This window comes from Natator depressus, chromosome 8 (genome assembly GCF_965152275.1).
Source record: "Natator depressus isolate rNatDep1 chromosome 8, rNatDep2.hap1, whole genome shotgun sequence".
In the NCBI taxonomy this organism is placed as follows: Eukaryota; Metazoa; Chordata; order Testudines; family Cheloniidae; genus Natator; species Natator depressus.
The window spans coordinates 68,754,476-68,898,654 of record NC_134241.1 but is presented as its reverse complement, the minus strand read 5'-3'; the positions used below and the strand labels follow the sequence as shown (position 1 = coordinate 68,898,654).

The 144,179-nt window shown below is 39.2% G+C and overlaps 1 protein-coding gene across 2 annotated transcripts; it reads right to left on the bottom strand.

Annotated features, from left to right (window-relative positions):
• Nucleotides 1-23,184: 23,184 nt before the first annotated feature.
• On the bottom strand, nt 23,185-126,156 carry OLFM3 (olfactomedin 3). Of its 2 annotated transcripts, none has more exons than XM_074961237.1 (6): nt 125,843-126,156; nt 43,836-43,982; nt 39,696-39,851; nt 36,275-36,494; nt 25,205-25,311; nt 23,185-23,896 (listed from the first exon to the last, which is right to left on the bottom strand). In XM_074961237.1, exons 1-6 carry the CDS (start codon nt 125,909-125,911, stop codon nt 23,219-23,221), a joined length of 1,377 nt encoding a protein of 458 aa, XP_074817338.1. In that variant the 5' UTR covers nt 125,912-126,156; the 3' UTR covers nt 23,185-23,218. The 2 variants fall into 2 exon arrangements, with proteins under 2 accessions (XP_074817338.1, XP_074817337.1); XM_074961236.1 differs by lacking the exon at nt 125,843-126,156 and adding an exon at nt 49,059-49,203.
• Nucleotides 126,157-144,179: the final 18,023 nt, after the last annotated feature.

Genomic DNA, 144,179 nt, shown 5'->3' with positions numbered 1-144,179 from the left:
TCATACTATAGGACTGATTTGACCACCATGTACCACACATTGGAGACTGCTAAGCTTGATTATTGCACTTCCCCTAGGACTGATTCTGCTGACCCTTGAAAAGCTCTGTTTGACTTAGAGTGTAGCAGTGTGCCTAATCAGTAACACAAGGTTCTGAGAGCACATCACCCTGATGCTCCATGGTCGCAATTGGCTCTCTCTGGAATACAGAATCATATTCAAGGTTTAGTCCTGCTATTCAAAGGATGGAACCAAGTCACCTGAGTAACTACCTCTCAACATGTAACCAATTGCCCACAGTTGTTATAATGCGCTGCAGCAGTGGTAGTGTCAACCACAGGGATGAGACTTATGACAGCAGGGGTCAGAGCTTTTCTGACAGCTGGCCTACAGTTGTGGACTGTAGTGACTGGCCTACAGTCACTCCCAGAACACATCAATATGACTGGATTTCCCTACTCTCCTTCCGCCCCTCTCCCAAACTCCTCCCTCCCGCAGTGGTCAACTAGTTACATTGCAGTGTTTTCCAACCCCCCTGTAAATTCAAACACCCCCCCAACCTCTGAACAAAGAGAAAACCTCACATATTCAACACAGCTTTGCTAAAACAAATGCTCATGTGTCTATGTTCCTTTCTCTGAATCCCTCCACTACTGCTCTGTTTTCAGCTATGTCAAATTCAAGCTTTTTTGTCCTCACCTTCAAGGCCCATTACATCCATGCTTCTTCCTGCTTATTTGCTCTTGAATCTTATTGCCTTGCCCCACCCTTTTTGTTCTGGCCGAGATGCTATCATTGACTAAGGCCTAGATGGAGATCTGTAAGTCTGTATGTGTGGTCTTGCTGCTTTATGTACACCTAGAGAAGACGTTTATTCTTTCTGTATAACTAATTGAACTTTATATTCAAATCTGTGACTTTGACATTTTCCCACCTAATTATCCTTTAATTTTGCTAGCTAACTGTTTCCCAAATGATTGTGATTGTAATCCTGATCCATGTTGTGCTTGAAACTAAGAATATGTCCACACTGTCCTGCAGTTTGAACTAAGGGGATATGAATAACTGTTCATCGAAATGCTAAGATGAAACCCCTCCCTCCATATGGATGCTGCTGGCATGAACTTAAAGGTCCCAAATTTGTACTACTATAATCCTCTTTGACATGCCCTAAGAGTTACTGACAAGCCAGAAGTCAACCTATAATTATTCCAGGTAAGTTGATTGGCTAACATACCCCCAAAGCCTATTTACTAATGATTTATATATAAAGGACAAATGGTTAAAATGTAATTAACTGTTGAAGTCTTGCATTCAACATCAAAAGACAGTCTATAAAATAATACTTTGCTAATAATCAGCAACATCTGCTTTTGAGTCACACAGAGTCATGACTGACTCTTAATAAAAGGTTCCCCAAATAGTGACCCACTTCATGAGCCAGCTATCCAGCTCACCTATATGAGCAGATATTAGGGTAGTAGCAGGAATCTAGACGACACAGTTTTTAATGCTTAAGTCTTTTATTGTTCTAGATCAATTTCCCAAGTATCTAGTTCAGTCTCGTTTTAAAAATCTGCATGGAAGAAACAATTCTAAAGCATCAAACAAATACTCAAGATACTCCTGTTTAAAGTATTCCTTGCTTTAAGTAACTAAAAGTGGCTGTAGGAAGAGAGCCCTACCTAAGGCTGAGCATCACTATATGAGGTGCTGGATCCCTTCAACTCACTGTTAGCCATGAACAATAACTCTACTGATAATTAGATCTGGACAAGACCATATTCAAACATTACAGTGTATCCAATTTGTATGTCAATGTATGTAAGTATATGCAAATTTAAAAGGGTTATTTGGCTGGCCAAAGAAATCCCAGGTTAGCAGCAGATGAGCAAGTTATCCCAAAAGAATACAAATTATAATAAAATTGTACAAAATCCTGATTAATTTTGTGTGGATGTGATGTAGTTGTCAGCTCATTAATCAAAATCTCCACACTGACTCACTCCCTTCAATCTCTCTTAATAGGCTAGGAGATGAGGTGGCAAACATTGAAACTCTCACCACATTCACAAAACCTGCTCCACCACCTGCTCTAGGTGTGTAGTGACATGAGACTTTGGCAAATGCTGATTAATCCTGTCAGGTAGAAACCATCTTGCCTGGTCCTAGTTTGAGTGTGATTTACTTTGCCATATAGCTTACTGTCCAGTGCAACATAGGACAGGATCCTATCGTAATTCACATGAGTAAAGGTGGAGAATTATGATTTCTGGGTGAACTTTTACTGAGAATTTCCTGGCTTCTGCAGCTTAAAATTTGAAGTCTTAGTATGATGTTAATGTACGAGTTTGGGATTTCAGTACAGCAATTGCAGGTGTTAAATACAGGCTCTGTAAAGTTGTCATAACCATACAGCTAAGGGTAGCCTAGAATTCCTCCTTACCTGGAAGGGGTTAAGAAGCTCAAATAACCTGGTTGGCACCTGACCAAAAGGACCAATAGGGAAAGAAGATACTTTCAAATCGGGTTCGGGTCGGGGGCGGGGGGAGAGGCTTTGTTTGTGCTCTGTGTTGTGTGTTCTCTGGGGAAGCAGAGAAGCATCAGGTCAGAAAACTCCTTCTCCTAAAATCATCCTAAAATGAGTCTCAATATTGCAAAAAGAGTAAGTAAATAAGGCAAGGCACGTTAGATTATCTTTTGTTTTTAGCTTGTGAATTTTCCCTATGCTTAGAGGGAGGTTTATCCCTGTTTTTTGTAACTTTAAAGTTTTGCCTAGAGGGGAATCCTCTGTGTTTTGAATCTGATTACCCTGTAAGGTATTTACCATCCTGATTTTACAGAGGTGGTTCTTTTACTTTTTTTCTCTTTTATAATAATGTTCAGATTTTTAAGAATCTGGTTTACCTATTTGGTTGGTAGATTATTCTCAAGCCTCCCCAGGAAAGGGGGTGAAGGGGCTTGGGGGATATTTTAAGGAACAGGAACTCCAAATGGTCCTTTTCCTGAATCTTTGTCTAACTCACTTGGTGGTGGCAGCAGTACCCATCCGAGGACAAGGAAGGATTTGTGCCTTGCGGAAGCTTTTAACCTTCTCTGGTAGAAATAAGCTTAGGGGGTCTTTCATGCAGGTCCCCACACCTGTACCCTAGAGTTCAGAGTGGGGAGGGAACCTTGACAAAAGTCTACTGATGTAACCACACCACCTTTGGAAGTGCTGTTCTTACTAAAAATGAACCCCCCCGCCAAATTCTGCACTGCTCACTGAGGGCTCAATCTCCTGGTCACCGGCTTCTTTTTGTGTGTGTTTATGATTAGATCCTATGGTGATTGGTGCCAGAGAGAAGCTCACAGATAAATAAATGAACATCTGAGTAAGTCCTGTTTCCTTACTCACCTGATTAGACCCATTAAATACTATTGAAGTAAGTGGTCAGTCTTCCTGATTATCTCCTAGACTAATAGCTTCACAGGGCAGGATTCATGCAGAACATACAAAGCAGAGTTTTGTCTGAATATAACCTGTGCACTCCAGTGTTTCCTGAGTAATGGCGGGGGGATGGTTATGGATATAAAAATAGTGTTTCATTTTACTTTTGCTTTCCTCCAAGGGGTTTCATTATTTTTCCTTTGAAATTTTAACTTTACTCTTAATTTTTATTTGTATTATAGTAGGAGGCTCAGTCAGGGACCAGGACTCTGTTGTGCTAGGTGCTGTATAAATTCATAACAAAAATGGCCTTTACCCCAAAGAGTTAACTTTACAGCCTGAGGGCTTGTCTTCACTATGGAGCTAAATCGGTGCTGCTGCAGTCGATGTAATGGCACCAATTTAGCGGGTCTAGTGAAGACACGCTCAACTGATGGAAGAGCGCTCTCTCAACGATTTCTGTACTCCACCTCAACGAGAGGCAGAAGCAATGTCGGCTGGAGAGCATCTCCCATCAACATAGTGTAGTGTGAATCTCGTGGTAAGTAGATCGAAGCTACATCGACTTGAGTTACACTACAAACATAACTCAAATTGCGTAGCTTAGATCGACCGGCAGCGGAAGTATAGACCTGGCCTAAGTAAATGTGTTTGTAGGCTGCTTTTCTCTCAGTTTCTTACAAAGAGGAAGAAGAACCAAATCCAACAAAAATGGAGACGTAAAGAAAGCAGCAGACATTTGCTTCTGTTTTGTGGCTCTCTCAGCCTTTCCAGGAGGCAAGAAAATCTCAGAGCCTTTATCTGGGATACTTTGCATCCTTCTTGCTTTGGTACAGATCTGCGCTACATCAGTGTACTAAGCAGAGGATCCTAGCCTTCTTACTGAACATCATTGTCTGATTGAGTTTTAATAAATATGATTTTACAGATCTATCAAGGCTGAAATACTAGACATAGCTGGGCACCATTAGCTAATTGAACACCTTCCCCTCAACTATCTAGCATCCAGAAAAAGGCAATTCAGATGTTTCATAAACAAATTATTAAACAAATGACTGGTTGGGGAGTCACCTGATCTTGTCTCATTAGTATGCAGCACTACTGGCATGGTATGAAGGGTGCTTGGGGGCGGGGGAAAGAAAAACCAAAATACCCCCTAAACCAGAGGAGTTAGAGGAAAATGAAAAGCACTGAGAAGAGAAAGCATGTTGATTCTTAACTGAATTGGAGAGCAGGAGGATGAGGACAATGACATAGCCTGCAGCTCTTTGTTTATGAAAACATTCTCCCAGTGATCCATGTCTGCAGCAAATGCGATGACTGCATGTGGTGCCACCCCTTCCATGTTTCTGGTACTTCAGTTAAAGTGAAGTAAGTTGTTAATGAGCCAGGGTTAGCACTATGCAGACCACAGTCAGTTCAATCATCCTTCGCTGAACTCACTGTGTTAGGACCGCTGACTGTCTTATAAACTGTTCCTACTTACACTATTCTGGGGATTTCTTGCTTCTCATGTTTCCTGCTGCCAAACCAGCCTAAGTAAAAGAATTGTCATGACAGATGTGGTGGTAGAGGCTCACATATGGAAGTGATGCAGGTCAGTTTCATACACGTCTCAGTGATGGGAGTTTTAGTGATAGAGATAACAGTTTCAGAAGTTTCAGAAACTGGCTTCACTTTGGGTAAGTATCCACAATTTGGATACTTCCGACTTTATCCAGCAGGCAAACTTTTGGAGTCTACAGAGCTAGTCTGGAAAAGTTGGGAGAACAGGTTTTCTCATTAGGTCTCTGGCACATCTGCTTCTGGGCCCTGTTGGAAAAAAATATCCAAATATTTCAGAATCTCAGCTGAGGCTGAGTTCAAATTTGATTTAGGAATGGATGAAGATTCAATGCTTCCTTTATTTACCAATCTGGTTTATCCATGCCTAGTAACAACATTTCACAATAGGTTTGCCCCAAAAGAGCCGTGACTTTGAATACTGATTTTTTTAAAGCACATAGTGGTTGTCAGTACTGCAACCCATTGTAAGATCTTATAATAGGTATGAAATAACAACAACCTATGTAACTGCTCACTGTATGGATAGCACATCTGTAAACACTCTTCAGTGTTTGGTGAATAAAGAAAAAGCTTCAGTCCCCAGGGGTCTTTCAGTGTAGCATGTTTTCGTTAACGTTAGCATTCACTATTACTAGGAAAAGGAATTCCATCATATCAAAAGGTTAAGGGGACAATGAGAAACTATATAAAAGATGAGCACTGATCTCCATAATTGTGGGGTTTACTGGGTAACCGTTAGAACTGTATGGAGGGTGGAAGTTCTGTTTCCCAAAGGATTTAGAGATTTGACTTCATTCCAAACTGGGGTGAAAGCAGAACATTTCAAAATCCTCTGCAAATTAAACTCCGAATTTTGTTTGTTTGCTCATTTGGGGTTGATCAACATGTTTTGTTTTGATTTTGACATTTTAAAAAATAAATAAATGTAAGCAGAATCAGGATGAGCTCCACCCTAACATCTGGTGGTGAGGTGTGGCAAGTTGTGGAGAAAAACTTCAGGGGCTGATCTCATTTGCATAGGCACACCCACCCGCCTAGAATGAGGCCATAGCTGCCCAGATGGTCACTTTGGCTGCTGTGGGATCCCCAGTGTCTGTTATTGGGGCAGGAAGAATAAATTGTTATTACCCTGATTATGGGAATCAAGGACAGTGGAACTGTACTTGGCCTTTTGTTATGATGGAGGGACTCACCGTCAACTAAGTAGCACTCGCTAGGCAAGGGACATGGGTTCCAAAGCTCTGTGAATTGAGAGAAGTTGGAAACAGGTATTAGTACCTGGTGGTTCAGGCCCCTTTGTGAGGGCCTGAACCATCAATTGCATCTCTGTTCCTCTCCACAGTGGAACATCAGAGCTAATTTTGGGTCTATTAGGAGTCTAGCTACAGGTGCTGAGCTGAATTCACTTTGGCCTTATGGTGCACCAGCATGGAGGCTCCCACTACTACAAGCTAAAATCACTAAAGAGCTGAAATGGCTGAGCACTGTGTTAAGTAGTGGGGAGCCTGAAGATCTACTGCAGAGCAGAGCAGTTCGTGGGACAGCGGGAACCGCTTGCGGAGTGGAGCGGTTTGTGGGACGGGTGGTGGAGCGGATCGGAGTGAAGCCCTATGGAGTTGCGGGGCAGTCAGCTTCAGATCATGTAAGGTGCCCCTTACCTCTTTCCCCGCCCTGCCCCCCCCATACACACATTTTCACCCAGACTGGGGAGTAACACTCTGCAGATGAACTTTTGAACTCTGGGGCTGGACTTTTGGGTTGTTGGACTTTTTGGACTTTGGTTGATTTTTGGGTTGCTGGACTCAAGAGATGTTTGGGTTGTTGGACATGGCCCAGTTTGCTGAGGTGGGTCTTTGCTCATGGTTTGGTTGATGAACCCTAGTTGTGGTGTTTTCCCAATTTAATGCTGATGTCGTTTACCTCATGTTATTAAAGATTCTCTGCTACACCGAGACTCTGTGCTTGCGAGTGGGGAAGTATTGCCTCTTTGAAGCACCCAAGGGTGTGTGTAAGATTTTCCCAGGTCACTGGGTGTGGGCTCGAGCCAGTTTTGCATTTGCTTTGATGAGAGGGAACCCCTGTGTACTGAACCCGGCCCTTGCTGCTATCAACTCGGCCTGGCAGAAGGGTTACATAAATAATCATTCATTCAAACTGAAAAGTCATTTCAAAATGAAAAATTGGAATGTTTAGTTTAGAAAATGTTGAAATCAGATGTTCGAACATTGTCAACTTTTTTTTTCATCTGGTTTTCTTCTGAAACAAAATTCTGGCAAAATCAACCTGATTTGCAAAGCATTTCCATCTTGCTGGACCTGCATATTCTTATGGAATAGGATTAAGTTGAAGTTTCTCAGAACACTTCCAATACCCATCGTTGTTATCCACTTAACACAGGAAGGCTTGTGTCTGTGTGAGAGAGTGAGGGGGATGGCAGCCATAGTTTCTTGGATAGGCTGGAGAGCCACAGGAAAGGACAGTGAATATCCCATAGATCTTAGATTATACAATGTTTAGTCCTTTGTCTCTGTACTATTCCTCAGACATCCCCACCCACAGCAATCCCCTGTGCTAATCCAGCAATGGCAGCTTCTGTGGAATGACTGCATGGCAATGGCTGCTCCTGTACCACAGGCAGAGTGATCCATGTGATGGCATTTGTGGCATGAAATACTGCTGCTTTAGGTAGTGGAAACGTACACTAATCTTTCAGATGTCAGTTGTTCTGGTTAGCAAGGTGAATATGCGTTGTGGAGGAGCACTGTTGCTCCTTTCAAGGCATAAATGAGTACCAATGACTTCCCTAATCCTCTCCAAGGTATGTGCGTAAATACCTTGCTGAATTGGGGCATAAACCCCAAACTAGGACAAGGAGGTTAAGGAGCAGGTCTGGGGCCAGCTGACTATGGCTCACCACACCTGCAAGAAGAGCTTAAGAGAGAGCCAGACAACTCAGAAAGGGAGAAGCCAGTAAAGGAAGAGAGACGTATTTTAGGAGTGCCTGAATAAGGATACAGCAGGAGCCTTTAGTACAATAGAGGGGCCTACAAGTAACAGCTACACCAGGCCCTTAGAAAAGGGGCCAGAGAAGAGACCCAGAGGAGAGGTGTGGGTGACGTGTGCACTCCCCATTCGGGGAGGCTAACCCCCTGCCCCTTCCACTCGAGGCCCTCCCTTCTCTGCTCCTTCTACCAGAGGTCCTGCCCCTTCTGCCATCCCACCCCCCCCAGTTCTAGTTGGCCGGCCCACTGGTGCAGCCCCGAGCCCTGGCTGGCACCCAGAGCAGCCCTGATCCCAGGCTGACCCATGGGTGGCTGGAGCAGTCCAGAGGATCTCCGGCCGGCCAGGGCCGAGTCCTGGGCCCAGGCTGCCCAGAGGAGCTTTGAGCTCTGCTGCGGCTCGGCCCCAGGGCGACAGTGGGGAGCATTAGTGGAAGTTTGGGGTGGTTTAGTCTTCACCAGCCTCCATTACCCACCACCCATGAGGAGAGGTAGTTGGGAGCTTTCGCTCTTGGGCCAAGGGCTGAAAGAATCCTGGAATGCTGAACCTTGAAACTCTTGGTACAGGGAGAGTGTGACAGCCTCAGGTGGTGGGAGTGAAACCCAGGAACGTGGCCCAGTTTGAAGCTGGAGCTAGCTTGCAAAGAAGATGACTAGTAGCTGTGCCCAGCTGGGCTGAAGATTAAGTTGTTTTTGCTATTTTCTGTTGGACTTTAAGTGAAGGACTTTGAGACCTTATGGGGAAGCAAGTGGTGGGGAAGCAGCCCTGAAGAACTCTGGGGTGTTGGATATTGCTGCCTCTCATAGGGCCCTGGATCAGAACCCAATGGAGAGGGGCGGGTCTAGGCTCCCCTACCAACCTCCCTTTTTGTGGAGGGGACATAAACCCATTTTCTTCTCCCCAAGTAGTGGGGGAGGAGGAGGAGAAGATAGACATTGTAAGCCCTGAGCTGAGGGTGTGCCACCCACAGTAGCCTGGAAGTTGGCTGATGACCCCTTTCTTTTGTGGGGATGTTGGACTGTATCTATTTTGTTTGACTCTGTTACCCTGGAAAGGGGTGAATTAAACTGGTGAGCTATCTGACCCCATGAACTAACAGCCACGCTACAGCACCAGTGAGGTCAGTCTCTGTCACAGGCTGACTATGCATGTGAATTTTGTGCTTTAGTCCCTTCGCACTGTGCAGAGGAGAAAAACATCATCTGTGCCTGAAATATAATATCGTACCTTTCCTACACAGGTATTCAAAGTGCTAGACACACTGATTTCCAAACTGTACCTGTGTCCGTAATATAGGGTTCATGTTACATAGTAATGTACCTTTGTGGTGAATTACAGATATGTATTTTTAAAACTTCATTGAATAAATGTACTCCCCTGCGATGATTGATTTTTCTAATTTTTTGTGACTCATTCTAATTATAATTTGTAAATATTCATATGAAAATCCAATTTCACAATGATCTAGACACATCATAAATACTGAAATTCAGTAATTACCACTAAAATGATTTGTCACTATTTACTTATGTTTTAATAAAACCCAGTTAGGGTTATTCAATAAGATAGACAATATTTTCACCTAGAGCAACAGACTTATTGCAGAACCTAGCTATAATAGAAAATACACAGCAAACAGAGCTCAATTTATTAATTTGAAAATATTACAGTTTTAAAGTTGTTTGTCTTTCTGATTGGATATAGTGAATGCTTTAGGTATTCCTTGCTATGTATAGTTATTTTTATACTGCTAAAACAATATCTGATTAATATTGAAAAGAATACAATTTACTCTCTAAGGGTGAAATTCATTTCTAGCAGTGGGCTGGAATGAGGCCTATGCACCTTCTAAGTTCAACTTCAGGTCTTAAAACATAGTGTGACCATTTAAAAATTGTCTCATTTTCTCCCTCCTGTAATGTAGTTTCCATAGTAGCTTTTGTGTGAGTGTCATCGCTGAGATTTCTGCTGTACGGTGATGGGAATTGGTCCATGTAATCACCATGTAGCTTTGGACAAAATGTTCCCGGTCATGCTGTAATTAGACTTGATATCTTGTAGTTGACTGTATTTAAAGACAAGAGCCTCATCCCTAACATACAGTGCATTACAACCTAAAAGCAATATACAATAGTGTATTTTCCTTTTCTACTCTCACCCAGATTCATAAAAGTTGGATATCACTATTTTCTGAGCACAAATAAAGTGCCCTTTTATATGTTGTGGAGAATGAGGGAGTTATGAGAAGTATTTTTTTAATAAATATCCAAGATCCCTTAGGTCACAGTGTGATATTATCCTTCCTGAATGCACGGAATTAAGTGAAAGGAATTGTTAAAGGAACCAAGCAGAAAGAACAATGACTTGGACAAGAGTTCTTGAAGAAACAATAGTGAAGCTCTTTACTGGGGGAATATTCTGTCTCTATCCAGTCTGGAATGGCTTACTTTTCTCAAGGCTAATCCTAGAATCAAAGTGGATCCTAAACCTTAAATATCCTGGCCTTGGGAAGGAGGGGAGGCTACCCTGGGAGTGCCAGCAAGAGCTGACAGGCTGGCAAGGAGGCACAGGGGCAATCTCCTTTGTACAACCCAGAGATAGAGGTAACTGGCCTGGCTGAAATGTACATAAACTTGCACGGAAAGATTAAGGGTAAAGTAAAGGGAAATGTGTGTCGACCTTTGTTTTACCCCTTTGGTCTGATTTTGTTGTACCTTTGGTGAATAAATAATGCTCTGTTTGAAGAAGCACATCTCCACAGTGAAAGAGCTAACAGGTGCCAAACAGAGTTGGACCGAAAGTGTCAATATGGGTGGCAAACAGGGATGCTGCAACCCAGAGATCCAGTTGAAGAGTGGTTGGACTACTTGGTTCCGCCCAAAGTGAGGTGCAGACAGTCAGGTCTGCCACCTTTGGGAAGAGCGCAAGAGAAACTAAAATGGCATCCAAGGTGCAATTTGCCCTGTAATTGGACCTATGTATTGTACAGGTTGAAACTATTTGCCAGTGGGAAGTCAGCCATTCCTGGAGCTGGTTGAAGACCTAATCTAGGAGTGGGCTAGATGTCCCTTGTAAATAAGGATCTGCTATCTGTGCTTACTCATCTATTTTTCTTATTACTTTAATGGTGGTGTTACTGTTATGTGGATCAGAGTAAAAGGCATGACTGGTTTATTTGTATCTAAAGATATAACTATATGTGCTTTCTGGGTAGTAATGGGTAATAAGAAATTTTGTATAACTTAAGGAAGCCAAGTTCTGGTTTGAGGGCTTAAACTGGGACATAAGTCTGGAACTTGATTCTCAGTTACACTAAGGCCCCCTGACACAGCAGTTTAAATGGTCCTTAAGGTGGAAAAAGGTGCCCTCTACAGTACAGAGCTTGTGTAAGGGCTCTGTGGTGGACTTGCTCCCATCCCTGATTTAGGGGATAGATTGGGGACATGTCAAGGGCTCAGCTCAAGTGCACTTCGGTGTAGTCTCTGCTTTCCAGGGCCTGAGGAAGCATATACATTACAGTCCGATGGAAGCTGCTGTGCCTTACAGTGTGGACTGGATAGGCTCTTGTCTAGCCACAGCGTATGGGCTGCACAAAAGTAGTTTAAGTCACCTAGGACTCCCCCTCTGTTCCTGTCCCCGGCAGGAATAGAGGAACTGTAATCAAGCTACTCTGAACAGGGGTCATCAAGCACCTCTGAACCTTCAAGACCATTTAGAAGCAGGACCCCATGAGACACGTACCCTGATAAATGTACTGACCACTCCTTCAATGCATTTGTTAAGTAAAAAAATAACTTCTCACTGTGAGAAGCTGATGTATGTGGCAACCTATGTCTCTAAAAAGAATGAAATAGAAACATAGACTAGGTATGAGGACTGCACAGGACATAGTCTCCTCCTTCCAGAGGTTTTATGGGTAATGCAGAGGCGTAGGAGTTTGGATATCTGGTTTCTGTGCTGAGTGAGCCATAGATTCCCTGTGTGACTTTGGCTGAACTGTTCCCTGCCTCAGTTTCTCCATCTGTAAAATGGGGATGATAGTAATTCCCTTTTGGGGAGATGTGTTGTGAGACTTGATTAATTAGCCTTTGTAAATTACCGTGAGATCCTAAAATGGTAGGTGCTATACAAGTGCTAAGTGTTTTATGTTCTTTTTTCAATAAAAGGTAAAGTGTTAAAGCTTTTATCTCATGTGCTTTCCTCTGAAAAGGCACTTGTGTCTTCGAGTGCTACAGTGATTGCTCCAAGTAACCATTAATCAAGAGTGTCCTCCAAGGTGACAATATTCCAGTTTGCCCAGATGAAGGAAATCTGAATAAATGGCTTGTTTGCGTTGTGTAACACAGAACTGAGACTTAACTAGAGAGGCATAAACACCTTTGACAGGATGCATATACAATTACCATGTTGCTTGAATTTCTGAAGACAAAACTGTTGTCGACCACCTGGAGGGTAGGATCCAGAAGGGGGAAATGAACACCTAATGTGCTGTTGTGAAAGATGATTCTAATCTAATTTCTCACCACTGCTGAGAAGAATCTTAATATTTCCTTAAAAAACAAAGAAATAAAAGGAAAGAAAAACCTCTCAAATTTGGTTTAAATCATTCCCGTAGCAGCCCATGAAATACAATCAGTGCTGATTCCCAGCAGTTTTTACAGGCATACTCGAACTAAATTTTACATGAATTGGAAGATAAATTAAAGCCTTTTCCAGATGATACTCACTGTACTATAAATCTCCTTTGCAGTTTCAAATTCCATCTAAATAACCCTGCATTAAATTTCATTCCACAGATGAGCCAGGCCAGAGCAGGTGTAACTGGTGATTGAGAAGATTAATTAAAAAAAAAAACCCTCAAACCCAAAACACTGAAAATAAAAGGAATCTGGAGAGGTTTGGGTGTGGAAGATGTGATGCTGGTAAAACAAAAAGAATAACTTGTTCAGAGTTTAGTAAGTTGGATGGAGTACCAAACCTGCTGCTAATACACTAGAGTGAAATTTACTCTCGATTCATTTATTAGACTGCTTCACCAAAAAGTCATTTTCCACCCCAAACTATTTCCACACTCTCATCTTGTAGGGTAATGCTTGACCCACCATAAAAATAAATATGTAGGGTCTGATCCTTACTTATGCTAAGGCCTCTTTGCCCACTCTGGCAGGGTAAAGTGGCCTTAGAGTAAACGAAAATCAGGCCTTTAGCATTTTATCAAACATGACTTTTACCTCTGAAAGCTCCTTCAGCAGAAGTTTTCAGTACACAGCTGAGAATCTATGTCCTTCAGTCCAACTATTGAGGATAACTAGGAGTGTGGCTAATAGGCTCTCCCAGATTACCTGAGTAACAATATTCCATAGGGTTGGACTCTGATCCAGCCCTATGCAGTGAAGAGGGGCATAAAATCCCCCAACCCCTGTGCACGTGCATTAGCTCTCCCCCTTTTCCAATTCCATGCATATGGGGTCAAGGGGGAGTGCCTAATACTCCCACTGGAGCCTGGATTCTGCTCCCTCTCTCACTGCCTTGGCCAGTGCAGCTGACCTAATAAAGAGCTGAACTAAGTTACTTCCACCCTAGGAGAAAGCTTCCTCTGTGCTGCTGCTTGCACAGGGTTGAGACTAGCTTGTAACCTACAGTGTCTTCTAATAACAAACAGTAGAGCCTTTCATCCTGAAGGTTCTCAAAGCACTTTATAAACAAATGAGCTCAGTGAAATCAATGGAAGTTTTGCAAGCGAAAGGACTTAGGGTATATACTAGGATCACTTCACCTATCATCAAAAGGAAGCCACCTCTGTAGTTGAACACAGCAGCTATTTGATGGAGCATAGCAGCACTGCACAATATTCAGGGAGTGAAGTGACATTCCAAAGTGAGTTGGAGCTTGACCAGCCCTTGAGGGCTAAGATTTCTAATTCTTTCAAAAAGTACCTTGGGCTCTTTAAAGGCCACATGTGGACAAGACCTCAGAACCTCTGGTCACAATAGAACTCTAGCACCATGCAGTAAAGGGAAGTGCACCATCTCTATGCCTTACAGCGATCAGGCCCAGAGATTCAGCTTGTGAGATCTATTGGGATACCCAATCAAGGAGCATGGATGGACAAAGTAAAATCTCCTGTTATAGTTCAAGTGCCATATTCTGCTTTAGTTACTTAAGTTCTCCCTTTGAAGGTCCAGCACCATTAGGGAAAGGTTTCCCAAAAGTTTTGGAAGGAGCACGTAGGTGATATGACAAACTGCCCACATGGTTCATGAGGAAATTAAGACTTTATATACAAAATGTAGACAATGTAGCATAGTGCTTGGAACCGAGAAAATCTTGTGTATAGGTGTGATGGGAGACAGTCATTCATGGCATAGCTGCAGAATATAATAATACTTAGCTTTATATAATATAATATAATTAATAATCCTGTAAGATTTACTAAAATCCTAAAGGAATGAATTAGGGCTGTCAAGCGATTAAAAAAATGAATCGTAATTAGTTGCACGATTAAACAATAATAGATTACTATTTATACACATATTTTTGGATGTTTTCCACATTTTAAAATATATTGATTTTAATTACAACACAGAATACAAGGTGTACAGTGCTCACTTTATATTTATTTTTTATTATAAATATTTGCACTGTAAAAAAAAGAAATAGTATTTTTCAATTCACTTAATACAAGTGCAATCTCTTTATCATGAAAGTTGAACTTACAAATGTAGAGTTATATACCAAAAATAACTACATTAAAAAAGAAAACAATGTAAACCTTTAGAGCCTACAAGTCCACTCAGTCCTACTTCTTGTTCAGTCAATCGCTCAGACAAACAAGTTTGTTTACATTTGCAGGAGATAATGCTGCCCACTTCTTGTTTACAACATCACCTGACAGTGAAAACATGCATTTGCATGGCACTTTTGTAGCCAGCGTTGCAAGATATTTACGTGCCAGATGCGCTAAAGATTCATATTTCCCTTCATGCTTCAACCGCCATTCCAGAGGACATGCGTCCCTGCTGATCATGAGTTCTGCTGGATAACGATCCAAAGCAGTGCAGACCAACACATGTTCATTTTCATCATCTGAGTCAGATGCCACCAACAGAAGGTTGATTTTCTTTTTTGGTGGTTCGGGTTCTGTAGTTTCTGCATCAGAGTGTTGCTCTTTTAAGACTTCTGAAAGCATGCTCCACACCTTGTCCCTCTCAGATTTTGGATGACACTTCAGATTCTTAAATCTTGGGTCGAGTGCTGTAGCTGTCTTTAGAAATCTCACATTGGTACCTTCTTTGTGTTTTGTCAAATCTGCAGTGAAAGTATTCTTAAAATGAACAGCATGCTGGGTCATCATCTGAGACTGCTTTAACACGAAATATATGGCAGAATGTGGCTAAAACACAGAGCAAGAGACATACAATCTCTCTCAAGGAGTTCAGTCACAAGTTTAATTAACACATTTTTTTTTTACGAGAGTCATCAGCTTTGAAGCATGTCCTTTGGAATGGTGGCCAAAGCATGAAGGGGCATATGAATGTTTTACCATATCTGACACCTAAATATCTTGCAATGCCAGCTACAAAAGTGCTTGGCGAATGTCTGTTCTCATTTTTAGGTGACATTGTAAATAAGAAGCAGGCAGCATTATCTTCTGTAAATGTAAACAAACTTGTTTGTCTTAGCAATTGGCTGAACAAGAAGTAGGACTGAGTGAACTTGTAGGCTCTAAAGGTTTACATTGTTTTGTTTTTGAGTACAGTTTTGTAACTTACAAATGTAGATTTTTTTGTTACGCTTTCACGATAAAGAGATTGCACTACAGTACTTGTCTGAGGTGAATTGAAAAATACTATTTCTTTGGTTTTATCATTTTGACAGTGCAAATATTTGTAATAAAAATAATATAAAGTGAGTACTGTACAGTGAGAACTGTTTTTAATAAGAAATATTTCATTAACGTAAAAGAAAGGTAACCACTGTGAGGATATTATGTTTGATGAACATTTTTTTAAGAAGGTACAGCCAGCCAGATGGCAGTGGTCTCTGCAGGAGACCAAAGGTCAGGCATGTCCTTTCTGGGTCCAGACAAAGCCTGCAGCATAGAGCAAGAGTAACACTCCTATGTGCCCTGCAGGCTAAAAGCGAAATGGGTATTTATAGCTCCCATGGACTCTGACTATTCATGCTGTAGAAAAGAAAAATGTACCATGTCAATATGAACTCACCATTTTATGTGAAAAGTCCAGTAAAATGGATTGTGATTTTTAGATACAGGTTTGACCTTTTAATCATCATTCTTACTTGTATCCTTTACTTTTCTGTGAGACTGTGGCATGTCACTTGCACGGTATTCAGGGAAGTCTGGACTTCTACAGAGCTAAACCAGGGGCAGCAGGCAGAACTCATTTGATCTAATCATATTCTACATTCATACTGTGCTGCACTCCAAACTCTATGCTTTTTAACCTGAACATGTTTGGTTTCACTTGGGCTGCTTAAATGTCCCTGCAATGTAATTATTTTAATTGAGTCGTCTTTAGCAATAAATATAGGCAAAGCTCCATAGGATCTGTGGCTGATGCTCAGCTGGCAAGCTGCTTATGAGCCCAGCAGATATTTCTGATGTTAAGGAAAATATGAACTTTACTAGCTTTCTCTCTGCTTAAGAGAGAGAAACAAAGCTCTGATCCTATAAGATGCTGAGCATCTCATGGGGAAACGCTAAGCTCCTCCAACTCCCTCAGTAAACATAATTATTATTTTAAAAAAGAGGCTCCTTGCACGTAGTGGTACTAGAGAAAGGCATAACAATTAAATTTCTGCCCTTATTCACAAGCATGCAACCCCCATTGACTTCAATGGGAGCTGAGCATGAAAACCCAGTCTCTAAGGTGCCACAAGTACTCCTGTTCTTTTTCCAGGAGAGTATGTGCCCCTTGTTTTTTCAGCTTGTTTGACATCAGATATACCAATAATGATAGATATGTTTGCAAGAAAAGAGAGAGCTGGGGTAAGGCTGCAACTCAGTGTGAGAGTCTTAGTGAACATACTACTTGAGAATCCACTGAAAGACTGGGAATTCCCAGACTGTCAGCTTGGAAACAAATAACATGCATGAACCTCTATTCTTTGTATTGACAAATGTCATGTACATCAATATTTGTACAGTGTGAGTGATCCATAATGGTATTTATCACACCTTTGGAGTGTCACTTCTTATGGGCATCCATGGAAGTTCTGTCTTCTGCACACACTATTCTCCTTCTGTTGGTCTAGACTCTAGAGTTTCATTGTTTGGTGGAACGTAGTTGTCATGGGAGAGCAAGGACATAAAGGGAGAGATGATTTAGTTGGGGATTGGTCCTGCTTTGAGCAGATGACCTCCTGAGGTCCCTTCCAACCCTGATATTCTATGATTCTATGATTTCTTCAGTAATTAGAGTCAAACCAGTGAAAGTTTTGAACATCTTGAGCTGGACTTGAATTGGACTCTATGTTCCACAACTGGTGCTTCAAAGGTAGCACTGGTAAGCATACTGTGATTTAGATTACCAAACTCTCAATATTACCTTGCAGATACCATGGACTCATAGCAATACTTGCAGCAAAGAATTCAGCAGCAACTCACAGGTAAAAAATGTTTTGCCTAAAATGTTCATCAACAAATTAGTACAAATCACAGTCTGTTCACAGACAGTTTTTGAAAGTGTAAAGATAAAGTTCAATGGATACATAATTTCTTATTAACTGTTTGCTGAGCACTAGTACTAGCCCCTTCTGAGCAGTCAATTATCATGAGAAATTATTAGCTAACAGATTTATTCAAGCTGTGGTTGTCTGTTTGAAATAGACATCATGCCATGAACTTGATTTTGCTGTGGATGCAGCCTACTGAGCTGAGTGACATTTAGTGCCTCCGAGCTTGACTGGAAATGAATATTCTGTGATAGAAGCAGTCAGTGATTTAAGCATCATTTCATCCTGACTCACTCAACTTTTTTGTTAATTGATTACCATTGTCTGCTTATAGTGCTTACAGTGCCAAATAGACTCCCATATAGTCTCTCTGCCCATGGTCTACTTAATATACTGTGATAGATAAGATTGGATGAACAGTCTTTCTGAATGACAATGGACATGATGGTCCTACCAATGGAATAATTTGCCAGAGGAGGTTAATGGAAAGATTAATCTCCAGGAGGTTTTCCCTGTGAAGGTTTGTCCCTGATCTTTCTATCTGTCCTTGAAGTCTTTAAACCACGATTTGAGGACTTCAGTAGCGCAGACATAGGTGAGAGGTTTTTCGCAGGAGTGAGTGGGTGAGATTCTGTGGCCTGCGTTGTGCAGGAGGTCAGACTAGATGATCATAATGATCTCTTCTGACCCTAATATATATGAATCTATGAATCAGGGGGCAAGGTTTGCCCGTTCCGTGTAAAGGCTGTGGATCCCACTGTCCACATCCTGCACATTCCCCAAAGTCTATGTGGAGTGGCTGGGATATCTGTCTGGAGATATCTCAGTACCAGGTCTGTATTCCTCGTCCCTTCCTCCCCTCTAGCATCATGGCTTCAAGGGGAATTATTAAACCTATTGCTGTGCAGAAATGTTGTGATCAGTGCATGTTCTTTCCTCATGAATCAAGGGGTCATGATCAGTCCCAAATATATTAAAGTATGTTCTAACATTATTTTGTTCACATTTAACAGTAGAGATTTTTTTCTACAGCACCAATACCTCTATATGTCAGCATAACTAGACCTTTACTATGAGAATAAAACTCTATTTGATAATATTTAGGACTTCTGCTAAGGGTCTCTGCCATATTACGGAGTCTTTCCATGTGTGCTGTTGAATTTTGAGAACAATTTGAACTACAATTCTGATGTATTAAATGACCCTGTTCTTTAGTTTTTAAAAAATATTTCTTTTGAGGCACCAGTATGAGAGAGAAATTCAGGCAATGTCTGTGTATATAATAATGTCTTCTGCAATTTCCACAGTATGCATCCGATGAAGTGAGCTGTAGCTCACGAAAGCTCATGCTCAAACAAATTGGTTAGTCTCTAAGGTGCCACAAGTACTCCTTTTCTTTTTAGGCAACCAATAGTGATTCACATAAAAATGAGCACTGATGGTACAACCAGAAGAAAGCAGCATCTTTCTTGCGTGGTTATTTCCCAGTTAGAGCCAGACTCTGACCCCTTTACTCTCAATGAATAGCACCTTATTCCACAAATGGTCCCATTGACTGCAGTGGGCTCCTCATGAAACAAAGTACTACTTAAAATGAGTTAGGGTATCAAAATCTGGCCCATAGTTACTAATTGCTGTTGCTGTTATCTATTTGTATTTCTGAGACAAGGTGGGCAAGGCAATATCTTTAATTGGACCAACTTCTGCTGATGAAAGAGACAAGCTTTCATGCTTATACAGAGCTCTTCTTCTCCTTCTTGACTCGAAGAGCTCTGTGTTGCTGGAAAGCCTGTCTTGTTCGTCAACAGAAGTGGGTCCAGTAAAAGATACTATTACCTCACCCACCTTGTCTCTCTAATTTCCTGAAACCAACATGGCTACAACAACACTACAAAGAAAATTTTTGTTTCTGACACTGTATGAAGTTACTTTGTTCTCATGTAGAAATATGACAATGTTACCTTGATTTACCATGCAGTAACCATTGTTCTCAAAAGAGCGGCTCCTCACATGTCATTGGCACAAGAATTAATTGTGTTTTGTGGTAATTCAATAAACAGAAGCTTCACTTCTCACTATACTAACTTTTGTTTTTTAAATATTACATTTGTGAGGATTTGTGCGGAGTATTGCTCCTAGATCAATCTGCAGGTTAGCTCAGACACTAACATGGTGGTATAATTCCTAAAGAAAGGCTGGGTTTACCTGTAACATTTTAATACAAATATCCATCCACATTCACATCAGTATGACTAGGTGAATGTCTGGAAAAAAAGCTTCACAAACATTGCTTCACAACCAGCTTTGATTGTGTTTGTGTTTGTGTTCCCCAGACGTTCTAGCAAATGAGGTTGATTGAGGGAATGTTTGTGGGAACAGCAACTGCATGTGAACATTGGTGAATATTTGTGGAAAGAGAACTTTGCATTTGTAAATGTCAGAATTGGTACCATATCTGGATTCTAAGAGTTGTGCTCATACAGGCAAGTAGCAAAAAGATACCAGGTGATCCATGTGTTCAGTCAACATGAATAAAGCTTAAGTTTTGAATTTGGAATGTCAAATACTTGCAAGGAACTCCTCATGAACAACCACAGTGGAGATTGTAGTGGTTCCTACAGGTTCCATTTGGCAATTAGGTTTTGAAACAGTAGCCCATTTCTCTGGTACTTGGGACTCCTAGTCATTAAGTGGAAATGAACAGAGACCAGTAGAAACCAATAACGACCAGTTGTAGCAAATGGACAGCAATTAAAGAATCCTAATGGAACTTACAGAATTTCCATTAGAGAATCTGCAGAACAAGAATTTTTCACAGAAATTGGGGTGAAATTCACCCATGATTCAGAGGGCCTTCTTCATGACCTAAGCCCTAGCTGCTGTGCAGGTTGAGTGAGCATGGACTAGCGAGTCTGAACAATAGAGCTGGTGGAAAACTTCTTGACCAAATGATTTTTGGCCAAAAGGGTTTTTTTGACAGAAGGGCAATTTTCATGAGAAAATTTCCATTTGTGTTTACATTTGGGTGGGTTTTGTGGGGAAACAAAAGCTGGGTTTTTTTCAGTTTTCAACAGCTGAGAACCAAGAATGTTTCAATTTTTAGTTTAACAGAAACCAAAAATATTTTGGCGTTAGCTTTTTGGAAGAAACCTGAAAAACTCAGCCAAAACCATTTTCATAGAAATGAAATACATTTCTGACCAGCTGTACTGCCCACCCTTTATGTGTTCCAGAGATGATCTCCATGACAGCCTAACACAGGCTGGTGTGGAAGACTGTGATGGAGGTGGGTTAGGGCAGGGGCTGTGCAATCAGTATTTACATGGATCCAGTGACCCCAACACTCAGAGTAACTGATATTGAAGAGTTATCATTACTTTTCCAGCAGGAAGAGGGAGAAAAAAGGTGGGCTGGGCAGCAGTCTTCCTCTTTTGTCTATTGGCAAACATGTTGTTTTCTCAACTCTTTACACCCTATGAGAAGTTTATTTTTTTTTCAATTAGTCAGAAAAAAAGGCACACTATTATTCCATTCTTTGCGTGCTTACATATTGCACAACAGACACGCTTTGAGACCAAATATACTTTAAGAAGTTAACACATTTGAAAATAGATAAACTGATCTCAATTGGTATGTTGAAGGTAGAATTAACAAGTGAAATCGCTTCAAACTAGATCTGGTAAAAAAAGCAAATTTTTAATTTTTTGACAAAAGAACAAATTGTTCATAAAAAAGGTTTGTGATACCCACCCCCCTCCCCATTTTCTGGTTAAAAGGATTTGAAAAAGGTGTTTGTTCTAAACAAATTTTGGGGGAAACAGCGCCTCTGTGCTCTGTCCTGCAGACTTGTGGCTTTCATAATCTGTGATCTGCTTCATGGTAACATGAAACAATTCTGTATCATTCTTCATGTTATATAGCATTTTTTCCTTTTCTACCATGTCAGTTGCAAAAATAAGTAAATAAATCCTCCACAAACAACCCCATCCCACCCTCACAATTTTGAAACTGGTAATATTGGTAAAACTCACAGATTGCACAAAAAAACTTGCGTTCAAGAGAATCCGTTTTTGACCAGAGGCAGCAATACTATTTCAGTCAATATCTATCTATCAATATCTATTTTTGCAAAATATCGGTTGCAGTTTGTTTCGCCATGCACTACGTTTCCCATTTAAATCAGTAGACATCAACTATCATGATGGATACCAGATGTCATGCCGGACCACTTTGCCGCTCTTTTTTTTTTGAGCTGCTATATGTCCAGATAAGCCTTCCCTCAGTGGAAATGTGCTCCTCTTATTGTAGGTAATGAGGTTGGTAGATCCAGGAAAGCCACCTCCCTTCCATCCCTGCTTCTACAGTGGCCTCTATTACAGCCAGCCAGAGGGGCAGTTCATACATATATGAGTGCAGGCTGAGGCAGCAGCCCATATACAATCCTAAGTATCTCTCCTCTTATTCTGCAGTATTCATGTAAACCTTGAGAGCCTGCTTCCAAAGGAGGAACCCATAGACAGATCACAGAAAGCAGCATGTAGCTTTCTGTTACAGATAGGGAGAGCTACAAAACATGAAAGCAAAATAACACCCAAAATTAGACAGTGAAAAAATACATCAAAAAGAAAATGATTGGGAGGAAGGAAAGGTAGAGAATGGCATGGGAGAGAAAATGAGCAAGGCAATTGATGGTGGCAACAGAGACTGGCACAAGAGGATGTAGGCTGATAGTGCTGATTTGCTAGCATGCCCCAAGTGTGTGTGCATGATCTACCAGCCAAAAGTCGGGGACCCGCTGTCATGTGTTTGATAAAATTTTAAATTGACCCATGTTTAGAACTGTGATTAAACTTCAATATATTTTATAAAAAATAGTACTTAGTTTACTTTCACGGAAGTGAAGAGATACAATTGCACAATGGTGGTTACAATGGTAGAAATACATATCGTCGATAAACTGCAAGTGAGTTCAAAACGTACTGTACAGCACCGCATCAGAAATTGTGTGATGGCAAAATGAATCATATACATTTTTTCAAAGTAAATCAAATCCCTAAAATCTTTCTCTTGGAATAAATAATAATAATGTGCATTATGCTTCAGATTGCTACCAAAATATTTCCTGATGTTGAGCAATAGACAGAGTCAAAAAAGACATAAGGTAAAAAAAAGACATTCATGCATTTAAGCCACCATTAGTCTCTGACTCTAATATAAGGCAGATCATAATCTTTTTAAAACTGTCTTTAGCCATTTAAACCCTCTTTAGTGCTTTTCATGACAAGGTCATGGCAGGCCTTGTTTTTTCAAGAGTTAGGATGCTTGTATTTCCAACCAGTCATTTTTGACAGGCTCAGCCATATTTGGAACACATTGCACAGTAGAAAATGCTTTTGTTTTTTTAATGAAAAAGAACTTAAATAAAAAGAAATCCAGAAGGATGTTTTAGAGTTTATCACAAATGACACTTTTGAAGTGTGCGTGTGTGCCGGGGGGGGGGGGGTGGTTTAAGGGGGAGAGACAAGTTTATGTGTCATCTTCGGTCTTAATGATGTGGAAAAGGGTGACATTGAACAGGACCTGATGTCCATTGTTCCAGGCATAGAGAGCTCTATCTCTTGCATTGTAGTCAAGCATGGATATATGAAAGTACTGATTATGGAACGGAATGTCTGTATACTCATAAGTTGAGGTTTTTGTGGAATAAGAATAGTAGACCTTGGCTCCTGTTAAATGTGAGTTGGTAACATACAAAGTTCCACAGATCATGAAGGATTCCCCAGCACTTCTTTTTGGATAGCCTGTACTCCAGCTCTTCATCACTTCTAACGTATCCTGGTTTAGCTGGCTGATAACAATGTTGCCTGCATTCTGGTTGGTAGCATATACGGCCCACAGCCCAATTTCATCTGCCATCAGGTCAATATCTGAGAAGCCGCCCCAAGTGTAGGGGTACACATTGTGAAAGCCAGCATATTCCAGGCTACGCTGTGCAAGCACCCGTCCTGCGTCAAAGCTGTATTTGATGATTATGTTACTCTGATACTTGTTGAAATAGAGGGAGCCATTGTAGACAACATGATTGGTTCCTGCCCATTTGAAAGGAAGATTGTATGTTCTTGATTCAGCCCCACTGACAAAGTCTGTGATTGATTTGTATTCACGGACAATTTTATTGTTAGTATAACTGTCCATGTACCAGACCTGAAAGAAAAATAAAGAATAGGCTGTGAACTACTGAAATAGGATCCTTGGCTGATCATGCTGTATTCTGAGTACATTTTAAAAAATGTTCCAGAAATCCTGTGGCATTGTAAGTTACTAGACTTGCTCATAAAACCTACAGAAGTGCAGGATGTGTCTGTATATTTATTCTGGTGCAAAGACATTAGTAACACTAGCGTTTTGGATCAGAACCTACTCAATAGCCTCTCTGAGGCTGCTTTCACAACAACGTCTGCCAGCGTCAGAGAAGTTTGCTTTTAGAGTGTTCTAATAGCTTGGGCCTCTGGCTCAAGGGGTCATTTGTATTGTTAATGATGTGCCCAGACTGTGAAAATCCCAAAGATGGAAGGAAAGTTGAATGTGACTCGAACCTTTGAGTCACACCCAGAATTAGAACTGGTTGGAATTTTTCAGTTGAAACTTTACTTGTTGAAAAATGGCATATTTTCAGAAATGAGAGTTTTCCACGAAAATGTGTTTTTTGGGGGTTTTTTTGGTATCTTACCGATTTTTTTCCACTTTTTGGTTCCCCATCACCTTTCTCTCCCATTTTATCTTCCACACCTTATTCCTTTATTTCACTCCCCACCTTTCCCCCCTTTTGCCCCTGCTAAGGGGGGAGGGAAGAGAAAGTAAAGAAATAAAACAATAAATAAAAACAAACACAAATGTTCTTTTTGCTGAAAATTTGGAAAATTCCCCCCAAGATGAAATTTTGTTAATTTTTGTGACGCATACGTGCCTTATTTCAACCAGCTGTGACTGAAATCAAGCAAACTCAAGTGCATTGATTTTTTAGTATTGGCCTTATCAGGTAAAGACCTGGATAAACCACATTGAGGGCTTAACTCTGCAAGCATATACATTAGTATACACATGTAGGAAGCTCATTGACATCAGTGAGATTACCCACATGCGTAAAGTTACTCATGAATAACTGTTTACAGGATTGGGTCCTTAGAAGATGGCCATTGAAAAAAATATAATGAAAAGAAGGAAAATAATGTGTATTTGTATACAGAATACAGACTAGTATGCATCCTCCCTGAAACAAGCAGTTTAAAACTAATGAAAATATGTAATACGGTTGAATTATTTTTTTAAGGAGGATGGTTTAACCTTTTTTTTCCCTGAATTACTTCAAAATATAGGATATGAAAATGCAGGGAATATGAGAAATAAATGCTAACTGGGAAAATCTCATGTAGGGAAAATATCTCCTTGTAAAGATTAAAAATGCAAATAAAGTATCAGAAGAACAGAAAGATATTCAATGCCCCAACGTACTCGGTTATTCTTTTCTGATGCTAAAGGATCTGTCATCCAGGCTCCAAATCGGGTTCCAGAGGTCTTGACTGTAATGGGGCCCGTAATTTTCATCAATTTGCCACATGCTGAAATTAGAAAAACAAATGTACTCTTATGAAAGCCACAAACAATTTAAATATAACCTGACCATATTCTGAATGATGTCAAAGAGCTGTCTAGGGAACAAGACTAATTGCTATAAACCACAGAATGATTTCAGGATGTATGGGGTTGCTGGTTGAAAATGAATCTTCATCCTTAGCATATGAAGACGGGTAGTTTACATTTTCTCTATTGAAAAAGGAGACAGGGATTTTTTTAGAAAAGTTAATAAAGATTCTGAAACACTTTTATACCTTCTGGGTTTAAACAAAATAAGATAAAATATATTAAAATATCTCCCCCACCACACTCAGAAAAGCCAGAAGCTAGTGTTGCCTCCAAATGAATTTGAGAAGTCTATCCCTTCATTAACAACTTGACACATCAGAAGGAGAAAAGGGAAATTAAAAAATTCTAATGCAGATTCCCAGTATTGCATAATCCAAATATTCATAAATTTAAAGATTTTGAATTGACTTTTTTCAAAATTATATTCAATTTACATCTCAGTGAAGATTACAAAAGAAGCTATGTTTGAGCTCCTGCTGTCTTGGAATGAATTGTCTAAGCACTAACAGCTCTATCCTGCAAATGTTACTGGCATTAGTGCCTACTAATGTGAGTTAATTCCATTGTTATCAGTCTCCCCAATACCTTGTGCAACTCAAGATTCAGGCAAGTGGAGTGGATTTCATTCTTAGAGAACTGAAAATGGCAGATCTAAAGTCCCATCCACATGCCCCTACAGAAAGACCTGACTCATCCCTGCTCTCAATTTATGAGACTTAATGCACAGCTCATTATTTTCTAATTTCTCCCCACACAATCAAATCAACTCAACTCCGTAGGTGCATCTGGAATAATAATCCAAGTTATAATATAATTAACTCCAATATACCATAGATAACAGTTACAGAGATAGACTCGAATGTGTAAAACCACCATAGGCTTATGGGCAAAGTAATCAGCAAGAAACACCATAAATGAAGAAAGTAAATATGAGAATTATTCTGGAATTGTCTGCGCATCAATGGACATGTAATCCACCATGCTGTCCCTTGTTAGGCTGTCTGGGAGGAAATAATGAGAGTCAATATGATCTTGAATGCTGACCTTCCTAATAATCCCCCAAAATCTATATTTTAGGGGACATTAATAACATGCCTATTACCAACAAAGCTCACAGGGAATTTATTCTAAGTTTATATTGCCAAAAACTTAATATCACAGAATGGTGTAGATGAATAAGTGACCTTGGCAGTTTGGAAAAAAATTATATTCCAGCTGAATGTAAATATTGAAACATTTCATGATTGTTTTAAAAAAAGTATTTTAGATATATATAATTCATTCTGATATAACTGCTATTGCACATGACACAGTCTAGTCAGAAAAGGTAAGAGACAAAGAGAATATATCCCTTTAGAAGCTAAGGTATATCATTCAAAGGAGCAGGTTACATCATGATTTCATTTTGTAATTTATGTAACAGACACAGAATGCACTGTATTGTATGTTCCTATTTCAGACAGTTATAATGGGGCTATTGTTCAGGTAGATTCGGAGTTATCACCAAAAGCAATTCAATCCCAGGCTAGGAAAATGGGTTATAACAAAAATTAACATAACCTAAGTACATACTGAGGATTTCATGAACAGCACAGGTTGTGTTTTTACTGTTAAGGCCCTCTTAAAAGAGAGCTAATTTATTAGTTGGCTGTTAATGTTGATCTACACAACAAGCATCTGTGTACCTCAAACTCAGGTTGCAGAATCTTTTGAAGACATATTGGGATTAAACATGCAGAAGACACCACTTTTTAAAATTCTGTTCTCTGTCTCCCCCCACCCCCACCCCCAGTTGCTTATAGTATTTAATTAACTATCTCTCCAGGGACTTTTTTTACAGAACTGCTACCAGTGTCACACATGGCCTGAATGCTTCCAGTCTGGTATGATTTGCAAATCTCCATTGTGGGGAGCTGACTAATATATCCCAGTCAGGCCAAGTTTTACCCTCTTTTAAGATGACATGTCAGCAAACTCATTTTGTGAAGGATATATATGTGGTGAAGTCAGAAACCATTTGGAAAGTACTAAAACAATTATGATTTGAGAATCAAATTAGTGGAAAACATACAGAGCACTGAAAGAAATTAGAATGAAATTAGTCACCGCAACTAATTAACATTTACTTGCTGTTTTTTTAACGAATGGAAAAAATACAAACTGAATAATGTAAGAATTTTCTGGGTACATAATTAGTATCATTCAAGTACTGTGTTTAAAATTAGAATTAAAATACACGCTTTCCATTTTAGAAACATTTGGAGTTCTAAAACAAAGGATATTTTAAAAAGAAAATGGAAAATTTAATTCAGGAAGATACAGAAGTATAAAAAATTAGCCCTGAAATATAGCTCTAGAATTTACAAAATAACTGTTGGATAATTATCTTTCAAAACCCATGGTGGGCTAATCAAAGAAGAAGAGGGATGAATTTAAAAAGAGACAAAACTCTGATTTCATATAATCCAGTGGGGACATCCCCTCAACAAAGAACATGTTGCCTCCACTTTCTCCTCTCTCTCTATCGCAGTTTCCGGCTTCCCCTTTCCTTTTTATTGGTAACAGAAGCCCCAAAGCTTCTGTCTCTGTGCATGGGGAGCTTGAGGAATCAGTTTGTGCTATTTAGAACTAACTAAGGCTACCACATCTTATACTCACCACATCCCATCTCCACTTTAAAGGTAACTTTGGATCCAGTGCAGAAGTTTCTGATATGGCCCCCAGTGGTGCATTGTGGGTCTGTTGGCTTCCTAATGTAATTGCTCTCATACTAGTGCACAATGTAGACTGGACTATTCCCCTCTGTGATTTGGAGGGAGACAGGAGGAGCAATCAACGCCCAACTCAATGACTAATGTCCCCAGTCCTTCTACATCCCTTAGAACAAGTTATCTTGGCACAACCTCTTCCCAGCTGAGACTTTCACTCATGGAGTGCAGTGATATGTGCCTTCAGTCCTGCCCTCCTTTCAAATCTCAACAGATTCCCCCCAGTTGCATGTATGCATACATCCCTCATTTGTGGCAACACTTAGAAAGGCATCTTCAGTTTTCATTTGAAAAGTCTGGTCACTCTCATCAACAATATTGCTTTGTGTGTGGGAGGTGGTATTATAGAGTGATAATGTGCAGAGGAAAAGAGAAAATAAAACTCCCATTTTTGCATAAGGCTGATGCAGGCAAAGGGCAGTCAGAATTTTGTTCACGCACAACATCAGTATCCAATGTGCACCAATGAGTAATTTGAATTCAGAAGGAATGACAGAATGACAATGGAGGCCCCAAAGCACATCTCAACTTGAGCAGTGATCTTGATGGATCAGTTTGTACTATTTAGAACTACTTAGGGTTACTGCGTGTAACCTTCATGGTTGAAAATTACTCTGAGAGTGCCACAAATCAGCTGACTTGCTAAGTTCTGATCATGGGAACAGAGTGAGGCTCTGGGCTCTCTGATTGGGCGGAGACAAATTGTGAGACCAGAGGAGGAAATTAATTGACAAAATATAAGCCCCATCTCCTCATTTCACTTCCATGAATCACACAAACACTAAATCACGTGCAATGCCTTTTTGACCAGTGACACATCAGAAGAAAAGAGAATCTGATTAAGAGAATTTAAAACAATGAAAAAGTAAGCTGCCCCTCTTCTCTGGGAAATATTGTACCTAGATCTCATCATTTTCTCCATGTCTGTCTTGTGGAATCTGATCCTGCAAACATATTTGCATACATGTAACAATGGAGCTGTAAAGATTTTGCAGGATTGGACCTTGAGGCAATCTGTATTTGTGTACATTGTAAAGTGCCAAGCCCACTGTGCTAAAACATTAGTTGTTGTTATTGAAATGTTGTTAATTATTATGAACTAATTTATTCCTAAGGCATTTCATGGCATTCTTTATAACAAGTTATTAAAGAATGAAATGTTATTTATCAATTTAATGTTAAAATAATATTAAATATTAACTTTAACTTTCCCCTATTTGTCCAACTGTGGTGCAGCATTCCACAGGGATGTCTGGAGAAAGAGAACTGTTTTGATTATGAAGACTTTTAACAATTCATAAATGAAGCAAGATTAGTTTTGTTACATGGTTACAAATAGTTCCAATTTTCCGTTCCGAGCAAAAAATGGAAACAGGTACTTTTTTATCTACTTTACTGTAAACTGTGGTGATCTAATCCCAGCTCATTCTCATCTTCAGTGCAAACTCCCATAATTGTCCATTTGGCTGCATGGGAATTGTTCTTGAATGCGAACGTTGTTTGTGAGGGAATGGTGATATTAATGAACTGAAGATGCAGTATCAGTCCCATAAAATGTCAGTGACATGGCATGTCTGGGTTACATTTAGAACATCATCTTTTCAACAGAAAATAAAACACTACTCTGTCATGTTATATATTGTAGCTGACTGATGTAAAAAACAAACAAACAAAAAAACACACAGCCTCTTCCACAGGCAGGTGCTCAGAGAAAGGAAAACCCCAAGAGTTTCCCCTAGTCGAATTTTTCTGGAATTATTCTGTGGGGAGGGGAGTGGGATACAGATTGCTGCTTTGTGCAATGGGCAGCGGTTCTGTCCCAGAACCCATCAAACCTACCAGGGCCTGCCACCTGTATCAGTTCTCCCTTCTGCATCTGTGGAGCCAAACTGCCAGGGACTCTGCAGGTGGAAGCTGCCCTTAGAACCTGCCTTTAAGGAGGATTTTCTTCTGTGGATGGGAGCTGCAGAAGGATTAGTTCAGGCTCAGGCTGCATTAACTTTCTCATGGCTTTCTGAAGTGCTTTCTGCAATGCTGTTCTTTGAGTCCAGGGCATGGGAAAAGTGCTGCAGAGATGACTGAAATTCCCCCTCCCAGGATGGGGTAGATCAGTATATGGATCCCACTGGTCTTCTCTGTTTGGAAGTCTAATTGGACCCCTTGAAGCCAAAACAGGGGTTTCAGCTACAGCAGCTGGTAAAATTTCTAGATCCTGTTTTAAGTTAGAAAGTGACCAGATTAAAAAAGGAAAGGAAATAAAGAGCTGGTAAAAAACAACAAAATGGGGAAAATGTCATGGCCCTCCTTCCCTTGAGGTGAAAATAAATTCAAAAAGAAAAGCTCTTGATCCAATTCATTAGATGTTTTCTGGATAGTCGGTTTCTTGTTTCCTTTGGAAACAAGATAGAAAGTGAATATTCTAAAAACAGTCCTGGGAGGCAGACATGCTGACAGCAGAGTGGCAAAAGAGGAGATGATGGAAAACTCCTTGTTGTTTTATCCCCTGCTATGTCCTTTCATCAACTCTGAAATGAATGGCAGACATTAGCAACTACAACTATATTAGACATGCATGTTAATTGTTTTACTGAATCTTGGTGTTAGTTGGAAACACCTTGTTACTATCTTTTAAGTGACTAATAGTAATACCATAATACAGGATTTTTTGCATCACAGATTTATCCTGTGTCTATTTGTGATATAGTTGTGAATTCAGAAATATAGCTGGGAAAGATCAGTGAAGCAAAGAAACAATCTGCCACGTGAATTTTCTACAATAGTAGCAGTGGCTAAGAAATGTAAACACAGATTATTTTTCAGGGCCAAAAGCTCCTTTTTTTTCTGTCAGAAGAACAGTGTGACAATGTAGAAATAACTCCTGTCATGGCACATAACCTTTTGACTATACTACATCTCAGCCCTTCAGTTTCCTCATAAGCAGAAATACCAGATGATAGTGAGAAAGGAAGGTCTTATGTACTTCCATCCCAGCAAAGAAGAGAAAATTTTGGAACATTCTTGTGAGAGCTTGTTTGATAGATTTGCAGTACTTTTTTCAGAACAAAGATTTCCAGATAGGTTTAGATAACAGCAGATTTTCAGGGTGAGATTTTTCTAAAACACTGAGTATTGGTCTAAATCTGCTTCAACTGGAAAAACTTTAATTGATTTCAATGGAAACAGCAAGGCCCATGCTGAGCGCATTTGAAAATCCCAAAGGTTATCCTAACTGAACAGCCAAGCCTTTTAATGTTTGTTCACTAAATGTGACTGTATAAGGAGTACAGTGCACCATCTCATGGGTGTTTGTGGCCCGATTCCCTTCTTGTACTAGCGTTACTCCATGGACTTCAATACAGCTGCTCATGATTTATGCTGGTTTAAGAAGAGGATCAGGGTACGGGATGAGGAGTGTATACTACCCATGAAGGAGTGTAGAAGCGGATGCACTATCCCTGCATGCTAGGGAATCCTGAAAAGCAGAATGCCTTCCAGAACTGTCCATGGGGTGATGAGACATTGCCAGCACCTACTCTGTATGTCACTAGAACGTGTGGGGGAGGCTGGGAAGACCATTGAGCATGTGGCTGTTTTGAGGGTACACATAGGTGTGGGTAGCCAATGCTAATATATCCCCACAATCTCTGTGATGACTAGTGTTTACCCTGAAAATTACAAGTTATACCATATACCACAAAACAAAACAATCCCACTGTAATGATCATATAAGTCATTTTTATTTTTATGTAAGGTTACTTTTTAGATGTATTGCTGAAAGAAAATGAGCCGAATACATTTAGTACAAGGACAGAATAGAAGTTTTCTTGGTTAATTAATAAATATTTATCTATTGAACTCTGCTAGTACCTAGTTATGAGGTTTTCCTTTTTCTGTCTCAAACACAGTCAATCGGCTTTTATATGCAGAGTGTTTCAGGTATTTATTTAGATACTAAACACTGACCTGAATTATTATGGGTAATTAACAGGGTAGAGGGAAGTGAGTCCACTTTTCAGTGTGTCCACAAGCAGTTTCCAGATGCTTTACTTCTTTTGTATCCTTCCTTAGGATAAAATTTGTTATGGGACTACACTGTAAAATGAAGAGCTAGAGACTGAACTCACCCTTTACTTAGAGGTTATGTATCTATTATCCTACTTAGCCCCAAACTGGGAAATATGATGGTCTAGTGGTTAAAGCCTACCACTGGGAGTTTAAACTCCTGGGTTCCATTTTGAGCTTTGTCACTGACTCATTGTGTAATCTGTGGTGCAGTCACTTACCTTCTTTGTTTTATGGTTTCCTCATCTATAAAATGGGGATAATCATTCTTACCTCCCTCACAGAAGGCTGTACAGCTTAGTGTTTGTAAAGCTCCTCAGAATCTACAGGAATTGTACCATACAAAGAATCACTATTATCAATAAAAGAATTCTTTGCCAAAGTTACCATCTCTTTTGTGATCAATATGATGGGATTTCTTTGTTGAATATGGTATCACACTTTCCTGGCCCCAAGCAAAAATATCAATGTCAATTTTTCCCTTGACCTTGCTGTATAAGAAGCTGGAAATGAGTCCAGCATGTATCCAGTCTAATAGCTTCTTTCATATTTCATAGGCAACTGTTGTCTGAGAGAATATTGATTTACTAGACTGATCTTATTTTTAAAAATCTGTCACTACTAAATAGCGTTAATGCACAGTAGCTGATTAAATGAAGGTGATAAATCATAGGAAAGCAGTGTATAACTAGAGTAAAAATTGTCCCTATGTACAGCACATTATGTGCAGTACATTAAGGCCTACATTTTCTTGTGTGTATCTGACTTGCATGCGTGCCAGCTGAGGATTTGCACACACAAATGCATGCAAGCACACACACCCTTTTATATGCAGACAACAAAATGTATGCACACAAGTCACGCGTATGCTAAACTGCATGCACACTTCTGAAAATGTAGGCCATATTTATCAACTGCTGCAAAGTGACATTTTCCTATTCTAAGGAGAAGGAACAAGTTTCACTCTTCACAATGGCTGTGGAAATCATTAAATCTCAGTGAAAGTGAAATGACTGCTCACTGTATGTTAATGAATGTTGCAAGGGTTGCCAGTGCAGATGGAAGATTACTTTTAAGTGGCTAGAACTGTATAAATAATGCATAATATAACAGTTATATTACTGGAAAACACCTGCTAGGGAAAAGAAGAGGGAAAAAAAGCCATTACACGTGCTGGTTAGATAGCTATAATGCAAGATTCAACAAAAACTCTGTAATGATTCAAGCCCAGATCCTGGGTACAGTGTTGCTGTTCTGTCCTACACTGCCAGAAGATTCTGGTCCTAAGAATGGCATGGACAGCCACAGTTTGGTCACCCCACCGCAGAGGGATCCTCAAGTGGTGTGGAGCAGGCATAGCCCTTCAGTGCAATGGGCACGACTGGGGTGAAACGGGCGATAGCTGGAGTTTCCTTTTGCCCCCTGATCCCCAGATGCTGTATCAGCCTTTTGGAGCTATATACAGCAAGATTAACTTTAAGCTGATTTCAGGCTGCTCTAACTTGCATGTGGGGACTTGCCAGGAACACAGCCAGTCCAGGAATAGGGGAGCTCAAAAGCCACCTGAGCTGTGCTATGCTTTTCTCAGCCTTTTCTGAGCACCTGGACGTCTGAGAATTACCCCCATAAGAGCAAAGACAATTCTGCATTAGGATTTAAGAAGGCTGAAATCCTTTCAGTAGTTAGCCAGAAACCCCCTTTAAACTCCTTAAGCATGCAGGCACACCATAGGCCCTAATATGAAAACATTAGATGGTAAAGCCTTACTAGTGTTATTGTCTGGCATCATCATACTATTGAGGCTCAAAATGTAGTTGCCTGTGGACTAGGAGAATATGTGATTGTTACATGGCTAAAGAAGGAAGAGGGGTGCAGAGACATAGGTCCAGGGAGGTGGAGAGGAAAACAAGAAAGAACCCTAAAAACAGAGAAAGACATGGGATCCTGGCAGTGAGCAGAGGGAAAAGGAGCCCTGGGGAAATCATATAATTGTATCTATATAGGGAGATAACTGAGTTGCAGAGTTTGGATTCAGAATCAATCTGGAGATGAATTTCTGAGAGACAGAGAGAGAGAATGCGCACGCACAGATAAGAGGGGGCTTTCTGATCCTGTAGTGCAGTTTCATCCAACTTGCATACAGATACTAGCAGTAGGGTATGATTTTTAGTTCAATGTGGTGATGGTGTGTGTATTTGCTACTTTTATTTGGTAGAACTTCTCCCCCTTCAATTGCCAATACAAAAAAAAAAAAAAAGTTGACCCCAGAGACTTCTTTATTGGTCAAGAAAGAAAGGAAGAATTGTATGTTAGGGAAGAACTCATGGGAAGAGAGTTAAGAGAAGGGATTTGACCTAGGAAAATAATTAGAAGGGAAGTAAAAGGTGTGAGAGGAACCTATAGGAAAGACTACATAACTATAACAAGGATGATTCTGATATTCAGAACACCTTCCATTGTGCAATCAATTCATTGATTTATGTTACAGATATTCACCACAAAAAAATGAAAACAAGATGACTGAAAAATATGGAATGCCAATTTCTTCTCCTTAATATTGCTTCAGAACATTAACTATCAAGACAAGTCGCTATTTCAACCAAATTTCTTGCTTGCCGCTGCATAGTAAAGCATCTGTTTCCCCTTGACTGCACATGTACATGTTCTGTCAGGGTAATAACATGCTATTATGTGTATGTATTGAGGGGGAGAATTGGCTCATAAGAGATTTCTGTCTGAGGAAATCTTTCATGTATTTTTGCCCATCACAGATGTGCTAATCCAGTGTAAAAAGAAGAAGCTGAAAATAAATAACTGAAGAGGTTAACCCAGTCTAGATGACTTTTTCTGTCTTTTTCCATTACGTCAAAAAAGTACATCTTCTATAATAGGCAGCACCTCTTTCATATTTCAGATGCCACCCACCGCCTATAAAAGTCCACACCCAAGATTTGATAATTGAGAAACCTATCATAAGCCTGAGTTCTATTTTTAAGTGTTTAATGTTTTTTCATAGTGAATTGTTAGTTCTCATAAAAGGGGTCAGACTGAGAGAAGTGGAAGGCAAAGACTTTCAATAAATAATAATTCTTGGCTCCTAAACAGTACCTTCCAGCCAAGTATCTCAAAGTGTTTTGTCAGTTACTTTAATTGGAGCAGGCTAGGGCCTCTAAATCCTCAGAACATGCCTCTGAGGTAGAGAAGAATTAATTATCCCCTGTTCAGGATGACATTTGCAAAAAAGGCCTCTAATTTTGGGTGCCCAATATTAGACAACTAGTCCCTAATTTCCCTAAGCACCCACTGAAGCCAACGACTGGGCATCCAAAACTGAGACTTTCCCAAAGTCACACAGGAAGGTTAGGGCATTGCTAGAAACAAACACAAAGCTGTGCTGTCACCAATACCTTATTTCCGCTAAAGTAGGTAATAACAGTGCTAATTTCATTATGCTGCTCATCAGTGGATCACACCTAACCTATTAGTACTAGAGGCCCAAAGGTAATACAGTCTGAGAGGTCATTTTCTGAACTGGCCATTTGTAAACTTCAAACCAAGATTTAAATTTTGATGATGGTTTTTGTTATGTGGATATCTCTCCATTGGACGCTGGACAGAGACCGCCAACATATATCACATTGGCCACCAAAAAGCACCTGGATGGCAATCCTGGCCTGAGTTATATTACAACTAGTGTGAGAGAGGAAACAATCTTTGCATCCCATTAGCAAGCTCATGAGCAATTCAGTCCTAAGACCCCCCCCCTCCCGTCCCTAGGATTTCCAAGTTGCCATCCCTTATAATTCTGCATCTTAACTCTTTCTGTTAACAATGGGTCAGAGTCTAATTTAAATAATACTGGTGGAAATCTAGAGTAACATAACAGTTGACTTCAGTGAAGTCACTCTTGATACACATTAGTGTAACAGAGATCAGAATCTGTTCCAGTGTGTCAAAGAGCTGAAAACTAGAGGATTTTATGTTTCTACATCAAAGCTCTAAAATATATAACCTAGGGACAAAATATGCCATGTAATGGTTAACTTACTGAGTTTTTTCATGCAGTCTCGAAGTCTGGTTTCTAAACTGAGCACCCTCTGGTGTAGTTCCTCATAGTCATAGGCACCAATTTCTTCCTGAATCCCGGTGAGAACTGCAGACAGATTCCTAATTTCCTCCTTGAACTGGGTGATTAACTTGGCATCCATTTTATACTGTTCCAGAACTGGGATCAATGGTAACAGCTCATCCATCTTTTCCTTCAACTCCTGCAAAAAGCAGTCAACTGGGCATTAGAGCAGCTTAAAGGAGTTCAGTCCCCTAACACTCTTTAATATAATATTTTGAACTGATTAATAAAATGACTTTAAAATTCTTATTGATTTTAGTTTCAGATCCATTACTAGTGTATCATGAAAGTCTAGCAAATTCAACAGCATGTGTTGGATAAAATGTAAAAGAGAATATTCAATTTCTACTGAAAGTACAAAATTCATTTTTAAAAGATTGGAAACAAGTCTCCTGAGACCCGTCTTTCCCTGCACGTGATACAAAACTCCTGTTGACTATATTTTTCTGGAGAAAAGGTGACCAGGACTGACCCACAGTTCTAGGTGAGGATACAGCACTGAAACAGTGACATTATATTGTCACTGATTTTCTATTTAATTTTTATAAATATTAATATTTTATTTACATTTTTTGACTGCCACTGCACTCTGAGCAGACATTTTCATGGATCTGTTCACAGTAATGTCTAGGTCTTTCTTTCCACTAAGTGGTTAGAGTTAAATTTAGACCCCAACAATTATATGAGAGATTCAAATTATATTGGCCAATGTGCATTTGTCTTTAGTGATTTTTCACTGCCCAATCAACTAGTTTTGTTAGATGCCTCTGAACTTCCTCAAATTCTTCTCTAGCTTTAACTAACTTAAATAATTGTATGTCATCTGCAAATTTTGCAACCTCATCATTCTTTCTCTTTCCCAGACATACCCTGCTTAAACTTTTGCCATGTTGAAAATCGACCATTTATCCCCATTTATTGAATGTTTGTCTTTTAGCTATTTCTAATCCATAATGGCTATTTATCTCTCGTCCCATAACTGTAATGCACTTAATATCTTTTGCCAGGGAGTTTGTTAAAATAAGTCTTAATACATTACGGCAACTGGCTCTCGTTCAGCCACTAACATGTAGATACCCTGAAAGAATCCTAGGAGATTAGAGATTTTTCTTTTATGGAAGTGGGTTTATCCTTTTCAGATGATGTACATGTCGATGTTTTATAATTCCATTGATAATTTAAGGAAACAGCAGGACTTCCGTGAGAGAGAGAGAGAGGAGGAGATGCAAGCCTGGACAGAAGAGGGAGAAAAAGTGATGGAGATATAGGTTTGACAGTTGCCAGCACAGAGATAACAGAGATTCCAGGTTAGAATCCTTGAGAACATCACAGGACAGAAGAGAAGGCTGATTACTTCAGCATCATCTTCTGTTAACGGTAGAAAGGAAATCAGGGAAGAGTGTAATGGAAGCCGAAGCAAGAGAAAGTGCATTGGTGACACTGTCAAAGGCAACAGAGACATTGAGGAGTGAGTGGAGAGTTTATTTTATTATTATTGAAAACTATGCATACAGCAACATAACTTACAGCACTTTAAAACACACATTAAAAACTTTCTCTGCCCCAAAGATTTTAATCTGTGAGCCCAGTTTTGCACCCATTGAAGTAAATAGGAGCACTGTGACTGATTTCAGTGAGAACAGGATCAAGCCCTAAGAAATTTCAATGGGTAGAATTACAGAACTGTACTACCTTTGGTATTTCATTTTTAAATTAACTTCTTAGTTGGAGCATCTTATCACGTCACTTAAAGGAAGTGAAGATTTTGTGATCACTGTAACTATAACCATTCTTTTGATTTTATTGATACTACTTACACCTCTTAAATCTATTATTACAAGAATGAATTCACATTGCAATAAAAGCAGGAAATTGCACCATTTTTGAGCTTATTTCTCCTTTGATTTGCCACATAACTCCCACTAGTATTAATAGGAGCAATGTGGGGGTATCAAGGACAGGCAAACCGACAATTTTTTGTGTCTCAGGAATGACGTACAGTACCAAAATTTTAGTCAGTCAAAATTCCGAAAGACAGTATTATTTTGACATTTCAATTACTCTTTAATTTGATTGTCTGTCTGTCTGTTTTAGTGTCCTGGCAAACTGTCAAACTGAAGCTGAATGTCCAGCTAATACAAATATCGAATATTTAAAAAGTTGGAGTAATACAACAGGTTGCTGCCTTTGACAGCCAAATTGGACCTTCAAATTCTGCTATTTTGTTCCTCTGGAAAAAACAACCAATAATACAAAATATATAATGGCACAACACAATGTGGTGTTATGGCAAATAACATTACAAGGGGTAAAGGTGAAAACTTTCATGAAGCTGAAACTGGCTGAGCAGAATTATACTCAGACTTTCAGCTAAACTGAGAATAATAAGTAAGAGATCACTTGGAGAGTATGGTTATTAGTATAATTAATTACTGAAACCAATGGGAGCTGTTCAGTGCTCAGTACCTCTGAACAAGCAGATGCCACTCAGTTAGGTGCCACTCCTTTTGAAAATGTAAGCCTATGCTTTCATGTTTCAGCTATCATGAGCACCTCCAAAAGACAGAATAAAATGTGCATCCTTGGGATATATTTAATGGACCCTATCTTGCATTCCTTGCACACTCAAAACTCTCCCTCATTAGGGCCCAGTACCTGCAATACTATATGTCTGTAACATTGTCTCCTTAGTATAGTCCAGATGGCTTCCTAAAAATAGATAATAGCCATTTCTAATCTCTAGCAACTAGACTTCATAGCAGATAGGGTGGCTAAAGTTTTTGTTCAGTGAAAAATTACTAGGAAATTTAACATGGACATTTTTTCTTACAGCACATGTGGATTAGAGAGGGGAGGGGGAACACCCCGAATAACTAACTCCCCCAATCTCTAATCAGAAACTTTTAGATCTTAATGCTATTAAGTACCAATTACAATAACTTCTCTCATTATGATCTTTCTTCTTTTCAGTTCTACGAAATGTCAGACAACTGTAAAAGTACAAAACCCTCTGGTCATTTGCTATTAATTCCCTGGCTTCCTCATTTATCACCAGTGCTTGACTGCATATAAATCTCTCAATATGAACTGCACATTGACACAGTAAAATAGGATTCTGTTTATACTGACATTTCTCTAACGTCTTAATAATTAATGGTCACTCCTTATTACAGTTAAACTGAATAAAGTGATTACCATAATAAAAGAGGTTATATTGTGGTTCCTTTTCAACATTGCTTTTGTATAAGCTTTTCAAGCTGAGATCTTAGCAGTTCATGCATTGCTTTTTAGTGCATAGCTTGCAGCAGGCTTTCAAAATTATTATTAAAATAAAACTTACTTGAAAATGCTTTGTCATTAATGTCTTCCGATCATCTTCAATTTGCCGAAACTTAGCCTTCAGCCCTTTCATTTGTGTTTCCATTTTTAAAACATACTGGAAATCCCTCTGCGTCCGTAGGTTTAAAACTTCAATAGATTGGGACATATTCTGAACCTGTTAAAGAAGAACACTGGCTGCACTCTGTTTTTCTTTTTCTTGTATGTGTAGGTAAATGTCAAATGATAAAATGTCATGCCTCTGTCAATGCTTGAATTGTTAGCCATTGTTTACCTCAGTGGAGCTTTGAATTCATAACTGTACAACAATACAGAAAGTGGGCCGCAGTTTGGCCTTGGTCACACATATAATCCCACTGAAATAAATGGGATTGTTCCACTATAAATTAGAGGGATTTAGCCCAATGTCTTTACCCGTCGTATAATACCTTAAAAAGAAAACTGTGCACTGAGTTTTGTGACAATTCAGCAAGGGGAAGAACTGTTCAGGGCAAGGAATCATAAAGGAGGTTTGGGCTTCAACATTCCCGAACAAAAGAATGTAAGTATTCAATAACTCAGGAAAATGGGATATTGACCTGAGTTAACTTATAACTCCATGCCACTTCACTACTTAATCCAATTTATAGAAGATTTGGGGGGTGTGGAGGAAGAATGGGGTAAAGTTTTGATCTTGAATTTAAATTTGTCAAGCTTCATCAAGGATCTAAATTTATACTTAGCAAATGAAATGCATGCTGCCACCCAGACAGAGTTTGTACTATATAATGCAGCACTTGCTGAATTTTGTCAAGTGCTCTGTATACAGCATGTGGCTCTTAGAAGCAATCATTTAGCCCAGAACATTGTACTACTCTATTAAAGAGAATGGGCATGATTCTGATCCTTCACATAAATGAAAATCAGGAATAATTCTACGGAAGTCAGTGAAGTTACTTGAGTGTGAAATCAGTGCAAGAGAGATCAGGAGCAGGGCCAGTGGGTCTCCTTTAAGAGATACGTACAACTTGGGCTTTTGATAAATATGAATACAAGCTTTGCAGAGCCAATATTTTACACTCTAGTGATGCACTAGTTTAAATGTCAGTGCTTTGGAAAAACATGGTCTTGGGCTTGAGAGTGACATTTACTCAAACTAGATTTTTAAATTTTAAGGAGGACTACGCCACTGTTTTTGGTGAGTCAGCAAAATACCATATCTTAGGGCTTGATCCTGCTCCAATTGAAGTTAATGGCAAAATACCAGCTACTTCAATAGAAGCAGGATTGAGCCTGTAAAATGCTAGTGTGTGTTAAAAAAGCTTTGAACTTTTTTCGTCATACATTGAGGCCTACTTTAACTATAAATATCTTTACTCAAAGTTATCTATGCATGCTTCAGAAATATTTCCTAACTCTGATACAGATAATAAGATTTATTAAATTGACACCAACATTATTACTACTAGTACATTCCTTAGACTGTAACTTCTTTGGAGCCGGAACTGTCTTTTTGTTCTGTGGTTTGTACTGTGCCTAATACAAAGGGGTCCTGGTCCATGGATTCTCTATCTATTGTAGAGGCATTCCTAGATGCCTCTACAACAGATTTCAATCCAGCAAAGCCCTTAAGCATGGGCTCAGTTTTAAGCATGTGAACAGTCCCATTGGACTTGTGCTTACAGTTAGGCATATACTCAAATGCTTTGTTGGATCAGGGCCAGAGTGCTCACCTAGCAGGTTAAAGGCTGTTAAGCTCTAAATGACTTGGACTATACTACTTGCCTCTTTCAATGCCATATTGCTGAAGATGGGATCAGCAAAGATTACCGTGCTGACCCTTCTTAGTATAAAAGGGAGGTTGCTGGCAGGATATCCTTCATGATCATGAGCTTTGGAAATCACTTCCAGATCTGTTATCCTTCAGGATATGCTGCAAGGCACTTTTCCTCCAGCCATTTGAGGAGAGGATGGGTTGAGAGTTTGAGAAGTTTTTGTTGTTTGCTGTGGAAATCATTATTTTAATTGCTAGTATGTATTTAGTAGGGTGGAAAGCAATACATTACATTTGAGATTTTATTATAAAATTCAGCAATGTAACAGGTGGCCAGACTGTAGGATATGTGATTGTTCATAGTTTTATCAGTAGAAATAAAATACATCTATTCAACTGTAAATCATTAATAGAAAAAAATCACTGAAAGATGAAAAGAAATGAGTTTCCAGTAAGTGACTGAGCATATGTAGAACAAAAGACAGCCCATTCCCATCTTTAAGACAAGGACAACTTTAATTTGTGTGTACTTTATGTATCTTTCATCAGTGTTCACTTTATAAAAATCAGACAAAATATGTGGGAAGAGATGACACATTTCCAGACATGAAGCTGAAGTAGAACATTTTGTTGTTTGTTTTTTCAGAGAGTTTTGCATGTGCAATAATTTTATGCCAAAATTAACTTTAACTCATGCACAGTAAATGGGGGAGGGGGAAGTACCACTAGAAAATATTAGGCTCAATCTTAAAGATCTTACTCACAACTTGCTCAGGCAAAACCCCTTTTGTCCATCCAGTCTAATGGAGGTGGGAGAAAAGGGTGATACTCCTTCCGTACACTAACATATATAACCTTTGAGGTGTTATCCATAGTTTCAGTTGGCACCCCATTGTGATGACGACTGTATCATGCTGCATCTGGTTATTACAATCCTGTAACGTATTGTGGATCTGATACAGTTTGATTTTACTTAACCTACCACCTCGTTAAAAATACCTTAAAAATAGTGTTGATAGCAGTGTAGATTAACTAGCAATAATTAGCCATACACATTTTTGTTAGAAAGTACTGTTAATGGAATAAATCCATATTTTTGTCTTCTTTTATGTTCTTTCTAATCACTGAAGCCAACAAAATAAATCCTTTCAGAGCTATGATAAAACTTGAAATGTTTCACTTTGCCAGAAGCCACTTTCCCACAGAAACTGCAATAAACAGCAATATGTGGCTTTATTGATGTAGTAAAATGATTCTTTGTACCCACATTTACCATCATCTCAGTGAAAGAAAATAATTTGTAGAGCTTAAGCCTCCACATAGAAGACCCCAAATTATCAAAGGGCTAGTTGTAAGAGGGTTGGTGCTGTGGACTTCAAAAAGAAAAAGAAAAGATTAAAAACGTTATTTATGAGTATTTTAATGCTTGAGAAACATGCCAGAGTAAAAGCTCTGGAGAATGAAGTCCACACCCCTGACCGACATAAGTTGCACAGACAAAAGTGCTGGTGTGGACAGCACTGTGTCAGCAGGAGAGGTTCTTCTGCCAACATAGCTAACACCACTTGTTGAGAGTGGTTTAATTATGACGGCAGGAGAGCTCTCTCTTGCTGGCAAAGAGTGGCTACATGTGAGACCTTACAGCAGCACAGCTGAAGTGGTACAGCTGTCCCACTGTAATGTCCAGAGCGTAGACATAGTGTGAGTGTAGGTTTGACAGCAGTTCTCTAAACTTTTCTTGGGTTTGATCCTAGTCTTTTGTTCCAGCTGCTGGTGTAGCTCCTGTTGGGATTCCCTCCGAGACCTCTTTCCACTTGGCTTCCCAAGAACTCAGTTAGACTCCAAACTTTGTCACTCAGGTATCTTTGTTTGTCATACAGCGTCTCTAAGATGAGCGATTCAAGCTCAAATGTGGGGAGTGGTGTGTGTGTGGATGCAGGGTACATCACACCTCCAAAGTTACACAGAAACCATCTTCCTTTATATACATTACACATCTCATTGCATTTACTATACATTACATTATGAAGGATACCCTGCCAACAACCTCCCTTTTATACTTAGAAGGCTCAGCACGGTAATCTTTGCTGATCCCATCTTCAGCAATATGGCATTTACTTGGTTCTCTTAAAGAAAGAAATCTGGGAGGCAGAAATGAGAGAAAATGCAGCATTAAGCTGCTGGATCAATGACTCAGGTCAGCAGAGCTGTGTTGTAAAGAAACCAGATGAAGTGTGGTTAGTGGTGGAAAACTGGGAAGGGGAAATAGAGAAATAACATTGATAGGTAATCACTGAATGCTGTATTTATTATTTTAAAGAGGGAAAGGAGCAGATTACTATGGAAGTCTTAGTGGACAAAAAGAAGGAATACATTTGGGAGACTTACCTTCTCTAGCAGTTGTCTAAGTTGTCTGCTTTTGGCGTCTCTGGAACATAAATTTTGTTCTGGTGCAACTACAGTACAAATGCATCGGCCATCTGGGTCTTGGGCTGAACTATACACTTGCCATCCTTCTTTGGGGCTAATTTGAGTCTATAGTAATAAAACAATAATAAGCAAAGGCAAAGGGAGTGAAATAGATGATATTCATGAATGACTTTTTGGTTTTTCAAATTCTTTAAAACAAAATATCTCTATGTAGAGACACACACACACACACACGAATTAAACTTAAGAAAATATGCTTGCACAGTTACATACCATACGTGTTCACAATGATCTTCCTTTTAATTATCTTTTATTACCCCCTTAATGGATGATTGATAATTTTGCATTTTTCCAAAGTTTTCCATTATTCCTGACTCCTTGTTAATAGTTATTTAGAAATATTTGACAGCCCTGCTTAATTAATCATCATATTCAGTCTGGATGAGAACAGTTTTTACTTATGATTCAACACAAGTTCATTGATTTCATTCTTTGTGGATAGGGTGTTATAGTTTTCCATGAACAAAGAACAAATATGTCCTTTCTTACTGGATGACTTTTACTTTAGGTGAAAGAAAATAACAAGATAGAAAGGAACTAATATAAAGTCCCCATGAGAAAGCACAGTAACAGCATCCATGCTGACCAACTCTCAGGCCTAAAAACAAGTTAGAGAGGGCCCACTTTACTTTTAAAGGTGCAGTACACCAAAAACAGCCTTGCAGTTACATAGCTATAAACACCAACAGCAACAGAGAAGCCTCAGGGAAGTACAGCAAAGAATCTGTTTAGTTTAGATGAAAGGGAACAAATGTAGTCATTAAGACTGTAATGTATGCTGGAAATTCCTAGCACATTCTGCTTTCAGCAGTCATGGTAAAACTCAAAAATTCTCCTAGTCTTTTATGGTTTTTTTTCCAGTGGTGACCAACATCCCCAAGCTCTATCTGCCAGTTTCCCTAAATCTTATATGATTGAAAGAGTTGGTTGACATGCATTTAATAAGATGTACAGAAATTTACAGAGGTCAAGATGAAAGAAGGAAATAAAAAAATCTTGACGATGAAGGAATTTCAGATGATAGAATTAAATCTGTTAATAGAATTAATGTTCTTGAGTATTGGTTTTAGAGATGACTAGTCAAGATAAAATTATGCATTCTTCTTTTTATATCTAACATATACAATATTGGCTACTTGATTTCAAAGCTCAGAGGCTAATGGCTGCCACCAGAATAATTTCATTTTGGCACAGTGTATGTGAGCCACCAGTTATATTATAAAAACTTAGTTAACATCAGTGCAAACAGTAATTATTAAAACTGGCAAGCATTAATATTGATGCTTACTGGCCTAAGTACAGTCAGGTATTGCATAGTTCATCACTACAGGGCAGATACAGTATCTCTCTAGAATGAGTTTAGAATAAAAGGTGAAAGAGTATTCCCTGGTGATTCTTCTCTGCATGTCATCTTAATGCAAGAGAAGAGAACCACCTCTTTTCTTCCAAAGGATTTCTGCTGGGGTCACTGAAGAAAGCAGTGACCTCTCCTTCTGTAGAGTTAATTGAAAGATCAAAACTGTAATATTCCCCTGTTTTGCTAGGAAAATAAAAGCCTATAATTTAAAGGGATGGTAAATGGAGGACAGCTGAACTTGCTTTAGGGTTTGCTAGAAAGACTTATCTAAGGTTCATTGCTAAATCATGCCAGTTTTATGATGTTCTTCTAACCTTTATTTTTTTAGGGCACAGGGAATCTCGTTGGACAGAGATGGTGAACAATAAAATCTAAACAAAATTACAGCTGCAGGGACAATTTAAATTGGTTTTGAATAGCAAGTAAAATTGTAAGCTTGAACAATTTAGGCTTGTCAAAGCAGTTAACCCTTACAATGTTAGCTAATTTTAGGTTGGTGGCTTCTATGATTTTCCATAGTCCTCATACCCAGATATTGATGTCCTGTAGCAGTACTGAAACCAAGTTTAGGAATATCTGCAGAACCCAATGTTAGCTCCTATCCCTTCTGAGGCACAGGAATTCTTACCCCTAATGTACAGATACACTGCAATCTTTGAGCTTAATTGTGAGCTGATACTGGTATAACTCAGGAGTTACTCCATTCATGTTAATGAAGTTTCACCAGTGTAAAATGATGAGACACCAGAATCATGCCCAGTCTATAGTAAAAAGGATGTAATTCGGGTTGTATTGTCCAAACAGTGCTGTATATGTTCTGCTGAAACCACACATTTCAATCTCATTTCCTGACAAAAAGCATGTTTACCCAGGGACAAATTTCCTTACAATGTGGTGTTAGATGAAGAGACACTTGCACAATCATAAAACCATTCGCCATTTGATTTTTTAAAAATGAAGTGTTCTACACTTTTCAGAGTAGCAGCCGTATTAGTTTGTATCCACAAAAAGAACAGGAGTACTTGTGGCACCTTAGAGATTAAATAAATGAATACATTTGTTAGTCTCTAAGGTGTCACAAGTACTCCTGTTGTTTTTGTTCTACATTTGTGATGTATATCTCACAATGAGAAACCCTCAGGCACATACTAGAAGTGCATTGTGATTGTTTATCCATGCTTACATGAATGATGATATATTACTCTACATTTAGGCTCCATTGCTTTACTGTATTCTGTTTTTCCAGGATTCTTTCATTCAGTAGGAAAGAAATTGCTGTCAAGAGAGGGTATGGATGGAAGTATCTATCTATCTATCTCTGTGACTGTGAGTGTGATTTTTACACACACCTGCACTTTTATTTTACTATTTTTTTGTTCTTTCCCATTTAATCCCACCCTCCAGCAGAAGTTGCTCTGCTTCCCAGAGAAGGCGCTAGAAGGCATCAACATCTTATGAAAGATGTTAAATCCAAACCCCAAATGCAGGCTTACCACTGACAGGTCTTAGTAAGCGGATGAGAAAAGAAATAACCAAGCCTCAAAGAGGAGAAACAAAAATATTCATGTTAGTTCTTAACAATCTTATGAAAAGAGAAAGGAGCTCCTGCAAAAGCTAATATTTCATGTTATCTTGGAATAAAGGCAGCTGTGCTATAGAATTCCAGTACTCAGCTCCAAAAGGTTTCTTTTTCCTTTACACTACCAGATATTTCAATAAGAATATTATAGCTGTGTTCATTGTCACCACTGTCTGGGCAAATGCATGTCATTGCAATACATATAATTCCTATGACTAGTTGTGTATAAACATTATGGGCCAGATTTTCTTCTGGTATAACTCCACTGACTTCAACAGTTATTCCAGCAGAGAATTTGGTCCCATCTTTCTCCTTTTATAATAGTCTTTTTCAGCTCAGGTGAAAAGAAGTCATTAAATATAAAGGAGATGAGGAGTTTTTGTTCCTTTCTCTCTTCTACAAAATGTACAATTTTTCAAATTTTGTGTGGAAAGTTTTATACATAGCAAGATTCAGTTTGAACTGCAGATTGCTCATGAATGTATGTTGGTGGATTTCTGAAGATATGTTGGCAATATATACGCAGGTGTCAAGGGTTAGTACTGAATTCACGGCATATAGGGCCTTATCTCATAATGCCGCATTTTAGAAATTACATGCCATAGAAATACGAAGATGGATAACAAGATGGATAAAGCAGAAGAAATTCTCTTGACTATGATATGCTACAGAATATGATTTTTCCCACCTATGAATGTTACAAGGCTGTTCTGCTTTGGATATAAGGCTTTTATCCCTGTGTGCTAGCTTCACTGACACTTCTATTACCTCACAGCTCACTAAAGCATGAAACAAGCATGGTTGTTCCATCTTAATAAGAGCAAGCAGTGTTGTTAAAAATAATGACAAAGCATACATGCTATGGTCCAGAGCCTCAGTGGGTTTAAAATCAACAGAACTTCACTGAAGTCAAGGGAGATGTCAATTTACACTAGCTTAGGATCTGATCCTGCAAATAAATGTGTGTGTGTGTGTGTGTGTGTGTGTCTCCCCGTCAACTAGTCAAGCACAAATGTATACTTGGATGAAGGAACCCATCTGACTTGTGGGTGTCGGTAGGAATTAGAGACATGCCCCATATAGTTCAGTGTGAAAATTAGTTATATTTTAAGAAAAATTCAGGATTTCCCCATTCTCCCATAACATGGTGTTGTACTAAAACAAAAACTCATTTCTTTAGGCTAACAATACAATGAATTTAAAAGTAACAGTATTAAAAACTTTGTATGCAATATTTTTTTCCTACCCACATACAATCAGATAATTAAATATTGATCAGTTAATTAATCACTTTTAGCTACAACTGAAATTCCGTCCTGAGAATAGTAAGCTGTTCTACTCTGATTTCATTTACACTGAAATTACACAGATAAGATTTCTCAAATATTTGGTAGAATACATTTTGTTCCAACTCCATTTGCTCTTCTACAAATGCTACTGTAAAGGTCCTTGAGTTCACCTGTCTGATTGAAATATGAATCTAATTTTTAGATTACATGTAGAAATTCAGAGAAAGTGTTAATAACACTTTTTTTCTTTAGTTCTATGTAAACAGAGACTACTGTATGTTGTGTTAAAATTTACTGACATATGAACATCAAATACAAGTACTGGAAGATTTTAACTAACCTAACTAATAATTCATCATCTCCATTATTTCCTAATCAGCCTGCATAAAAGTCCTGTGGCCAAACTGAAAATTACCTATTTTCTTTTCTTTTAAAAAGACATTCCTTTGCTTGACTGTTCTGCAAATTAAGAAAAGAAACTCTGTGGCAATGCTACAGAGTAAGATAGACTGTAGGTTTCTTTTCAGTTATCTTATTCTATAATACATCAGTATATATTTTCTGGAACAATAAATATGGAAACAAATCTAAGCTAAAGAAACAAGTATTTTCTTAGATATTTTAAACATTTCATACTAAAAAAATGAAGCCATTTGTTCTTAAATACTTAATGAGGCTATTTTTCAAAAAGTTTCTCCGGTATAGTAAGTCTGTAGGATCCTCACAAATGCTGTGCAGTTTGAAGTGTCCAGACAGAAGCATGCAGTCAGTTACAGCATAAAGATTAATAGCTTTAAGAGAGATTTACAAAAAGGCAACTTAAACCATAGCATTTGTGGTCCCTTAAAATATCAGTTCAGCATGAAGATGGCTTATAACACATCAGAGCTACTTACTAGAGTATCTGAAGTGGATAGTCTGGTGGTATTTAGTCCTACCAGAGATGGGAGAGTTTGGGACATCCAGTTAGAGATCATTGCCATGGTACTAAGAACAGCACCAAGCTTGAGCAGTGGAGGACTCATTGCTGTGGAGCTAATGAGTTTTCATAGTGACTGATTATCATCCTAGTGTCGGCTGGCAGTGAGAGGCGTGACTGCAGCACTCAACATCCACAGCATGAAAGGAGATCAACCTCCCCAGATTTAATCATCCATTAAAACCCACACACAGCCTCCCCCAGCCTCTGTTCTTCTACTCTTACCAACAGATACTTCAACAGACTGTCTTCTACTGACCACTAAGCCATTCTTTAGATGCCAATAATTATTACAGCTTTCATGGTGTGTGTGTGTGTGTGTGTGTGTGTCTTTAGATGCCAATAATTATTACAGCTTTCATGGTGTGTGTGTGTGTGTGTGTGTGTGTGTGTGTGTGTGGGGAGAGAGGTGGGGGGGGAGAGAAATTTTAAGATGCTACAGTATTAGTTAACATCTACTTAGTTCAACTTTTGCAGGCTGATGTGAAGACTTGTCTAAAATGTCAAACCAAGACAACCCAAACACAAACCAAATGTTCTCCCCGCCCACCCTTCCTCTGCAACTCTCTTTAATTAAAAATATGCCTGGGAACATTTCTAATATAGTACTTTGTATCTATATTCATCTAGGTTAATGGTGGGCAGGATTATTAGAGAGGCCAGGAAAACACAAAGGCTGTCATTCTCAGAAATTGTTTCCTAAAACTGCTATCCACTGATTTTAGAGTAGTCACTTAAATTATCAATATCAATAACTCCACAGTTTGCAAAGCTTTGTTATTACATGTTCACGAGCAGTACAGAAGTAGAGTGACTGAAGAACAAATAGCTATGCTACTTTTGAGAAGAGGAACAGAAAATAAATGATGTATGATTCAAGTAGGGGGTTACCGATTCCTTAAATCTGCTTCAGGGTCTTCTGTTGTCTAATGTGATACAATGATTTCTAAGTTCAGTGGCAGCTTGTACTGATTTGTAAGGAAGTCATAAAATAATGTAGAAATAACAGAACAAAAGCTTGTACCACAAATTGTGCAATATGGGTAACTGTTATGTATAGTACGTGCATTTTGAATATGTTTCTAAAGAGGGTAGGTAGAGCAAGTGTTTCTTAACAGTATTTACTTGGTTAAAAGTTTACAAGGAGACAGAATATTGTATTTGTTCCTAAGGTGAATGCTGGAGTTCATTTCAAAATTTACTTCCACAGAAATATATTTTTCTTAAACAATTTTGGCAGGTGATATGAAAAAAATCCTCAAAGCAATTGAAAAAGATATATATTTATATGGAAGTGTGGGAGCTCATGAATGCATTCACTGGAATTAAGCTTTCTAAACCTCCAGAAAAGCTTTTGAAATACTCAGAGCTTGTGTCCCAAATTCATGCTAGACTTCTCTCTCCCAAAATGCTTTTAAAATGATTTCAATCAACCCGTTACTTAACTAAGAAGTACAGAAAATCAATCATTGTCTTTTTAAAATCAAGATATACAGGAAAAAACACATTGAGAGCTACCATATAATCTTATGAGGGACCTTGTGGCACAAAGGTTCAGCAGCAAATACAAGAGAGATCGCATGCATCTAAATAGTAACTACTTTCGTGGAATTGCACACTGACCTAAAATGTTAAGTTTCAAAATATTAAAAAAAGCGTTCCTCACTGAAGAGTGCATTTGGAGATCCATGAGGTTTTAGTAAAGTAACAAACACCTAAAGCAAAACTCCTTTTGGAAGATGCACGTCCAGCAAATCAACAACAATTAACAGTTTAAAATGTGAGGCAGATTGTAGGTTTACTTATTTATGAGCTACTTCAACACAAATGATAAAATATCGAATGTCGGCAATTTTACCCCTGGATTATTAGTCATGTTAATAAAAGGTCTAAGTATGAAGAGTTTTTGGTGCCCCCTATTTCAAGGACTATAACTACAAAAAACATTACACCATTTATAGATTTATATATGGGTTTTAGGTGGAAGATCATAGTATTTTACACACATTAGATAAGAGTGGGTAAAATCCTTGCCTCATTTAAGTCAATGGCAAAACTCCAATTAGCTTCAAAGGGGCAGGATTTCAACTGTCCGTTATCCAAGGATCTTAAATTGCTGTACAAACATTAATTATAATTCACAATGCACTCTGAGGTAGGTAACTAATATCTCTGTTTTACAAATGGAGGAAACTGATATAAAGAGTGTAAGTGATTTGCCCAGGGTCACACAGTAAATCAGTGGCAGAGATGGGGCCACAACCAAGGACAACTGTCTTTTGCGCTATCTAACAAATAACACTCTCTGCTCCGTTGTGTTTGACTTTTGCCATGTTCACGAGTCTGACTATTCTGACTATTCAAACGAAATGAGCCTGATTCTGATCTTGGTTCCACTGGTTCCACACTAGTGTAACTCCAATGGCTTCACCTAATTTGCACCAGAATTTATGAGTGCAGAATCAGCCCCAATGTGTCAGTTGTATTGTATATTGCTTTGTTCTACATTTGTTTCTGTTCAACAAATACTTTGCCTTAGACTAAAATTAATGTTAATGGGTTCGACGCTCAGATGTGTCAAGTAAAGGAGGAGGCAAAGGTGGTTCTAGGTTACCTCTAATCCTTCCCACGTCTTGAGGGCAGCTGGAGATTGAACCAGTCACCAGATCCAGACAGAGTAACCATAAGGTTGTTCTAACTTAAGCTTTCCTGGGGCTCAGGATTTCCCTCTGGTTCTAACATACCTCTGGAAGGCTTCCTACGGCATCATGGCTGGGGCTAAGGGTGTGCTGTAAAGGCCCTCTATACTCAGGGGTGATGGAACAGTTTTTATAGTGGGGGTGCTGAGAGCCATTGGACCAAACCGTTAAACCCTGTATCTTATGGAAACCACGTCAAGCCAGTGGGTGCGGTAGCACCCACAGCACCCTTAGTTCCAGTGGCTATGACTATGCCACCTTTATGCCAGCATGCAGTTGGGAGAGTGGGGATCCTCAGCTCTCTAATTAAGGCAGCTTTAAGTCCGATTGGTTTCAGTGGATTGGTTCCAAAGGGTCATAGCCAAGGCCAAAGGCCTGGCACTGATGTGTCTATTATAGTTATATTTATAGAAGAATGTGTAAAGGAATGGATCTTTCAAGAAATTGTGGTCTTTTTTATATGACTACCATATCTAAAGGAATGGTTAACAAGTGGACTCAAGGCTTATTATACTGTTTACGCCACATTCTGCTAAGAAGAGGAAGTTTTCACCATCTGTAATACAAGTATTGATTGGCCTCCCACAAACTGGATGGTTGTGCTGCCTTAACATATAAGTCCTATTGCCATTCCTTATATTGCACTGCAGATGTCCAAAAAGCTGCTGTTTCTTTTGCTCATGCTGATGCTACTGCATACTAATGTGGGACGGGATGCGTACTCCTATCTTCACACAAAAAGAGATGAGCAGCCAACTACAATTTCTCCCTCCACAACTGGAGAAAAGCAGTAAATGCTACAATTTTCTACCTGGAGCTGTTTCTTGAGGGGAACTTTCCCTCCAGCCCCAACCCAACCTCAAACCAACCAACCACACAGAACCACTTCCTCTACCACCATATTTCTCCAAGACATATAGAGGTCATGAAGTATTTAAAATTACCTGTACTTGGCATATGAATGTAGGTGCCCAACATCTACACACTTATTTATCCAGGAGACTTGTAAGATCACAAAGACACCATTTTCTTTACTCTTCCTTCCCCTTTCATAGATCCCCTGTTAGCGTGATCTTCCTTTCAACAGATTTGGGCTGAGTGTGTCCTCCCTCCTCTGTAAGTATTCGTCTCACCCTCCACCACAGGAGCCCTCTATACATAGGTCCAAGACACTCCTTTCCTCAGGGCTGAGCATGCGACTGCCAGCATTTCCAGCCCCAGTGACTCTGAGTGAGAAGACTGACTTTGAATTCAGAACCCAAATGCATTCTCCTTGCATCTCTGCGAGTGCAAATATTTTTGCTAGGATTGGGAGCCAGTGAACGCTAATCCCAGGTCTGCTACTGACTCACTCTCTTTGGGCCATTTTACCTCTCTTTCCCTGTCTGTAAAATGAGCTAATATTGTAGCATGGATGCCATGAGAACCCATCAGTTAATGTTTGTGAAGTCGGTTGAAGATGAGAAGAGCTATATATCAGTGCTAATTATTATTATTACTATGGCCATTTCCTCCCCCTTCCTAGTTTTAATATTTCCCTTTGAAAATGCATAAACTCCTTGTTTGGAAGGTTTCCAAAGACTGAGAGGTGGCACACACTAAATTACATTAGGCAAATTAATCCAATTTCTGAAGAGAATCTCCTGGGGGTATCTGAGTGGTGTGAAACCGAATTAGGAAAATGTATTTCAGTTGTGAAAATTTGCTTGAGTTGAACAGTTCTAAAAAGTTACAGTAAGTTATTTGGAAAGTATCAACTCACTTCTCACTCATCTGACATAGGATTGATTCTTAACCAAAATCCCACTTTGTGAGAAGGCAGAAAACTGGCAGCAGTAAAATGAGAAAAAATATCAGCATGTAAAAATATAGAACATTTATATATCTTGCTTGTAGCTGAATCAAAATAAATATCTGAAAGCTATTGCTGCAGTATACAAAGTGAGTTTTAATAACTGCAGGAGCACTTACATTCATCCACCTTTTTTTACCTGTCAATATGTCTGCTACTTTGCTCAGGGGTGCAGGTGGAAATTTCCACACAAACAGAACCTCACGTTGCAATGCAAAAAGGCCTACTTATGATCATTCAGATAGTCAGCCTTAAAACAAAAGAGCCATGTTATACTGTTGGATAAAACAATAAAATCCCAAGCCATTTGGGACATTATCCCAAGGACATCTTGGGGAGCCTTACAATAAAAAATACATTACATCCATAAAAAGAACAGAAGAATGTGAATTGGTCCTTTACTAAGTTAAGAAGAACACTTTCAATATAAAGTCATTTCCTTTACTGAGGCCCACACATAGCTCACATTATGATGTGCTAAAGAGAGAGAAACCTGACAGCAGATTCTTGAGATAATTTGGCGGCTCCACATGCCAAGACATGTCTGAAAAGGCCATTTCACCTGCTTCAAAAAAGTTTAGAGTGCAACTAGAAGTTCTGAGCTCAAAGATCTTTAATATCTCCATTTGGTAAAGTAAGACAGAGATTCAGAGCCAAATGAAATGTGCATGTAACTTACTGGTGAGTGTGTGTTACAGGTCTCTTTAGCTCAAGCTGTAGGAGCTTGTACTTTTTGCTCGGGAGGTTGCTGAATCATGCCCCAGTGTATCAGCCATGGCCAGCACATAACCACGCACACCTAGCGTATAGTGCAGAACTCAATGCTCTAGAGGGCAGGTGGAAGTGGGGCAGGGGCAGAGATCCATTGGTTACTAGGAGTGCATAGCTGCTTCAAACTCTGGGGTGCTGGAGCTTCTGGGAGTGACTCTGCATGTCTGGGAGAAGAATTGTCTTCTGCTTTTTGTCTTCCTACCACATATTCCAGGTAACTGGGCTGAGCGTGGTCTTCAGGATTAGGCCAAAATGCACAACAGTGCCAAGGAGTCACATTTTGGATCCGCCAAAGCAGTTTTGTAACATCAACAGGAACGGCAAAAGGGAAATGTAATAATCAAATCAACTTCCAATACAGTTATGGAGAAGAGTCTGTTTCAGTTCTAAACTTTATTGCCAGCCATGATTTTTAGAGGGGAAAAGTTTAGAATTTTGCAATAACAGGAGCAACAAGAAAACTTTCAATAAACCCCTAAGATTCCCCAAAAAAGATCTGCTTCCAAAATACCTGTCCCACCAGGATGTTAATCAGGGCATTCTTCCACTTTGCTCAAACCATCCAACACTGAATGTCAGACACACCGTGAGATACACATTCAAATTAGATAATTATCCAAGATATGCAGAGTGGAAGTGAGGCCAGAATTAGGCCCCTATGGTGTGTGTGGAAATAGAGAGAGAGAGACACACACACAGTGTAAATGTTCTCTGTGTTATTGCTATCCAATGAAAACCGAATGTCATTAAAACTTAGAGAACATCTGCAGTAGTACTATCATTATTTCTAGACTAGACTGGAAAGAAAACTGAGCATTTTTTAAAAAGAAAAACCTCATTTTCTGTCTACTAAACATGCATGTTTTCCCCCCAGGAACTGAAAGGAATCTAATCATTTTTGGCATCCCCGTAAGCTCTTTAACTCAGTAACGTACTGTAATGTGGAAGTGAGTTCTACAGATGAGTTCTGTAAAGAAGCATTTACATTTATCAATTTTTAAATGTGTTAACTTTTCATTTTAATGGGTGTCCCTCTGTTCTTGTGTTATGAGAAGGAGTAAATAGAAGCACCTGATTTAGTATCTCTACTCTCTAGATATCATGAATGTGTTACATCATATTTCTCTCTTTTCTAAAACATATAGTCCTAATCTTTTAAAAATCTTTCCTCTTGCCAATCATCTCATAATTTTTGTAGCTCTTTTCTGGAACTTTTTATTTGTGCAGACCCTTAATGAGATGTGGTGGCTAATGTTCCACACGCTATTCAAGATGAGGGTATACCATTGATTAATACCATTCAGAGGAAATATTATTATTTCCTATGCCTTTCTTAATGCAGCCTTGCGTCCTGTCTGTCCTTGACCACTCCTGATTACTGATGTTTTAAATCTAGAATGATGCCAATTGTAAATCTTTTTGCTGAACAGTTACATTTAGTTTACAATGTATCAGTATACGTGAGTAATTCTGATTGCTGCTTCGAATATGCATTATCTTTCATTTGAACTGGGTGGCCTAATTTTCTAGTTTTATTAGGTTCTTCTGAAGTGCCTCATCCCTTTTAGACCTGACTAACTCAAACAATTTTCTGTTATCCACCAATTTTGTCACTTCACTGTTTACCACCTCTTCCAGAAGTTAAATAAATGCATTAAATACCATCAGACCTAGTACAATTCCTTTGGGGGAAACCATTGCTAAGTTTCTTCCATGCTGAAAATCAGTTACTTATTCCTTCCTTTTTCTCCTCATAATCATAATTTGGCTCGAACAATGGAGCTGTACACTGGAAATGTGATTTGAAGGAATAAAGCATTTAAATCACTTTGCCTTTTTTAGCACCTCTCTTATTTACAGAACAGGAATGATCATAGAAATGAGAATTTTAAGCAAATATTAGCGGGACACAAATGTTTGAAATAATAAATATGAGCATTTGCACCAGAAATCTGATTCAAATAGTTACTCTCATCCAGTTAGAGAGCAGAAACAAGACCACGTGATTGATCTACGTTTCCAATCAAATCTAACACAGCTCAGTGTCAGATGTCAGTGGACGACCTCCAGATTTACACCCATGTAACTGAGAAGAGTAACTGGCCAGTATAACCATTCAAATCAATGCCTTCCACAAGGTCATTCCTTCATCAGCGATTTACATTTCATGATTGTCCTTGAATGAAATTTCACGTTTATACGTCGAGGAATAAGGCCATGTTATTTTTCTAAGTTTCTGTATTTAAGTGGCTTTTTCTGGTGATGGCAGATCCATACATCGTTTGTTGGCAAGAGCTGGTGAATAAAATTGACCGTGGCAATCCTTATTTATAGTGGAAAGGCTCCTTTTTTGAGTTGAACTTTGAAAGTGCTGGCATCTGAAAAGTAGCAGGTAGACTTTTCTGAGGTCACAGTGCTGTAAAGCTTTCATAGTCCTTTCCCTACTAACAAGTGTTACTTTTGTCACCTCAGTGACTGGATCTTTTTAATGTGACACCTAGATGCAAGTAAGATTTTTTTTTTTTTCTCTTTAAGAAAAGGACTGCCTGAAAGAACACAGCTCTGGGTAAGGACTTTAAGTTCTACTGCTGTCCCTTGTCCTTACTGTAACCTATACACCTCTTCATACTTATCTTTGGGTTTTTAGTGTCTGGATTTCCGTCTGGACCTTTGGCATGTTCAGTGTTCTCTCCAGGATTCCCAAGTTCCTGGAACATATGCTGTTACCTGTGCCTACAGAGAGAAGTTTCTCCTTATTATATTTTTAATGAACAATAATAAATTTCCTCTTTTTAGGACTGCTAGGTCTCCACTTATTCTTACAATTATGCCTGTCTATCACTTGTAGGTGCAAGAGGTAGAATTTACGCAAGCAGAGCACCTTGAAGGCCAAGAAAAGCAGTCAGGGCATAGTGCAAGTTGAGCATAATCAAGCTTTGTGTTTCTAAATGTTATCATTTATTTTGCTAATGGACAAATATGTCAGGCAAGCGTGATAGTCATGCATGCAAATGGAGGCCAGGTCGAAGTTTCATTGAACATTTGGACCATTATGCTGCATCCTAAGTTTTTTGTCCCTCTACCAGGTCCGTATCACAAAATGAGAAAAGCAAGACCTAAATATAAGAAACAGGGTGATTTTAAATGAGAGGCTGACTAGACCCTCATCTAATACCATCTGAAAGGATGAAGTCAATACCCAAAGATATAAAAAGAGGGGATCTTTATTCCTCTCAAATAAACAGAATTTCCTGTTCTAAAAATCCCACATAACGTGTATTTTAAACCTTGCCCCCAAACAATTATTTGCTTGCACCCACAGTACCCTAAAATAATGTCATTGAAAATTTTGTGAGAGGGGCAACCCTGTATTTTGAAAACCCTCATGAGGCAAAGAAATAATATTTTCTTCTTTTTTTCTCTTATTAACTCTGCGTATACTCACAATAAACAGTTTCTGTGCTTTCCAGATGATTCAGCTTTGCTGCAGCATTTAACCAACCTGAAAAGACATTTATAGCTTTGTATATTTTTCCACCAAGAACATAGGCTTGACACTGCAGAAAGAAAAATATTTTTTTCACTGATTAATCTAAAGATTTCAGACTTTCAGTTTTAGTGATACTATTAAGTTTTATGTTAGAAATGGTAATATTATAAAAGATTAACCCCATCCTGCTTAGGCAAAACTCTTGTTGCAATCAGTGGGAGTTTTGTCTGATACGGTATCATATCCCACTTGAAGTTTCCTAGTCTAGTAAACAAGGCTGTTTGTTATTTCAGTTAACATTCCAAAGGAGAAACTGAAATAATATTTTGTCTATTATCAACATCTATCAGTTTTTACAGAACTCACATCGTTCCATCTGTCGACTGAAAATGTGACCAAATGAACTGAAATATATTTATCTGAAATCTATTATTGAACAAATATCCATATTTAAGCACAGAATTAATACATCTCTTATTACTTGGAAAAATGTGTAATGTCATTTTTCTCAGCTCTAAATCAGGAGTGTCTTAGGAAATGACTTGCTTCATAAAGCCATATATGGTTTATTAACTATGTGTGGCATTAAGAATGTAATTTACTTTTTTAAAGTTGTTTTACATTAAGTAGAGGACATGGGAAATGAAAGCAAATTGAATAGAAATTGAATTACAGTACATTTAATTAAACTTAAAAGCATGTAAATAACAGTTATGATTCCATTCATATTAACATTTCTGATTATATAAATATCTTGGTCCTAATTCCCCACTACAGTACATCAGATTTATGCTGATGTAACTTTTCTGAAGTCTTTGGAGTATAAAACTGGAGTAACAATCTGGAGAATCAGTCCCCTTGTATGGAAAGAAAGAGTTCCATTAAATGACGAGGAACCTTCTACACAGAGAATCCATCCGGATTCTCAAGTCAGTTGTCAGGCACCCCTTAGCATTTCTGCTGGTAGGGAGAAACCCCACCTCCCATGGGAGAATTAACAGGAAACTTCATGAGTTAAAGCACATGGAGAAGGGGCTTTAAAATATCATACTTATTGTGCACTAACTATTACTCCTATTGAAGTGTTCTGTTAACTGTTAAATGCCATTCAAAACAAGAAAGCTCTATCTTGACGTAAAAATAAACACCCAATCCTGCATGGAGATATGCAAGGCTATTACATGAAGCAAGCTACAGAGTAAAACTTGTTGCTACTCCATGTGGCAACACTGGCTCTTATTACTGCCTTTTTCTGTACCACACCAAGCATATGTTTTTTTCAAAGCAACTGAGATTTATTAACACAACTGTGTATACTTTTAAATGAAATTTAAGAAGCTAACATTCCAATTTTATTTTCTCTTTTTACTTTCCAAGTGTCTCCCCCCCTCAAAAAAAGTCCTGTTTCAGATACTGGTTAAATCTAATTATATTATGAAGTATGACTATAAAGTGAACCCTTGGTGCGCCACATTTTCCCTCAGTGACATCCATGTTAAATTTGATCAATTTTAAAATTAAAAATATTTTTCCAGCAGACCGGACTGCAGGCTCAATCTGGTACCTGAATATCAAATAGTTCTCTCTGCTTTGTATATTGCATATCACTGGTCATTGCTTCTGTCATGATTTCACATTCAAAGAGCAAAACATGACTTTCAGTCAAAAATAGCTTATTTTTAGGTTAAGGAGAACAACAAGAAAGAACAAAGTGATCCCGATTCAAAGCCCATTGAAGTTAATGTCTGGCTCTGCTGAGAGGGCACAGTGTGTTTAATCTGTGCAGGGTGCAGCAACTCTAAGAACAAAATGACCATGCTCTCTGGGGAGAGGCAGAGTTCTTAAGAAATGCAAAAGTGAGGTACACAGAAAACAGACATTACATTGGGTTTCTGAGCACCACGGGAAAGTAAAATGTAGGAATCAAAATTTCCTGTATGATATGAGAGGACAATTTCGTCCTACTGAATCAGAGCTTGGCTGGAAGCTTTGTTGATGCATGAGGCTTCCTCTTTCGTTTCTGTTTATTATTTGTATTCTGGTAGTGTCTACAATGTGCTAAATACTGTCCACACACAGAAGAAGACACAGCTTACAAATCTAAATAAGATACAATGTGTTAGGGAAAGGAATACCATAAGAATAACTATGTATAGTCTATACCTGACTGCATCTCAACCTGCCATTTATTAGCTGGCATCATGGCAAAATTGAATCTTGGCGAGGGCTTTGAAAGAGGAGAGGGTGATTGTCACTCGGATGGTGTTACCTGTTCCTCTATCACACTATCCCTCTTTTCTATCTTCTAGGAATGTCCCAAACTGAAAGTCTGACGTCAGAATATTGATCTAAGAGTTTTCAAGGCTATATAACCCAAAGCATCATTGTTAATGGGTTAGATGCTTGAAATACTGAAATCAAATAAAAATTGATGTGATGCTTTTTAGAATCTTTGTAATTTACTTTAAGGCCACTGTCAGGTGGTATAATGTAAATAAGAATCCGGTCCAATAAGTAGATCATCATGAATGATATGTAGCCACAATAAACCATGCTATAATATAATTAAATCCCATATTAAGAATATCAACAAAGAAAATATCTCGAGGAGTCATAAAGATATAGAAAAGTCCATATATAAATACAATAAAATACATATTTCCCTCCTGGCTGGAAAAAGAGGAACAGTAATAGTCACCAAGAGGAACCAGGGCAAAACAACAGTACCCAGAGACTTGAAGTGGTGTCTTGTAACCAAGCTACTAGCATACAGAATGTATATAAAAGGACTGGGAGACAAGTCCCATACTTTTCCTAGCATTCAAAATCAGACTAATATGACCAAAATGAAAGCTTTATGGTCAAAATTTAGATAAATGCTGCAAAACTGATTTTATTAGACTAGCAAAATAAGTTTGTTTGGTTTGAAAAATGATTTATCAACTGGCTTATAAACAATGTGTATAAATGATTGGAGATAAAATTGATCATAATCCTGTGACAAAAGTGGCATTATTTGCTTAATTTCTTTTAGACAAGGGTCCAAACTGGTACCTCAAATGCTAGGACGCTTGAACTTTGATAGGGGAGGGTTCTGAAACCAAATCTATAGCGAAATGGCAAGGTTTGCACCATCTCTAGCGTTTGTCCCTAATAGAATATTTTCCAGAAGTAATAGAAGCAATGGGTTTCAAATAATTTACCAGTTAGCATATAAATCAGCAGTTCTTAGCTTTCCATTATTTATTTCTCCAAACAGGTTTAATGAGCACCTATTCAAAGAACTTTCACAATTATAATATACACAACTAAGGATATACTTCTAAGCAAGTAGACCTTTGCCCCGTCAGTTCAACCCCAAATCTGAAAAATATAGAACACCCGAGAAACCAGTAACTTCCCACACCTGAGCATTCACTAAACAACATCTTGTCCACCCTGCTCAAGAACAGTCTAAGCCTTGCAGTGTGACATGAAGTTAATACAGCCAGACAGTGTTCAGCCAAGAAATGGGGAAAAGTGAATTCCAGAATCAAGGAGCTGGCTTGGAGAATACTCCATTACCAACCCCCTCCCATTTCAACCAGGGGGCTGTTAGCTCAAGCTCAGCTTCACTGAGCATAACTGCAGTGGTATTATGCAGGGAACATTTTCAATTTTTTTTATTAGATTCACTTCTAGTCTGTTCTTAATAGTGCAAGTAAGGTGAAATTCTTCCCAATGGAGAGGGCTTGCACAAATCCTTGTGCACAGCTTCATCTTCACTGTATGGACTTAAATGGTCCACAGGGACTTGTGCAGGCCCTCTGCACTGGGCAAGTCAGTCCTCATTGAGAATATCTGCATCTTTTTTCTGTCTACCCTCCCCTGCCTGGCCAGTGACGATTCCTGCATGTACAGAGCTGCTTTTGAGTGCTGCATCTATAATAGGATTCGTTTATTAAATGAGCTGGCAGGAACATGAAGAAAGCAGGACAGAGTACTTTAGAACAGCTTGCAGCTCATGGAAACATAACTTTAAAAAAAAGAAAGAAAAGGAGACAGAGAAGTGACTGGTTGAAGTGAAACCAACCCTTTGTTTTCAATTAATCCCTGCAGTTTCCTATTTTTGTTAAAGGTTACATCAGATTCCCAATTAAACCTCTCATTTTATTTCCGATGCCAGCCGGTCTGTTAAATCAAATGCACAAAAATGACTGACTAATTTCACTGGAGAATTAGTTTAGTAGAATCATGCTCTTTCAACCCAATGTCTTTATTCCTGTAGGTGATCAACATTTACAAATAGCTCACATGTATTAGAAAATTGTCTGTACTGAATGATATGTGAGGATCCATTTATTGTGTGGCCAAAAGCATTTGTGCAAGATTGTTCCTGGCCCTTGTGCACAGGGGAGAGAGTGCAGGGAGCCCTCTCGAGTGGGCTTCAAGGACAATTGCAGCCTCTGCCCTCAGAAAAATGCAGGCATGGCTCCCATTGTTGCAAATTGCCCCAAAGGGCGTGAGACTGGAATGTGGTAGGGTCATGGACCTGTCCCAAAGAACAGTAACTTGCAAGGTTTCCTTGTTTGCTGGGGTAGCTGGAGATAGGGATTTTGTTCCTCCTGGAGCACTTTTTGTAGTGGTTCAGTTCTTGCTCTAAATGTAATAATCATTCTAGCCCTTAACATTTACAGGGATAGCCTCCCCCCTAACTAATATTATGTGGAAAAGGGGTGATTATCCTAATGACTCTCCCCTTCCCCCTCCACCCCATGCCTAGTGCTTTTTCTTTGCAACCCATTATCTTTTCAACCTGCATGTCCTGTTTTCTCTCCCTAGGTATCATCCTCTCTGCTTGTCTCTATGTGGTGGTCAGGTGAGAGAGATGGTCTAGTAGCTTTGATCAGCACTCAGTTCCTTTTGCCTGATATCCCCATGTCTACTAGCATTAGAGACTAGCAAGAGTTGTTGTAGGGCTTGAACTAGTATGACAGCAATTTCAGCATTAAAGGCTGGAGCTCATCTACTGTTATGAATCTCTAGTCCTAGTAGCATTAACAGCATTTCCCCTCTGGGATTGAGAGTTCTCTCTCAGCAGGTCTAAAGGCAGAAATTGGCAAACGATGTGGCTTTTCAGAAAGTACAATATGTGTTTTCTGCAAAATCACATTCTGAGGAGGCATCAACTTGTTGGTGACAATTTATTTTTCAGTGCATGCTATGTTTCTGCAGGACCATTCTGGTACAATTGTTTTACTTTTAAACAACGATGAATGAGTACTAGATACAAATATATGTGGCTATTTAGGAGATCCCAAAGGCATTATTTGTTGCAGTAGAGGGCATTAATCCTAGTGCTGTGACCCAAATTACAATTTAGTTAATTATATTCTGCCTAGCAAAATGATCCCTGCCATTTCAATTGGACACTGTAGTCTATCCTAAACTGTTACATAGTGCTGTTTGTTTCACCTCTGAGATGGCTGCAGTTCAGTGGTGGGTAAAGTAATCCCCATGGACCATATACTGTGTATTTCAGTTTGTGATGAAAAACACTAAAGATGTAAAATAATGTTTATTTATTAAGTGCATACAAAACACACCTTGATTGTTTTTAAGGCTCTTTTTTTTTTTTTTTTTGGATTTTGGTTTAATAAGAACACTAAACAGGACCAGGCAAGTTTATCTGAGAATAAAAACAAAATGTTTCTTAATAGCAGAAAAATAAATAATCTCACCCAAGTATCTTGCTCGACTTATTCCAGTTATCACTTAGAGTATGCAGACTGCTGAATTCTTTTTTATTTCCTATTTCTCTTTTACTGATCAGAAATAAAATGCCATTTTAAAATATTACATTTTAAGTCATTTAATTGCTGGTTGTTTTTGTTGAGGTTGCTGTACATCCTGTTATTGGTCTTAGTATGGTCTGTAAAGCAAAAGCATCTACTAGTCATGATGTGCTGTACTGGCTTTATGGGTACAAACGGGGTAATTGGTATTACCCTCTTGTGGCCTGCAGAGAAGCTAAATGATTCCCTATTATCAGCCAGTGAAAGAGCTTTCCTTTAACATCAAACGGAAGAAGAATTTGATAATGGAGCTTGAAGGACCAAGGTTCTAATCACAGCCCCTAGCTGATGATGGATATGTGTGTGATTTATAAAATTGTCTGTTGTCTGATGACATTAGTTTGTTACAAGTGAAATTCAGCAATCCACAAGAGTGAATAAAATGTATACATGAGCCTGGAAAATACTAATCTGTGGCACATTCTGTCAAGATCAACTACTTTTGCCTCATGTGCCATTTCATCATATTGTTCAAATAAAGTAAACGAATAAATGGTTTGATTTTGGAGGGCCCAGCAATATTCACAAGAGTCAAACAAAGGGCCAAAATTGTTTTATATGATCTACCATGATTTCTGCAAACAGGTGAAGTGTTAGATTAAAAGAACCAGTTTGACTATGACTAGGAATCTTGGTGATGTTTGTAAAGAGTGTATGAGGAAGGGGAGACAACATAGAGGGTAGGAGAAATGAGAAAAAATGGAGCAATAAATATTGACAAATATCCACAAATGGGCTCCTCTTTAAGAATTGATTTCTCTCTGCTCCTAACATATCTATGAATGTGGCAAGAGCAAGAGTGCTGAGAAAAAGAAAATCCAATGTGTTGTCCATAGACTTAATAAATACACTCAGCAAAACAGCACTTCCTCCATAACCACTGTACCCACACTCACCACCACAATCGTGGGCCTGCGCATATAAAATCTGCTAAATGCTGGGTGTGTCTCAAAGAATTTATCAATGAGATTTGCAAGAGATTCGGCAGAGCCTCTTCAAAGGAAATCAGGACACCCCTAATCATAGCAAACAGTGATCTGGAAGTATTCAAGCACCATTGTTTAGTTGGGAGTGGTTAGAAAAGTCACAGGTGTCTGTTCCTGACAGTGGGCCTCATACAAAGCTCACCAAAGTCAGGGGATGTATTTCTATTGGTTTCAATCAGCTTTGAATCAGGCCTAGATGAATGTACAAGCTCTTCAAGCTCAAGGACTTGCATGTGGAAATTTAAAATTTGGCTCCATGGCTACTCTCTCACTGCACTTTAAATTCTCATTCCATGAATATTCATGCCAGTAAATTTGCAGAACGGGAACACAGAACATGGTCAAAGCAAATTCATGTAAATACTTGAGTGAATATTTGGGGAAATACTCTGCGGTATTTTCCCATCTGTGTCCCGCAACAGAAATCTCTGTTGTATTCCATTGATTTGTAACTGATGGTTTTTATTGGTGCATTGTGCATGTACCTGGGTAATTTGCACCAAATATAAACAAAGAGGTCAGCAATTCAGTGAGCTAGTTAAAACCCTGCGTATTCAAAACTGCCTCTATTGCTGGACATGTTTTTAATTGTTACAAGACCATTGCAACTGACATTCAGTGGGTGTCAAGACAGCTACAGATATCCGCATTTGATCTGTTCTTCCACAGCCTCACTCAGATATCTAACTCCCCTTCCCCTTCTCCACAAACAGTAATAGTTTGCTTAGGTATTTCTATATTGGCAATGTTAAGAGACATGGAAACCATTTAAAACACCATTACTTTGAATTGTTTTATTAGTTTCAATTTATAATGCAATACTCAGTAAAATCAGTGCTGTGTGTACAAAAGAAAGCTTTTTTTCTTTATTAGAGAAGAGAAGCATAAATTCACTACAAGGGAAAGAGATAACCTTTAAACAGCACAGAAAATTTAGGAGGGTGGGAAAACACTGCAATAAATTCTAAGAAATGTGTAGATTTGCACTATATAGGAACATTAATGTAAAAATGTTGTGACGTTTTCTAAACTACTATGTTCAGGGAATATTTCCTTTTAATTAGAGCTGAAAAATTAATCGCGATTAAAAAATGAATTGTGATTAATCGCATGGTTAATAGAATACCAATTGAAATTTATTAAATATTTTGGGATTTTTTTCTACATTTTCAAATATATTGATTTCTATTATAAACAGAATACAAAGTGTAAAGTGCTTACATTATTTATGATTACAAATATTTGCACTGTCAAAATAATAAAAGAAATAGTATTTTGCAATTCACCTCGTACAAGTATTGTAGTGCAATCTCTTTATTGTGGAAGTGTAACTTACAAATGTAGGTTATTTTTGGTTACATAACTGCACTCAAAAACAAAATAATGTAAAACTTTAGAGTCTACAAGTCCACTCAGTCCTACTTCTTGTTCTGCCAATTGCTAAGACAAACAAATTTGTTTACATTTATGGGAGATACTCCTGAATGCTTCTTATTTACATCACCTGAAAGTAAGAACAGGCATTCACATGGCACTGTTGTAGCTGGTGTAGCAAGATATTTACATGCCAGATGCGCTAAAGATTCATATGTCCCTTCATGCTTCAACCACCATTCCAGAGGACATGCGTCCATGCTGATGATGGGTTCTGTTTGATAATGATCCAAAGCAGTGTGTTAATTAAATCTGTGACTGAACTCCTTGGGGGAGAATTGTATGTCTCCTGTTTTGTTTTACCCACATACTGCCATATGTTTCATGTCATAGCAATCTCTGATGATGACCCAGCACATGTTCATTTTAAGAACACTTTCACAGCAGATTTGACAAAACGCAAAGAAGGTACCAATGTGAGATTTCTAAGGATAGATACAGCACTAAACCGTTTAGGAATCTGAAGTGCCTTCCAAAATCTGATCAGGACGGGGTGTGGAGCATGCTTTCAGATGTCTTAAAAGAGCAACACTTCGATGCAGAAACTACAGAACATGAACCACCATAAAAGAAAATCAACCTTCTGCTGGTGGCATCTGACTCAGATGATGAAAATGAACATGCGCCGTTCCGCTCTGCTTTGGATCGTTATCGAGCAGAACCCGTCATCAGCATGGACGCATGTCTTCTGGAATGGTGGTTGAATCTAGCACATCTGGCACGTAAATATCTTGCAACACTGGCTACAACAGTGCCATGTGAATGCTGGTTCTCATTTTCAGATGACATTGTACACAAGAAGTGGGCAGCATTATCTCCTGCAAATTGTAACCAAACTTTTTTGTCTGAGTGATTGGCTGAAGTAGGACTGAGTGGACTTGTAGGTTCTAAAGTTTTACATTGTTTTATTTTTGAATGCAGTTATTTTTTGTGCATACTTCTACATTTGTAAGTTACACTTTCACGACAAAGTGATTGCACGACAGTACTTGTATTAGGTGAATTGAAATATACTATTTATTTTGTTTTTTACAGTGCAAATATTTGTAAAAAAATATAAAGTGAGCACTGTACACTTTGTATTCTGCATTGTAATTGAAATCAATATATTTGAAAATGTAGAAAACATCCAAAAATATTTAAATAAATGGTATTCTATTAACAGTGAGATTAATCACATGATTAATTGTGATTAATTTTTTTAAAATCGCTTGACAGCCCTAGTTTTAATATGAACTATCTGGTTTACTTGGCAATACTTATTAAAAAATAGTACATTAAGAGTTTACTTTTTCATAAGGTATATTATATGATGGGATCAGCTACAAGTGCTTTATGTTATATATTTCCATATTATAACAAATGATATGCCCTTTTATACACAGTAGATCAACTATCTTGAATGTTCATGGGTTGAAAGAGATTATGTCCAACTACTATAGTGAATATGAGATAGGTAAGTGATGCCAAATTTCAAATACTCATATGCACAATTGTCTGCATTCATTACTGGCTGCAAACATTTAAAGTTTAGGGCTGACAAGCACATTGCTTACTAAGTTATCAATGAAATACAGTAAGTTTGCACCTCTCAGTCAGTCGCTCACATAACTTCCATCCTAAAGTTCAGAAGTGGCCATGACTCCTTAGACTTGTATTATTGAAAGCAGATTTAGTAGCTATCAGGACAGCTCTTCATTACAAATATTTGGGAGATGTTAATCTTCTGAATGCTTGAGATTACTCACCGCATAATGCATTATCATTCTTGTATGTGTGTCTCAGACAAAAATGAGAATATCTTTTGAGCTAGAGACCTGGGCCCTCTGACTGATAATAAATGACTCTTCAATTATTACAAATCTAGGCTGTTACACAAGTTGTAGAGGCCCCGGGAAATGATGTGATTAGGCTTTGTCTTCTTTTGCAGTCCAGTGGCTGAATCTGTGATACCACAGACTATTGTAGTGGAGGAGAGAAAACCTTTTATGTCATAGTAAACAGTTCTGACATGAAGCTGATGGATGACTCTTTCCATACAAAAGGCTCACAGCTTTCAAATGCAAAATAGTCTAGAAAACCGGGTACATGTCATGTCATATTAAAGGCATTCATTCACAATAACTTTTTATAACCAAGCGAAGAAAGAAAGGTCATTCCCCCTTCTGGAATGGTTGAACTTTATAGAAGTTTGAGAGCGTCTATAAATTTACAGTAAAAGACTGTAGATTATGAATGTTGATGTGCCGAGTGATATCAACTGGGTTATTATGACAAATATTCAATTTACAGACCATTCTACATACAGTGCATGACCTATATTCATATTTTTTTTCCTCTGGTTTTAATATGGAGGCTATTTTTTAACTACTCCTACTGTTTATTCCTCATGTGAAGTTCTAATCCTTCAAGGAGAGGAATATGACCTCATGTGAGGAATATGCCACTAGATAAATCTGTAAAGAACAAATATTTTGTTTTCAGGAAAATGTTCCTTTTCATAAAAAAAAAAGGGGGAGGGGGAGAAAGGGAGTTCATCTAAAAAAAAGAACTTGGTAAAGGTAGAATTGTTTCTTAGTAGAATGTTTGTTTTTCAAAGTGTCCATGACAGACTCAGTCGATCTTTAAACAACTGCAACCCAATATGATTGCAAGGAACAGAATTCACAGCCAACTCGAGTAAATGTTAACGTGTGCTTTTAGATTTAAGTTAAAGTAATTGTTATATTTTTAGCACCAAGTCCTTTCTATAGTAGGATCTTTACAGAGCTTTCTAACTTCAGTTCAGGTTTTACAATAGGAATTTACTACTACACCATTGGAAAATGACAGATAAATTTACCTGCTTTACAATTCTGTCGTTCATTTCTGCAACTTAACTAATATAGTGGTGTAGAAATGTACAAAATGTTGAGCTACAAGAGCAGTTGTCATTTTAGACCCAAAATGTTTGTGCAGCAGATCCTGAAAGTCTTTTCAACTAAACTCTGTCTATAAAAGGCATGAAGTGAGACCTCCTGGTATCGAACAATATACAGCAGTTTGAAAGAAGAGGGGAAAGTAACTTGTTTACTTCAGCTCAGTGCAAAGCTGTGTGTATGAAGAAGGAATGAAAATCTAGTTCAGGTCCACGGGGCCACTATGCCTTGAACACTTTGAAACTCTGGGTAAATGACTGAATAACAGCGTTTTTGTTTTTTGTTTTGTTTTTTACACAAATTAATGTGAGAGCAGAGTATGTTTTTTTTTTAAACCAGTTCAGCTGTCTGGGTTACCCTTTCTTTTAATTAAAAAAGAAAAACAGCCATACAAAATTCCAGAAGATCAATAACTACTGGGATCACCATGCATCAGGTAAATAAAATCTCGTCCTCACAATCCACTCATCCCACAATCAGTTCATCTCATCAAAAAATATTTGAGAAAATAAGTAGTCCTTATGCTACAAGGAACTTTGGATGGATGCCCATACAGACACCATGGTTATCAGCAGGAACTGAGCCCAGGACACTTCATCACGAATAGCACAGGCGGTGCCACTTGAACTAAAGGAAAACTCCTTTAATTATGAGAAAGTAACACACTGAGCCCTATCACTAAATGTTATTCGTACGCGTCGTAATCACACACAGGCCATTACAACTAGCAAACTCTGTAAGTCAAGAAACCTGGACTCTGTCTGACCAATTTGGGGAATAAATTTCAGAGCTGAATCCTTTCAACGAAAACACCATGCCACCGGACCCAACCCTGTATGTAAACCAGATGATGTTCGACTGAGTGCCTCAACTCATCAGGGAGAGAGATCATCTCTAAAGTAGACAAGTTATCTTAATTTTCACCTGGACCAACTAGAAGCCAGTGGATAAACATAGCAGAGGGATAATGTATGCTGTTTGGGATGTGCTGCTTTATGGGGTGCAACTGTATTTTTTTGGTAGTCTTGGGCTTGCTTAAAGGACAGAGGTATAAAATATTTCAAATGTAGACTCTGTGGAAAAGAGGATTTTAAAGAATTTAATATTTCTGAATAGACCTGTACTGAGAAAATTTCTGAGAGGTTTCTCTCCATTTAAAAAAAAGTATCTCATTGGAAATTTTATTGTGAACACAATGTATTACAGTTATCTTTTGAGGCATTTTCATTTTTACAAATAAATGATCAGCTTCATAGCTGTAATTTTTTCCTACATTTTCTGTCTTAGAACTGAATCACAGGGGCCAAACACACATTTTATTTATCACCCAACATTTCCAAACTGCTCCAGGGCAGGATTTATTTTTTAAAGAAACATTCACCATTTTTGGCATCTGTAGATTTAGAGAATGTAGGAGGTGTTTTTAAAATGTTGATAGTTTAAAATATGTAATAGCTGAGACTTAATAAAATGAATATAAAATAGTCTATGGAACTCCCATAAGCTAGAAAAAATGTACATAGTACAAAAACATACTGGGTTAGACCAATGGTCCATCTAGCCCAGTATCCTGTCTTCTGACAGTGCCCAGTGCCAGGTGCTTCAGAGGGAATGAACAGAACAGGTAATCATCAATCACCTTGTTGCCCATTCCCAAAATGTATTCATTTACATATATTTATTTACAAACACGTTTATTTTTGAATTATTTACATATTTATTTTGAATTTACACATTTGTATTTAGATGTATTTATTTTTAAATTATTCAAACCACTCAGGGGCTCGAGAAAAATATTCTTTAAACAATTGGAGGGGTTTGGATAAATAGGAAAATTATTTTCTCCAACCTGCCCTACATATTTCTATATTATATTCTGTACTCATAGATTTCATATTCTCTACTTTTTATGCACATGGAATTTTCATAGGCAACAATGGAAACTCCACTTAAAGAATGATTGAAGAATATGCAACATAAATCCTGCATCCTGTTAAGATGCAGGGAACTATTAGCTGCCAATTGTTTCTCATGCAGGGCTTTTTGTGAAGATAAAAAGTTTTGATTTATATTTTTCTGGATATGGGACTAAGCATTGGAGAAGGGGGGGGGGGAATCTAGCTGAAAAAACACAGGATCATATATTGGCTGCAGATGCATACGTTTCAAGAAGTCCTCAACATGGATTTGATCTTGCAGCGTGCATAATATCCTAGCTCCAAACCAGCAAAACACTGAAGCATGTCTTTGAGTGTTAATACTAGAGAAATGACTTAGGGGCATGAAGTTAAATGTTTTCCTGGACCAGGAGCAGGGTGCTTAGCACTCCGCATGGTCAAGTCCTACATAATTTTTTCAGCAAAGATCTTCTTGAATTTGTCCTTTGGAGACAGAAATTATAACCCATGATCAGTACTGAGTTGTGACGATTTTTTTGTGTGGCTGGAGTTAAGAAGGTTCCTAATTACTGTAGTTTATTTTATATATACCTTTATTCTTACTTATCAGAGACATCTGCTAGCCACTGCTGTTTGATATAATGAATACACTTTTCAAAAGTTGACTAGTTTTGCAAATTTTTTAATTCATGTAACATCCTGAGGTCAGTCAGCTCTGATCACAACATCATGAGGGGGGTAAGTGAATGCGAAGTGTTGCTTTTGCGATTACTAATCCTGCTTGAAACAAAGTTATCAGTATTCAAACTATTGGACACAGCAGGAAAAGAAGGAGGGCTGTGAAATGGAAGCTGGTTTAGTTGTTTTATGACAATGGGGAAAAAAGGTTCCCATCTAAGAGAATAAAAATTTTAAAGCTACTCAAAATCGTACAGACCACAGCTAGTAAATGTGGTGTTCCTGCAATTATTGGGCCTGATTCACAGCTCCATTTTTAAATTGGTGTAATGGAAAAATCAATGGAATTACATTAATGTAAAACAGGAGTAATGCTAATCAGGCACAGTATGGTTTTTTATCTTTTTGCAGCAATCCGTTCTCACCATACAAAGAATTCCACTCTAAGTTACTATTTTTTATTAACCCTTTCACATCCAAGAGTTAAGATTTCCTGCCGTTGAACACATTGTTAGCAATAACTATAATGTGTCAGTCTGCTGACACCAAGAGCTTAAGACTTAAGAGCAAAGATTATCAATGTGAACTGGAAAAATCAATACACCTTAGCCAACTTGTCAAAGTGCTGATGTTGTTAAGGCCATTAAATAGCAATATAAAGAAATAACTTCCATCATCATTAGCCCTGGAGGTCAGTTTTAGATTCATAATAAAAGGATTTAAAACCTGCAAGATTTTACAGAGGTATTGAAATGCCAAGAAGCTGAAGAAAATAATTCAGAGTTTAAACTGAGAAGACTAAGAAACCATATTTCACTGATATTTATTTTCTTACTGTTAATGTTCATGTTAGCCATTCACGGACTAGCAAATTACACTGCACTTCATTGTTTCCTTTTGTAAACACAGTATATGCAGTTTGATTCTCACAGGAAAAAGGAAGAGTAGTTATGGATGAAACCTGTCCCAGACATATGCTTGGGGATTGTAGTCAACTCCCTCCAGCCAAATGGGATGCCCCAGTATGTGGTGCAACAAGAAAGCTTTTTGTTTTAGACATACAGAGCAAAGAAAGTGTGAAAACATTCACCCCAACTTTTAAATATATTGGCTTTAACTATTCTCCTGCCCCATGTGTGATTATTGCCACAAGCATTCATGCAATCAAGCCTTACTTGCATTTATACAATTTGGGGACAATACCATGTGACTTATCTGACCAATCACTATTACCAGCAAAGCTTGAATAGCAAATAGTGAGTCATCACACAGAAATGTAGGTAATCAATACATGGATTAAAAAAAAGAATCTCAAAAATAATTAATCAAATACTTTCAAATGAATAATTCCAGGGACATTATGATCTGCTCACAGATAAGCAGGAAAGGAGGTTAAATTGGATAAAATGTTTGTGACATTCTTAAATGGTGTGTGGAGTTGTGAAAAGCCTTGGGAAAAAAAAATTAAACTTGGCTCAGTGATTGTATAATTAACTGAAACCTTAGAAGAGTAAAACTACATTTTAACAAGCAAGTTGGAACTTTATATATGATACTCTGGGTTTCGGAAGATGTTTATGCCAATTTCAGTTGATCGTATTTTTCTAAATTTCCCCCTCCGGGAGTTCTTTTCCTTGTACTCCAACACACAAGTTTTGCGGATAGTAAACCTTTTACTGTAGGAAACGTAAACAAAGCTCACAGTGAGATCTCTGCAGCTTCTTTCTGGAAGAATGCAAAAAACATGGGGCAAGTTTTATGTCTGGTGTAGCTCCATTGAAATCACAGTCACTATGCGAATGGATTTGGTCCATTATATTTAAATAATCAAATTTTATTCACAAGAAAACCTCTTTGCTGTTCCCGTGAAAAGTTTAGCACAACTCCCACTAGCTTGGCTGGATCTTTTTTGCTTATCGGGCAAAGATCTGTCTAAGGACCATGAGCATCCTGATTCAATTCTCATTTATATCCATTTATACAAGAGAGAAAAAAAATGAGTCATGCTTAAAAATGGCGGTTGGGGAATCATGTTAATGAAGGGAAATTGGATAAATCTGGTAATCATAGAATATCAGGGTTGGAAGGACCTCAGGAGGTCATCTAGTCCAACCCCCTGCTCAAAGCAGGACCAATCCCCAATTTCTGCCCCAGATCCCTAAATGGCCCCCTCAAGGATTGAACTCACAACCCTGGGTTTAGCAGGCCAATGCTCAAACCACTGAGCTATCCTATCCCTCCCCCCCCCTTTTTTTTTTTAAATCCTGCAAGCACCTCCTAACTCAGCCAGAAACCCCCAAGCTTTGTTTAACTCATTTTTAACTCATAGAATTTAACTCATAGAATATCAGGGTTGGAAGGGACCTCATGAGATCATCTAGTCCAACCCCCTGCTTGAAGCAGGACCAATCTGCAATATCGCTAAATGGCCCCCTCAAGGATTAAACTCACAACCCTGGGTTTAGCAGGCCAATGCTCAAACCACTGAGCTATCCCTCCCCCCCCCAATGAGATATGATTCTTTTCATCTTCTAGGACAACGGGTCAAATGTGTTCTCGGCTAGTACTGACCAAAAGCTGTTTTCTTCAGAAGGCTGTTTAATAATAGCTTTTATCTGGTACCTGTTGGTGATGGGCAGTTGTCATCACAACAGTCATCATTGTTGTTAGTAATAATCAAAACTCTAAAGGATCAGAGATTTAGCATGGATAAGCCTCCAGATATGACAGGAGATATTTCAAGTTACTTCTGGTTTTACCCATGCCAGAGACATAACAAAAACAGTCTCTGTTGTGCTATTTCGAATTTCATAATGTGATCCAGATCACTCATCCTTGCTTGTTGGACTCTCAACAAAGAAACCTGGGACTGAATAAGACTGAATTAGAGATTTTAAAGATTAAAGATTAATTAATTAAAGATTTTAATCAGAAAGTTGTTTTCTCAAAAAACGGTGGTTCATCAACAATAAAGATTTTCATGGAAATGTTTAATTTTCAATAATTTTGTAAAACCATAATTGGTTTTCAAAAATTTGGGGTGGAGGGGGGAGGATTTCAGATTTTCTTTAAAAAAATTCATAGGAAATTTCAATGAAAATAAAACAAAAGAACAAAACCCCAGATCATTTCCCAAAATTCCCAATTACGTTTTTCTAGGTAGTTCTATTGAGTCACCCTTCTGCCCCTGGAGTTTGTCCCTCAAGAACAGTGGTGAGAAACACAAGAAGACTGCATTACCTGGATTGTGGCTGTAGTGGGCTTTTGTTTACATTCTTGTAGATCTACCAATTTACACACACACTCAACATTCACTTTAAAACCAGAAGTAGAAAATGAAAATATTTGACACTTACTGCACACCTAAATATATGACCAAACTTTGCTGTATTCAACACCAACCATAGGAAAGCAGATTGTATTGGCCCTTGCATCACCTGCTAGATACCACAGTGAGTGGTGTTCTATGGATCTCACTTACCAACAGCCCAGGCCCCCTGGTAGAGTGAAACATAACTAACTACACAACATGTTTTGGACAGGAAATAAAGAAGATTATCATATTAATTTAAATTGCACAAGAAATAAAGGTAAAAAGAATATAATTACCTAAAAGGAAATTTTGCTGAACATCAGCTGAACTGCCCTACTCTTCTGAAAAGTACAAAAGCTTTTTTTAGTCACAACAGGGAGTCAGGAACTCAGTTTTTTTTCTAATCTGAGAAAATATAACAAAAATACAAGCACAGTGGCTTGTCACTCCTGCTGGACTCTTCTAAAAACAGAGGACAAAATTCTACTTCCTAAATCACTTACATCACTTATTACAGTGAATTGATGAAACCAGATGATTTTTGCATGATCATAACTTAGCTCTACCTCCATCTAAAAAAAACACTGTGTGCAAGGCAGCAAAAACCACACCACAATAAATGAAAATTATGACTTTTGTAAAAAATGCAATATGTTCAAACAATATACTCTGTTAAAAAGAGATTAAGAAACACCATTTTAAACAATTTTAGGAACCACTTTGCTGACTATGTAGGAACATCAAAGCACAAAACACAGCCACAATTAAAGACAAATTGAAAATGAAGAACACTTTACCGGGACAGTGTCTGTATGGTTTCTATTATGGACTCTAGAAACTAATTTAATTAGGATTACATTCAAAATTAATAGGATAAATGCAATTTTAGGTGAATATTTAATGTAACATACAAGAATATGCAGCTAATTTAGAACAAAACAAATCCTTCTTACCTATTAAGGATTTCAAAGAACCAAGGAAAGGATAATGTCTGTTACCATGGTGACACGAAAGCAACAAAGTTATGTATGGATTTTATAAAGAGTAAATTCAAAACCTCGAAATAAAGTATTGTGTAAGTGTGGATCTTGTGATGAGCATTAATGAAAATGTTATAGATAATCATGTGAAAATGGATGAAGAATTACACATGCTAATTAAAAAAAATCTGCCAGTGTGGGAACAAAAACTAGCTGAGATTAAGTCAGAAACTGACAAAGGTGAAACCAGATTGTCCATGGCAAATTCTGAGAACAGACTTGATCCCATAGAATGGGGATGAGTATTTACTCTTCGTAGACTATTACTGAAAATATTGCTATGCAGGTTTCATAGAAAAGGAGACATTTTGAAAAGATACTTATGGATTGTTAATATATATCAACAAGCCCTAAGGTTGCAAATGAGTTTTTGATCTTCAGAAGGCTTTCAAATCAGGGCAGTGTTTATATATTCAAACATTTACTGGTAATCAGAGTGGATATTTCAGACTGCAAAAACAGATTCTTGATTTAAGAGGTTTAGAATAAATATCAGCTCTTATCTTAATATCTTAATTGTTTTTGGAGAAATTTTAATGACCTGAAACAAGCTTAGTTAATTGTTAACCAATGGTCTGAGTCCTTGGATATTGCCATACTTTGAAATAAAACGTGAATCAATAGTTAACTGATTCAGGGCCTCATGAAAATAGCTTGTAAAACACAGTCAAATGGGAGACAGGGAGGTAGTTTTGTTTTATCCTGAAATCTAATCACAGATTTTCATGCTACCAGTTTCTTGTGTTAGCATATTGCTGAGAGCTCTGTGTAAAGAGCTGCATGATGGAAGCTATTTTCAGTGCATAACAACAAGTTCTATTGGACCTACAAAACTCATGAAGAACAGCATGTTTTCCTGAGTGCCATCGACTGGCACCTTATCTACTATCTTCAGACAAATAGATATACAGCTATACCTCTCCTAACATGTATTTATGGTGTTATAATTAATTTCTGTGTTTAAAATAGTTGATGAATCAAATCCCTTGACCTGACTTTGCTTTCAGCTGAACTCTGAAGAAATTCAGATTTGGCTTCAGAGCTAGAATTGAACTTTGCTGACTGGTCCATATCCTTGATATAGGCTGGTCCAAAATCCCAGATGTGGGTATCTGCTAACCTTTGTGGCCTGGCGTATCTGTCCAGAGAAACTCAGGAGTAAAAATCACATTGTTGTCCAGCCCCATCTCTTTAAAGTTTGATAGTCAATTAGAAAGTCTGGCCAAGTGTAGTTACTTGTTTGCAAATAAAAGATTAGGTTGTGCAAGCCTTCCACAGCCTCAAGTAAGATCATGGTGCGGAGTCTCAAAGGCCAAAATTTATATTTGGGGAAGGACTGTAACTCACCAATGGACAGCCTTTCCTGGGATCCCACATGTGCAGAGGGGGGCCATAGCCCCATATCCTCTCCTTCCCCTTTGAGGTGATGTGTAGCTCCACTGAACAGTCCTTGTGCATGCCTGGGCAGAAGGGCTGTGTGGAAAATGGGGCAATATCTGTATTTTTTTTATAAATATCATCTGCACATCAGTTTATCTAGGTAATACTATCCTGCTTGAATGCATAGAGTTAACTCAAAGGAAGCTGTAAGGGGGGGAACTTACAGGAAAGAAAATGATGGCAGAGATAAGACACCTGTGGTAAACAGCTTCAAAGAAATTAAGATAACAAAGACTGGGTCATCAATGGGGAGGAAACTTCCTATCTGGCTCCACAGGAGGGTAGAATGAATTACATTTCCCAAGGCTAAAGCCTGGATCAAAGAGGATTCTAAATGTCTAACACCCTAGAAAAGGAAGGAGGATGAGCAAACTAGAAGAGACTGCTCAGGGTGCTGCTGAAAGGCTAGCAAACATACTGAGGGAGAGTGGTAGAAACTGCAGTGGGGCTGTCTGTTTTCTCCCTGCCAGAGATGGAGTTAGCTGGACTGGAGGGAACTTTGGGTTGGGGGGTGGGGGCGGTTTTCACTCCCATACTCATCTCCCCTGAGCAAAAAGTCCAGTCCAGCCTGGCCCGGAGAAGATTGTTGAGTCTGAGATTTTATTATTTAAGATATCTTGTTAGTGTTTATAGAACTGTTTTGAAATAACACAACTCCAGTGCACCAAAAGCGACCCTGCCTGGTTACACAAAAGCAATCTCCAGCAACGCAGGGGATACTTAAAGAGAAACAGGCAGAGAACAGACCACAGTTTATAAGTGAAGAAGTTCAGCTTTTTGTAATATAAGAGTAGAAATTTAAACACATGACTGATCAGTTAGAAGCATCAAAGAAAATAGTTTGGCTGCAAAGACACTGCAGACTCTTTAAAGGGAAAAGAGGGCTAAAGAGGCTGACAGCTAGGATGGGAGTGAGATGATCACTATCTTGGAAAATAAAAACATCCCTATGGGAGAATGTCACTTATCAAGTGCTGATGAGCAGGCGACAAATTCCAGACTACCTTGCTGAAGCCCATTACTAATGCCAAAGACATGTAAGACATGAGGAGTCATATACAAGATACATTTATACCTGTGACAGATCTGATAAGATTCTTCCAAAGTTAAATGGGAGCACAGCTATGCTAACACACAATGCCAATCAGTTTTCAGCTATTGTGAAGCACATCAAAAAATTCACCAACCACATTCATACTGTAATTGGAATCCGCAAGGATTAAGACACAATAAATTACATTGATTTTGTATAAAAATGAAACAAACCAAATAATAGAAACACAAATACAGCAGATAAGACTTACAGGAATTACCATAAAGTTCAATGAAAGATGGGAAAATTACAGCTATAAAAATAAAAACAACTGAGGATATGAAACCAAATGGAACTGTATGCAGTGGAAGGGTAATATGAAAATCAGTAAAAAACGCTGTATGATGTTCTCTTGTAGGGTGGGAGTAGATGAAAGAGAGAAATAGAGCAGTAGTGTAGCTGAAAAGTGAGCCCTATCAATGACACAACAACCCAGAAAAATATGTCTGGAATACCCAGGCTGAAGGAATCCACAGATGACATAGAGCAACTCCTCCCACCTTGTTCTAGTTCCTGGAGCTCTCTGGCAACCTCTGTGTGGCATAAAGGCATCGAGGAGGCCCTAATTTATCTTGTGGTGAACAAGCCCCCAGCAGCACCAGGGTTGGGGCAGCAGAAAGGTGATTTATGATCACTTTAACCCCACCTCTCCAGTCCTGTACTGAGCACTGATCACATTTGCTGAGGCTTGAGTCCAAAGTCTTTTGAGTTCACAATACAACTACCACTTTTCAGAGGCACTACTAAGAAGACTGTCATGTTACTGTTTCTTCTGTGTTTCTTTTCTTATCTTATCAGTATTAAGGAAGTATTGCAAATGTCAGTAAAAGGCCTTGCATATTCTGATGCTTTCTATTCTACATGTGAATTAAATTAAATACTTTCTTGATAGAGGTTTAGTTTTTATTGAAGCACAATAGAATTTAAATATGAATGAATGTTCCTACAACTGGTCCCCAGTGAAAACTATTTCATGTCAATCAACAATAGGACAGAATTTCCTACTGTGAGTTGACTGTATTTCATTAAATGAATTATTGTAGAAAAACATTTCTCTCACCATACGGAGCCACCTATTATTTATTCAACATAATCTTACTGTCTTTTAATATTGCTTTTCTCTGTCAGTGATACAAACTCATAAATACCTTAGAATAAATGGAATGCATCCAAGAATGTGTAATACGTGTTCTGCATCTGCCCACCAAAGGGTATAAAAATCACTAGTTACAGGTAATGGAAAGGTCTCTTTTTATTCAACCTGTTCAAAATGTTTTGGATGCTGTTGAAAGCTCCAAATTTGTATCTATGGATTTTAATAAACTAACATGTTGTTGTCTGGCATAGTCTTTTTTTTAAGTTACTATATAAAATACGTTAATTATAAAACTTATCTGAATAGTTCTGTATCCTGGCCTGAAACTGTATTGAACATAGAGGATTAGATGCACCACTCCATTTCTTGTTTGGAAGGAGCAGAGCATTTTAGGACCTCTACTGTACCAAATGTCGAGATTGTCAATCTATCTTCATTTCCTTTCTCATCAATCTGGTAGGAAAAGCATTGCTTATGAAGATATTAACTCTACAGCCCCTTTCCCACTCCCCACTACAGCATCATTTCACTTTTCCTTCACCCACCCACCAGACCCCCAGGCAAATAGCTCAGGCATCTGCAGATCTTGAAATCAGCTGATCAGGGGGTTTGGGGACAATCAGGGAGTTCCAGAGGAATGATGGCATAGGGATGCTGTGAGGATAAAATCACTGTTTTCATACCCTATGCAGGTTATTCCACTGTAGGGCATGATCTGACCTACTGTAATTATGGGAATGGAAATCTACAAATCCGGGGCAGGCTTTGCTTTCCATCTACCCTTTTTACGGTAAGCAAGAAATAGCTTGGCTTAGAAGAGAAGGTACAGAATAAAAGTGCTTCATATTTTCTGGAAAGACAGACAGAAGATCAATAGGCTGTAAAGAATCCTATGGTAATTTGGTTAAAAACATCTAAGAGGGCATATTACTAATTCTGCCACTGTAGCTAACTCTGTTTTTAATAGTTCTGTTGATGGATTTTTAGTATACTAAATAGAGAGAAGGTGTTTTTACTTGAAGATGAGATGGATGCAAAAGTACCCCCTGGAAATGCCTTGGTAAGAATGATTTTAGTGTTTAAGGTGGTACCTTAATTTTGTTATGCACTTGCAAGAGTTTTTTCCTACTTTTTTGCATTTAGCATAAATAAAGTATGGAAGATAAGCTGCTTCTCCTCCATTCTTGACTTTCAAAATTGTCACAGTATTTTGCCTTTATATGACACCCCAAACAACTCCACATCTCTTCCCCTTGAATAGCTCTTTGTCCGTTCTGTTGTACCAGTTCTTCAGCAGAGCTATACAAAGTCATTTGCAGGGCCACTGAAGATTCATCAAACACTACTTCCTTAAGGAAGCCAACCCCCTGGGTATTCTAATGGTAATTGCCATTATGAATCCATAAGTGCAGGAACTTAAGACAAATGTTTCTATCCTTCATGGATTTTGTGAAGGATTTTTTAAGAGAGGCAAAGATGTCCAATAGTGCACTGGAATGGCAAATATGACCTACTCAGAGCCAGAACGTCTTTCAGCTATTAAAGGGACTCGATTTCTTGTGCCATGTGCTGGAAAACAAGTAAGGACTAAAGCACTGTGTCAAAACTATAATGGCAACAATAAACAATAGAAACATGCTACAGAAAGCTTAGAAATGTGGATATAAGTGTGAGTGGCAGAGTGGAAGTATGGAAGGCTGACTCTTATGCTCCACCTATAACTAAGCCTATAAATTTAACAAGCATAAAACTCAGGAGTTTGTCAGACAAAACCTTTGTGCAGATTCACTAAAGGGGATTGAAAAGGTGACTATAGGGAAAATAAAATGGAACCACAAATTCTGTGTCCTGCAATGCCAGTGTTAAATTATCTGCCAGAAAGAGGAAGATCAGTCAAACAGGGGCACATCTGAATTGGACAGGATGTGCTACACTCAACAGAAACATCTTCAAAAGACTGAACAGTAAGGAGGAGAATATTGGTGGTAGAGATCAGAACCCTCAACTAACCAGAACTGTAATACAGAACTTTACACCTTCATGTATCAGAAACTACACTGAAAAGTAAAATGTCTGGAAACAAAATATTGTCCTCCTGGGAATGATTGCTGAGCTTTTGGAAAACTAGATATATTCAGGTTATATCAGAGTGCTATTGCGTGTTTCTGCTGGAAAGTATCCCCAAGTCTATTTATGGAAAGAGATTCCTTCTAATTACTTAGCTTAAATACAAAAAAAGGATCTGCTTTGTGTGGGGGAAAAACACTATGCATATCCGAGTGAGATGATCAGGAAACAAGGAGCAATTCAAGTTGAACATTCATTGTCTCTTTTATAAATATTAGAAAATGAGAAAAGATTTTATCTGAGGCAAGAAATAAGAAAGAAAATTTCTTTGAAGGTAAGACGACTATGATTTCCCCCCCAGATCTCCTACAAGCAATGCCTGCAAATGAGAAGAATTAAAAGATGTTGCACTGAATTGTACTGATGGGGGAGTTGAGAAAGCCTTATTGTTTTTACCTTCATTTTGGGTTATTTACTATATGAATACATTACAACAGTACAGATCCCTTGATTTGAGAATTTGAAAGATCTTTTTAACATATTACATTAAGTCCTACAACAACCCTGTAGGGTGGACAACTTTAATTATATCTACTTTGCAGATGAGATTAATGAAGCTCAGAAAGGTTAGCTGACTTACCCAAGTTCACCCAGCAAGTCAGTGGAAGAGCCAGGAAGACAACATGGGAATCCTGATGCCCAGACACCTGCTCTAATCAAAAGGCCATAACTGCTCTCAAAGAAAATGTATAAAATCATATTTTCAGTAAGATAATGAATAGGTTGCTGGTGAGGAAAAGGGCAGAAAATACCAACTTGAAATTCTCAGAGGCAGATGAGGGAAGGGACTGGGAAGGGTGACTTGTTTGTCTTGTGATTGAATTTGCACAGTTGGCATGAGAAGAACTTGAAGAAAGTCTAAGATACAAATTCATCTCTGGTGTAAGTGGAAGCTACCCCACAAAGTCTGAATCTAGCCTTCACCAAAATGTTTGAGATCATTTCTCTTACAAATTGAAATTGGATTCTGTTGCTGAATTGTAAGAGGTGCTAAGCATTTGTCCCACTGAAGATAGTGGGAGCTGCAGATATTCAACACCTCTGAAAATCAGGCTATTAGTGTGGAAATACACTTAATGTTCAACTGAAAACATATTTAGTGTTTCTTTCCTGCTCAGACATGTCCTGCATTAAAAAAAAAAAAAAAAAAAGGAGACACATTCTGGCCCTGATCCTTCTGGGTGAGTCTCGTGGGAAGGTCACTGTGCATGCATAGTACTCCATACAGGGTCAGGACCTAAAGGTGCACATGGGACACTAGCAGACCAGGTGCCAGCTCATGCCAAGGTCCCTAGGTCTCACTGAACACTAACAAAAGCATAGCTGGAAACCAGTCCGGTTTAACTGTTTGTTAGCATTATTAAAATATTAGAGTTATAACAATATGTTTAGACTTTATGGAACACTTGTAGGATGCTGCATGTATTAATCCTACTTATAACATCTGTATCCCATGTTATAAGATAATGTTTAAATGTTTGCTCTGTAACTATAAAAATGTTTGAAGACTGTACATTCCCTACAGTCAGGGGAGAAGCATTACCAAGTATGAAATATTAGTTTACCCCAAGAGGTGTTATCTCCTGCCCATCAGGAAGTACTCTTGAATCCAAATGGGCCATTGTGGAACAAAGACTTTGTCCTTTGCTTCACTCACCCACCCACCGAGAGGTTACCTGAAAGAGTGTTCACCTGATCAACTTGAATTTTGGGATGAGGGGTATAAAAATCCATGACAAGGAGCAACTGGGCCTCTTTGTGCTGTTTGAACTCTGAGGGGCAAAGATTCCTAGATATAAGCAAGAAATCCCCCAGTTGCTTGGTTTGGGTGATCCCCAAAGGATATATAAGCTTCTATAATAAGCAAGCTTTTATTACCTTTTGCATTTAAGATTGTACCGCATTTGTGTGTGTATTCTTACCTGCTTTAATCTTGTAAATAACTTTCATTAATTCTCGTAGTTAATAAATCTTTAGTTAGTTTATTACAGGATTGGCTATAGGCATTGTCCTTGGTTTGAGATTTGAATATAATTGACCTGGGACTGGGAGTAACTTGAATATTGGTCTGTTGTTTGGTATAAAGCGACCATCTATCACATAGTCCATCTTGTCTGGGTGGAAGATAGACTGGCATGCCCAAGAGGACTGTCTGTGACTCCCTGGTCAGATTGTTATAGAACTTTAGGAGTTCCCACCTGTTATTAGGCTGGTGAAGTTTAATTATAGATCATACAACCAGGTTGGGGTGTCTGCCCGGCCTTTTGACAGTCCACCCTGGGGTTGGCACTCATAATCATGAGCCTCCCCAGACAGCGTGACAACGCAAAAAGTGATATTTTAATCTGAAGATCGGTTGGCTGTTATTTGAATAAGTAGCTGATACAGAATAAAATGTCAGGATCCAGAAAAAGCAAAACAAAGAACTCTTTATGCCCATATGCATATTCCCAATCAGCTGAGAATTCTCTAGAGCCCTTGTGCAGTTGTGCATTTCTCAGATAACATTGTTGAACCTCTGCCAAAGAGGAGCAAATTTTGCAGCCTTGCAGGTTGGTTTCCCATTAGAGGAGAAATCCATGACATGGAGTGTGGTAATTTTCATAGTGTGGCTTGCTTTATCTACAGTGTGTATGCCAGTACTTGAACAGAGGTAATCACAAACGGCACTGTCATGGGGCAACTGCCCAGTATTGGGAGTTAGGGCTCATCTGACTGTCTGCCTTATGAAGGCCCCGCCGGCGGGGGGGGGGGGGGGGAAGGGAGGGGGAGGGTAACTGACTGCCCTTGGTGGCTGACTTGTAAATGAGCACCTGAACCTAATAAAGGTTACCCACTCTCAGTTAGAGGGGAATTTCTAATTAAGAAGCATAAAGATGGATTATGTGTAACATGTAAGGTCCAGGAAATAATTTGGGATTGTGAAGACTGTACCTATGAAAGGAGGGTTTTATACAGAAAACTCAGAGGCCTTAAAGTAACTAAATTTTCCTTGCAGCATCTCTCAAGAATACAAGGAAACATTTCTGCAAAGTTTTAAGAATACTGGAAAGAGTGTGAGACTCTAAGTCATGAACAAGATACAAAGTTACAATGCATGATTGTCTTAGACCCAGAAAGTGAATCTGCTACACTATAAAACCCAAGAAGAAGAGGGAAGACAGGATGTTCCTGTGGAGTGGAGCTCCCAGGAGAGGCCTGAGCCAGAGGACTGAGCAGGGAGCCTAGAGGGGAACCCACCAGATTTGAGAACCTACAAAAGGTGCCTAGAGAGGGCAGTCTCCTAGATGGAAGGCTGCAGTCAGCAGGCATCTGAGAAGGCCTGGGCTTAGCCAGGGGTCTCCCAGATACTGGCTAGAAGCCTGTCCTGGCAAGTCTCACTTGCTGTCACTGGAGAAGAGTCGCAGTGGATGGATGACTCTGGACCCTGACTCCAGAAAAGAATCTTACTTCAGTAGGGGCAAGAAGCCTAACACCATGGGCAGAGACTGGAACAGAAAGAACCCCTGGGGAAGAGCCTGGGGAGTGGTAAGTACTGGACTCGGGGTGGGCAGATGGACTAAGAATGACCCAGTCAACCAGCTGAGATATTGGAGTTAAAGTTTTGTTTATGTTCTGGGCTGGTTTTTCTGTTAATAAATGAGACCCTTTCCAGGGAGGTGTTATTTAGCACCTACTGGACTGTTTGGACTTGTTGATACATTGGGTGAGGAAAAATCAACTTACGGCTCACCTGCTACACCATGCCTGCCTGCAAGGCGATGCATCTGTTCAGCCTGGAATAACAAATTTCTTATATAAATTCTTACTTAAAAAAAATCAGCCCCACTCATCATCAATGCCCATCTCCCTGGGAGCAGTTCTAGCTCAATAACTTATTCGAACTAGAGAAATTAAGACAGAGAGCAAACTCTCTTGCTGTCTGCAACAGCTTCCCTGAAAATAATGTACATCACAAAATTTCAAAATTATTCAGCATTTCTGCAAACACTGAACAGTGCTACCATGCTAACAAAAATACCTTGTAAAACAGTGTGTAAGGTGTGTAATCACCTGTGGTCCTCCAGTCTAACAATATTTTCCATTTCTATATAGGTATAACTTTAATCTTTTATGGAGGGCAATCAATTAAAAAACAGAATTTGAATACTTAGAAGTATCATAGAATATCAGGGTTAGAAGGGACCTCAGGAGGTCATCTAGTCCAACCCGTTGCTCAAAGCAGGGCCAATCCCCAATTTTTGCCCCAGATCCCTAAACGGCCCCCTCAAGGATTGAACTCAGAACCCTGGATTTAGCAGGCCAATACTCAAACCACTGAGCTATCCCTCCACTCTGATGTCAATGTAAAGTATGATACCTTATTTCCATTATCTAGTGCATCAGCATTTGGAATATTGTATGTGAAAGCTTCATCAACTATAAACTCAAATGTCTGTGCTTGATTGTCTCTTTGAAATTGGTTCTTGGAGGGGACCCTCAGTATGCAAATATGCCTCTTCTGACATGGAAAAGGTCAGATATCTGTATTGAGCAACACCCACTCTTTCCTCCCTGCCCCAGGTCCTTCAGAGAGAGAAAGGATGGAAGATCTATCAGTAAGTAGAGGCCACAGTCAAACATTTTAAAATAAATAGCATTCCATCAGCACCAACACATGAGAGCTAAAAGCTATTGTGGGAAGCTGAGAATAATTCACTGCTATTTAATGTGCTTTTTTTTCTAAAGCACATCACAAGTTTTATTTTTGTAGCAACTGAGGCTGCACTAACAAAGAAACTAATGAAGCAAAAGTGACTTACAGTTTAAAGTGAACATAATATATGTCAATTATAGGTGGTCAACATATTATTGAACTTGAGACCTAATAAGATTTACTGTTGTTCTCAGAGACCTGACTTTACTGCCTTTATTCCATTTCCATGGCATGGTATTATAAATCTGCACAAATCACAGTTGCCTACTGCATGAAGTGCCTCTTGCCACGGTGATAAGTGTATGAGAACTTTGTAATTCTTAGATGATAAATTCAGGAAGGTGATTTCTGAGACTCTGGAGCCAGAGTTAGGCAAGAGCTGCGAAGGCTGAAATCTTTATTAGCTTGAGGCAGTTTTTGTTCATTTTCATCTAAAATAAAGGGTCCCATGATATCAGTGATAACCAGGAGGGGTTTTCACATAATTAATTTCAACTGTATTTCAAGCACAGGGCAGGGTTAATGGTTTATTATAAAATGTGCTCCTTAGAATTTAGGCATTTGAAATGGATTTTCAAATCCATTTACTTTTTCTCAAATGATATCTATTTTATTCCTTTGTTAATGAAAACTGTTTTACTGAAATATGGAGGTTCTGTGGGCTTGACCCTGCAGTTTCTCCAGATCCCAAGACTCAGTAGTACAGCTGGTTGAAAATTTTCCATCTAAATTTTTTTTGACTAAAAATTGGTGGGTTTTTTGTCAAAACAAATATTTTCACAGAAAGTATCTGCTTTCTTAGAAAACTTTCAATTTTTTTTGTTGGAAAATGAAAACCAGAAAGCTGATTTCTCCCACTCCCTCTCCTGCCCCCCTTTGCCCCCCCCCCCCCCAACCAGGATTTCCATTGTTTGTCATCTAAAAATTTTCAGTTTCTGGTTTTTCAGGAAGTCAAAATTTTCTGGTGAAAAATAAACCTATTTTCTTACCAGCTCTAGTGAATGGTCTCTACCATGCTGCCTGGAAGGCTCCCCTTCTAGCTCCTCTGGCCATTGATAATAGTGAAGGTGGAAGTTGCAGGAGTTGTGCTGTGCAGAGCAGGGATTGTGAAGGAAATGGTCTTTCACCTGCCTGAAAGTTCCTCAGCTTCTTCTAGTATCAGGTGTAAAAAACCCAAAGGAACTGTAAACAAGATTTGTCTAGCCTGAGGTACAGAAGTGACAGAAATTGCCACAGGAGTGACAGAAATTGAGCTCCTCTGACGAAGCTGGCAGAAACAGGCCATGAAAGTTAGAAAGTTACCATTCAAGGACCAGACATCGGTTCATTAGATCCATGGCGGCCTTTTATTAAGGCTAAGTGTATATAAACTGTATATATGCCAACTATGCTTCTTAATTTCTCACACACTGGAGTTTCTTTGATAAAATTTCATTTTTGGATTATCATCTGACTCCTGTATCCCTCTTTACGTCTGTGAGCACAGTTATTATGTTTGTGCAAACCTGTTACCATCATATGAACTAATATTGAAGACAAATATGTTAGAAAAAAATGCAGAAAGAAATGTCGTTCAGGTACAAAAATGTAGGGCTAGAACCTCCAGAATGGTGCAGCATTTTTGCACCACATAGCTTTTGGCTATATTCAAATGGCAAACTTAACTGGCTGAGAGAAGATTACCCGCTGCAACAATTTTCTTATGGCATAGAGCCTGGTGTAGGAGCTTTTATGCCACTTCCTCTGTTGACACAGCAGGGAAAGTGGGTGTGGCCAGAGGAAAGGGGACATGGCTGGGATGCTGGTACTTCCACACACATCTTTGGTTCTGGTTTCAGTCCCTTGCAGCGGCTTGGACTTTACAGAAGGGTAGCACCCATGATAATCTGAGATCTTGTCTCCATGCAAAAGTTACACTAGTGTTAAGAGCACCACACTACTTTAGTACCAGTTTAACTAAATCTCTTTAAAAAACACACAATTAGTTAAACTGGTGAAACCTTGTATCTAGAAAATCTGCAACTCAGTACAGGGAGACCAGTCATACCCAAAAGCTGCATGAAGATTAGGGGAGTGCACAGGTGAGCTTTACACCACTTGGCCTGTCTTTTTCTATTCTGAGCCTAAAATTGTATGTTTTTAATGTTCTCTTATGATGACTGCTGCTTTTCTTTCCTTCACTCTTGAAGGCCTTTACAATAGTGATTAAATGAACCCTAGTTCTATATAAATTATTCTGCAAACCTAGAGAATGTTTGCGAAGAGTAGGATCAAAAGTCAGATTAAAGTCTACTGAAGTCAGTGAAAAGACTCCAGTTGACCCTAGTGGGCTTTGGATTGGGCCCTATTTGAGTAATCTGCTAGTGGGGGCTAGCAGACCTTGCTGGGATTAGTAGTCTAGTTGTGAACCTGAATATATAGGTGTGTGTTAAGGGAATGGGCTCCAGCTTTTGAAACTGTGGAACAACATGGCAGGATCAAGTAGTGTTTACAAAGCAGAACACTTAAACTGACAACCCAGTTAGAAACCTCCAGAATGGGATTGGTAAAAAGCACAATGAGCGGCATCCCTCTTGCCATGCGGTCTTTGGGCCTGTCGAAAAATGGCTAGGGATCATCATAAGGCCTTTTGCTTCTGGAAGAAGTTCTATTAGTCATTGTGTTGAGAACATCCTGTTCATTCAAGGGCTAATGAAGTCATGGCCTGTTCTTTCCTATTATCATATTGCATCTGTCCTCACTTGCATCATGTTCTCGATAATACAGAACTTACTCTCTTTGTAACCAAAAAACCTAACCAAGAAAACATTAGTGTAATTGCTGGTCTAAAAATTATTTATAATGTTCATGGTGTCATGTCCTGGTCTTTTCTGCTATCCGTGTATGGATAGTTCAGAAAGATTTCAGGATACCGGCTTTTACACTCACACACTCACACCTGCAAACTTAATGAATTGGTATCTTTGAACTTCAACCCTTTTGATAAGCTATGTCTTCCTATATACTCACTACAAAGGACTGCATCTGCCAAATATGCTAATTAAGCTGCAGTCTGTCCTTTTAAAATGTAGAATCCTTAACATGTTTCATTTTCTCTGTAAGACTAATTTTTTGTTTTTTCTAGTTCTTTATTCTCTCCCAAGAAATTTCAGAAATTTGGCATCTTGCCACACAGTAAACTGCAAAGACAGCATAATGAAAGTTAACGGAGCTCTGAGATTCAGGTAACTCATATGAATTAAAAACAATTTACTAATGCATAGCGGGTTCAATAAAATCAAATCTAAAATACTTCATGCAGAGTTCATAATGGACTAAATCAAACTTCAAAACTGTTGGGGCATATTTTACCAAACTGAAGTAAAATAAATGCCAAGGAAATGTCAGTAGGAACAACAGATTATTGTTTTTACGTATAAAGTCTATTTTTGTACAATATTCCTATGAAAAATGAACAACCAGCCTCCCCTCTCCTCCCAACACACACACTTATCAGTGCATATATTGTGGAAAAGCCTTACCACCTCTGTCTGAACATCTAAGCGGAATTTCTGTTTCTAAATTATAGACATACTCAGAACTAAGGGTTAGACTGTGAAATGAGTTTTGTGCCTGCACAGGGGATTAAGGAAGCATTAGAATCACCTCTTTTCTCCCCTTCAAGGGATACCCAAATATTACGGGTGGGGAGGGGGAGGGAGAGGGAATGAGTGGATCCTAGGTTCCATTCCCCCCATACATCTATCAGTGCTAATGAGCCAGCTTGCCAGGGATCGCAACACATAGACCAGCATAAATTAGTACCCCTGGGAGCAATGGGGAACACAATTTCCTCTTTGTCTCACCTGTGAGACAGCACAGCAATGCGATACCCGTTACTGAGGGCGATATCCTAGGGAAACAGTCTAGGCACAGATAACCTCCACGGGCACAATCCATTTACGCTCACGGGGAAGACATTTGACATCAGTTGGTGATGGATTGGACCCTAAATCTTTAAAGAATTGATAGAACCTTGCCACACCATTTTCATTAAAGTCAGTGTTTTGAATCACCTCCCAATTCATCCATTGGGACATCTGTGCCAGAAGGTGGCTTTACCCTAGGAGGAAGGAAGGCAGTCAGAGGAACTCCCCCCCACCTTGAGATTCTTACGGTAGAAGCCAAATTTATTTTACAGAAAATGTTTCCTAGAATCCCCACTAGTAGAGGGTACACAGGAGATGTACTGAATACACTGTCTCCTGTATACTCTGACCATGTCCTATCCCCAGACAACCACTTTCTGGGCTGCATAGGACATCTCCATACTCATTAGTAAGATATTACTCCAATCCTGAATTCCTTGCTCAAATGGTTGGGCCTTTAGGTCTAAATCCTGAGCAACTTTGACAGTGTGTTGGCACTGCTTTCCTTTAGTCTGCTAAATCACGTCCGATACTTACACTCTTAAATTAATCCATAATTTCTCTTTAATAATAATGATTCAAATTTATATAGTGCCTTAAGGATCTCAAACACTTTAAACAACCACTATATCATGTTGCGTGCCCTGTGTTATATAGAAGGTCAGACTAGATGGTCACAATGGTCACTAAAACATTGGCCAGATGCACTACTGGCAGAAGTGGATACAACTTCAATGGATTTGTGCCTGTGTACACCAGTAGTGAATCTGGCTTCTTAGCTATAAATTTCCAGTAAATCAAATATCTGATACAACATATATACTACATAGGAAAGTTCTATTAGCAACTTGATTTATTGGAAATGTATAATTAAAGAGCTATATATATATATATAATATTCTTACACACCATATGTGTATACACACACACACACACAACTTTCAGTAAAGTACTACCTCAGAGGGCCAAATCCTGATGTTCTTATTCAGACAAAACCGTCCATGAGGGTTTTGGAGTGAATAAGAACTGCAGACTTGGGTTCTCAGGGTCTATACAGCAACAAATATATCTGGTTGTAAACATTCATGATGAGAGAACGTGAATGAATGAACTGTGAATGAAAAAAAAAGAAAAAAGAATAAGACATGTCCCTCTAGTTTTCAAGTGATGGAGTATTCCACATGTAGAATGCCTAGAATATACATTGAAGACCAGGACACTATAGCTCAGAAGATATGTGAAAGTTCAGAATTAACATTTATATTTTGCAGATTCTTAGTTATTGATGTTAGTAGTAGATACTGAACCACCATTAGTAAGAATCTACAGATAGCTAATAGCAAAATGTTGAGTGAGATTCTCTATTGGGGTTAATCAGCATAGCTCCATTACTTCACTATGTTCTAATTATAGCTCTTGGCTTGCCTTTAGGATGATCATCAGTGACATCTCTTAATATTTACTGGCAACCACTGAAGTTCTGTGTGTTCGTGTTTCTCTTCTGTATACAAAGGGCCAAATTCTGTCCTGAGTTACTCTGGTGAAAACCTGGAGTATCTTGACTGATGCCAGTGGAGTTGCTCTGTATTTACACCAATGTAACTGACAGCACAATTTTAGTCTCTCACTACATCTGTAGATCAGTGGGTCATCAGATAAAAAGAATGAAATCAGTTGGGGCAATTTATCCTTGCCAAACTGTAACAGTGCTGTTTATAGTCTAGGGGAAAAAAAATCTTTATACATGCCTGGTCAGCTCAGAGCAACCCATAATAATAGACAAATGTGTGTCAGAGTGTCTTGATTTATTCAAATAGCAAGGCAATATTTATGTGGCAGTTTTATTTAGCTAATGATGAATTGAGAGTAAACAGCAACATGACAGCCTTTGTTAAAAACCTCTCAAGTAGAAAAGAAATGGCAGTCTTGGGTTTTACTGACTGTAGAGAACTCAGAGGTCTCTTCAGTATGTAAATGGGATCAGATTCTCTGAACCTGCCTGGTCCCTTTGTGCTGCTTTGGTGACAGAAAGGGGCCAAAAACTTGGTGGATATTCACAGATTGGGATTCTTCCAGTTTTGGTGGCTCCCTAGCAGGCTAAGAACTCATGGCCAAATATTGTATCACCCTCACCATAGCACCCATCATGCCTGGCATGCCAGGGCAGGGAGTGGGGATGGCCATATGCACCAGGACCACAGGCTGGTGGATGGCTCTTTAGGAGCCACAGCCAGATGCTGTAGAACCAGCCCCAGAGTGAGATAGGCACATGACTTCCCCTCCTTTCCGTTCACCCAGTAGAAATTGGGGACAGAAAACAACTAGTCCATGGAGTTCACAGGCTGTGGATTTACAGTGAACAGCGTAGAGTGTTGATCATATGCAGCATATTTCAAAAACAGCTGAGCCAGTGTGACAAAGAGGGCCATTGGTGGTTCACTATGTAAGTCAGCAACTCTTGTCAAGCCCAACACTCACTACACCTAAACACACTGTTGTCATTATATATGCCCCAAAGGTGGCATGTAATATATCACTGGAAAATGAATACCTCACTAATCATTAATTTTATTGAATGGTACATGTATGGATTGTGTACAAAGAGTTCTATGTGCTAGAATTATGTTCTTAAAATGTATTTGGCAAGCAATGCATAAGCAGTCTGTCTTAGATAAAGGAATGTGTATTTGCTTGTCTGACCTGCCTAGCCCTCAGGCAGAGTCAATGAAGGTACGTGTATATAAAAGGTAAACACAGCCATGAAATTAGAGAGTGGTCTGAACCTCAGATAAGCAATTGAATCAGCTGGTTGTGTACAATATTACTGTATTATAAAAGTTGTGACAAAGTTCCTCCTCTGCCTTGGTGGGTCCTGCACTTTTTGGTGGATTTGCTCGCCTCAGAGGTTCATGGTAGCCCTCAGTTTGGCCGCTTCTGCTAGATGCTCAAGCCTGCCATTCACTCAGCTAACCTCATCACTAGCCAGCATGGGGGAAACAGAGAACAATCCCTGCAGTCTCTGTGTCCCACCTAGTGGGTTGGGGACAGGCCAAATCCCTTTCCAAATTAGACCTTCCCTTTTGGTGTGCTTCACAGACAAGGTTATCTCCTCCAGTGACCAATCAGGATCTGGGGGCGAGGGGAAGGAGATGGAGGGAATCCAGGCACACCCTCTACACCATGTTCCAGCCCAGGGCCCTATGGATAGCAGCTGTCTACACTAGCCCCTGTATCAGCTGTGTGACAGCTACAACTCCCTAGGCTACTTCCCCATGGCCTTCCCACAGCACCTTCTTTATCCTCCTGAAGCTTGATCATACTTGTACATTTCAGTCATCCAGCAGCACACCTTCTCACTCCCTGCACATCCCCTACTAACTCATAGGAGGTCCTTTTTAAACCAGGTGTCCTGATTAACTTGCCTGCCATAATTGAGTCTAGTAAGTTTTTAATTGGCTCCAGGTGTCTTAATTAGTTTGCCTGTCTTAATTGGTTCTAGCAGGGTTCTGATTGCTCTAGGGCAGCTCCTGCTCTGGTCACTTAGGGAACAGAAAACTATTCATCCAGTGGCCAGTATATTTGCCTTCGACCAGACTCCTGTACTCCCCTTGTCTGGGTCTGTCACAAAGTGTATCTAGTAAGGTCTTTTATGAAAGCGAGTGACACGCTGGTGATAAATAGCATTGTGAAATGTGTGTATTAACACTATATGGGGAATTACAGTTACTCACTGATATTACGCTTTAAAGTCTGTGGGTTTTCTCCCGAGAAGGGGGGAAGGTAACTATCTACCTGTCTCCAGTGTAAACTAACCAGAACAGTGGAAGCCCTATTAACATATGAATCAGCAGAGGGACTGGGAAGTGAACAGGAAGGGAAGAACAGCAGGAAGCCTTTCTTCTTCTTGGAACAGGGTCAATGAACTTTGGGAAGATGGCATGGCATCTACACACCTAAGGAAGAGAGAGAAGCTTGCTCTGGGCTCACTTTTCAAAGAATACATTGCAAAGGTTTACTGGACTATGAAAAGAAAGGGGAGAGAATCTCATAGGTATCCAGAACTTGGGGGATTAAAGGGTCCAGAGCTTTGAATCCTTCAACCATTGGGGTTGAAGTCTTTGGGAATGCAGTTCGGGTGTAACTTCCTGAAATGAAATTTTAATTGTAGAAGTGCATTTTTTCTTTTATTTGCTTGTAACACTTCCTATCTTTATTCCTTATACTGGGTATCACTTAATTCTTTGTCCTTTTGTTAAATAAAATTGTTTTACTCTTACTATAAACCAGTTCAGAGCTGTAATTGAAATTGGAGTGATTGTTCACCCCAGTTTTAAATTAATAAACTGCTGTTACTGTCTCTTTAAAGGAGCAGCAAACTTAACTTCTGTGAGAGTTCCAGGAGACGAATGGACACTTCAGAGAGATGTTTCTGGGGAACTCAGGAGTTGGGGTGCACTGCTTGTTACCTGCAAGGCCAGGTTTGGATGGGCAGAGTCCTGAAGAGTTTGCTAGGAAGGCAGACATTCTGGTGTGTCAGGGAGTGGTCACACAGTTTAGCAGCCACAAAACTCTCATTTGCTGAGGCTGAGAGTGGTAGCACGGTAACCTCACAGTTCTGGAAACCTTAGCCGATTGGCTGGCTGTTGATGGTAGGGATGTAAGCCACAGCAGCATAGCATCTGAGGCAATTAGAGTTGCAGAGCAGGTGGTGGTCTGGGTTGAATGCCAAAGTGTCACAGCCAGATCCTCTGCTGCTGTAAATTACCCCAGCGAAGGATCTGGCCCATCTATTTCTAACAGGAAGTAGGAACATAAGGGAATACTGTGCCATTTGCATGCACACATCCTGAATGTCAAAAAGGAATCACAAAATAAATAATTAATCAGGAAAGTCACAGTTTCTGGCAGCCTTTGACTTAATTCTACCCTCCTGCTCCTCAGACAGACCCTCAGGCTTCCCAGAGTCACAGAATCAGCCAAGAAATAGAGTAGCTGTCCTGATCTGCTTTGGCTGGCTCCTCCCTTTAAGAGACAAAGACTTTCTGTGGTGTTATAAGAAAAAATAACCTTATTTTCATTCTTCCTTCACTGCAGCTGCCATCTTGAGTTTATAATGCTCAGTGTCAGAGTTCTCTCTGCTTTCATGAACTTTTCTAAGGGGTGAAAAATAATTTAAAAACTTACAAGAAGTTCTCATTTTTTAGGGAAGTAAAAACAGTTTTATATTTTTTAAAGACCATTTGTTCCTCCTGGGAATTTCTGTGGAATGCAATACAATTACATTTTTCTAACTGAAAAGCTGACTTTGTTGCTTTGTGGCAAGAATAATAAAGACTGTAAAACAGCTCACATTCCTGCTTCTCTTCTGTGGATGGGACTTTTAGGACAGGTCCATCCGTGATTCCCTTTGGTCATGAATCAATCACAAGACTCTGCCTCTGTTTTTTCTGCTGCAGTGCAGAAAATTATTTAGAACCACATTGATCTCTGAGTAGAAATGAAAAGTTAGGTAATGTAATACCTTTTGATTGGACCTCAAACTAATTAAGCCCCCAAAGCCCCTTTTCCATGTGAACAAGAGGAGAACTTTTGGCCTCAAAACTATTATATAAATTCTTTGTGGGTCAATAAAAATGATCACATTATGCATCTTGTATACTCTCTCTGCTACAGTGATGCTATCAGTCTCCTCTTCTATTGTATGGTTTTCTCTAGAGAAAAATGACTAGGCGGGAACAGCTCAGCTACTTCCATAAACACGATGAAAAATTTATTTTACACCATACTACAAAGCAAATCTATACATTCTGTCAGCTCATTATTTTTTATTTATTTATGGTAGGGTCTACAATTTGCTAAGTGGTTCCTGGAAAGTTGAGAATGCCTGGATACTGTCTTGAGCAGCTTAGTAATATTTGTATTTACAGCCTCTGAAGCTAGGTTCAGTTGATGTTCATAGACAACAGGCTCCTGAACTGTTATGCTAATCATGTCACTTGCAAGAAGGGTGATGTTTTTATATTCTTATGAAGTCTGGAGCTGGGTGAATTTTTTTCAAAGCATAATTTATCAAATATATGTAATCTAATTGTCCAATCACATAATATCTGTGACTAGATTGATTTCTTCAAATTCGTTTGTCATATTTAAGTTTTGGTATCTGACTCTTTATTTGCCTTTTTAAAAAAATCTCTATGGCTTTGTTATAGACTTTAAGGTCAGAAGGGACCATCATGATCATCTAGTGTGACCTCCTGCACATTGCAGGCCACAGAACCTCGCCCATATAATTGACCCCTAACCTCTGGCTGAGTTACTGAAGTCCTCAACTCATGATGTAAAGACTTCAAGTTACAGAGAATCCACCATTTATACTAGTTTAAACCTGCAAGAGATCCGTGCAACAGGCTGCAGAGGAAGGTGAAACTCCCCCTCCCCCGAGTCATGAACAGTTTGCTGCAAGTAATCAGTATTCGTGCTGCATAGGTTCATTTTGATTGGTCAGATAAGTCACGTGTTCATTCTGTTCTATGAATGAATGAGCATTTCCAGTATAAATATACATCCTTGTGAATTTAAAATTATATTTCTGCAAATATGTGACCTTCTGACTTTGAAACTAACTTTCCATAAGCATTATGAGTCATAGGCGCAACACGAGTGAAATGAGTGGGGGAATCTGTCCAACATCTTAGATGTCTATACACAAATACAAGGAGTATGAGGAAAAAATAGCAAGAATGAAATATTAGTCCATATGCTAAATTATGATTTAATTGGCATCACTGAGATTTGGTAGGATAAATCTCATGACTGGAACATTGGTATGGAAAGGTATAGCTTGTTCAGGAAGGATAGGTAGGAAAAAAAGAAGAGGAGGCGTTGTATAATACATCAGGATTATATACACTTGTTCTGAGGTCAAGAAGAAGGTAAGAGGCAGACCAGTTGAAAGCCTACGGGTGAAGATAAAAGGTGGGGGGGAAACAGGGGTAACATCATGGTAGGGGTCTACTATAGGTGAATGAGGCATTTCTAGAACAAATAACAAAAATATCCAAAACTGAGTGGGTAGTAATGGGGGACTTTCACTACCTAGACATGTATTGTAATATAGACAAACAGAAAATATCCAATAAGTTATTGGAATGTACTGGGGACAATTTTGGTTCCAGAAGAAATAGCCAGGTGACAGTAATTTTAGACTTGATTCTGACTAATAGGAAGGAGTTGGTTGTGATTCTGAAGGCTGAAGACAATTTATGTAGAATGCATGATTCCAAGGAAAGGAAGCAGTGAGTGCTGCAGAATTAGGACAATGGACTTAAACAAACTCAGAGACCTGGTAGGTAAGGTCCCATAGAAAGGAAATCTAAGAGAAAAAAGGAGTTTGGGATAACTCGCAGTTTCTTAAAGAAAAGATTTCAGTGTGGTAGCCATGTTAGTCTGTATCAGCAGAAAGAACGAGGAGTACTTGTGGCACCTATAATTCCTGCTGATAATAGCCCACCTTAATTGATTGGTCTTGTTAAGAGTTGGTATGGCAACCCCCATTTTTCCATGTTCTCTGTGTGTGTGTGTGTATATATATATATATATGTATATAATCTTCCTACTGTATTTTCCACTGCATGCATCTGATGAAGTGGGCTTTAGCCCACCAAAGCTTATGCTCAAATAAATTTGTTAGTCTGTAAGGTGCCACAGTTACTCCTTGTTCTTTCTTCTTAAAGAAAAGAGTCACAGAACAGTAAGAGGCAAATACTCTTTAATGACCTGAAAATGAAAAAGGAATTTGTCCATGTTTCTACTTTTGTGGAAATGTGACAAATTGCTATGGATGAGTACAAAATAGCAAAAGTATGGAGGGACAAACTCAGAAAGGCTAAGGCACAAAATGAGTCACACCTACCAAGAGACACAGTGAATAAGAAGAGAGTCTATAAATAGGTCAGGAGCAAGGCAAACATGAAGAAAAACATAGGCACTCAATTTAGCAGGGAAGGAGAGTTAATAATGGGTGACATCAAGACAGCTGAGGTGTTTAATGCTTATTTTGCATCAGTCTTCACTAAAAAGTTTAATTCTGACCAGATATGTAACATAATTAATATTAACAACGGAGAAGAAACAAGTCAGAATAGGGAAAGAATAGGTTAAAGGATATTTAGATAAAGTCAGCACAGCCTGATGGAATTAATCCTAGGATACTTAAGGAATGAGCCGAAGCAATCTCAGAACTGTTAATGATTATCTTCAAGAACTCATGGAGGTCTAGAAGTCCTAGAGAGCTGGAGAAGGGCAAACATAGTGCCTATCTTTAAAAAGGAAAACAAAGATGACCCAGGGAATTATAGACCAGTCAGCCTAACCTGAAAGATACTGGGACAAATTAGTAAATCAATTTGTGAGCACCTAGAGGATAATTGGGTAATATGTAATAGCCAACATGGATTTGTCAAGAGCAAATCATGCCAAACCAACCTAATTTATTTATTTGGCAGAGTTACTTGTCTAGTAGATGGGGCAGAGGTAACTGGAGAAATATTATTTCTTGATTTTAGTCCAGCTTTTGACACAATGCCACATGACATTCTCACAAGCAAACTAGGGAAATGTGATAATATTCAGAAAGGGAGATTTTGATAGATATTAGGTATAACTTCCTAACTGTAAGGAGAGTTAAGCACTAGAATAGGCTTCAAAGGGAATTTTTAGAACCCACATCATTGGAGGTTATTAAGAAAAGGTTAGACAAATACCTGCCAGGGATGGTCTAGGTACTTGGTCCCACTTCAATACAAGGGGCTGGACTATATGACCTCTTGAGATCCCTTCCAGCCCTACTTTTCTATGATTCTTTGATTTGTGCTAATAAAACACTATTGCACAAATATTCATGGAAAACAAGCAAAACAATGTAAGCATGAATAAAATTAGTTTTTAAGAAATTTGGATAAAATATTAATGGACAGATTCTAATAGGCACAATGGAAAGAAAGCAGAAATGATCTAGGAGCCAGAAATTCTATTTTCTTCAGTTGCGGACCCCTCCATGCCCCTCTCAGTATTGATACCAATGACTACCAATACTAGTGTAACACACATAATAGAAAAGGCGAAGTTTTTTAATTCATACATATTTTAAAAAAATATACAAAACAGAGAAAACAAAAACACCCCCCCCCCCCGACATTTTTTGTTCTGGTCTATTTTTGGTAACTTTTGTATTTGTTTTATTGTGCATAAATAAATATATGCATGAAAATATAATATTAGGAATCAGCTTTAAAATGTCTCCTTTCATATGCAGGTTTGTTTTTTTAAAGAGGATACTTTGTTTTCTTCTTCATTGCAAACCATTTGAAACTAATGGCTGATTAAGAAGAGTGATACAGCTTGGAAATAGCTGTGATTCACATTTGTAGGGTGATGCTTGAAGCATACAGTAGCTTATTCCTTGTTTTGTTTGCTTCCTGACATACTCCTCAGACATCCATTCTGAAAAAAAATCAATCAATCTTCTCAGCCTGTCTTCCTCCTCCTTGTATTCACTGCCAGTGAAATATAGTGTGATAATTTTCTGCAAAGCCTCATTGACTGATTACATTATTTCACTTTCCATCTCCTGACTCTATACAGTGAATGCAGGGCTCCTTGTCTTATTTCAAGAAGTGAGCAAGGGTGATATGATCATTGACAATTTTTGAAGAGTACAGACACGAGAGAGGGACGATTTAGAATGACATGAGGGGTTATAACAACAAGAAGTTGTAAAATGAAGATATGGACCATCTGGGCAAGGCTGCACAGACCCAGCCCTTTGGAGACTATTTCATGCATTTCAGTGGGAGTTGGATTGGATTCAGTATCAGAAAAAAATTCCCTGACAGTGAAATGTGTTTGGTTGTGGAATAGCCCGACATAGAGACATGGTTAAAGCTCCATCAGTTGGGTCACTGGACGAATAATTTGTGCTACGTAATCTAAGAAAATTGGTCTACTATTCTATGGGTCAGTGGTCCACAAACAGATTGTAACTTTCCAATGTGTGTAACAAAATGCCCAGGAATGAATTACAGACCAGGAATTATTTGATGTATGTTTCTCTGAATAGTTTGGAAAAACTGAGAAAATGACAATCTGAGCTATTTTGATCTGATGAATAGGTCACATGAAATATTTTTTATTTCCTACGTAAATGAGCAAAACTTTAAAAGAATCAGGTACTGTGCCAATACAATTACAAATCACAAATCACTTTCCATGAATACTCACTCACAATTCACTATTTCAGAAAACATGCCTGCCAGCAGTCTTGCTTGCTTCAGTATTAGGCAATGAAAACAGGAAAAAGGACATGCTAATGGTCAAAGTGAGTTTGTTTAAACGTATGAATGAATATTTGTGGAAGATTTTTTTTTTTTCAGTATTTGCTCATGTCTACTAAGAATAGTGTCTTTGGAAGGCAAATGCACTGAACCACCTAGGTCTTTTCCATCATCGCTTTTCTCCTGCAGGCAGTCAGCGCTGATGTGCTTGTCCTTTAGGAGATCAGTTTTGATGGATGGTGTTCTGGTGACTCTTATTTTATTTTAGCCGCAGAGGTGGTAACATACCCTAACTCACATTTGATTGATGCTGCAGAACCAGTGAGAAAGAAACTGTTGTAATTGCTGTGACCATTAACTATTTCTTGGGAGACTCTCTTTTTCATTTTGTTGGGAGACTGAGACAGAGGTTTCTCCAGGCAAGGGGTAGCTTATAGTTCAGTGACATGAAATTCAACCCTAATCTACCTTGACAGTCTAAGTCGCATTTCTAGCATGCTTTATTAATATTAGCTCAATATATTTCTTAAATACCATCCATAGTCCACAAAATTTTATAATGCCTTTCCCAATACTCCTGGTTCTCTTGTGTGCCCACAATTCCTTTCTGCAATTATTTAGCATTTGGTCTTCCTACTATTTTTCCTTATCTGGCCTATACAGTCTATTCCTGTTTATTACAGTTAGTACATTTTTAAGGGTGCTGTGATGATATATCACATCATTCTGATAGCTCCGAATAGCTGTCCTTTCTCCTTCCACCCCAAGCCCCAACTAAATCAGGATGTATTCATTTGAGGTCTGTTTTACATCTCCCTCTAAAACAAAGATATAGTTTAACTTTTAAAATAACAGAAATTGTACCACATGCCAAACATAGAAACAAATGCTAATTTTGCATGTGGCATATAGTAGCAAAATGTACGTGGAGGCACTTATTCCCCAAACATTGTGATCCTGAGACACTTCCCTAAGTAGAAAACAGGCTTCTGGAGGGAAAGGTACAATAGAGACAGTGCGAACCACTCTCAGCTCCCGGTTTAGTGCCAGTGTTGCAGCCCTACGACTGGCCGGGGCAAGGGCACCTGGAGATTTGCGGAGTAAGTGGAAAGTCTTTGCCAAACATGTTCCAATGGAACCCCATCCATACATGTAATTACATATTATATTTATATAGTCACCTACCTCTAATGTCTCTAAGTAACTGAACATATAATTGACAATTATACAAATTATGGAGGAGGGTGACCCGGTAAAAATGACTTTCCTACTTGCCTTATATAGTAATCTTCAATAAAAACAAGTATTAAACAGCTATGCAACGGATACTGTCCTCCTCATCTTCTGCTTCAGCCTACTCCTTTCCCCAGAACCTGCAGCCAACATCTTCAAATGTTGGTGCCTGAAGTTCGATACCTTGATCCATATTTAAACACCTAACTACAAATGTCCCCCTCTTTAAAGGCAATACAACCTGGAGCTCTCACTGATTTCTATATTACCTTGGGTTAAACTGCAGCCAGCTAGCCCTCATCCAGGCTCCTGTCTTAACTCTAGTTATGATGCTCAAATAAGAACCAGCGGAATAAGATGACATGGAGATATGAAGCTGTTCTTGAGGCAAGAATTCCCTGAGCTGTGGTGTGTTAAGGGGTCCCACCCAAACAATTCAAAAGTGAGTCCTAACTGTGCGCGCGCGTGTGTGTATTGCTCACAGTAGTCTAATATATGTTTGCATTTGCAAACCTGAATGAATTGAGAAGCAATGCAGAACTGTGAGATTTGTCCATAGGTTCACACTGTGATACGTGTATGACTTAATTAATCCAAACTCAAACGTTTTGAATGTCAGGGCCAGTGAACCCATGCAAACTGATTCTAATGAAAACAGAATTTCAAAGCCCTTGTGAGCAGAAGTCGGCAGGGTTTGCATGATTCTAAAGACTTCTCTAGTAGAATTTTACACATTGATTTTTAACAGGACATTATATTCAAAGATCAAGTGGCCATCTATTCTGAAGTAATATTGCTTGATCTGAAAATATAAACTTTGTCTGATCTGAAGGCATGAACGTTTTTGACTTGAAAATAATCCAGTCTAGGAATCTCTTATTCTCATGTTTAAATTGGCAGTGATAGATATGCTGCTGATTAAGTCCTCCAACTATGGTTAACGTTCTGTACATTATAGTAGTAGATATAGATTGTAAAAAGACAACCTCCCCACAGCAATCTATGTATAAAGAAATGGGTAGTTTGGGGCAATGTTTCTCTTATTTTTCTGTTGTGCCTGTCATGAGTTATTTTAGTTACACTGACCCTGGCTGGAGTAGCAACTCCAGAATATGGATGCGTGCCCTTGCAGAGATTGCCAAAGTCTTTCCAGTCTGAAGAGCAGCTTATCAGATCTGTCTGTTTTGGACTTACTCCTAGGAAAAATCAGAGAGCTGTGGGGCCTAAAACAGGATACATAAGGTCTTGGGATGGAATAGCAGATTTAAAATATTTTGGACATCATAGCAGAAATTTACCACTGGCAGAAGCAACTCTCATTGACCTCCAAGGAGTTGCTCTAGCTTATGCTAGTAGTGAATTTGGCCTGATGTGCAACAGTTGGTAGATCAAAGGCATGGGCTGTAAAGGGGGGCAGGATGGGGAAGACAAGATTGAAAAGACTCCTGAGTAAGGATATCACCCTCTTAAGGTAAGTGATAAAAGCAAACACTAGCTAACCTAGTTAAAGAAAGCAGTAAGGAACCAGGTAAAGGACAGACAGAAAGCATTTCCTAGGTAGGAAAGCCATGGGTACATTCGTATACATAGAAAATTAACATCTCAATGGGGAAGAAAGAAAGAAAGAAAGAAAAGCCTAGTGGTCTTTAGCAGCAAAATTTTGCATAGGGGCAGATTCTTTGTAGAGTGACAAAATATTAGGAAAGAAAAAGAACACATACCCATAAAAGTCTAACAACGTAGATCCATAGAAGTGTATAGTCCAATACCCCTCCTCTCCACCCCCCTCTACACCTCAGTCCTCCAACAGTCCGCGTTCTCACTCTCAGCTCCTAGTGCCTCTTGCTCTCTTACTTTACCCAAAATGCAACCAGTGAGTCCAGGAAGAATCACATCTCTATTGTTCGAATCATTAATTTGTCTCATTTATTGGTTGGAGTGAGAGTCATAGTGAAAGGAACTTTTTATACGTGAATTTTGAGTAATGTCAGAGGTGTCTAGAACAAATGGAAGGGAGCTGTTTTACTTGCCTACATCTAAATACATAAATAATATAATTCTTAAAAGGATCATAGCCACTTCAAGGTGAATCCATCCCACTCCTGCTAGGTACTGAAACATAGTCAATGGTACAAAGGCATCTGGCAGACTAAAAGTATCGGCATGGATAATTTTTCCTTGTCCATGGCTAGAGGTCGTAAGCCAAGGCCACCAGCCAAAGTCTAAAACCTGACAGACTTGAGGACTGCAAGTGCTGCAAAAAAATGTGCACCATCATCACCACCTTTCTATCACTCATCCCCAAAATGCAAGCTTTGAAACTGGCCGATAATTGGCAAGATTGTCAAGTGACAGTTTTTGGCGAAGGGGCCATACTAGAGCTTCCTTGAGAACCTCTGTTAGCCTACCCTTACTAAAGGGAGGTCTTGATAATCTCCACCAAACAGAGACCCAATGTGTCTCCCCACTCGGTCTTTCAAGATAGGACAAGTATGGATCTCACCTACAAATATAAGCCTGAAGAACTCAAATATTTCCAAAAGCTTGTAAGTGACACTGGCTAAAAGGAGATCAAAGAAGATTGTATGTTTGTCCTCTTGATTTGAGCCATTGGTCTCAGATGACAGAAGCAGCCATACCAAAACAGGTGTGAATGACTTTTATCTTAAAAATAATATGCACAATGTATCCAAGGCGGAGGCTATTCTAAGCATTACTCTTGTGCAAATGCTCAGGGATGGGAGGCCACAAGAGCATTCCTCCCTCCTTTTGTACCCCATCTGTGAGAGATAATCACAGTCCCTATGCTCTAGAGACTACTCCTCTTGTCCTCCTCTCCCCTGACACATAGCATTTGATGAATAGGTAGAGCCATAGTTCTGCATCCCATCCACACTGGGCTCTCAGGGGGAGCAGGCTGCACAATCCCAATAGATAGTGCTCTGAAAAGTGAAGAGCTGGGGGAAGGAGGATTGTGCCTCCTGAGTATGTGTGCTTCGCCAGTGCTTGCTGCTAAGAGCTGGCGTAAAACACCAGACTGTAGCCCTTATTATAGGTGGTGTCTTCAATTCAGTGACATGTTAGCTGTCAGCAAATGTTTACTTTTTAATCATGACCACATGGTTCACTCTCAAAGCAGCATCTCACTTCTTAGTCTCTGAAGTGAGTAACAGCACCATAGAGGATGTAGTGCTTAATATTTTAAAAAGCCATGTTCATAACAAATGGAACATTCTGAGAGCACTGGTTCCTTAAATAAACACATTCAGAATTTTCTTCAAATACATTCTCCCCTGGATTGAGAGAGAGAGCACAGATACCACAAAGCTCTCATGCTAACGCTGGGTTTTACTGTTAGATGCTGCCATATAACAGCAGATGGCAATAATGTTATCTTTATTAGTGATATGATTTATTATCTCAAAGTGTTTTACACTATACCCAATACAGAGGAGACAGTGATGGGAACTGAATTTCTGTACAAGAAAATTCCCATAATGCACGGTTGACTAAAACAACTGTTATAATGCCAAGACAGAAGGATTTGATTTACAGAACAGGATAAAAAACACTAGCAATCCCTCACTTCCTAAAAAACAGGCATAAAGCCTGTGAGATGAGAATAGTTGAAGTGGAAGTTAGATTTCTGAAAGCTGATGGATACACTCAATTGAAACATGCTTCATATTTGCACAGAAAAATTAAACATTAAAATAAGAAGTTTGTTTAACTATGCTTCTGGGATGATTACTGAGAAGTTAAGCTGGAGAAATGCATGGCTCAGCAGATTTGTAATCAGATACAGAACTTATTTCCTTTAAATCACCATGTTAACATTTCTCCCTGCCCTGCAGAAGTTAATGGTAGTTTTGCCATTGAATTGCATGGTAGCAGGATCAGACATTTAGGAAAAGTCATTACTATCCAATGGTTGATCATTGGCTTTGCTCAAATGAGCTGATGGCCTGTTTACTAAGCATCGTTAAGAGATGGTCAGTAAACAGGTGCCTGCATCACCAAAAAACACCATTACAACTGAATCTAGCTACCAGTCTCAGCAGAGAGTAAAAATTAAATGAATTTTGGGGAAAATGAATTGCTTTTTCATCCCTAGATTTAAGTCCTCCACACTTGAGCTCATGGTTGACAAATGGAAAGCCTGATCTCTGGACCTTTTAAAAAAATCATAAAAAAAATTAATAAAAATTTCAAATTTTCCAAAGTTTCAATTAAAAATCTTAAACCCCATTTTCAGCTTTTTTGTCCCCCACCACTATTTCTCCTATCCCATTTTCTCTCTTGTTTACTCCCTTGCTCCTTTTACAGTCGCAGAGTAGAAAATGAAAGACAGGTAAGAAAGAAAAAAAGAAAAGGTGGCGAGGACAAACCAGAGAAAGAGCAATAAACCAAAACAGTGAAAAACTGACTAGTTTTCAATTAGGCAGTCTTTGCTTTTTCCATGAAAGAATCAGAAATTTTGAAAAAAACAAGGGTTTCCATGAATATTTTCATTTTCAAAAGAGGGCCCTTTTTCTTTGAAGAAAGATTTCAAATGGAAAATATTGACCAGCCCTTATCAGGGTAGTGGGAAAATTCACTGCCCATTACTGTGCCTATGCGGCAGATGAGGACTTTGTTTTTCATCGCAGTGTCTATCTAGCAGATTACACACACACTCTCTTTCCATTCACTGTTAAGATAAATAATGAAATGGTCCATCATACAAAGAGCATATCTGTGTGTGAGAGAAATTGTTCATACTAAACACAGAGAGGAGAGAAACAGATGAGGAAATATATGTAACTGGGTGGGAGAAAGATGGAAAAAGCAGAATGAGGCAAGCTCCATATTTATGCTCTATACATTTCTTCTTAATGTTGTGACAAACAGAACAGTGCAAACAGAAATGTCTTAAATAGAAATGTAGTTGGTAAGAGTGACTTGAATTAGTGTTCCAGCTGTGAGGCTGATGAATGTTTAAAGGCTGTTTAAATTGTGAACAGCTCTAAATAGCTTCGAGAGTTGTGGCAATAGCCACTGCAGAGGAAGAGGATAGCAATAGTTTAAAGGCCACTGAGGAAAATGTAAGCCCAGTAATTGGAATTTCTCCAGTACTTCAGATTCAGTGATTTTCATCTATTGCTGAAATAAAGATCTTCAAATTCACTGACTGAACATGTAATAGAATATATACATGGTCTAATGAGAAAATAACTCTTGAGGGCAAAGAGATCAACAGAAGATGAAGACTAAGCCACAGAAGTTTGAGTTCCTGGGATAGTACTGTATAGATTGTAGAACACAGCAGGAAGCATTGTCTTGGTATACCGCAAGAAGGACAGGAGACTTGTTATGGGTTTTAATCAGGCTGCAACTTTATTATATAGATGTCTGGGACTACCCGGCAGATAAAGTATACAGTGCGAGCAATTCCATGCTTATTCAAAACAATTCTCTGGGGCTTCCACCAGCCCCCCCCGCCCCTTGTTTCCATCCAGGTCCCCCAGCCAACCCATCCACCAACTTTATAAGTGGGTTAAGGAGGGCTATGGGAACACGGGGGTGGGGGTGGGTGGGAGGGAGTTTGGCTCCCAGCCAATTAATGGAGTCCCCAACCCCCTCCCCCATTCTGTTCCTTTATCCAGTACCTCCTTTTAAGTCCTTTACCAGGCCATTTATCTGGTCACTGGCTGCCCTCCCAATAGAGTACCTGCACTGAACATCTGCCCAACCTTACAAAATAAGTTTCAACATATGGCCTACCACCTTTTCTTCTCACCAGAAAAGGTCCTCCCTCACACCTGCTGTGGGGAAAGTGAAAAAACCACACTCCACCTAAGTCAATTCTGGTGCTGCAGAGAAAAATTCCTTCCCAGCCCCCCTTTAAAAGGGGCGACTAGAGTAATGCCTACAGCAGTTCCTAACCCAGCCTGCCATTCACCTCCACTAGGGGAGAGAGGGTGGGTGCTGGCTTCCTCGCTGCGTGGTACAAAAAGACTTGCCCCACCTAGGTTTCGTACCTTTATACACATTCCTGGGGCGGAGGGTGAGTCACTGCTGCAAAGCTGACCACCGAGCACCTTTTTTTACAGCAGTTTCTGACCTCCTTCCTCCTCCCACACCACAAAGCAGAGCTCCTCCTCCTGAGTAAGCCCAGATAAACTCTGCACCACCTTAGTTGTGGTGCAGTCATTGGAGGAAAGCAGCGTGGAGAGGTATTTCTGTAAATATCAGCTAACAAAGCTGTATTATTTTAGCAGCGTCTAGCAGTACTGGAACAGCAAAAGGTCTGTAAGGATTGTCTTTATAACCCTCCTATTAGAAAGGATTAGAATGCAAACCTGCTATTTACCCACTGAAAGTCACAACTGGTTCATGCTCAGGGGGATCATGAATTAGCAGTTGCTACCACAGAATATGGAGACAGGCAGTATACAACCACAGGGCCTAAATGTGCCACTATGATGGTTGTATGTTGAAATGTGGTGGAGTAAAAGTGTACAATTTACTTTGGCCCTGCTAATTATACAAATTCTTATTATGGGAGCACTTCCCTCTCCTGCCTTTTCTGATTTGGATACAGTTGTCTGATGGAGAAGAGTAGTGGCACTGTATGACAATTGTATGCAAACTATTGGAAACAGATATAGTTTCTAGCTTTTACACACACACACCCCTTGGATGCATTTGCCAACTCTCAGCTTAGTAGCATATGTCACTGACACAGGTATAGAAATCACTGCTTGCTCAGCTAGTTAAACCATGTCAGGTAGTATTAGTGTCAGGGTGATAGGAATATATTAATTGCGAAGTAAATGGAAAGGCTGGCTGGCAAGATTTGTGGGGCCCCAGATGATAGGTGGAAATCAGCCGCCTCTTCCCTCTTGTGCCACTGTGAGACATGTAAATAGGGTCAGCCTGGAGGTTAAAGAGCTGGCATGGAATGTGGGGCCTCCAAAAAGGAGAGCCTCAGAGACCAGTTTCTTTGTTGGTGTTTGAGGCCAGTCTTTACTGATAGATCAAATTGTTGACATATTCATCACCCAGTGGTTTACACTATGTGTTGACACATTTACATAGGGCTATAGCCTGGCCACCTCTAATGCTGGTGTACACTGGGGGGTGGTGGTGGGGGGGGGTAGGAGTAAAGCAGAATATGTGAATGGCATATTCTGCCCTCGGAACTGCTTTCTATGGGGGAGTCTGATACACAAATAAGGGCAGAGAGTAAACAGATCCAGGCTCTTCCCCACTCCTACCTGCTGCCTCGTACAGCTGTCAACCATATATAGAGCTCGCTACACTCCCCTTAAAAACCGTTTGTGCTTTTCTGATACACCATGTCGCTCTGGTCAGAGTGCCCCTGGTGCTTTACCCGTACAGTGTGGCTTTGCACCATCCCCAAAGAGAGCTCTGCTTCAGAGGCACAATCTAATCCATAGATTGATATTGATTAATATTAGAACACCAGGCCAAATTCTGCTCATGTACACCAGTGTAAATCAGGAGTACCTCCATTGAAATCAATGGGGTTCCACACCAGTGTAAAACTGACGTCAGATGAGAACCAGACCCTATAGTTCTATTATCAACCCCCCATCTGCCTTTGTGGCTGCAGACGTACACATGCTCCCTGAATGGCATTGCTGCTTATTATTCCAAGGGTTTGCTTTCTCCTCAGAACCAGAAACATAAAACCTGAAAAATTAACAGTACTCCCTCACTTGTATCATTATGTTCAGTTCTGATCAATCTGGCTCACAAAGGATTGAGCAGAACTAGTCATTGAGAGATGGCCAACAAAATGATTAGAGGCCTGGGAAGACTTTTATATGCAGAGAGATTGAAAAGATTGGAACCCTTTAGTATGGAGAGAAGGCAGATAAGGGAGGCCATGAGAGAAGTATGAAAAATAACAAATGGTTAAGAAAAGGTAAATTGATACTTCTAGTGACCTTTTCTTATAATACAAGAACATGGAGACATTATAGCACAGTGGTTCCCAAACTAGGGGCGCTGCTTGTTCAGGGAAAGCCCCTGGTGGGCTGGGCTGGTTTGTTTACCTGCCGCGTCTGCAGGTTCGGCTGATTGCAGCTCCCAGTGGCTGCGGTTTGCTGCTCCAGGCCAATGGGGGCTGCAGGAAGTGGTGGCCAGCACGTCCCTCGACCTGCGCCACTTCCTGCAGTTCCCATTGGCTGAGAGTGGCGAACCCCAGCCACTGGGAGCTGCGATCGGCCGAACCTGCAGACGTGGCAGGTAAACAAACCGGCCCGGCCTGCCAGGGGCTTTCCCTGAACAAGCGGTGCCCCTAGTTTGGGAACCACTGTTATAGCAGATTCTAAGGCCAAAATTTAAAATTTATTACAGTAAATACTTCTTACCCAACATATAACCTGTGAAAGTCACTACCAAAAGATATAATTTAGACTTAGTAAGTTTTTTAAAAAATGATCATATATATATGGATAATGGCCACTGCCAGAACAGGTTACTGACCTAGATGGACCTTTTTGTGGTCTGGTATGGCACTTTATATGTTACTTTGAAAAAGATTCCTGTCACCTCAGGAAGTGTTTTAGTATCTAACCTACATGATATTCCCCACTCTGATTCTGATCAACTGACCAATTCTCAAATGTCTGGAATTAGAGTCTATGATTATGGCTCTTGAGGAGATGGAAATTATTTTAGGAAATATATATTCATCTCTTAATGTCTTTAGAAGAAGAGTTCCCAATGTGGAAAATCAATAACTGTTCTTCAAGAAAAAGATAATGAAAAAATAAGATTACAACTTCACAGTCTCAGTTGTCTGCTAGTATTTATGACAACATTGCATGGTGCAGACATGTAGAAAATCAAGAAAAGAACTTGAAATACTTAAACCATCATTTTGTAAATTGCCCAATATTTCTTTTGGTAGAACTGAATTGGACATTTGGTTTTATAAATGTAATACATATTTGAAAGAAACTTTCGGAACAGATGAGAGCATACCTAAACCATAGCAAAAATAGTTTTCACATGGACTCATCCATAATTTACATAATTTGAATGCATCAATTTCTGCTACAAGGATGGACTTCTGTTTCTCAGTCAGATGCTCCTGGTCTAAGATGCAGTCATATATCGTGAATGGATACTTCAGACAACTCATCATTATTCAGATTATCTTTTAAATGGTTAGAAAATTCAGTAGCCCAGATATCATACAAGCCACATGTTATCAAAAATGTCATTTTATCTCTTTTTCCAGAAGTTGTATCAGTTAATGAAGTTTATAAAGTTATCTGTCTTTGCAGGTGCCTGGCTTCTTCTTATGATTTGGAAAGAGATGTAATGGATAGAGAACATAAGTATGAAGGAAAAATTATAATTCTTTTTTTTCTGCTTAATAAAAATGTCCTTATCTATATGTAATTGCTACCTTTGTGGGATATTGCATTACCTCTGGGTGTATCAACTATAAAGTAGAGCTAGTAAAACAGGAATAAACAAATCAAAAGTTCAGTGAATTTAGGTCTTCATTCTGGTTCATGAATAATATACAAACCTTTCCTGATTTCTGCAAATGTATTAATTATAGGTAATTATTGGATGAACAACTTCCAGACTATAGGTAGTGTGTAAACTGTTGACTACAATTATTTACCTCTAGGCATTTATGTTGTGTGAATGGTCACAGGGTATTTTTTATTGCTTTGTAATTAGGTTATTGGAACATTGATATAATTTCCTTCTTTACACATTTTGGCTTGCTGTACATGCATCTTGAATGCTTTGTGAGTATCAGCTCTTAAGATGTGTGTGCACTGAGTTGTTGTTTTATATTTCTTTTCTGTTAAATCATTTAAAACAAAAACAGAAAACAATAGACACTTTCCAGTTTGGAATCCAATCCAGAACTAAAACCATAGGTTTGGCTCTAGATAGTCTGCTCCGTCCCTCCCCTCTCTTAGGTGTAAAAGGGAGTGTATTCAAGGTTCTGATTTTGATCCATTTTCACAATTTATGGAATCAGGAAGAAAAAGCACCTCAAACCAACCTGTCCTAATAGAAATTGTTTTAAATTAAGGGAGGAAGACCACACTACTAGTTGCTCTCTTCCTTCTCCCTCCCCCTCACATTACTGTACACAATGAGGATAACTTGAGCCCTAGGGCAATAGTAACTTTGGACAGCTACATTTCTTTACTGGTGGTTGTGGAAATGGGAGATGATAGATCAAGAACTGGAAGCTGCTGGATTAAGCAACAGCTAGGAGCTATCTTTGTGTGAACTGGTGAGTTTGTTAATGAGTACTTGTTTTAAATTTATGGTAAAGACAGTTGACTGAATGATGCTTTTAGTTAAATTAGAAAAAATAAAATTATTAGTATTAGTATTTAGGATGCGCTTAGAGAAGACACAGCCAAGATCCAGTCCTCAAGTCCTGAACAATGTACAGTCGAAATCAACAATATAGACAGGGAATATTATCCTCATTTTGCAGATGGGGAGCTGAGGTACAAACAAATTAAGTGACTTTTCCAAGGTCATATAGGAAGTCTATGGCAGAGCCAGGAATCGATCCCAGTCTCAGTCCAGCACCTTAACCACAAAACCATCCTTCCTCTCAGTCATCTCTTCTTTCATCTATTTATCTATAATCACAAAAGTAAGGTGAGTTAGTGGAAGATCAGTCATTTTCCCACATTGTCACCCATGATGTATTGGCCATGCACCTTCAGATTTCATTCTGAAAATCTTTGTCAGATAGTCAGACTGCTCAATTCATTTCAGTTTTTGTATCTCAAATACAATTAGAAGTATGTAAAATAATGGATGAAAACTATTTGTTACCAAAATAACAACCAATGGACCAGAAATTCTACTCACACTGAATGAATATTACACAGTAACAAGTACCTTGACCAGAGCTTTTGATTTTATATCTATATATAAATATAATGGATGAATGGCTTCTGATTGGAAAAAAAATCAATGAGTGTATCAGGGCACAACACAAAAGAAAATGAAAATACTCTGCTGACTGACAGTAGGAAACGCAATTTTAAAACAACAGCAATCTTGAATGTAATGCTAAGAGTTTGAAATACACATTTAAGTAATTGTTTGGCTTAACTTGTGATGACATAAGCATTCTAATGCTAGATTAAATCTATTAGGCAGAAATCCTCTCCGCATAAATCACAAAAATAAAAAATGTTGCTGATGTATTGTGAACATTAAAACAATTAATTCAGGGCATACTGTAACAAATAATTTAAGGGGACAAATTCTCAGTAAAAAGTTCAGAACTTAGCAAGGCAGTTAGGAAGTAAATTTTCTGTCTACAGATTCTTTATATTTATATTTATTTATTTATTTGTAGTTTATATATGTGGCCTACTGATGCAATAAGCCTAATGTTATTTACTGCCTTTGGTTCTTCTCCTTTGGTACAATTGAAGCATTTCTGGGGGCTCTTGTATGCACTTCTCTGACTTAATAGCCTTTATAATAAGGTACCAGAATCAGTCTCTTGTCAGTTGATTATGACGTTTAATCTGTTCATTTCTTAATTATTTGGACTTCTCTAACATTTGTTAGGCTGTCAAACACAAGTCTCTTTGGACACTTTGCGAAAATGCACTTAAATACTTACACAGATAGCATGTATGATTCTTTTGTGATCTCATTATGGGCCCAAGCCCCAAATTCTGGGAAAGCCGGTGGGAGATGAGGGCACACAATATCTCACAGAAAGTACTCATAAACTTATAGGAGCAGCCATAGTCTATGCGTTCCACTCATGTGAATCATTATATCAGTTCTATATGTAAGCTTATTTCACCTCTCTTTAAAATTTGCTAAATATTAAAGAGGGACCCAGACTGGACCACTGAATCTGAAGCATGTGTAGGAACAATAATACTAAGGTAATTTTGAAATTTAGACTCTCCCACGCAAGCTCAGATAATTCATCAGTGTATACATACGGGTTTTAAGATCTGACTTAGTTATCCTCAAATGGACCTGCATATATGCCTTGCATTTTAAGTATTTCTTTCCGCTAGTATCTTTAGAATTATTTAAAAAGTTGAAAATCTGCAAATAAAAGACTATATGTGAAGTGGGTCTTTGAGAAGAAATGACTGAAATTTTTCCTCTGATTTTTTTTTTTAACAAAAAAGCCATTTTTCATCAAGACAGAAATTTCAACTGGAAATCTGAATGAAAGGCAAAATATTTTTTTAAATTTCTTTATGGAAACAAAAATAATTTCCCAGCCTGTACTAATTTTGAGAGATTTCTCACCATGACTATAATGTATGAGCATAATAATTGGCATATGTGGACTTGGAATTATTAACAGTTTTTCTCTCTCTAGCTCTCCCTTTAAAAATAACATTTAGAAAAACCCTGTTTTAAATAGCAAAGAAAGAAAATGACTTATAAGGTTTCTGTGGTACAGAAATAGAATCCTTATAAGGAATACATCAACATTTTGTGCTTTCACAAAATGTGCTAGACTGTGGGTCCCAGTGAACAGTCATGTTCAGCTAGCGCTGGCTAATTGGAAAATAATGGGGAGCCAAAGAGCTATAAACTACAAATAATGGGCTTGCTTCTGCTCCTACCAAAGACAACAGCAAAACTCCTATGGAATGTAGTAGGAACAGGATCAGTTCTGTTGGGTCCAGAGTGACCGGCAATTCAAAGCAAATCACTAACTGCTCATGTCTTGTTAAAAAGAGAACAGTTTTACTTTGAAAATGTTGTATTACGATTACTAAAATCTAATGAAGATCTGTGTGGATTATTGTTAAAAATAAAATGCTTTTGAACTGCTTCTGCATAGTAAATCACAGTCGTTGCATGTTTCATAAATGATATATTACATTGTTAAAGTATTGTAAGTTTTCAGCTGCTCTGTTCTCCACTGATTTTAACATCAAATCCAATATTTTGAAAAAATACAGAAATAAATTGTGTGCTGAGAATGTTAGTTCACCTGCACACCACAGCACTGGTGCGACTATAACAAAGGGCAGAAAAAATGCAGAAGAGTATTTGGAAACTGAAACAGAAATAACCCATATTCAAATGATGTAGGAATAAATATTTATTTGGACACTAAATAAGTTACTTTTCTTATTTATATAAAGGAATAACACCAAAGGCAATAAATAAAATAAATACAAACAACAACTGAAAACAACTAAATTCTATAATAAGTACAATGGGTCTGTAAATAATTAACAACTATTTATGTGATAAAATATTGCTGAATCATCGGACCATTATGCCCTAATTCTAGACATCATCCTTATTCAGTACAGCACTTAAACATGTGCTCAAGTCCCACTGAAGTCCATGCTTAAAAATTAATTATGTGCTTACATACTATTTTAGGCAGGGATGGATTATAGTATGTATAAGTGCTATCTTGAATCAGGACCTTAATCTGGGTGCTTCTAATTAATTAATTAATTAAATAGAAACCAACAACCATGCATACATATGGCAAAGTATATCAATTAATAAGAAAGCTATCCCAGAGCTCATCAGCTACATAAGAACAAACACATTCCCAAAATTACCACTGACAATTTATAAAGGAGTTCTGCAACATGCCTTTACTGCGGATCCTCCTTCACCCAACTGCCCCAGTACAGCTTACCCCACAGCTGCAGAAAGGTGCAAATACTTGCATCACTCCCTGAAATCAGAGGGACAAGTGTGGCCCCTTTGTTTGTAGAATGTACCTAAATCCTGGTTGTCCCAACTGAAAAATGTTTTCAAGGGAAGTAATACTACATTGGAGATTAAAGCTATAATCAGATTTACAGGGATTCATTTGAATAAATGTCAAGGAATCCATTTGATGACTTTCTTCTTGATCATAATCATTTCCAAGGGGAATGAAGAAACAAGAAGTATTACATTTTGGGCTATATAAAGCTGTTGTGAATGATTGCATGGATACTCCATGAGAGAGAGACTCGGAAAGGGCCAAAATATTAAAGGATTTTTTTCATCCTGTAGACTCACACTCAATAAAATCCTTTATAAAATGCCAATAGACATTTTGTAAATAACTTTATTTTGTTGGAATTGATGTGTTCTAGAATATCTGTCCTCTAAATAAAAAGCACAAAGACACAGAGGCAACTGGGCAATGAGATATAAAACCTTTTACTTCTAGGCTGGCAGTTCAAATCCAGCCTAGTTCTGATAATGATTGTAAGTTAACATCTTGTGACTGTTTAGTGACTTACATAAAATGAGTTTGGGTGTCTCAGTCCAGTTCCCAGTGAAAAAGTTTCCATATAACAAAAAACTGTCACCTCCATTGACACTAATTTGACACCTTTGCTGGCTGGCTGTGCAGCCAGGCAGAAGATGCACACAGATTGGACAGTTGAAACGGAACTATTTTCTCACTTCTGCAAGTGATCCCCAAGGTGAGCGAGGCAGGGTGGAGAAGTTTGTAAGGCCATTTCCTATGCTGTACCTGTGCAGTGAATAAATATAAGACTTCAGTCTGCAACATTGTAAAGGATGCTCACAATCTGATTGGAAATAAAAGCCCATAGGCTGCAACTGTTACTGAACATGAACAAAACAAAAATAACCAAGGGAGGAAAACAAACAAGAGTAAACATACTTGCAAAATGATTGCACCTGCATCTTTCTCCTGACTGAATCAACAAACAAACTCCTTCTGGCTGGTCTGAGGATCAATTTTGGACTGTCCCACAGGACTAGACCACAAGCCCAGCAAACATTCTGGCCTAGAACTAGCCCAGGCCAACCCCCAGCAGTTTCTACCAGAAGGTTTCACTACCCTGGGATAGCAAAATCCCTGATCTCTCAGTTATGAAATTGGATGACAAAGACTGCCTCTCCCCAGTTTAATAGCTTATTGTTCTACAAAATTCTCCTACAAGAATTGTCCTGAAAACATAGATAAATATAAATTAACCAACCACAATATCAACTTTCTGATACAGAAGAAAAAAATGCTATACCACCTGTCCCTCCATTCAAGCACATGGGTGAGTAGATGGGTTTTACACTGGAAGGAGACAAGAAGGAAGAGAAAGCTCTTTCTCCTTTAACAAAGGACCCTTAATGCCTCTTAGGTTTTGGAGAGGCTATCAGTAAGAATTAGGCTGTGTGTAGCTGGTGGGGGCATGCCTTCTATAGGCAACAATGGTAAAAGAACTTCATTCCCATATCCAGCATGGATATCATGATTACTAAATTTACATGATGTTTGTTTGTTTTTTGTTTAGAGGTATTAATCAAAGCCCACATGGCCAAGTCTAAGCCCCTGAAGACCAGTGATGTGCACTACAGGAGCTACTGGGAAGTTCCTTTCAACTAATAACCAGCTTATTTACCTATGAAAAAATAGTCTTTGAATGAGCCAGATTGAGTAACAGTAGAGATAGACATACTTGGATTGTGGCTGTGACCATATTTGGAATGTTTGCACTTCTGAAAGATATTCTTCTAAAAAGAAAAGCATGAATATCACATAGTGAAATGAGGCACATCTGCTCTGCTTTGCAGGTGCACTGAGGTGCATGAATATCAGCCAAGTCTGTTTGTGAGACATAGGACAGATTATCACCTTTACACTGTAGGTGACCTCAAAGTTCTTTGGTCCTAATTTCCAAGTTCTTGAAATCTGTTAAAATATTTTGTAGGCTTACTATATATGTTTCTACCTCAACAGCATTTAAAACAATATTATTCTTTAAATTATAGTATGCATAATTACTGTATATAGCCTCAGTTTTTTATTAGCTGTGGGACTCAGAACTCCACTGTAATTAGATAGCATGCTGAACTTTTACATACATCCCTCTCCCCCGATCATGATTTTAGAAACACACATTTGACTGACATATGCCATTAAAAGATTCTCTCTGTCTCTAGGTGCATATGCCATGTTCATTGTCATGGTAAGTGAATGTCTTACAAACATTAAGCAAGGTCTACATGATTTTCAGTTTTCTCCTTTGGTATTCCCTTCCCTTCCAGAGAGAATACTGAGGGTTCTTTTTTATGTTGGAGTTGAGGGGTACTGAAAGAATTTGTACAGTGGGGGCACTGAGAGCAATTGAACCAAACTGTAAACTCTCTATATAATGGAAATCGCTTCAAGCCACATGGTGCGGCAGCATGCCTAGTTCAAAAACCTACATCATCATGTCTATAAATTACAATAACTATAGTCAGTTGTTATTCAGGGAAAGCTATGATCAAGAGATGGGGTTTATGTTTGCTCCTGAATGTTGTCTTTCTAATTTCTTGTGGTAGAGACTGTCATACTCAAGGTCCAGACACCAAAAAAAGTCATGAATCTACTCCTGTGAGGTTCATCCTCACTTGTTAAAATATCCAATGCCTCTGAGATTAAAGGTATCATGATAGATTGTCATCTTTCTGAAAGTCTTTGAGAGTCCCAGCCTATTGGGGGCTGTACAGATGAAGGCTAGGACTTTGAATTTAATTTGGCATTCAATGGGATCTCAGGGTCAGGAATCAGAGTCTGGCAGCAGAGCCAGTCTGGAAGAAGGACCTGCAGCACAGCCAGTCTCTGGGCAACCCTAATGAGCACAACTGACCTGCAGGAGGCTGTCTGAGTGGCTACAGTGTCTGGTTGGAAAAGTCATCAGATCAGCTCTTAAGACCAGTGGTAGCAGCAGTTCATTAGCTGCTCAAAGTGTTTTCCCATGGCTGCAATAGCTCCTCTGCCTGCTGGTTCCCAGACCTGCTCCTTGTTCCAGCCCTGCTGCTGCCTTGGATCCAGCCCTTCCCCTGGTTTGTTTCACTCCAGGTAACCTGGTTCTGACTCTCAGCTCTAATTCCTGACCTTTGATTTCAGCTCTGACCCTTGGCTCTGGCATCTGGTCTCTGACTCCGATTCTGAGCATAGGCTCCAGCTCCTGACTCTAGGTGTGAGCCTTGGCTCTGACACCTGGCATCTGATTCCAGCTGTGACCCTGAACTCTGAATCCTGGCTAATGATTCCTGCTCTAACCACCAGGCCTGACTCCTGCTCTGATCGGAGGCCTGACTACTGCTCCAACCAATGGGCATGACCATCCATGTCCACATGATACCCAGGGATATGTTCTTGCTCCAACATTGTTGAACATATTTATGAATGATCTGCCTCTGACAATTTCAAGGTAATTCACATAGACAGATAACATCTGCCTCGTTTCAAGAGACAGAGTCTTCAAAAAGATTGAGGACAACTGGAGCCACCATTAGTGGCTGTTACTTAAGAGACTTAAGTCCTGTGAGTCAAAGACTATGTTGTCATGCTTCCATCTCAGCTACAAGAGCTCAGCATTTTCTTGGATGGAGAAGAGCTGGCACATGACTCAAAACTCTATCTAGGAGTTACTTTAGCTCACATACTTACCTACAAGGACCACCTCACCTAGGTAGCTCAGAAGATTAAGACCAGAAATGGCCTCCTAATCAAGCTTGCAGGATCAACTTGGGAACCTAATGCACAAACATTGTGCAGCTTGCTGCTAGCTCTCTGCTACTCCTGTGTGGTTAAACTCTTCTCAGACAAAGCTAGTTGATGTACAACTGAAACAAATGATGAGAATAACGGGAACTATGAGACCAGCAAACACCAAGTGGCTATCAGATCTTGCCACATTGTTGCAAACAAAATGGGAATGAGCTGCTCCCTCTGTAAGAAACTTCCTCCTCATTACTCAGCCTGATGAGATACTGCCTGGCTATGACCTGCCATGCTAGCTCTGATGCAAGCTCAACATTTTCAAATGCAGGGTGGTGAGGTGTACAAATGACTGCAACTGGGGACTCAGGAACTGCCCTCTGTGTAGTTGTGGTGGAGTGGAGAATGCGGCACATCTAGTGAATGGCAGCTCATCTCATGTTGGACTATCAGGAGGACTTTCCAGTCCCCGCACTGCTGATCCCGAGGCTACTGAATGGCTAAAATGTGTGTGATACCTTCCTAAGCCTTTTAGACATTTTTACATTTTTTTTGTTTTGGCTTATGCATCTGTTTTGTCTCCATTCCTTATATTTTATATGTGAACTTTTTCATCTTTATTGTCTCACTTGGGCATTCGTTAATTAATAATAATGTTTTGGAGGGGATTCTATTAGAACCCAGAGCTGTGTATTGATGTATTTGTGTCTCACTATGTTATAGTGAGGCTGCTGTTTTCTGAATCAGCTGTAGGTTATTCAGTGCCTCCAGGTTCATTTCTTAATGTAGGTCATTATAACTGTCAACCTGGGAGATTTCAATGTATTGATAACTGTAGCTGTAGCTAAGTCTGCATTCATCTAGAGAGTGTGAAACTGTCTTTGTACTAAAAACATTGGGAGTCAATAACCATCCAACTTCCACCTGCAGCAGTAGCCATCTTGGCTACAAACAACCTGTGGCTCCAGTCTTGTTAAGAATAATGGGAAACAGTGGCCATTTTTAGTTAGTGCTTAAAAATACATGGTTTTTGTTTTTCTTCTGATAGCAGCAGCTTAACACCTCCTCCCATATATACACCTAAAATTATGACATTTTTGATAATATCACAAGAATTGGCAACTCTGCGTGTCACTTGTTTTGTCACAATCTCTTCCAATAGTATTAGAATAAAATAAAAAAGAAGGGAGATCCTTGTGTAACTTCACAGCCAATGTGGAAGTGGTGCCCTTTGGGGCTGGATTGAGAGGAAATATATGAACCAACTTTATTCAATTCCATTCACTCTTTCCAGGTCTCTAAGGCAAAAAGTTACTGTCTGATGACCAACCGTATTGTTTATTGCTGAGAGAACCAGTGGTATTTGGACCCTGTTCATAAATGGAAATAGAACAGCTGCTAGTGGCTAACGCCATCCCTGTGTTATATCATACTCTGAACCCAAGTATGGGAGGATCAAGGATGGGGACAAAGTTACATGTAATTGAAGACAGTTCTTCCCTGGATTCTAAATTATCTTGCTCAGAAATAGGGGATCAGACACCAGGTGGTAGTTGACAAGACTCAGAAATGAATGTTTTAGAACTTTCATGTCTCCCAATGTCATATGTAGGCTTGATGGTTAATGCCAGATTTTCATATTAACTAACCACAGATAGTAGAAAAAATAGGCTAAATTAATTACATAGTGGCTAATGAGATTTTACATGTACATTGCAATGGATCATAGAACTATGGAGTCATTATTTTCAATAAAAATAATGTATTTTGGCACATGTATGATATTACTGTTATGGAATTTCATAAAGGGAATGAATTAACTTGTAACGCTAATGAAGCATACTTGATATAACTCCTTTTTTCCTTTAACTGTCTGGGAAAAAAGTTTTTAGTTGCTAGTTGGGCAAACAGTATGAAGACTATTACAGTTTCTGAACAACTTTATGGATTTTGAAAATCTACAAGTACAAACAATTTTAAGATGAAAATACAGAGATATAGTATGCATTCTGCAGTAACCAATGAATTTTAGATCTGTTTTTGTTTCTTCAGCTTTTCCAAAATCATGTTAATAAAAGCCATATATATAATTTACACTTTTTTCCTGACTTTGCTATATGTTTGGTCCTGTTCTGATTTCATTAGTCCGTCTTCTTCTGAAACTTTTTTTTGGCAAATTTCAAGAAATCAAAACCAATCAAATGTGGAACATAAAGTAATTACGGGACTTAGAGAAATAATGTACATGTAAAATTTGTGTTTGAATGATGCATGCACATTTTTAAGGCCTATTTAAGTTCTAGGATTTCAAAATTAAATCTAAATATTTCTGGCTAGAATGAAGACAGTCCTTTAAACATTCTCTGCTTATTTTCTTCAGAGGTGACCACTGAATAGCTTTGAAATGCTTACTTCTGTTATACTATCGTGATTATTTGGTATAGTGATTAAATGATGGCCTGCCTAAAATGGTCCTTTTAACAGAAGGCCACTTTATATACTATCAAGATCATTACAATACACCATGCTTTTAGAAAAGCAGCACAGAGATGCCATCTAGCAGCAATTCTTAGGAATTTCCAAATATTTAATTGTTCTTTCTCTCAAGATATTGGATCTGAGTGAAATACCGAGGGAAGCTTTCGTATTTCTAATTGAAACCTTTTGATTAAAACTAGACTTCTTGCTAAATATCCAGCCACTCTGATGGAAATAAAACTTTACTGAAGTACATTATTATGAACAATGATTTTTTTTTGTATTTTCCATATAAGTAGATATTATAATTATAGTCTAATTAAGAGACAAGACATTTTAATCATTTTCTTGAACTAAAATTGATGGTCTGTCAGCAGCATTAAAAACTTGTAAAATCAATTGGTGGTGAACTGCTTTCCATTTAGTTAAAGAAGAGTTTCCAAGCACAGTCAATATTCTGTCAAGTTTAACAAAAATACTGAAAATGTGTCAATGTGGAAAATAAATGAACTCAGTTTATATAAATACTTTAGCATTTCAGAAATTAAAGACTAAACTATACACTTTTTCTGGTTACATATCTTACCAAGAGATGGCGACACTTAAACACTTTATGATTGGGAGATAGCCTAATAAGTTCTAACACAGAATGCTTGTCACAATAAGAGTGCAAATATCATATGATCCTCTAAGAGTCAATAGTGGCCTCTCTGCTGGGGAACGTTTTGATTTCTGTGAAATCTGTAAAATGGGAAAAATGATACTGACCACCTTTGTAAAGTGCTCTACGGTCTAGTGACAAAAAGTGCTATATAAGCTCTAGGTATTATTATAACTATTTATTTATTTGTTTTTTTTTTTTAAAATAACTTATTGGATATATTTATTACTGTCTACACAGTAAATCTATCACAATATCTAGCACATTAGTAAAAATATATTATGTCATCTATTCCAAAACTTTTAATGTGATTTATTAGGGTAATGTGCATGTGCAGCGGGTGTGTAAATATTCATAAGTATATATATATATACACCATATAGAATTAGCTCTCACTAAAATGGATAAGCATAAAAGCTGAGCGAAGTTATCACAAATAATTCTTTTTCAAAAAAGGCATATTAACATCCCCTTAGTCCCCCCAACTAATTTCAAATGGCAAATATGCTATCCAATCTGAAGGGCAGGATATTATTGCTTCATTTCTTCTTAAATAAATAAATAAATATATATATTTGTACTACTGCTATTTCCTAAGTGCTTTCAGTCATTATTTGTACTTATTTACTGAAGACAGTCAATAACTAAAATAAATACATTAAAAGGCAATAAGAATAAAGACAATAGTAAAGACAACTAGAGGAGTTTTGCATATACATAATTTGTCACAGAAATTTGAAAGCTATTATTTAAAGTCTTAAAATGTGAATAATTAGATGTATAATTTGCTATATTCAATACACTTTATATGCTTAATCTGGCAAAAAAAAATCATTGAGAGAAGTGTATGCCTTTGGTGTTTAGATCTATGAAAACCCAGCTCAGTTCTGTTAAATAGCAAAGTTTGACTAGGGCCTTTTATTTTTATATTATCCTAAGGACTTTTTTGCTTTTCAGTCCATGACCCCTTTACAAAATTAAAATAGCCTGCAATGAACATTTTAATATCCCCTAAAATGTCACACAGAGTGTAGAATAAAAGGCTATTTTTATGCCCTCTGCATAGTATAATGCAGTACCAAAAGGGCTAGAAGCAAAGTTTGAAAAGTTAATTTATGCATATCTTTAAAGTGGATCATTACGTCTTTTCTGTTCTAAATGAGTATAGACATGGTTGATGGAGAGTTTATGCCATCATGTATATGGGGGACATCACTGACAACTGATGTGGAGCAGAAAGAAGTATGCCAGCTTCACTTCAGTTCCTGTAGTAGGGGTTTTACTATTGTGGAGATAGACAAATTGATATAAATTCTGCCCACAGTTGCTCTCAGGCAGTGGCTCCCTTTGACATTAAAAGAGTTGACTAGGTGTGACTGTGGCTAGATTGTTGCCTCTCGCATGTACAGAAAAACAGATAAAACAAAATGTAAGTATGGGATTTCATTAACATAAAATGTATGTATGGAATTTCACTAATATAAAACAAGCACATGCTGCTGCTCATACATATGTACAACTCTCATGTATTTGCTTGGTGAATCTATCTTTATAGATTACAATAATAGCTACTAAACACTTCAATGTTAACAATTACTTGAGCTTACTTATGGGTTTTGTAAGGTAAATTTCACTTAGAATTGCTATTTTTAAAAATCCTCAAAACTTATTTCTACAGATGTAAATTAGATTTCCATTGAAATGGTTTTAAAGTTTTATCTCAGTGTATTTTTCAAGATGGACATTGTTTACTGTATTTGATGAAGTGAGCTGTAGCTCATGAAAGCTTATGCTCAAATAAATTGGTTAGTCTCTAAGGTGCCACAAGTACTCCTTTTCTTTTTACGGATACAGACTAACACGGCTGCTACTCTGAAATCCATTATTTTTTATGTGATCAATTTTGACATCTACCTGGAGAAGAAAAGCTGTTTACTAGTGCTGAAACTGTTTCACACAGTTGTTCAGTATTAAAAAGGCATCATTAAAATGACATTCACATACATACTGTATGGGTGGTGACAACACAATGTATACTACTTGTGGTAATGGACTGATATACTCAACAAAAGTACTTTGTCTCATTACCTTCGTATATAGCCTACAAGGAATCCAAAGATTGCATAACATAAATACTGAGACAGATGAGACAAGTTCTAAGTTTATACTGCACAAAATACAGTGGTCTAGTGGTTTTCAGTTATCAGTGCTATTAAATGGTATTGGACAAGGCTGATTTTCAATAAATTATTAAAGGATTTTTAAATTCCCTACACAAGACAGGTTGTATAATGTAAGATATTGCTTACTTTTAAGTATTCATAATTCAGTTTCAGAGATGATATTTTTGATACCTGAATGCACTTGAAAATAATGAAACTCTGCTGCAGTCTAGAGCGTGGCTATTGTACTCAAGGGGAAAAAACCCTAAGCCTTTTTTCCCCTGTGACACTTCAGCTTTTCAGTCTAAATATATATATTTTTTCATTTCTTACAACACTGATACCAGTGTTGATGCTAATGCTAAATGTTTCATAATGGCTGATGTATATTCATGGGTCACTATAAATATCTCCTTGACTTGTGCTGGGTAGTCTAGTGTTAATTTCAGCCAGAGCTGGACAGTTTCCAGAGTTCAACAGATAACCGTTGTTTCCATCCTAGTCTTAGCGTTGTAACGCTTCTATCACCAGCTTCTTTTATTTTTGTCTGATAAAGTAAACTCCGGAGGGGGAGACGGGAATCCGAACATCAGCGATCAGAGACAATTAATCTTTTCTATTCGAGGTTTCAATTGTAGGAGCACCCCAAATGTTTTGGACACAAACTGCAGCACGTCTGCGTTGTTAGAATTACTGACCAATTTCCAGCATACACATAGAGAAAAGGAGCGGGGGGAGGGGGGGCATCTCTTTCTTAAACAATGGAACCAGACATCTCAATGAATGTTGACAACAAAATATCCTTCCCGTTAGTATCCAGTGTTGCTGATCGGACAACAAAAGGACACACAAAAGCCTTTCCACGCCGAAAGCCAAACCCCGAGAGATCCGCATTGCCTGCTCCATAAAACATTTATTTTTATTTATTTATTTACCTTGAGGTGGCATTACTGGGATAGGTGAACTTGTCATCTGCCAGGAGCGGGAGGAAAGGGCGGGGGGGGGGGGGAGGAAGGAGCCTTGGGCATAGGAGGACAGCTTTCAGATGGTCTCATGAGAACCACAATACACCGTCTCCTACCTTGGAAGGATCGAGCCCAGCGAGCAAAGCCAGCAGCAGCAGGTTGAGGATGTTGGAGGCCGCCTGCATTCTGATCCAAGGTGTGCTCCGCTTTTTTCACTCTTCATTCATTCACTCCGCTCTCGCTGCAGAGCCCAGGCTAGTCAGTTGCACTTTCTGCCCGCCCGCCGGAGCCGAATGGAAGCCGCAGCCGCCCGAGGGACAATCATTCCGCAGGCATCCTTCGAGCGGAGAGGGAGGGGAGCGCCAGCCCAGGGAAGGCAAGCGAGGAAGGCGCTGGCCGTGGTGCTGAAGCGCCTCCAGCCCCCCCCCCTCCCCTCGCTCCCCTTCCCTCCGCCCGCAACCAACCCACCGCAAAAGTTTTGACCCAAGAAAAGAGCGGAGCCCTCGCTGCTGGCAGAGGGGCTGAGACCTGGGCAGCGGATGTGACATCAGCACAGCTCTGGGGGGCTCGGGGGCTGTTTTGCAGGGAATTTGTTAACCAAACACGGACCGACTCACTCCCTCTCGCTAGCCTCACTTCGGCATTTGCTGGCAGCCTGAGCTGCGGAGCGGGCTCCAGTAGTCACACAGGAAAGAGCTACAGGGCACTGGAGCTGGCAGAGCCCAGGCACTCCGAAATCACCGGCAGGGGGCGGGCTGGCTCCCCAAAGCCCCGAGATAAAGTTTGCATTTTCTCCCATCCCGTGTGCTGGTGACAGAAGCATTTTACTATGGCCAGAGAGCAATGTGCAGCCCGCCATTTCTGTCCCTTTGTCTAGAGGCGGCTAGACACAAGAATCTTACCATAGGCAGCTTGAAATAGCCAGAGACAGACACATAGACTGGTGATGAGGGCGGTAGAAAAGCAGCAGAGAAGGTGAACAGCCAGGACATTACGAGGAGCAGGGACTGGCCAAGTGTGCTGTCGGCTCCCTTCTCTTACAGATCAGCCAGGAGCCGCTCCCTGTCGGAGGAAGAGAAGCAGCCAGGGAGCTAAGCAGCTGAGACCCAGGAGGGTCAGGTACAGGCCACGTGGGCTGTCAGACTGTTCCCCTAGGGGCCACCTGGAGAGCCAATTAATGGGGACTCTAGGAAGGGCAGGGATCGGCAGTGAGCTGCATAGCTGTCAAGTTTTAAGTAGCAACTTGAAGGACATCGTTGTGGATGTGAGGGCATGAAGTGAGCAAGCTTATTCTGGGTCACCCTATCCCTCTCTATGTAATCATAATAAATAAATGCTAATACTTGTCCCTGAGGTGCTTTCACTTACCTGTGAGGTAGGGCACGGGTCAATATCACCATCCCTATTGTATAGATGAGTACATTCAGGCACAGAGGGATGACAAGACTTTCTCAAAGTCACACAGTGAATTGGGCAAAGCTGAGTGTAGTAAGATGAGGCCCTGAAACATAAACCTTTGGTATCAGAGGCCTGGTATGAGACCTAAGGCATGAGCTAAAGTAATGGTCAAGACTTTGCTAACATAAAGCAAAGTTAAGCTGCGAGCCAGAGGCAGGCCCTGCTCACAGAAGCTGGCAAGGAAAAGGCTGAGGTTGCATAAACATTATGCTGTTGCACAAACATATCTAAAGTGTATTGGATACCAGAACTGTATACAAATGGTACAAGAACATTCTTATACCGTCCACATAGATAACAAGGACAGGGGCAAAAGGCTAGTATGATGGATAGAGTTGTTTTGTTCGAACCAACATGTACAAGGTGAGAGGTGGCACCTCACTATGTAGAAGGGTGGTGCATAGTTACGTAAAGGGGTTGCACCTCAATACGTCAAGAGCACCGTGTAACTTGTTTGTACCTATGTATAAGAATGCATCCCGGGGTGGTGTCTTTGTCCGGCCTAGCGGGCAGTGGAAAGTCCCGCCACTGACTCAGCTGAGTTCATTGCCAGGGAGCATAAATTCGTAGTATGCCCTGTAGAGTCTATAGGGAACTATCACTGTGCTTCGTTTGAGCAATAAACCTGGCCGACGTGCCTTCATACCTTACTAGAGTCTGTGGTCATTGGGGGTTCTCTGGGGGTCTGCTGTGTTAGCTATCTGCACAGAGCTGGGACAGCGCACAGAGGGAACACGCACTTATCATCGTCGAACACGAACAGAGCACCACACCAGTAGCTTCTGACAACACTGAACATAGCACTGAAACTAGGAGGACTGTCTCCCAAGCTTGTGCACTAACCACTAGATCATTCTCCCCCTAGTTACAAAGTGCCTGCAGTTTTCTTTCCTCCTTTCCCCTCTCTTAATCCCAATCTCCTATTTCTTTGTCTCTTTACTATGGTCTCTCTCTTTGCCTTCTACCTGGCCCTTTCTCTCCCCTTTCTCCACTGGTTTTCTTCCTCCAGTGGTTCAGTCTCCCTCTCCTCACTTCTAGCCAACCCCCCAAAATTATGAGTCACTCCCCAAATCGTGAGACTAATTTTAAACCCACCAAAATTTAATTAATTAATTAATTAATTGTGCTGTATGGAGGCAGACAATCCCAGGTCCATATTATACAACTGTCCATACATCCCAGGATTTAAATATACCATGCAGTATTGTGACCACCAAACTGAGAACAATCTAGAGAATGAAGAGGCTAAGATTTTGCGGGATCTGAATATTGTCACAGACTGAATGGTCCAGACAAACAGGTTGGACATAACTGTTGTAGAAATGAAGACAAACAAGACCAGGTTAATTGATATTGCCATACCAGCAGATAGAATCATAAAAAAAAAAAAACAAGAAAAGAAGATAGCAAAGTACGAAGAGCTCTGTGAAGTGGAATGATCAAAGACAATCTGAGTGATTACTTGAGCATTTGGAACAATCCCTAGGGGTATGAATGAGCAGCTCAAGAACATGCCAGGAGTGCAAGACATCACAATCATTGACCTCTAGAAGCACTCTTGAGCACTATGAGAATTTAAAAAAAAGTCAAAGGAGAACAAGTCTACAAATGCTGGAATTCTGTGAAGTGTTTAACAAAATACCTGACTACACAAATCTATAGAGTCAGTTTGTGATCAGGTTTTAATGATGACTCATGAGGATACCTTTTAGACAGTAGCTTCCCCTTTTTATGCCTAAAAATCTCTTATGTTTTGAAGCTATTTGTTTAAAACAAATTGAAACAAACAAATCATTCCCATGATGTAATAATGAGGGATAATAATAATAATGACAATCAATACAATGGTGGTGGGGGGTAAGGGCAGGTAGTTATTTGCCTTCTGTTTTTTGAGCCTGTAGAAAGATGCTGCTGGCCTGCAATTAGCATGTGATCAATACAAGTTGAAATTTCAAGCCTAAGTAGTCATAAAAAAGAGCCTTTTTACAGGGTGCTCAAAGGGGGAATCTACTTACTTTATCCTAACACTTGGCATGGGGAAGTGCCATTTTGTCCATCTCCTCCATCTTCTCTGGTCTCTTTCCTATTGTTGACAACTCTCACAATTGAATCATGCGTCTAGTTTTTGTTTAAAACCCCAGCTCCTGAAGACGAGTATTTACAGAACAATCTCAGATTTAATTTAAAAAAAGGTTCTAGCAATCATGGTTACACAGAAAAGCTTAAGAATGTAACCCGAGTATATCCTAAAGGTTCAAAGTCAGAAGACAACCCAAAATTTTAAAATCTCATAATGGAGGGGTGGGGGATTGAATCATGATTCTGAAGCATTTTAAGCTGACTATACTGCTCGCCCTTCATGTTCCATCCAATCTCCCTTCCCACACTTCTTCCCCATTTTCACCTGCCTCCCCCATATTTTTTGCTGCCCATTTATAACAATATTCCATACTTCACATTCTCCCTTTCTGCCATCTTCTTTTCCTCTGCATGCTCTTCAGTCTCCACCCATGCCTTTTCAGAATCCTTCCTACATCCCACAATCCTGTGTACACTGCTCAGTCTCTCCACTGGACCCCACATACACTAGCCTCTCTGCTTCTCCCTACATTCCCTTTTATCCTCACAGTTGTCTGTCTAGTTTGGAACCATTAGAGCACAGGGGAGTAGCCATCTTCGCTCAGGGAAGCTTGGCTTCAGTCCCCATGGAAACATTGGAAGATGGTGGCCAACTTTACTAAAGGCAGCCTCATTTCACATGTGAAAGCTGTAAGGAAATGGCATCTTTAATAATGGCAGCCTATGGCTTCAGTGTCTTTAAATGTAACAAGAAATGGTAACCATTTTGAATGAGAGCAAACTTTAATGAGTTCCATGCTAGCCATAATGAAATACTTTAACATATGATGAGGCCCAGCAATTCTGCACATTCCTTTGTAACCCTGTGTCTGTTGCCACCTGGCAGTGGAATGTACTGCTGTTCAGAGTCAAGAAGCAACAAAGCTGGCAGCCTAATTCTCCCCACTTCCTGCTCCACTGTGCCAAAGTGACAGTGAGGGAGAAGTGAGAAGGAGCGGCACAGAAAATCTTGGCTGTCTGCTTGGAAGCTGTGAGAGTATCTTTTAGTATCTGGAAGGCACAGCTGAAAGGTGCTCAATGCCTAAAGCCCTGCCTGTGAGTGACATTTTCACTCACATAAGTCAAAGTGACAAGGAGGGCAGATGAAGGGAGATGAGCTCAATTGGAGCTGCCCTCCTTTCCACTTCAGGGGTTGGAGGGAGGGGATGGAGAGAGAAGGGACAAGCAGCTGGCACACTAAAATGGGTAGGGATTGACTCTGCAGACTTCATGCCCCCTCCACTTAGGGACAAGTAGAGATCTGCCTTCCCTACCTCCTGTGACAGGAGGGAGAAAAGTAGACTGATCCCTTTTCTAGGGACAAGCACTGAGCCATTGAAGGGAAGGAGAAGCAGCACAGGAGGAGGCCCTTACATAATTCTGGTTTTGTTTGCTATGGGGAGAGGGTAGATAAGGATGTGTGGATGAGGTGAGTGGAGGGAACTTTTGGTTGGCAGAGGCATGTAATCAGAGGGGAGGGAAGGTGGACTTGATTTGGGGAAATTAATAAGCATGGATGGTGGCATTGTGGTGAAATGTAAACAAGCTCTTTTTTTCTTGCCTATTGCAAATATATTGCATGGTTTTGTGCATGTTACATTTTGTCTGTATTGTCTATATTTTAAGCTCTCTGGGGTTGCTGAATGTATTTTACCATGTGCTTTTTCAGCACTAGCACACAGTCCGGATTGGGGCTTCTAGCTGCCATGGTATTCCAATATAGAAATAATAATAATGTAGCATCATGAGTATCCATATGAATGAAGCAAGACCACACTGTCAAAAAGTCTAACAAACTTTAACTGAGTCAGTGCCTGAGTTTTCACAAGATCTGGCACCACACATCACAAGAACACTTTGTTTCCTTTTCCATTCCCCAACCTCTCTCTCAAACCACACCCACATGTTACACAGACTCTGTGGGAGGCGATGTGCATAACAACAAACTAGCTATAAAAGTTGTATAATAAAGCAGTAGGTAAGCAGCACAGTTAGACTCTGTTTGCATTTTATGCTGAGGAAAGATGCAGTGATGGATACTGGGAAGTAGTCTTTTCTACTTCTCCTCTTGGGTAAGTAAGGAAATGGTATTGCTGTGTGCTGGCAATAGATGGGTTGAGTGGCAGTCTGGCTTCACTAACCTCTATCTCCCACCAGTCCATAACCCTGGTGCCTGACCAGTCAGGAGCTTTGCTCAGTGCCACTGAAAGGTGAATTGAAAGGATTACAAAACAGACCCTCCCCCCACACACCATAGGCAGCATATGAGAAATCTTACAAACCATCAGTGTAGGGAAGACAGTTGCATGTCACTGAGAGAATTGCATCCTGTTCAAGAATGCCATTTTTGGGTAGTGTTTCACTATATTTTTCCAAATCTGAAATTCTCTTGGGATAAAACCAGACAGACAGATTTTCATATTTGAGTGAAGCAGAGTTGATTCTTTTAATGCTAAAATTAGAATGAAGAAGAATACTTTGTTCCAGTAATCTGAAACACAAGGCCTGGCATTATAGAAAAACACTTCAGTCAGCAATTTATTTTTAGTAGGCAAAAAACTCTTTAATTTCCATATAAAGCATATGTCAAAAGCATGGCCTTTCATATAAAAAAGTCATACAACCTTACTGAACATACATAAGGGGTCTCCCACTGAAATCCCAGTGGTTACAATGGAAACAGGATCTGGCCCAATATTGAGTCTGTGATGAATTTTTTTCTACAAAGTGTAACAGAAAGGAAACTAATTTAAAAGTTTCCTGTGGAAAAGGTATATTAGGCATAGAAAAGAGATAAGAGAATATCAAAAGGGACAGTCATATAGATTAATACAGGTTTAATAATAACCAAAGCAATAATACTATAGCACTGGAAATCTGAGATTCCCCAACAGAAAGAGAATGGACAATGTCTTCAATAGAAATAGCCTTTTATAGAAAAAAGCGCACAGATTACAAAACTACAAAGACAAGTATGAGAGCATTTAGGATCCCTTTCTAGAGTACATCCCTGGCTAATTCCTTTACTTTCCTTTGTAGTATATCCTAACTTCTTCTCTCTTTTTCATATCCATCATGTGCAAAATTGGCAAAGTTTAAGAACTTCAAAATAAATCATACAGTAACACTTTTTTTTAAAAAAAAGATCCTCTATCAAAGTTGTTGATTTGTCTGACAATTTCAACATGCTGTTGGAATGTCTATCTTTGAAACTAATAAAATATTGAATAGAACAAGTTAAGATAAAAAGGACCAACTGTTCTGCCCCTAAAAAAGGCAAAGTTTCAGATTTCCAGAACTCCCCAGCTATTTTAATTGGTCTCAGGAACTAATCATTTGTTGGAGGCAATAGTAGCTAAGTGGATTTTGCAAGGATCTGGCATAAGGGTGGCTGCATCATGATTATGAATATTATCTGGAATAATAGAGAAGGGACTCAATCCTATTCCACTTATGTTAACACTCCCTGTAGGGGAGAAAGATAAAATTTAGAATGGACTTTTCTCTCAACCAGACAATCATAGAAGCCAAAAGCGATCGGCCAAAGTGTATAATTTGGTGAAAACTGTCACAAACTAGTATTTGAGGTACCTTTTTTCCTCTTGGATTTGCAAAAATATTCCTGAAATGTAAACTAAATTCAGACTAACTTGAACATCTTTCTGATATGTAATCAAGAGAGAAAAGGGAAGCAACATATAGGCTTTGATTCAGCAGGCCATCCCTATTCAGTAAAGGGCTTAAGCAAATCCTTAATTTTAAGCACATGCTTAATTCCCAGGCACTTCAATAGGACTTAATCACATGCTTCAATACTTTGCTGAATAAGGACAGCCATAAGAACATTCTTAAATGCTCTGTTGATTTATGTTTACAATGAGGAAGTATGTCTACACTATGAAAATTAGGTCGAATTTATAGAAGTCGGTTTTGTAGAAAGCGGTTTTATATTGTTGATTGTGTGTGTCCCCACACAAATGCTCTAAGTGCATGTAGTCGGCGGAGTGTGTCCATAGTACCGAGGCAACCATCGACTTCCGGAGCGCTGCACTGTGGGTGGCTATCCCACAGTTCCCGCAGTCTCCGCCGCCCATTTGAATTCTGGGTAGAAATCCCAGTGCCTGGTGGGGCTAAAACATTGTCACGGGTGGTTCTGGGTACATATCATCAGGCCCCCCTTCCCTCCCTCCCTCTGTGAAAGCAAGGGCAGACAATCATTTTGCGCCTTTTTTCTTGAGTTACTTGTGCAGACGCCATAGCACGGCAAGCATAGAGCCCGCTCAGCTATCCGTCACCGTATGTCTCCTGGGTGCTGGCAGACGTGGTACTGCATTGCTACACAGCAGCAGTTTATTGCCTTTTGGCAGCAGACAGTGCAGTATGACTGGTAGCCGCCGTCAACATAGTCCTGGGTGCTCTTTTAACCGGGTGCCTGGGCAAACATGGGAGTGACTCAGCCAGGTCATTTCCCTTTTAAGTTTTGTCTCATGGTGATTCAGTCCTACCTGCAGTGCACTGTCTTTTAATCTGCAGCTAGCAGAAGACGATGGCCAGTAGTCATACTGCACCGTCTTCTGCCGAGCACCCAGGAGATGACGATGGCTAGCAGTCGTACTGCACAGTCTGCTGTCAGCAAGATGTATAAAGATAGATGAAGTGGCTCAAAACAAGAAATAGACCAGATTTGTTTTGTATTCATTTTCTCCTCTCTCCCTCTCTTCTTCCCTCCCTCTGTGAAATCAACGGCCTGCTAAACCTGGTTTTGAGTTCTATCCTTGAGGTTTTGAGTTCTATCCTTGAGGGAGCCATTCAGTTTCTCGCAAAGCCACTCCATTTGTTGATTTTAATTCCCTGTAAGCCAACCCTGTAAGCCATGTCATCAGTCGCCCCTCCCTCCGTCAGGGCAACGGCAGACAATCGTTCTGCGCCTTTTTTCTGTGCAGACGCCATACCACGGCAAGCATGGAGCCTGCTCAGATCACTTTGGCAATTAGGAGCACATTAAACACTACACGCATTATCCAGCAGTATATGCAGCACCAGAACCTGGCAAAGCGATACCGGGCAAGTAGGCGATGTGAGCGCGGTGACGTGAGTGATGAGGACATGGACACAGACTTCTCTCAAAGCACGGGCCCTGCCAAAGTGGGCATCATGGTGCTAATGGGACAGGTTCATGCGGTGGAACACCGATTCTGGGCCCAAGAAACAAGCACAGACTGGTGGGACCGCATAGCGTTGCAGCTATGGGATGATTCCCAGTGACAGTGAAACTTTCACATGTGTAAGGGCACTTTCATGGAACTTTGTGACTTGCTTTCCCCTGCCCTGAGGCGCAAGAATACCAAGATGAGAGCAGCCCTCACAGTTGAGAATGAGTGGCACTAGCCCTGTGGAAGCTTGCAATGCCAGACAGCTACCAGTCACTTGGGAATCAATTTGGAGTGGGCAAATCTACGTGGGGGCTGCTGTGATGCAAGTAGCCAACGCAATCAAAGATCTGCTGATATCAAGGGTAGTGACCCTGGGAAATGTGCAGGTCATAGTGGATGGCTTTGCTGCAATGGGGTTCCCTAACTGTGGTGGGGCCATAGACGGAACCCATACCCCTATCTTGGCACCAGAGCGACAAGCCGGCGAGTACATAAACCGCAAGGGGTACTTTTCAATAGTGCTGCAAGCACTGGTGGATCACAAGGGACGTTTCACCAACATCAACGTGGGATGGCCAGGAAAGGTACATGACGCTCACATCTTCAGGAATTCTGGTCTGTTTCAAAAGCTGCAGGAAGGGACTTTATTCCCAGACCAGAAAATAACAGTTGGGGATGTTGAAATGTCTATAGTTATCCTTGGGGACTCAGCCTACCCCTTAATGCCATGGCTCATGAAGCCATACACAGGCAGCCTGCACAGTAGTCAGGAGCTGTTCAACTACAGGCTGAGCAAGTGCAGAATGGTGGTAGAATGTGCATTTGGACGTTTAAAAGCGCGCTGGCGCAGTTTACTGACTCGGTTAGACCTCAGCGAAACCAATATTCCCACTGTTATTTCTGCTTGCTGTGCGCTCCACAATATCTGTGAGAGTAAGGGGGAGACATTTATGGTGGGGTGGGAGGTTGAGGCAAATCGCCTGGCTTCTGGTTATGCACAGCCAGACACCAGGGCAGTTAGAAGAGCACAGGAGGGTGTGGTGCGCATCAGAGAAGCTTTGAAAACCAGTTTCATGACTGGCCCGGCTACGGTGTGAAAGTTCTGTTTGTTTCTCCTTGATGAAACCTCCCGCCCCTTGGTTCACTCTACTTCCCTGTAAGCTAACCACTCTCCCCTCCTCCCTTCCATCACCACTTGCAGAGGCAATAAAGTCATTGTTGCTTCAAATTCATGCATTCTTTATTAATTCATCACACAAATAGGGGGATAACTACCAAGGTAGCCCAGGAGGGGTGGTGGAGGAGAGAAGGACAAGGCCACACAGCACTTTAAAAGTTTAAAACTTTAAAACTTATTGAATGCCAGCCTTCTGTTGCTTGGGCAATCCTCTGGGGTGGAGTGGCTGGGTGGCCCGAGGCCCCCCCACTTCATTCTTGGGCGTCTGGGTGAGGAGCCTATGGAACTTGGGGAGGAGGGCGGTTGGTTACACAGGAGCTGTAGCGGCAGTCTGTGCTCCTGCTGCCTTTCCTGCAGCTCAACCATACGTTAGAGCATATGAGCTTGATCTTCCAGCAGCCTCAGCATTGAATCCTGCCTCCTCTCATCACGCTGCCACCACCTTTCAGCTTCAGCCCGCCACTTACTCTCTTCAGCCCGCCACCTCTCCTCACGGTCATTTTGTGCTTTCCTGCACTCTGACATTGTCTGCCTCCACGCATTCGTCTGTGCTCTGTCAGTGTGGGAGGACAGCATGAGCTCAGAGAACATTTCATCGGGAGTGCATTTTTTTCGCCTTCTGATCTTTACTAGCCTCTGGGAAGGAGAAGATCCTGTGATTATTGAAACACATGCAGCTGGTGGAGAAAAAAAAGGGACAGTGGTATTTAAAAAGACACATTTTATAGAACAATGGGTACACTCTTTCATGGTAAACATTGCTGTTAACATTACATACATAGCACATGTGCTTTCGTTACAAGGTCGCATTTTGCCTCCCCCCAGCGCGTGGCTAGCCCTTCCCCCATCCCCCTCCCCCTCCCCGTGGCTAACAGTGGGGAACGTTTCTGTTCAGCCACAGGCAAACAGCCCAGCAGGAACGGGCACCTCTGAATGTCCCCTTAAGAAAAGCACCCTATTTCAACCAGGTGACCATGAATGATATCACTCTCCTGAGGATAATACAGAGAGATAAAGAACGGATGTTGTTTGAATGCCAGCAAACATACACTGCAATGCTTTGTTCTACAATGATTCCTGAGTATGTGCTACTGGCCTGGAGTGGTAAAGTGTCCTACCATGGTGGATGGAATAAGGCTGCCCTCCCCAGAAACTTTTTGCAAAGGCTTTGGGAGTACATCCAGGAGACCCGCAAATGCCAGGGCAAATTAATCATTAAACATGCTTGCTTTTAAACCATGTATAGTATTTTAAAAGGTACACTCACCAGAGGTCCCTTCTCCACCTGGTGGGTCCGGGAGGCAGCCTTGGGTGGGTTCGGGGGGTACTGACTCCAGGTCCAGGGTGAGAAACAGTTCCTGGCTGTCGGGAAAACCGGTTTCTCCGTTTGCTTGCTGTGAGCTATCTACAACTTCATCATCATCATCTTCCTCATCCCCAAAACCTGCTTCCATGTTGCCTCCATCTCCATTGAAGGAGTCAAACAACACGACGGGGGTAGTGGTGGCTGAACCCCCTAAAATGACATGCAGCTCATCATAGAAGCGGCATGATTGGGGCTCTGACCCGGAGCGGCCATTCACCTCTCTGGTTTTCTGGTAGATTTGCCTCAGCTCCTTAAGTTTCACGCGCCATTGCTTCAGGTCCCTGTTATGGCCTCTGTCCTTCATGCCCTGGGAGATTTTGACAAATGTTTTGGCATTTCGAAAACTGGAACGGAGTTCTGATAGCACGGATTCCTCTCCCCATACAGCGATCAGATCCTGTACCTCCCGTTCGGTCCATGCTGGAGCTCTTTTGCGATTCTGGGACTCCATCATGGTCACCTCTGCTGATGAGCTCTGCATGGTCACCTGCAGCTTGCCACGCTGGCCAAACAGGAAATTGAAATTCAAAAGTTTGTGGGCCTTTTCCTGTCTACCTGGCCAGTGCATCTGAGTTGAGAGTGCTGTCCAAAGCAGTCACAATGGAGCACTCTGGGATAGCTCCAGGAGGCCAATACAGTCTAATTGCATCCACAGTACCCCAAATTCGACCCAGCAACGCTGATTTCAGCGGTAATCCCCTTCTCGGGGGTGGAGTAAGGAAACTGATTTTAAGAGCCCTTTAAGTCGAAAAAAAGGGCTTCGTCGTGTGGATGGATGCAAGGTTAAATCGATTTAACGCTGCTAAATTCGACCTCAACTCCTAGTGTAGACCAGGGCCTACAGACCTTAACAATAGAGTGCTGGCAATATGGTGACAAACTGAATGCCACTGGTATAAGTAATGAAGGATTTTCTATGTGGCGCTGAAGTTAGAGTAACTTATGTTTGATACCAGATTGCAAGACATATTGCTAGCAGTTGGAGGAATACAAACTCTTATTCACTTGTTTACATTAGAGACTACTGTTGATGTACTGGATATAGATATTTAATTGTATACAAACATAGTTCCATGCACTACACACTGAGTTTGACACCTCCCGTGTGTACTGATGGGAATTGTGATAAAAGATAATACGCTTCGGCAACAGTAGAAAGAGACTCTTGAAAATATTTATTACAGCTCACATTTGAAGATTGGGAATCTAATTGAGGGTGCTATCAGAGAGTACCATAAAAAATGATATCTATTGTAGAAAATGTTTTATAAACTAAATGTATACTTGCCCTGAATATTACATCTTGTGTGAGAATTTTAGGTTTTCCGCCAAGCTCCTGGCTATAAGGATTGTTCTTGATTTGGGCTGTCTTCCTTTTACATTCAACTTCTCCACTTTTGTAGTGATGAGGACCAAATACCTTTGCCAGGAGAGTTGGACACAGTGTTGGGGGTCTCTCTGGACATTTTCCATGGATACTACCCTAACATCACTCTTTATTCCAGATGTTGTTTATTACTTTTTATTCTGTAATCCTCATAAGCTGGAAAGTGGTAACTTTCCACAATTCCTGTCTAGTTTTTTTAAAATAAAATATATAAGTATTTTTAATTATTCTGTCATTCACAAGACTGGTTTTTTTTAAACTATAGATCACCTACACTACTGGCAGCTGTTTTGTAATTAAGATAGTGGTCTTTTCTCCAGTGTTTAATGTATGCATTAAAAACAAATCAATCAAATAAAATCCTTCACTTCCTGTTTGTGTAGCTGTTAACATCATCTTTATGTTAGAGAACCATATGGCTCTGGTTGTTTCATATTCACAAGTCAGTTTTATTTAAATATAAATTGTGTGTTTAAGTAGAAATGAAAACATGTAATTAAAATCAGGCTGTCTTGTAGAAATGGGCACTTCTTAAGGAAAATGAAAACATACCAAAAAAAATCAGAGGTGCTGTAAACCAAAGTGCTTTCTAATAAGTAAATTATGGCATTGTGCTAAAATATATTTTCTGATTTCTTCCTTCCAATAAGGACAAGTACAATTCAATATATTCCTTCAGGATGAAGTATACCTGTAATTACTGGTAAAATGTCACTTCTGGTTTTCAATATCAAAGATAAAGAACAAGAAAGAAATCTGAAACAAACCTTTAAAATAAGGACCAAATATACAGCACAGGGAAAAGTAGACATATTCTTGATGAATCCTCTTAGACTGTGAAAATTGCAGGAGTACACAGGATAAATTGGATTTAGAGAGCTGAACATGAATGAAATGTGTTTTATTTCAAGACTATATAAGAGATAGTAAAATGTAGTGAATTGGTTAATGAATAGAAGTTTAGGTTTGGGTGATATACTTTGAAAGTGATGACCAAAACCTCAATAAAGTAATACTATAGTAGGGTGAATGGGAACAACTTCATTTTTTTACATTAAGAATACATCTCACACTTTTTAAAAGCAATATTAAATGTTAAACGTCTAAAAATGCAGTGTGTAAAACAACACTCGAAACTGAAATAAGTACCAGTGGAACTGGTTCTAAACCCTAGAAACCTACAGTGTGGTATTAATATATGATTTTTCTTTCTGCTTAGAATAGAAGTATTTCAAATATAAAAACCCACCCTAGAAACCTACAGGCTGGTATTAATATATGATTTTTCTTACTGCTTAGAATAGAAGTATTTCAAATATAAAAACCCACTTCAAAAATAACAAAAGACTAGGAGATTTGCCATAGCACATGATACAGTTACACTGCTTCTATTAAAAGTTACCACTAGAAATCCGTAAATCATTGGATGTAAGCAGAACTTATGACTGTGAGTCCAATTGCATGTGAATTATATTTAATGTTACTAGTTTAATTATAAGAGATTGCTTGAGATGTCTTTACAAAGTGTCAGGGTCTGCTCTTGCAGGTAGTGAGTGGAGCTGAGTACCCACAACTGACATTGACTTAAAAGAGAGCTCAGGATGTTCAGCATCTCACAGGATCAGACCCCAAAACAATCAGTGGGGACCACATGGTCATGTTCAAATGCATCAGCCATCTTCACCAATAACATTTAATGGCAGAGATTACTAAAGGGAGACTGTATCATGAACATAAGTTGTAGTACAAGCAGCCTGGTCAGTATTCTAGTCTAGCCTAGTGTACTCTAGCCTAGTTTATTTCTTATACTGTGCCCATTATCATCATATCTGAGAACCTTCCAGACGTGCACTAAGTAATGTATCTAGAATCTCTCTCCAGTGCAATGTGACTGTCATTCTTTCTCCAGTTTGCGATTGGGTAGGTTTCGCTATAATGAGAAATGAGTTCATTTAAGGAGTGCATATTTTCTATAACACAACATTGTTCTTTTAATTTTATTTTTTTTTGTGCTTTAAAGGTCCGTCTGTATTAACCATAATAAATACAGTTTAATATAGAACCAGGAGATACAGTTATATTGCTTTAGATAACAACTAAGGTATTGTTATGACAATAAAATTGATAAGGATATCTAATTGATAAAGATATCTTCACCTGGCTACTAGTAAATAGGTAATCTGAAAAAAATTAGCTATACTGATCCATACTGGCATTCCTCCTGACACTTCAAGTCTGTTAAATTTTAAATACTGCTGAAAGATCAAGGCCATGTAAGCTACACACTAATATTCTCTCTGAAATCAATTGAAGCCAGGAAGCAGATTTTTAACGATGAACTTTAGGAACAAAAGGATAAGCCACATTAAACAGGGCTTCCAGTTTACTTCATACAATGTTTATTGTTTTCTAAAGGGGAAGTCTTTTCTAAGTAAATCTGGTGTACCTAATTGCCATTATCAAATAGTGTATGACCAAATAATCCTTTTAATCCCTTTGCAACTAGTTCTGCCCAGTTTTATCCTATGAATGAATGAACTGCTGCTGTTCAAATTGTTGCACCAGTTAAAAAACAGCTCCAAGAACTCCTGCAATTGCTTTTAGACAAATGATTCCTTTTCACTCTTCTGAATAAAGATAATTAAAGACAGAGGGCCAGATCTTCAGGTGATGTAAATTGGTACAGCTAAATAGTCCTTAATGGTGCTATGCTTATTTACACCAGCTGAGAATCTGGTCATATAATCAGCTACTTGTAATATAATTAATTCTCTCTTTGTTGTAATATCCTTTTAAAAATGTTTAAGACAAAAGATTTTTCCCTAATGATTTCCCCTTTCTAGCACATCAGAAGCCAGCATAACTGACTTGTTTAGACTGACTGGCACCGCTATCGCCAGAATGATTATGAAGTAACTGCGGCTACAGAGCAAGTGGAGAAACTTTGCTGTAGTGTTTTGTATCATGACACCAAAATGGTTTGATTCACACATTGTTTTGTTTCATTTCTCAGTGACAGTGTGACTAAAAATCTACCAGATATTTAATATATATGGGTTCAGATAACCAAAAGAAATTGGTTAGCACATTTTGTGATCAGAAACTTAATGTAAGTGAACACTATTTCCAAATGACAGGTTTCAGAGTAGCAGCCGTGTTAGTCTGTATTCGCAAAAAGAAAAGGAGTACTTGTGGCACCAAGGAGACTAACCAATTTATTTGAGCATAAGCTTTCGTGAGCTCACTTCATCGGATGCTGTAGCTCACGAAAGCTTATGCTCAAATAAATTTGTTAGTCTCTAAGGTGCCACACGTACTCCTTTACTATTTCCAAAAACATCGCTTCTCTGGAAAAAGAAGCATCATAGAAATAATCATTAGTTGAGACAACACACCTTCCTTAAATTTTTAATGGCATACCTGACCATCTTTAATAAACTTCATTAAGCTTCCACCACTTGGTTTTCTGTACTGCTTTGGGCTGTTTTCTTCTCACATGGGATACATATCCATTGTCAAGGAGCAGCATTCTAGGCTGAGTTGCAATGCTTTCTCCTGGAAAGACCTTACACCAAGCTGAGCTGAAGAGCATAAAAAATTGTGTCAGGAATCTGTGCCCTCTTACTACCACTCTTATAGATAATCAGATGCTATTCCCTCTTAGTGAAAAATGAATTAACTACCAAGTCATATTGCTGGCAGTAATGTAAGATAGTTCCCTATTCCTTGTTCATATGTCCATATTAATGGCTGCGATAGTATCATTTGAAGAATTTACCATCTCGCCACACATGACTGTTGAGGTCAGCTCCAGTAATAACTCTCTCATTCTTTATCACTTTCTGCAAAACAATGTCCATTTCCTCCAGAAATCCTCTTTTTCTTATTTGTCACATACTATCTGCACATATAACATATAGGGGGCCATTTTCAAGCGCTAACTTAACCAAAATTATCCTGTCACTTTACTACACATTCCCACATCTCTTTATCTAAAATTAAACCAATTACATTACTCTTATTCAACAAGCCATAGTATAGTAGCTTATGGCTTTCCCCAATATCTCCTGGCTTTGGTCCCTTCCATTTGGTCTCTTGAATGCATACAATCTGTACTTTCCTTTTCATCAATGTCTGAGCCAGCTCTGCACTTTTTCCAGGTAATATACCTATATTCCAAAACATCAGTATTATTGTCTGGGCTCTCGTCTTTGACCACATCCAAACAAAATGATTAAGTAGCCCTGGCAGTAGTACTCTGATGAGGGTGATAATGCTTTGCTTCTGAGGAATGCTCTAGTCATATAGGGCATATAAAGAGCTCATTTCAGGGATTTCTTTGACAAAGTTTTATGGCTGGCTGCCCTGCCCTCTTACTGACATCCATAAAACACCTGCAGATACAGGGACAGCATGATAGTAAAGACAAAACCTAGCATTCCATCTGAGAAAATAATATTTCACCTATGCTAAATATTGTCCAGGACTCCACAATGAAATATTGTCCAGGACTCCACTTTCATACCCTTGTTTGTGTGAAAAGGACAAGGAATTTTTAATGATTGCAGATTATCAGGAATTTGGGTTTCATGTCTTATCTAGAGCTGGCTAATAGTGATACAAATGTTCAAAACCATTTCAGCAACTTCTAAATAAAATTTAACTTTCACCCTCTCCCTTTTAATTAGTTTGTGTGAATACTCATGCAAGAGAAGTTCTGTTTGTATGGATATTTGCAGAAGGCAAATTTTAGGTCCATAGTCAAGATCTGTGTAAACATGAAATGAAATTAGTTTCCTGATTGAAGGAAATTTATTTTGGAAAGGAGTCTATTAAGGTTAGGCAATCTAATAAGGGAAGAGGAACATTACCATGTGACCTAGGTGACCAATCACACAGTTTAACTATTAAATTGTAAGTGCAAATACACTAAGGAATACACAACTTGAACAGCTCAGAAGAAATCTATAGGTCAAAATTTATCTGCAAAAATGATCTAAGAATTCTGAATTAGTTGACGATACAATCTGTTTATAGATAGTTGACTATATAAGAAAGTGGTAAATCTGCTTAGTAATTTGCTGAATAAATTGTTAATTGCAAACTGTGACAGCACTATGTGCAGCAGCCTAAGGTCCTGGTCCTACAAAGATTTATGCATCCATTTTATTGTACACACTGTGGGGAAAATCCTGACCACATTGAATCAATGGGTGTTTTGTCTGTGAGTATTTCCATTAACTTACATGAGACTACCCACTGCATATAAAGTTAAGAATGTTTGTAAGTCCTTGAAAGATCCGGGCCTGTATTTTCTTGGTGGGACTCTCAAAGGCCCGAGGCTTGATTCTCGTTATCTGTGAGATCTCAGAGATGATAGCCCAATATGACATAATTTCACTTTTTCTTTTACTTTATACTTTTAAAACATATAAGCGATTTTTCATCCCTTTCTTGCTACTTTTCAATAATTTTCAAATCCCAGACTAATAGGTGTTCATGCACTTCTAGATTTATATTAGTTCCTGTCATGCTATCTGGAGTGACTCATGACCATGAGTGCCAACCTCTGGGCAGACAGTTGAGAAGCGGGGCTGAGACCCCAAACTAGCTGTATGTTCTATAATTAGATTTCAGCAACCCAGTAACAAGTGCGAACTCCTGAAGCACTCTAACAGTCTTACCATGGAGTCACAGACAGTCCCCTTGGGCATTCCTGTCCATCTTGCCACCCAGGCAAACTGGATTTAACTTATAGTTGGTTGCTATACACCAATGATCACAAAAGATCAGG

Excerpts from the sequence above, each read along its gene's own strand:
- OLFM3 (XM_074961236.1), bottom strand. The coding sequence starts at position 49,187 with ATGAGTCCTCCACTGCTCAAGCTTGGTGCTGTTCTTAGTACCATGGCA. Across the intron at positions 39,852-43,835 it reads TTAGACAACTGCTAGAGAAG|GTTCAGAATATGTCCCAATC; the intron begins GTAAGTCTCCCA and ends CTTCTTTAACAG. Across the intron at positions 23,897-25,204 it reads CATCAGAAAAGAATAACCGA|GTCTGGTACATGGACAGTTA; the intron begins GTACGTTGGGGC and ends TTTTTCTTTCAG.